We start from the raw sequence: 144,179 nt of genomic DNA on the forward strand, positions 1-144,179 counted from the left end.
ATTAACAGACTGAAGCCTGTGTTCCAACTTCTCCCGGGCTCCCGCTAGGCACCCCTGGGAGTGCAGGAGGAGAAAGGCTTTCTTCCTGATCCTCTTACTGCTGCCCAGCATCGAGAAGGATTAATTAACCCACCAGGTTTTGCTTCATTACCAGGAAGAAAGAACAGCCAGTGGCGGTGGGATTCTAACATAGAGACATAAAGAACACGAAGCCAGCCTCCTCTGGGCTGCATGACTGTGACCGTGGCAAGTGGGGTGACCTGGTGCAAATTACAAACCCTTAAGCCCTTGTATCTTCATCTTCAGAATTCGCACTTTAATTCCAGAAATGATCCTCATTCTCAGAGCTGAGCCCCACAATGGCCAAGCTGAAATAATCTCATCCCTCAGATGCTCACCGTCTAGGAGTCGGGAGCATAGTCATACCGACCTCTCAGGGTTTTGTGCTAATTAATTAAATGTCGTACCATGTGCGAAAGCGCCTGGTAACTAAGCATTATGTAAGTGTTCATTATTATCATGTTAACATTTGATATGCAGACATTCGGACAACTATTGAGCACTTATTAGGGCCAAAAACTACACTGAAGCTAATGATTATATGAAAAAATTCAAAGACATTGGCTTTGCTACTCAGGAAGGTCCAATAGATGCAGATATGAAATAGTTTAAGGATATAGGGCTTCAAAGAAGTTTCATCTCACAAGCTAACTGTGGCTGAGGGGCTCTAGCCCCCTGCAGTATTATGTTGGGAAGGATTCTGAAGCTCTTTTTGGGCTCAGATGGAAAGGATGTTGTGACAGATTTGAAATGAATGCCATGCTTACAAACACCACTTGTGGTGATACACATACTAGGTATTTACAATGCCTGATTGGTAGGTAGCAAACCACATGATACAAATAATTAACTTACAGTAAGAGAGCAAAAGCTGGCATCAGTGTTGGTTTGAGGGCTAGCAAAAAATATAGAGGAACTATAAGTCCAGCGTGGCTCTGAATTATGGGCAAGATTTCAATGGGGAGAGAGGAAGACTATTTCAGTGATGGGGAGCAGGGTGGGATGCAGGTTCTCTGGTCAGAAGTAGCAGATGGGATGGTGTGAAGAACCCCGAACAGCATCAGGGGACCTGGTTCACAGCCTGGGTGTCCTAGAGGTAATCCAAGTGGCCTGGGCCATTGAAGCCCTATAGTCTCAGAGTTGCCATGTATAAAAATTACAGAGCTTGAGTTATTGTTCTTAAGTATTCCTTCTAATTTGGCAAAAACAGTGTATCTATGGGCTAGATGAGCCATTGCCAAATTGTATTTCATGGAGTAAAATGATCCCACAAGTTGTTTGTCATGAAATAATTCTGGGAAATTCTGAATTTTATAGGCTTATCGATTCCTATTCTTCCCCTTCATTCTTTTTGGAATCCAGTCCAACTGGTCCTTAGAGTTTTTGTTTGCTTTTATTATAATAATTATTATGATGGTAGCAAACATGGGACAAGGTGGGTTCCACAGACATTTTAAAATATAAATCTATAGGACTTGGTGATCAATTGCATGTAGGTAATGAAGAAAAAAGTCAAAGCAAGAGCAAAATATGTTTCAACCTTGCCCTGGTCAGATAGCTTGGTTGGTTAGAGCATCCTCCTGAAGCACAGAGGTTGTTGGTTCAATCCCTAGTCAGGGCACATACAGGAACAGATCTTTGTTCCTGTCTCTCTCTCTCCCTTCCTTTTTCTCTCAAATCAATAAAAATTAAAAAAAAATTGTTTTAAATATGTTTTAACTTAGAACATAGATAGAATAAGCCAGGGGAGTATTGATTTGGAAGAGCAGTTGAGCCAGGTTTGGGGATATGGAACTGGGGGACTGAGAGGACCATCCTGTAGGCCAGGTGGCTCATGAATTCTGTAAAAGAGGTGCATCTAGATTACTCACAGCTATGGACATTTATTGCAAAGATATAAAAAAGGTGAAGAAGGGAAAGTTATTACCTCTATAGCAATACAATGTTAGGGTTTAAAGTGACCAACCATCTTGATTTGTTCAGGACTAAGAGGTTTCTCAGGACACAAGACTTTCAGTTCAAAATTGGGAAGGTCTTGGGAAAAGTAAGTTAGTTATTTTATGAGAGTACTAGTTTTCTTCACCCTAAAATGGGCAGTGGGTTCATAAAGAAAGTTTTGTTTGAAGACAGCAATTTTTTAAAATCATTTTTTTTCAATTACAGTTGACATGTAATGTTATATTAGCTTCAGGTGTACACCCTAGTGCAGGCATGGCCAACATATGGCCCGCAGGACTAATCTGGCCTACATAATGAGTTTATGCGGCCTGTGATTAAAATTTTAATATTCTCCACACAACATACTGTGGAAATGAAATAAGTGGTACTTTTAAATCATTATACATAAACCATGACACCTAACCATTGTACAACAATGAAAGTTAAAATCTTAGCTACTTAGAAGCGGAAGTGTCTTTGATTATTAGAAATCAAGATATTTAAGAAGATAATGCAAATCTGAAAGTAGATTACAAATAATAGCTGATGCCAACCCAAGAAGGCCTAGCAATAACACAATGAAAATTGGAGGCAGACAACACCAAGCCTAGACTCAACCAGCTCTACAAACAATACACCCAAACACACAGACATAATGAGAAGACAGAGAAATGCAATTCAAATGAAACCACAAGAGAAACCTCCAGGAAATGAACTGAGCGATATGAAAATAACCAAATTTCCAGATGCAGAGTTTAAAATAATGATTGTTAGGATGATTAGGGATCTTAGAACAACAATGGATGGTCATTACAAACACCTAAATAAAGAAATAGCAAGTATAAAAAAGGACATTGAAATATTAAAAAAGAATCAGTCGGAAATGACAAGTACAATATCAGAAATGAAGACCACAATGGAAGGATTAAAAACAGGATGGATGATGCCGAGGATCGAATCAGTGAGTTGGAGGACAAGTTGAATGAAGGCATGGAAGCAGAATAAAGAAATGAGACTTAAAGAGTCTGAGGAAACTCTAAGAGAGCTCTGTGACAACATGAAAATAAATAACATCTACATCATAGGGGTTCCTGAATAAGAAGAGAAAGAACAAGGGGTAAAGACTTTGTTCAAGACACTTCTCCTAGGAAGAGATACAAATGGCCAACAGATATATGAAAAGATGCTCAGATTCATTAGTTATTAGAGAAATGCAAATCAAAACTACAATGAGATACCACCTCACCCCTGTTAGATTAGCTATTATCAACAAGACGGGTAATAGCAAATGTTGGAGAGGCTGTGAAGAAAAAGGAACCCTCATTCACTGTTGGTGGGACTGTAAAGTAGTACAACCATTATGGAGGAAAGTATGGTGGTTCCTCAAAAAACTGCAAATAGAACTACCTTATGACCCAGCAATCCCTCTACTGGGTATATACCCCAAAACCTCAGAAACATTGATACATGAAGACACATGTAGCCCCATGTTCATTGCAGCACTGTTCACAGTGGCCAAGACATGGAAACAACCAAAAAGCCCTTCAATAGAAGACTGGATAAAGAAGATGTGGCACATATACACTATGGAATACTACTCAGCCATAAGAAATGATGACATCAGATCATTTACAGCAAAATGGTGGGAACTTGATAACATTATACAGAGTGAAATAAGTAAATCAGAAAAAAACAAGAACTATATGATTCCATACATTGGTGGAACATAAAAACGAGACTAAGAGACATGGACAAGAGTGTGGTGGTTACCAGGGGTGGGGGGAGGGAGGACATGGGAGGGAGGGAGGGAGAGAGTTAGGGGGAGGGGCACAGAGAACTAGATAGAGGGTGGCGGAGGACAATCTGACTTTGGGTGAGGGGTATGCAACATAATTTAATGACAAAATAACCTAGACATGTTTTCTTTGAATATATGTACCCTGATTTATTAATGTCATCCCATTACCATTAATAAAAATTTATTTAAAAAAAAAAAAGACTTTGTTCAATCATATCATAGCTGAAAACTTCCCTAAATTAATGCAGAAAAAACTCTCACAAGTTGAAGAAGCACAGAGAACTTCATTAAAGAGAAACCCAAAGAAATCTACACCAAGACACATCATAATTAAAATCCAAAGCTAAGTGATAAAGAGAAAATATTAAAAGCTGCTAGAGAAAAAAAAGACTATCACCTACAAAGGAGCTCCCATAAAGTTGACATCGACTTCTCAACAGAAACACTTGAGGCCAGAAGGGAATGGCAAGAAATATTCAAAGTAATGCAGAACAAGAACCTACAACCAAGACTACTTTATCCAGCAAGGCTATCATTTAAAATTGAAGGAGAAATAAAAAGCTTTCCAGACAAAAAAAAAAACTCATGAAATTCATTACAACCAAACCAATACTACAGGAAATGTTAAGGGGCCTGTTGTAAACAGATCAAAGAGGGAAAAGAATATAGCAAAAGAAGAATACAGCTTTAAAGAATAAAATGGCAATAAACAACTACATATCAATAATAACCTTAAATGTAAATGGATTAAATGATCCAATCAAAAGACATAGGGTAGCTGCATGGATGAGAAAACAGGACCCGTACCTATGCTGTCTACAAGAGACACACCCTAAAACAAAAGATGCACATAGACTGAAGATAAAAGGATGGAAAAAAATATTTCACGCAAATGGAAATGAAAAAAAAGCTGGGGTAGCAATACTTATATCAGAGAAAATGGACTTTAAAACAAAGGCTATAGTAAGAGATAAAGAAGGCCACTACATAATGATAAAGGGAGCAATCCAACAGGAAGCTATAACCATTATAAATATCTACACACCAAATATAGGAGCACCTAAATATATAAAGCAGACTTTGATGAATTTAAAGGGCGAGATCAACAGCAATACTATAATACATAATAGTAGGGGATTTCAATACCCCACTAACATCACTAGATAGATCCTCAAGAAAGAAAATTAACAAAGAAACAGCAGACTTAAAGAACACACTAGATCAACTTGATTTAATAGCTATCTTCGGAACCTTTCACCCTAAAGCAGCAGAATATACATTCTTTTCAAGTGCTCATGGTACATTCTCTAGGATAGACCACATGTTAGAACACACAAGTGGTCTCAACAAATTTAAGAAGATTGAAATCATATCAAGCATTTTCTCTGATCACAATGGCATGAAACTGGAAATCAACCACAACAGAAAAACTCAAAAATTCTCAAACACATGGAAACTATAAGGTCTACCGAAAAGTTCTGTCCATTTTTGGAATAAAACAAAATACAAATTCTTCTGACTTAATTCATGTGGCACCCATCTTGAATATTTCCACACCAATCCTATCTTCCGAATATGGTCCGGAATGGTTTGCTGAGCTGAATTAAGCCTTTCTACGATCTCCGATGTTGTTAGAAAAGGATCTTGCTCCAACATGGTCTTAAGAACATTGTCATTGATCAAAGATGATCGCCCAGAATGTGACTTATCAGAAAGGTCAAAATCACCTGTTTCAAATTTTTCGAACCATCTTCTGCATGTCCTATCAGAAACTGTACCTTCACCAAACACTTTCAAAAAATTTCTACATGCTTCTGTAGCATTTCTTCCTTGTTGAAATTTGTAAAAATACAGTGGCGTAAATGAACTTTATTAGTAGCCATGGGTACACTATCACTTCACACATAAGACTAACGTGAATCAACTTTGTTTTAATTTGCTATGTCAGTATGTATACATTAAGTGATAAACACGTGCTTACGTGTCAAAACTTGTTATGATAGAAACGGACAGAACTTTCTGGTAGACCTTATAAATAACAGGTTGTTAAATAACGAATGGATTAACAATGAGATCAAAGAAGAAATAAAAAAATTCCTGGAAATGAATGATAACAAGCATAAAACAACTCAAATTTTATGGGACACAGCAAAAGCAGTACTGAGAGAAAAGTTCATAGCACTACAGGCATACCTTAAAAATTAGAAAAAGCTCAAATAAACAACTTAACCCTGCAACTAAAAGAACTAGAAAAGGAACAGCAAGTAAAGCCCAGATGTAGTAGAAGGAAGGAAATAATAAAGATCAGAGCAGAAATAAATGACATAGAGGCTAAAGAAACAATACAGAGGATCAATGAAACCAGGAGCTGGTTCTTTGAAAAGGTAAACAAGATCGATGAACCTTTAACTAGGCTCACCAAGAAAAAAAGAGTGAGGACTCAAATAAATAAAACTAGAAATGAGAGTGGAGAAATAACAACTGACACAACAGAAATACAAAATATTATAAGAAAATACTATGAAGAACTGTATGTCAAAAAACTAGACAACCTAAATGAAATAGACAAATTCCTTGAAACATACAATCTTACAAAAATCAATATGGAAGAATCAGAAAACCTGAACAGACCGATTACAACAAATGAGATTGAAACAGTTATCAAAAAACTCCCAATAAAGAAAAGTCCTGGGCCTGATGGCTTCACAAGTGAATTCTACCAAATATTCAAAGAAGAACTAACGCTTATCTTTCTCAAGCTATTTCAAAAAATTCAAGAGGAAGGAAGACTTCCAAGTTCCTTTTATGAGTTGAGCATAATTCTGATTCTAAAACCAGGCAAAGACAACACAAAGAAAGAAAATTATAGGCCAATATTTCTGATAAATATAGATGCTAAAATCCTCAACAAAATATTAGCAAACCAGATCCAGCAATATATGAAAAAAATCATGCACCATGGTCAAGTGGGATTTATTCTGGGGAGGCAAGGCTGGTACAATATTTGCAAATCAATCAATGTGATTCATTACATAAACAAAAGGAAGGAGAAAACCACATGATAATTTCAATAGGTGCAGAAAAAGCATTTGATAAAATCCAGCAACCATTCTTTTTATTTTATTATTTTATTTTATTTTATTTTATTTTATTTCTTTTTTCCTTTTGTATTTTTCCGAAGCTGGAAACAGGGAGAGACAGTCAGACAGACTCCCACGTGCGCCCGACCGGGATCCACCCGGCACGCCCACCAGGAGGCGACGCTCTGCCCACCAGGGGGTGATGCTCTGCCCCTCCGGGGAGTCACTCCGCTGCGACCAGAGCCACTCTAGCGCCTGGGGCAGAGGCCAAGGAACCATCCCCAGCGCCCGGGCCATCTTTGCTCCAATGGAGCCTTGGCTGCAGGAGGGAAAGAGAGAGACAGAGAGGAAGGAGAGGGGGAGGGGTGGAGAAGCAGATGGGTGCCTCTCCTGTGTGCCCTGGCCAGGAATCGAACCCGGGATTTCCGCACGCCAGGCCAACGCTCTACCACTGAGCCAAATGGCCAGGGCCCAGCAACCGTTCTTGATCAGAACTCTCAGCAGAGTGGGAATACAGGGAACATACCTCAACATGATAAAGGCCAACTATGACAAACCCACAGCCAACATCATACTCAATGGGCAAAAATTAAAAGAAATCCCCTTAGGCTCAGGAACAAGGGAGGTGCGCCTCTTTTCACCACTCTTATTCAACATAGTTCTGGAAGTCCTAGCCACAGCAATTAGACAACAAGAAGAAATAAAAGGCATCCAAATTGGAAAAGAAGAAGTAAAACTATCATTATTTGCAGATGATATGATATTATATATAGAAAACCCTAAAGTCTCAGTCAAAAAAATACTAGACCTAATAAATGAATTCAGCAAGGTGGCAGGATATAAAATTAATACTCAGAAATCAGAGACATTTTTATACACCAACAATGAACTGTAAGAAAGAGAAATTAAGGAAACTATCCCCTTCACTATTGCAACCAAAAAATAAAGTACCTAGGAGTAAATTTAACCAAGGAGATTAAAGACTTGTACTCGAAAAATTATAAAACATTGATAAAAGAATTCAAGGAAGATACAAACAAGTGGAAACATATACTGTGCTCATGGTTAGGAAGAATAAACATCATTAAAATGTCTATATTACCCAAAGCAATTTATAAATTCAATGCAGTACCAATTAAAATACCAATGACATACTTCAAAGATATAGAACACAGATTCCAAAAATTTATATGGAACCAAAAGAGAACACGAATAGCCTCAGCAATCTTGAAAAGGACGAATAAAGCAGGAGGTATCACACTCCCTGATATCAAGTTATACTACAAGGCCATTGTACTCAAAACAGCATGGTACTGGCATAAGAACAGGCATGTAGATCAATGAAACAGAACAAAAAAACCCAGATATAAACCCACAGCTCTATGGACAACTGATATTTGACAAAGGAGGTAAGAGCATACAATAGAGTAAAGACAGCCTCTTTAATAAATGGTGTTGGGAAAATTGGACAGCTACTTGCGAAAAAATGAAACTAGACCACCAACTTACACCATTCACAAAAATAAACTCAAAATGGATAAAAGACTTAAATGTAGGCCATAAAACCATAAGCATCTTAGAAGAAAACATAGGCAGTAAGCTCTCTGATATCTCTTGCAGCGATATATTTGCTGATTTATCTCCACGGGCAAGTGAAATAAAAGACAGGATAAACAAATGGGACTATATCAAACTAAAAAGCTTCTGCACAGCTGAAGACAATAAGAACAGAATAAAAAGACAAACTACACAATAGGAGAACATATTCGACAATAGGTCTGATAAGCGGTTAATAACCAAAATTCATAAAGAACTTGTAAAACTTAACACCAGAAAGACAAACAATCCAATCAAAAAATGGGCAAAAGAAATGAATAGACACTTCTTCAAAGAGGACATACAGATGGCCAACAGGCATATGAAAAAATGCTCAACATCACTAATCATTAGAGAAATGCAAATTAAAACCACAATGACATATCACCTCACACCAGTCAGAATGGCGCTCATCAACAAAACAGAATAAGTGCTGGCGAGGATGTGGAGAAAAGGGAATCCTCCTGCACTGCTGGTGGGAATGCAGACTGGTGTAGCCACTGTGGAATATACCCTAAGAACACCATAGCACTGTTCCAAAGGATGAAATGCACACTCATATTTATGACAGCATTGTTCACAATAGTGAAGTTCTGGAAACAGCCCAAGTGTCCATCAGTGGACGAGTGGATTGAAAAGCTTTGGTACATATATATTATGGAATACTACTCAGCCATAAGAAATGATGGCATCATATCAACAACAACATGGATGGACCTTAATAACATTATACTGAGTGAAATAAGTAAATCAGAAAAAACTAAGAACTGTATGATTCCATACATAGATGGGACATAAAAATGAGACTCAGAGACATGGACAAGAGTGTGATGGTACGGGGAGGGGGGAGGAGAGGGAGAGGTGGGGGAGGGGAGGGGCACAAGGAAAATCAGATAGAAGGTGACAGAAGACAATTTGACTTTGGGTGATGGTTATGCAACATAATCAAATGTCAAAATAACCTGGAGATGTTTTCCCTGATTTATCAATGTCACCCCCTTAAAATTAATAATAATAATAATAATAATATACTCTTGGATTTATAAAGAAAAGACAAAGTCTGAGGCTGGCTGGCTACCTGCTGGGTAATTTTGGGTTCCTCCAGTATTTGTGACAATCACCTGACTTATCAGAGCCTGTGAAAACTTTGTTTTCTTGAATAAGCTGCTGTGATTCAGGCAGATATTAGTAATTCAACAGAACTATTTTATCCCCCATTGTACTAGCTGTCTTTATCTTTACTTTCTACCCTGCACCTCAGTGCCCTCAAATACTTCTGGTTAGTCATTTAGATTGAAGAGTTCCAAAAAAAAAAAAAAAAAAAAGAAAGAAAAAAGAAGATAGTGATACATGGAAAAGAATTCCACGTGTGACTAATCTAGGATTAACTTCCAATAATTGGTTGAATGGATTTGCGATACTTGTTTATTTTTTTTAAAAATTCCATTATAAAGATTTTTTTTGTTAATTTGTTGTACTAAATTACTTATATTTATTCATAAACAAATTGCATAATAAAATTTTGTTTACTTAAATGAATCGTTTTTGTATTTAACATTTTTAAATTTTAATATTTCCTCCAGCCCATGAAAAACATTTTCTTTCTAATCTGGCCCAGGGGCAAAAACTGTTAGCCACGCCTGCCCTAGTGATTAGACATCATATAACCTAGTAAGTGATCATCCCGATAGGTCTCATACCCATCTGATGCCATACACAGTTATTAGAATATTATTGACTGGATCACCTATGCATCCCCGTGACAATTCTGTAACTGCCAGTTTGTGCTTCTTAATCCCTTCACATTTCTTACCCAGTCCCCCAAACCCCCTCCCATCTATCAACTGTCAAAGTGTTCTCTGTATCTATGAGTCTGTTTCTGTTCTGCTTGTCCATTTATTTTGGTTTTTAGATTCAACTGTTGATAGATATGTATTTATTGCAATTTTTGTGGAGATTCTTCTAAACAGAGCTCCAGTTAGTCCTGTAATAGGCGGCTGGTCCCCCCTATGTGCAGCCTGTATAGGTCTATCTTCAGCTTGCCAAACATTCTCTGGTCCATTCAGCTATAGCTGGGTAACATTTTTGGTTTCACCTTTTAATGAAGTATGCTGAGTGCAAGTGGGAAAAAGATGAGGCCACTTTGATCAAACTTAATGTTATAGTTGTCTGATGGCATTAGGCCTCATGGACTTCTCCCTGGACCATTTAATACAGAGAAAAGGTGATGAGGTCAATTTTGGACAGGCTGACTTTAAGTGGCCCTTAAAGGTTTAGGTGGAGGAATATTTATAAAATTAGGGGAAAGATTTCCATTTGAGCTAGTTTCTGTATGTTCTTTTAAAAGAATAAAGCTTGATCAAATGCTAGAGAATTATTAAAGAAGAATTCAAGAGAGGAATGGAGAAGGAAGAGGAAAAGTAAGAGTAGAGAAGAAAAGAGCAAGCAAGGAGGGGTAGGAGAGAGAGAGGAGATGGTTGTTACGGGAAGCCTTCTCCCATCCCCTGGTACACGAGTACATTCCACGATTGCACTAAAAGAATAAGGCATGGGAACAACTCGTGTATTTTCCTTTACACAAATGATTCCAGCTTCCTATATAGGATTCTACTAGAAGGTACAGTAGATCTAGGAACTTGTCATTTAAGGCAACTCTTGGCCTTCCAACCAACAATGTGCATTTTGCAATGTAAATGTCATTTCACAGAGAGGAAATTTATCAGAGGTTCTGTGAAGCCCAGCCCAGCCTGACCTCAAGAGTGCCGAGGCCTGGAAGTAGGGAGACCCACATCCTAGCTTTTTCTCCATCCTGTGATTGCAGGCAAGTGGTCTGACCTCTCTGGACTTTGTTCTACAGATGATTCAGTGGAGATAATGACCCAGTCTCTTTTTGCTAGGAGACACTGAGGAGGAAATTGTCAGCCCAGGGAGACTAGGGCAGAGCAGGCCCATCCAGCTTGGTGTCATGAATACAAACACTGTGGCTTCCTCTCCCACAAAAGCCCTTCCTTCCTTATCAATTACTCAGGCTTTTCGATTCCCTGGGCCTTCAAAACGCAACTGGAGCCACGCAGCTAATTTCAGAGGTCCTGTCGTGATTTGATATAACCATCTGGGGAAGTGAGTGATAACAGCTGGAAGTGATAGTCCCCAGAAGGGTATGTGCCAAAGGCCTAGCTGGGAGGCACAGGAGGGATAGTGGGAGCCACCCGAAGTGCAGAAACTAGAACAGGGTGTTGAGGCAGCTGCAAATGTTGCAGGTGACCAACAGTGCACACACTCCAGGAGCCGCAGCTGGACACTTGGTGTATGCATTTGGAAGATGAAGTCCAAGTTTACATCTTACACTCTTGAGTTTTACCCTTTGGACCAGGGGTCCCCAAACTACGGCCCATGGGCTGCATGCGGCCCCCTGAGGCCATTTATCTGGCCCCCCGCCGCACTTCCGGAAGGGGCACCTCTTTCATTGGTGGTCAGTGAGAGGAGCACAGGATGCATCCGCATTTTGTGCTCTTGGAGTACTGTATGTGGTGGCACCGCAAAGCGTGGCGTCGCTCACATACAGTACTACTTTCAGTGACGCAGGATGCACACGTCACAGCTCTGGAAGCACGTCATATCACTTGTTATGGCTAGCAGTGACAAATATGGAACCAGACATTGACCATCTCATTAGCCAAAAGCAGGCCCATAGTTCTCATTGAAATACTGGTCAGTTTGTTGATTTAAATTTACTTGTTCTTTATTTTAAATATTGTATTTGTTCCCGTTTTGTTTTTTTTACTTTAAAATAAGATATGTGCAGTGTGCATAGGGATTTGTTCATAGTGTTTTTTATAGTCTGGCCCTCCAACGGTCTGAGGGACAGTGAACTGGCCCCTGTGTAAAAAGTTTGGGGACCCCTGCTTTGGACCCATCTACCTGTTGATCTTGAACAGATCCAAGACTGTAATGAGGTCTAAGTACCATTAGGTGGCGATGTACGAATGCTTTTTCTCCTGGTCCTAAAAGAAGAGTGTTGGTGAGTTTGTCTCCAAGCTCAGGTTTACAAGTAACTAATTCATCCATGCCCCCCTGCATCTAACAAAACAGCCTTGCCACCCCTGAGTGCCAGTTGCACGTGAAGGTTGTGTATGCTTGTGTGTGTGTTTGCTCATATGCCCATGTGCAAACATACTCATCGCATGATTTTCACTTCAATGTCAGGGAGGCAGCAGGGACACACACACTACAGTAACTGAACTCTTGGGGCCACACTCTGTGAAGCTGGATCGCCTCTGTCTTGGCCGCTTGATCTACGCTGGAGGAAGCATCAAACTAGGTTTCAGGGAGTGCAGCCCTCTTCAGAATAAGCTCATGTTTCCATAGAAGATGCTGAGTCTCCGGGTTTGCAAGGGCCTCCTGGTAGGCCCCCCCTAGACAGTTTGGACCCCTCCCCACCTCCACTTCTTTGCATTCTCCTCATATTTCTCTGGGTTTGACCACACTGTTTACCAGTTTGTGCCTAAGCACAGGTTTCGTGTGAACTTCTTATACCCCATGGAACATCCAAGTGCCAAAGGAACACAACCAGCCTGTCTGTGTTCATCAAGGATGCTCTAGGGCTCACCCTGGGGGCGGCAGGAGGGAGTACATATATTTATTAATTAGTCAAAACAAAGATAATGTGTTGTTCCAAAGGCAAAATGCCTCCTGGTAAAAGAAACCCTTAAAACTGCTGACAAGTTCCTCTTTACCTGGGTGGTCAGCAACTTTGCTTCATTCTCTGTTGGTGACAGTCTTGAACTGAGTGCCAAGAGAAGCACTTCACACATAGTCTTTGAATTCCTACCTATAGAATTGGGCCGGGGGCCACATGGGAGACCCAGCTTATAAAATTCAGTCATTGCTCTGCAGTAGATTTTACCCAGTTAGAGATATACCAGCCACCCACGCTCACAAGCACACACACTGTGCTGGGTGATGTTCACGCGTGTAACGCACTCCCCATGTGCAGATCCAGGTTGAGCACAACTACTTACTGTGTGGGCTGAAACACCATTATATTCTTCCCTGTGTGAAAAAAAAAATCCATAACAAAATACAAGCATAAGTGATCTTACAGGAATACGATGGAATCTGCTCCATTTTACATTCACAAAATTTGGAGCTTTTAGTTTAATAGATAAAAATGGTATGTAAATAACTAGGATGGAAAGCAAAATATGAGAAATGAGAGAAAAAACAACATCCAGGAAATTGTGGATGAATTCAGAAGAGGAACAGCTGCAGCCCGCCCAGAGTGGGAAGGGGTCGCTAGGAAAGGGCCAGTCTCGGCAATGACCTTTGATGGCTGAACTTTGTTTTCTACGAATTTTTTCACCTGTACTGAGGTGTAATTGGCAAATAAAATTGTGAGGTATCTAAAGTGGTGATCTGATATAAATATCCAGTGTGAAAGGGTTCCCATCATCTAGTTAATTGGCAGATCCATCAACTTACATATTTATCTTTTTAATTTTTATTTCTTTTTATAATAAGAACATTTACATTCTAATCTCTTAGCAAATTTCAGTTATATAACACAGTGTTGTCAACTGCAGTCACCATGTTTTACATGAGATTCTCAGATTTCATTCATCTTATAGTGGAAGTTTGTCTCCTGTCACCAACCTCTCTCTACCTTTCCCCCCTCCCCTCATCCCCCAACTCCAAGCCCCTGGCAACCATTTCTGTACTCAGTTTCTGTGAGTTTGACCCTCTTGCTTTTTCTTCCAGATTCTACATATAAGTGATACTGTGCATTATTTGTCTTTTTCTGTCTGTATGGTTTATTTTGCTTAGTATAATGCCCCCAAGTCCATTCATATTGTTGAATATGGCAGGATAGCCTTCTTTTTATGGCTGAGTAATATTTTATTTTCTGAGTATAAGTGTGTCTATTACATTTTCTTCATTCATCTGTCAGTGGACACTTAGGTGGTTTTCATGTCTTGGCTATTGTTCCCATGAACATAGGATATCTTTTTGAGATAGTGATTTCATGTCCTTTGGATATATATGCAGAAATGGAATTGCTAGATCATATACTACTTCTATTTTTAATTTTTTGAGGAACCTCTATACTGTTTCCCATAGTGGCTGTACCAGTTTACATTCTCACTAACAGTGTCCAAGATTTTCTCTATATTCTCACCAACATTTGTTATCTCTTGTCTTTTAGACAATAGCCATTCTAAGAGGTGTGAGGTGATATCATTGTGGTTTTGATTTGTAATTTCCCTTTTTGATGATTAGTGATAATGAGTACTTTTTCATGTACCTGTTGGTTATCTGTATGTCTTCTTTGGGAAAATGTTCAGCTCTCTGCCTGTTTTTAACTGATTTTGTTTTGGTTGTTGTTGAGTTCTTTATATTTTTTGGATATTTACTAATTATCAGATATATGATTTGCAAATATTTTTTTGCACTTGATAGGTTGCTTTTTCATTTTGTTGATGGTTTCCTTTGCTTCACATCCTTTATTAAATTTATTTGTGGGTATTTTATTTTTTGTTGCAATTGTAAAAGGAATTGTTTTTTTTTTTCCAATTCATTTTCTGAAGTTTAATTGTTGGCATATAGAAAAGCAGTAGTAGACTTTTTTATATTGATTTTGTATTCTGAAACTTTACTGTTTCTGTTTATTGTTTCTAATAGTTTTTTGGTGGGGTCTTTGGGGTTTTCCACATATAGGATCATGTCATCTGCAAAAAGTGATAACTTTACTTCTTTCTTAATATGGATGCCTTTTATTTCTTTCTCTTGCCTGACTGCTCTGGTTGGGACTTCCAGAATTATGTTGAATAAGAGTGGAGAGAGTGAGCATTCTCTTCTTCTTCCTGATTTTAGAGGAAAAACGTTCATTTTTTTCACCATTTAGTATGATATTGGCTGGTGGTTTGTTATATATAGCTTTTATTATGTTGAGGTACTTTCCTTCTATCCCATTTTATTGAAGATAGAGTGTTTTAAATATAAATGGATGTTGTATCTTTTCGAATGCCTTTTCTGCATCAATTGATTGGATTATGTGATTTTTGTCTTTTGTTGATGTGGTATATTACATTGATCAAGCTGTATATGTTGAACCATCGTTATGCTCCTTGAATGAATCCCACTTGATCGTGATTATTATTTTTTAATGTATTGTTGTATTCAATTTGCTAATATTTTGTTTAGGATTTTTGCATCTGTATTCATTAGATATATTGGTCTGTAGTTTTTGTGTGTGTGTGTTGTTCTTGCCAGGTTTTGGTATCAGGGTTATGTTGACCTCATAAAACATGTTAGAGAATATTGCTTCTTCTATTTTTTGGAAGACTTTGAGAAGGATAGGTATAAATCTTCTTGGAATGTATGGTTGAATTCACTAGTGTAGCCATCTGATCCTGGACTTTTATTTTTGAGGAGATTTTTGATAGTTGTTTCTATTTCCTCCCTGCTTACAGGTCTATTTAGATTTTCCACTTCTTTGAGACTCAGGCTAGGGTGATTGTATAGTTCTAGGAACTTATCCATTTCTTCTAGATTGTTGAATTTGGTGGAATATAGTCTTATATAGCATTTAGTATGATTCTTTGTATATCTTTGATGTCTGTGGCAATTTCTCCTCTTTCATTTCAAGGGGAGTGATCAAGAGTATCTCTCACACCACCATTACTCTGATATTATTCGTATATGGCTTTCTAGTTTTCTCAACAACATTTATTAAAGAAATTGTTCTTCCCCCATTGTGTATTCTCAGCTCCTTTGTTGTAAGTTAATTGATCATATATATGGCTTTATTTCTAGGCTCCCTATTCTGTTCCATTGACCTAAGTGTGTACTTTAATGCTATGTTGATTACTATGACATACTGTTTTGATTACTATAGCTTTACAATATACAATTTGTCCGTAAAGTCATGGTGCACTTTTGACCGGTCACAGAAAAGTACCAAAAGACGATAGAAATATGAAATCTGCACCAAATAAAAGGAAAACTCTCCCAGTTTCATATCTAGTCAGTGCAGTTTGATGTGGGCTCACACACAGATTTTTTAGGGCTCCTTAGGTAGCCTCTATAGACTCGTCACTGACTGATGGCCTACCAGAACGGGGTTTCTCCACCAAACTGCCGGTTTTCTTCAACTGCTTATCCCACTGAGTAATGTTATTCCTATGTGGTAGCACTTTGTTATAAATGTGCCGATATTCACGTTGCACTTTGGTCATGGATTCGAATTTAGCGACCCACAGAACACACTGAACTTTCCTCTGTACCATCCACATCTTGACTGGCATGGCCGTGGGTTGCTCTGCTGTATACATGATGTTATGTCATTATCTGGGCATGTGCACATGATGCCACATCATCCTACAGAAACTGGGAGGGTTTTCCTTTTATTTGGTGCAGATTTCACATTTCTATCGTCTTTTGTTTCTTTCCTGTGACCGGTCAAAAATGCACAATGACTTTACGGACACACTGTAGTTTGAAATCAGGATGTGTAATGCCTCTAGCTTTGTTCTTCTTTCTCAAGATTGCTTTAGCTATCTGTAGTCTTTCATGGTTGCATACAGATTTTAGGGTTGTTTGTTCTATTACTGTAAAAAAAATACCATTGGAGTTTTGAAACTGTAGATTGCTTTGGTCAGTATGAACACTTTAATAATATTAATTCCCTCAACCCATGAGTACAGAATATTGCTATTTATTTGTATGTTATTCAATTTCTTTCATCAATGTCTTATAGTTGTCAGGGTACAGACATTTCCCCTCCTTGGTTAAATTTATTCTTATATATTATATTTTTTGTTTTAATTTTTAAAAATTTATTTGTTGATTTTAGAGAGATGAAGGGAGAGGGAAAAAGAGAGAGAGACAGGAATACCTATCTGTTTCTGTGTGTGTCCTGACTGGGGATTACGACCCACAACCTTTGCATATGGAAATGACACTCTAGCCAATTAAGCCTTCCAGGTAGGACTATTATATTTTTTTGATACAATAATAAATGATTGTTTTCTTTAAGGTATTCTTCTTTAAAAAAATCTTTATTGAGATATGATTCAAATACTATAAAATTCACTTATTTAAAGAGCATAAAGCAATGGCTTTTAGTATTTTTTTCCAGCATCTAAAATCTTTTTAATAACAAATTAGGATGTAGGGTTAGATGTTGTAGCTGTAGCTGACCCATTAGCCTCTTGCTGCTGAAACTCTGGCTCTTGGAACAAACGTAGGGTTTGGTGTAGTTGCGAGAGGTACCTGGCGCTTTGCTGAAATGCCTCTTTGCCCTTGCAAGGATCAGAGAGAAAGATGGTGCCACAGCCCTTGGAAAGTCCAGGGCCAGCTGGTCAAAGGTGAGGATTTTGCTTCTGGCCTCAAGGATATGGCTCCGGGTGTGGCTGCTCACTTGTGGTGCACACACCGTCAGCCTGGGCACCTCCTGGACGTGCACATCATCAGTTATAGTCCCTTAGTCCCTGCAACCACAGTAGTTTCGCTCTCCTGTCCAGGAAACTTCATCTTCCAGATCACGTGGAAAAGGGACTGAAGTGGGCGGTTGCTGCGACACAGGCACAAGCTCTTCAGCACCACTTGTTTTTAGGTGGAGTTGATTCGTCTGGCCAGAGACCTATACAGCTTGAGCAACAGCCTTGGGCACATGCTCTGGTTCTTGGCTCCTTGTGCCGAACCTTTTGGCCTTTGCTGTGGCAGATGTTGACAGCTGTGAGAGTGGGTCCTGCTCTACCAGATCTGGACACAGAAGTGTGCAACCATAACCACAACTGAAATTTGAAACATTTTACTACGAAGCAGTCACTCCCATTTCTCTGCACTCCCCAGCCCTAGGCAACCTCTGATCTATTTCGTCTCGATAGTTTTCCCTGTTCTGGACATTTCATATTAAAGGAATAATACAGTATGTAGTCTTTTGTGATTGGCTACCTCCACTTAGGGTGTTTTCAAGGTTAGTTCATGTTGTAGCATGTATCAATATTTTATTTCTTTTTATGGAAGAATAAATCCATTGTATAGATGTGCCATTTTTTGTTTGTCTACCCACCAATTGATGAAAATTTAGGTTATTTCCCTTTTTGGGCTACTCTGAGTAATGGTGCAATGAACACTTATGTACAAGTTTTTGTGCGGATGTTTGTCTTTATTTCTCTTAGGTGCATACCTAGGAGTGAAATTACTGTGTCATACATTATCTGTATGTCTAACCTTTTGAGAAGCTGCCAAACTGCACCTTATTACATTCCCACTAGCAATGAATGAGAGCTCCAATTTCTCCATATCCTTGTTATTGTCAGTCTGATAATAGAATTCTGGTGGGTATGAAGTGAGATATATATGCATTTTTTCCTATTTTCCGAAGTTAGAAGCAGGGAGGCAATCAAACAGACTCCTGCATGTGCCCAACCGTGATCCACCCAGCATGCCCACTAGGGAGCGATGCTTTCTCCATCAGGGGCATTGCTCTGTTCTAACCAGAGCCATTCTAGCGCCTGAGGCGAAGGCCATGGAGCCATCCTCAGTGCCCGGGCCATCTTTGCTCCAATGGAGCCTTGGCTGCAGGAGGGGAAGAGAGAGACAGAGGAAGGAGAGGGGGAAGGGTGGAGAAGCAGATGGGCGCTTCTCCTGTGTGTCCTGACTGGGAATCAAACCCTGGACTTCCACACGCTGGGCTGACACTCTACAGCTGAGTCAACCAGCCAGGGCCTATATATTTGCATTTTTTTTTGAGAAATGTCTATTCCAATCCATTGCCCACTTTTTAATAGGGCTCTGTGTCTTTTTATTATTTATTGGATGGATGCGTGTTTGGGTGGCAGAGTGCAGGAGAAAAAGCTTAGATATGGAGGAGCGTAAACACTAGTGAGGAATGAGAAATAAAACAGACTGGCCAGAGAATAATAGCATTTGTGTAAGTGATGTGAATCTACATTTAGTAGAGATGGTTGCAACACATCTCTATTTACCTATTGAGTGGGGATAACAATGAGACACAATGCCATAAGGAACCAGGGTTCAAACGTAGGATGGGCTTATCAATAGAAGCTGATGCCACTGCTGTAACTGACTGCCTAAAATGGGATGGTCACCGACTTAGGAATAGTAAGTGTGATCTGATTTAATCCTCCCCACCACTCTATGAACTTTTCTGTTTTTCAGCTGGGGAAACTAATGGGCAGAGAAGTTAAATAACTTGCCCCAGGCCACCTAGTAAATGGCAAAGATGAACTTCAAACCCAGTGCTGTCTGCCCCTGAAGTATTGATACAAAGACAGCTTCAGTATACCACCTAGGAGATACAACTGAAGAGGCAAGTTCGGGGGAGATTATTGGGTAGGACCTTCACTATTCAGAAAGAGTTTATACTTAATTTGGAGGCATCGGATAGCAGCCATTCTTGGGCAGGCGAGGCCAGGAGCTACATTTAGAAAAGATAAAATTGGATGGTTTGTAGTAGGGAATACCAGAAGGTGGCGGATAGGCTAGGACAGGTGTGGCCAACAGTTTTTGCCCCCGGGGCCAGATTAGAAAGAAAACTTTTTTCACAGGCCGGACGAAATATTAAAATTTAAAAATGTTAAATACAAAAGCGATTTGTTTACATAAACAAAATTTTATTATGTAATTTGTTTATGAATAAATGTAAGTAATTTAGTACAACAAATTAACAAAAAATCTTTATAATGGAATTTAAAAAAAAAATAAAGAAGTATCGCAAATCCATTCGACCAATTATTGGAAGTTAACCCTAGATTAGTCACACTTGGAATTCTTTTCTGCATATCACTATCTTCTTAAATATCTCGATTTCCAATAATCAAAGACACTTCCACTTCTGACTAGCTAAGATTTTAACTTTCATTGTTGTACAATGGTTAGATATCTTAGTTTATGTATAACAATTTAAATGTACCACTTATTTCATTTCCACAGTGCATCGTGTGGAGAATATTAAAAATTTAATCACGGGCCACGTAAATTCATTACACGGGCCGGCTTTGGCCTGCAGGCCATATGTTGGCCATGCCTGGGCTAGGAGGCTGTTAAAATAGTCCAGGTGAAAGGTAGAGAGGCAGAACTGAAGAGGTCGTAGGGAACCAGGCAGGGATGGCAGATAAATTGTGTTATGCTTGAGCCAGCCTCTGCTGGCTCACGAGGGCCAGTTACTAAATTTTCAACCAATTGTTAAATACTACCTTTGTTATAAATTAAGTGGCATAAACTTCCAAATTCAAATTTTATATTAAAATCAAATATATATTCAAAAGTTACCACTTTCTACTTATTTCACCAGCTTTTACTATTATCTATGCTCTTAAGGTTGTTTCCATCTATTTTATCTGTGTGGTAGACATGCTCTGTGATGATGCTGTACTGCACATCTCTTTCCAAGGTTCAGTGACATCATACCGATACCTTGAAATTGGCCGTATGGGGTATTGATAGCATGGAAGTTAGCAAATTCCATAAATCAGGAGTTTTCTCTGGGGGATGCTGGTTGCTAGACATTTCCCAACATACCACTGGAGAGAAGGAAGAACATGTAGAGTCAGGCAGCTCCACAGATGTGGTCCAGAGGGAGAGGCAAAGATGTGGTGTGAAGGTTTTGGTCTGTGACACGGGCTGGAGGTGCGGGTGGCTCGGTGCACAGGAGGAATGTGGGAGGTGAAGCCACGAGGACAGGCTGACCAGAAGTGCTTCCTTGAGGAGGCAGGTCTTTCAGGATTTGAGAGAGAGGAGTGGGTAAGAGCAAGCATGGTCATGCACATGGCGCACCTATGTTTTATCTCTGGGTACTTTGTTTGGTCCCCTGATTTATTCGGCCACAGGGGTGGAGTTTCCCAGACAGAGGCTGTTTGATCAATGCCTGAGTGCTCACATCAGGGGTCTCCTAGGTGCCAAGTGCAGAGGATCTAAATTGAAATCTTCCTTCCTCAGAGGCAAGCTGGAACCACCACACTCCATCTTTCCTGGACAGTTACAAAAGAAATCCAGCTCTAGGGGATAGCATGTGTGGTGAGAATCCAAAGGTTACTTACTTATAACTAACCTCGGACCTTGGACAAGTTGCTTAACCACTCTAACCCTCAGTTTCCTCATCTGCTAACTTAGAACGTTGGACTAAGAGCTTTCCGGCTCGGGTTGCCCTTTCTGCCATGTCTCCTGGCAGCCTGCACAACTGCTGGGCAGACTTGACTGAGTTCTGGGGGCTCTGCTCCCAAGATTATAATTTATGAAGCAATCATTTGTCTGGACGTCATCCATCAGGAGGGAAAGGAAGGCCTGTGATCCCATCAGCCTGAGTAAAGGCGACAGAAAGGCTTTATCAAATGAAATGGGACGGATGGATGGCGGACTTCCCAGTGTCAGGGAGATATTGATTCAGGCAAATAGATGATCTATCACATGAATATCTCAGAGGCTGTTGCAAATAGAGACACCGCGGTGTGGGGAGTGTTTTTACATAATGAAGGATGGCTTGTTGGTGCCGCATCATTGCCACGAGAAGTGATGCGTGGAACCCCAGCCTCACATCCTGGGCCATGTGCTATGGAAACAATGCTGCTCTTTCATCACCACAGGTATGTGGGGAAATATACAGTCGTGGTCCTAATAAAATCAGAGGGAGAGAGATGATGGCAGCTCCTCCAGGGATCCAGAGCTGTCTGGGACCAGGCAGGGTGTGAGGCTGCTAATTGGACTTTCCTGAAGCTCTCTGTGGAGTAACTGTGGACTCCCTGCATCATCTGTCTTGCCAGTGAGCACACAGAAGCCCTTTATCAGGCCTTTGTTGTGCTAATTATTGTAACATCAATGGACATATCTTAATCAGAGGTGCCCTAGCTTTCCCTTTACACCACACCTGCTACTTTTCTCTCTATTGGCATCTGAGCCTAGAAATAAACCTGCTTTGCCAATACAGGGACTGAACTCAGAGAACTCATGTGACTCACTGAGGTTTTTCTGCTGTCTGGCCCAAGAGCTCAGACCAGAATTCAGGTTTCCTACATCGCCCAGGGCTGATGTCCACCGTATGTCAGTTTGGAAGCATGCCACAGAGAAAGCCCACCTCAGGAAACCTCTGTGCCCCATCTGGAAACCTCAAACACTGCCCTTCATCCAGACCAGTGTTGAAGGAAGAGCCAGTTACTTGCCAGCCTTTCTCTCCGAATATACCTTCTCTAGTCTCTCAGCTTGTTTCCTAGCCTGTGTATTCCAAATACCATTTCTAAGCCTCAGTTTCCACATCTATAAAACGAAGATGAACTCCTTCAGCATGTGTTACTTGAGCTTGTTTTATGTGTCAGGTTCTAAGATATAGGCTGATAATAATAGTGCCCACTATCCTGGTCAGTTAGCTTAGCGGTAGAGCGTCGGCCCAGTGTATGGAAGTCCCCATTGGATTCCCTGTCAGGGCTCATAGGAGAAACAACCACCTGCTTCTCTCCCCTCCCCCCTTCTTCTCTCTCTCTTTCTCTATCTCGCTCTCTCTACTCCCCTCCTGCAGCCATGGCTCAATTGGTTTTAACGAGTTAGCCTTGGGCATTGAAGATGGCTCCGTGGCCTCTGCCTCAGACACTAAAAAGAAAATAAATAAAAATAAAAAATAATGGCTTGGTTGCTCAGCAACCAGAACAAGGGCTTCAGATGGGCAGAGCATCGCCCCCTAGTGGGCTTGCTGGGTGGATCCTGGTCCAGGTGCATGTGGGAGTCTGTCTCTCTGCCTCCTCGTCTCTCACTAAAATTAAAAAAAAAAAAATAGTGCCTATCTCACAGGTAGTTTGGCTAAAATTAAGTGAAACAAAAGGCAAGTAAAATGTGAAGCCTAGTGCCTGGCCAATGACAAACGTTCCAGGTGTGTTGGTAATTAACTTGAGTGAAGTTCCCCTAAATATCGGTATTTTTTCCTTTTATAGATATTTGAGGGCCTGATCCATCTGAGGGTTTGGGAGTAAATAGAGCATAGTCCCTGTCGTTGAGGGGCTCTGTCTTCTGGTATGGGCCATCTGGGTTTGTGTCCTGCCTCTGCTACAAGCATAAATGTGCAGGCTCATATATGGGGTCAAAATTATGTATGCAAACGTTTAGTCCTTTGCTTTGAATTTAGTTAATGATGCACATTATTATAATATGTATTATTATTAAACAGATACACATACTTTCAATGCAATATGAACATACTAGATACCTAGAACACAATTACCCTTAAATTAGTGATGCTGAGTATCATTATTGATAGACAAACAGATACTGTCAATGTCATGTGCAAACCAAAAGTAAAGGAACTGCGAGGGGTTGAACTGGTCCTTCACAGGTATAGTGAAATTGCTCTGGAGGGAAAGGAAGCGAAGGGTCGCCACAGTAGAGGGAACAGAATTTGCAAAGGCTGGGCATTCAGGGGAAGGGGGCACGTTCTGTGTGGGGGAAAGGGAGAGCTGGGGAGGGTGCCGCAGGTGAGACTGGTGAAAGACCCTGTAAGACACTAGGGGATTCGTCATGTAGGAACTGGCACTGGGAGCCATTGCAGACTTTTAAAGGCATATTTTGGGATGGGACGCAGGGACCAGGCTTTGAGTACCTGCAGCAGGCTGCTTTTTCTGGCCCCTTCTGTCACTCTACCTACTTCATCCAGCTCAATAGCCAACCAGTAGCATTGAAACTCATGCCCTCCTGTCCCTGCTGTGGGGGTGCCAGCCTGGGGTGGAGCCTCTGCTCACCCTGCCCGCTGTGTGACCCTGTCTTGCTAGGAGCTGCGCCGAGCCAGGCTGTTTTGACTTCCTCTTAGCAGAGCTCAGTGGCAGAGACCTCACAGTCGGGGGAGCATCCCTATGGTGGATGCCTAGCGCTTGATTTGGGGGGATCCTACCAACCAGTCTCCCTGGGGTGGGCACATAAAGATGCGGCCTGAGAAGAAGCTGCCCTGCAGGTCCACCGAGGCAGGGAAGTTTCAGATCCCGCTCTGTTCTTCCTCCGTTTCTCTTTCTTCTCCGTTGTCATTTCGGTACTTCCCGAAGGCTGCCTTTCTGTTCTGCATTAATGACGTACCTTTTCCCACTTAACCCCTTGAGATTTTAGCAATGTTATTAACTTGTCAACAGGTTTCCCTCCTATTTTAATTACTCTTGCTCAGCAGCAGATGGTGGAAGAAAGGCCCAGCTGATGTCTGCGTCGCTGCTCCCTTTCAGGAGTGGCTGTTTCATCTTTCCTGGCGACCTTTGTAGGTAGAAGTCACCTGTCTGTGTGGCATTGAAGCCGAGCCCAGTTCTCCCCCTCAGCATACAGAGAGCTACTTTCCTTTGCTGCATCTGTGGTGTTTAAAGGGCTGTCAAGCCCCCCACCCCGGAGGGCAGGGCTGTGTGTATAGAGCAGAGACTCCAGGCCCTGCCCTTACAGGGCTTCTACTTTCTCTCCTGTTAGGAAATACTCCCTGGGAAAAATGTAAAAAGGAAGGGAAATCTCCCGGTATCAGCCTTCTGATTTGTTGTCCTGAAACTTCCAGAGCCCGTGTGGTTCCATGAAGACAAACAGCCTCGCAGCCCAGCTGGGTCTTCTATGAAATCAGGACCTTCCTGAGTCCTCCTGACCATAAATAGGCAAATGTCAGCAACCAGCCCCAGGAGACCTGGGAAATCTGCATTTGCAGATAATCCTACTGGTGGAACCACTTAAAGTTTAAACCCTAGTTAATAATGGTCAGCCACTGAAGCTATCCACCTCCCCAGCCCCCCTCCCGCCCCGATGCCATCCTTGAAATAAAAGCTTTCAGGCTCCTGAGCAAACCTGAGAGTATGGCTAAGGTGCAGGAGGGCCTGTTTGGGCAGGCGGGGCTTTGGAACTGCTGAGCTCCGTCACTGTGCAGGTAGCCATCTCTGTTCCTGCTGCTTCTGCCTGCTGACCTCGTTTTTCTGACTTTCCTGAGAATTGTCACAAAAATAATGGAGAATGGTAAGTCTCCCCATGTTGCTCTGACGTGGCTAAAGAGAGGCTCTTCTAGGATTTCTTCAGTCAGGACCTTGGTATCTGGGGTCTGGTGTTACTACCTCTTATCTCATGTGTGTTAGCTGACTCTCCAACTGAATCATAAGCTCCTTGAGGTCGGGACCTCTACTTATACTTTGTGCACATTATGCTAATAGGTAACCTGCGTACAAAGTCAGAGGTAGTCATTATTTTGATCATCATGGTTTAATTTAATAGTTTTAAAACACTGTAAGGGTCAATATCATGATTGCCATTTTATAGATGATGAGGAAAGTTGCAATGCGTTAACTAGGGTCCCACAGCTAGAAAGTGGCAGAGTCAGGACTTGAACCAGGCTTAGCAAAGCCTGTGCAATTTCTACCACATCACACCATATAGCATACGCACCAGGTCTGGGTCTCTAGGCTGTATGATTACTAAAATGAGCCTGTATCACAAGTTCTCATTCCTGAACTTTGTAGCCTTGTTTGTCTCCTGGACAGTCCTGATCTTGGGGAGAGAGTAGCGGAGAGATGCCAGCAGAGCCGGTGGGTGTGGTTGAGTCTGTGTGCTGGAGTCTGATAGCCCCCACTTACCGCACTTAACTGATTACTATTTTATTTTGTTTCAAAGATATACACACATGTAGTCGCAGTTTTCTTCAAAAGGAATTTCTCAGTAGAACCACAAAATCAAGAACGTCACTTGAGTGATGATTTTCTCAATTCTCCCAAGGATGGTACGTAACTAATACCATTCCAGATGCGTGGGAGAGAAATTAATTCATTACACAGAAACGGATGCCTTAGGACCGTGGCATTCAAAGTGTGATACTTGAATTCCTGGATGTCTCTGTTGCCTCCAGGAGATTCGTGAGGTCAAAACATTTTTCATACTAATACGAAGACATTACAGTTGACCCATGGACAGCACGGATTTGAACTGCCCAGGTCTACTTGTACCCTGACACTCACGGTTCAAACCTGGTATTCCAGGGTCACCTCTGGAGTTGGGAATCTGCATTATGTGGACTGTCCTGAAACTTCCAGAGCCCGTGTGGTTCCATGAAGACAACCAGCCGATTGTAAGTATACTCAGATTTTTGGCTGTGTGGGAAGTCAGTGCTCTTAACCCTGTGTTGTTCACGGGTCAGTTGTGTTTTCCTTTTTCATGGTCTTGACAGTTGCTCTGATTCTGGAAAAGCAGCAGTGTATAAAACCACAGGCGCCTTAGCATGAATCAAGCACTGGCACCAAATTGCACTAGGAATCATTATATACAGTTCTCACCATCACACATGTGTTGGGAGAAAATAGTTTTCCCTTAAGAATTACTTTATTAGGTTAAATAAATTCTTTGTGTGACAAAATAAGAAATATTTGTAAAGAACTTCTGCTGTGTAAAGTACCAGGAACACCTTGAGGAAAAGCAGTTGTATAATAGAGTTGTGGGCTGAACTAGCAGATTTTTCCATAGAACACCATTTTTATTTGAAAGAATGACTGACAGGTAGACTATCATTTTTTTTTCAAACGTGGGTATTTAGCAGTTATTTTCCAACAAATTCATCGGTGAGCCAGTTAGTTCAAGGAAAAATGATATATCTTTCCTACAATAAAATTGAGTTTTCGAGCGAAAATTAGAATTTTGGAAAGCCTATATCTACCACTGTGAACTTGGCGGCCCCCCAATTCTTTAAGATTTTTCTGATGAGATTGATGGTGATATTAATGATTGTGACTTTTGAAAATATTGTGTAATGAATTATGTTAACATTTAGAAGGATGTGCATAACTCACTGAACTAACACTTTACAAATGTCCAATGCATATTATTATAAAATCATACATGAATAAAAAGAATCACTCAAAGGGCAAGAAAAACCAGTGATTTTCATGTAATAGAGTATATAAAGTTCATTGATATGATTTTAGGTTCTACATTATAACTAACCTTTAAAAAACTATCATTTGTTGCACTTTGGTATAGAATCAAAGAATATCCCCAATTATTAGACAAGGCTATTGAAATTATTCTCCCTTTGTATGGCTGGATTTTTTTCATTTACTTTTATCACAAGAATATATGTCACAAAGATTGCTTGAAGAAGTAGATATGCAAACCTAAGTGTTTCCCTTAAGTCAGACATTAAAAAATTTTTTCAAAAAAATGAAGCAATGCACTATTCTTATGATTTTTTTTCAAAAATAGTTTAATAAAAATCTGTGGTTTTATCAACACATAATGGATTTATTATTATTTGTCAAATAAATACTTAAAAGTTTTTTCTCAATTAAAAATTTTAGTATATAAATATCGTTATTTATAATCCGTGTAAACCAAAACTCTTTTGAGTACTCAGTGATTTTTTTTTAGAGTATTAAGAAATGCTGAAATAAAATGTGTTTAAGAACTGCTCTCTTGTAGCCTTAGCTTTAATCTTCTCACAGACTCTATATCTTCAGAGTAAAGTTCTACAAGAATTGCTATGCTCTACCTTGGCCGGTTGACTCAGTGGTAGAGCGTCAGCCTGGCGTGCAGGAGTCCCGGGTTCGATTCCCAGCCAGGGCCCACAGGAGAAGCGCCTATCTGCTTCTCCACCCCACGCCCCTCCTTCCTCTCTCTCTCTTCCCCTCCTGCAGCCAAGGCTCCACTGGAGCAAAGTGGGCCCGGGCACTGAGGATGGCTCTATGGCCTCTGCCTCAGGTACTAGAATGGCTCTGGTTGCAGCAGAGCAACACCCCAGATGGGCAGAGCATTGCCCCCTGGTGGGCATGCCGGGTGGATCCCAGTTGGGTGCATGCGGGAGTCTGTCGGACTGCCTCCCCGTTTCCAACTTCAGAAAAATACAAAAAAAAAAAAAAAAAAAGAAAGAAAAAGACAGTGAATCTCATTTTCTTTAATAACTTTCTGAGAAAAGATGCATAGAAAGTGAATTTCTTGAGACCTTGGCTGTTTTAAAATAATATATTATACTCTTATACTTAATTCATACTTTTGTTAGGTATAGAATTCTAGGTTAAAATAGTTTCCTTTAGAATTTTGATGGCTTTCCTAGAACTTTTTAGATCCTGGAGTTGCTGTTCAAAAGTTCAAAGCCATACTGATGACCAATCCTTTTATATAATCTGTCCCTACCCCAAATCCACACTGCAAACATGATTGTAGGGTTCCTTCTTTTTCTTGAGTGTTCTGAAATGTCATGTTTATATAACAGTGTGAGTTTGTTCTTACCCATTTCTAATTTGGTTGGGATTTGCTAGATCTTTTTAATCTGGAAACATGTTTTTCAGTTCTGGGAAATTTTCTTGAATTGCTTCATGTTTGTTTTCATGTCTTGTGTTGTTTCTTTCTAGAATTTCTTCTATTTGAATATTGGATCTCCTGAACAAGTCTTCTAATTTTCTTATCCTTTCTCTTCTATTTTCCTTTCTGTTTCTCTCTGTGTTTCTCTGCTCTGTCTCTCTTTCATTGCTCTGGTTTACTTTCTATAAAATAATGTTCTCAACTTAATCTTTGAATTCTTTATTATTATTATTAAGTGAGATGTGGGGAGGCAGGGAGACAGACTCTCACATGTGCCCTGACCAGGATCTACCTGGCAAGCTCCCTACGAGGGATGCTCTGCCCATCTGGGGCTGTTGTTCCATTGCTGAGCAGCCGAGCTATTTTAGTGCCTGTGGCTAGTCCATGGTGCTATCCTCAGAGCCTGGGGCCAACTTGCTTGAATGACTCATGGCTGTGGGAGGGGGGACAGAGAGAGGGAGAGTGAGAAAGAGAGAGAGAGAAGGGGGAGGGGTGGAGAAGCAGATGGTCACTTCTCCTGTGTTCCCTGACCAGGAATCAAATTCAGGACTTTCACATGCTGAGCCAAGACTCTACTGCTGAGCCAACCAGCCAGGGCAATCTTTGAATTCTTATATTGAATATTTTATTCCTTCAGTCATCTATTTAAGTTCCAAGAGCACTTTTTGTTCTCTTAATTTTTGTTTACAATTTGCTGTTACTGTTTCATAAAATATCTCTCTTGTCATTTTCCTGAGAACATTAATGATACAAAACTTCAAGCCCTGGCTAGTTGGCTCAGCGGTAGAGCGTTGGTCCAGCATATGGATATCCTAGGTTCGATTCCCAGTCAGGGCACACAGGAGAAGTGACCATCTTCTTCTCCACCCCTACCCCTTGTCTCTCTCTCTTTCTCTCTTTTTCTCCCACAACCATAATTGATTGGTTTGAGTATATCAGCCCCAGGCTAAGGATGGCTCCCTGGAGCCTTCACCTCAGGCACTAGCTTAGTTGCAAGCATCAGCCCCAGACATGGCTTGCTGGGTGGATCCCAGTGGGGATGCATGTAGGAGTCTGTCTCTGAATCTCTCCTCCTCTCACTTGGGAAAGAAGAAGAAATACACTTTACATTTTCTTTGTTTTTCTTGGATTGTCTGTTTTCTTCAAGTTATTTTTTCTCATTTTTTTGGCCTCTCTTTTTCATTAGAAGTTTCCTTCAAATTATTAGAAATCCTTGGTCATCTGCTCATATTTTTGAACAAGCACTAAAAAGCAAACTGAAATCTCTGGGTGGGATTTGTTGACTATGGAGCTTCACTATAAGGAGATCAGGGTGGACCATTTGTTGGGAAACCTCCAATGTGAAATTTTTTTTTTTTCCTTTAGGATCCAAAAGAAACGTTATTGGACTCCAAGAATGGTCTTTCAAGCGTCTACCTACTTGTGAGCATTCTGGAAACTGGGAGAAGAAGGCAAGGTCATAAAATACTGAATATAAATATTTATTTTGAGCTTATTTAGAGTATGAGCCCTTTCTTCAACTCTGGCTCATACCTACCATTCCAAAGACTCTGAATTTTACTCTTTTTAGAGATTAAATCTCCAGTTTTTCTCCCTGAGATATAACAGCCAATCACCCGGGTACTTAAAATGGGGTAAGAGGATTGATTGCTTATTTGTGTGTGGTTAGTTCCTTTATTTTTAAAATTATTTTTTAATTTTTTTATTTACAGTGGGCATACAATATTTTATTAGTTTCAGGCATACAACCCAATGATCAGACATTTATATAACTTACAAAGTGATCACCCTGATATATCTAGTATTCATCTGACACCATACATAGCTATTACAACATTACTGACTATATTCCCTATGCTGTACTTTGCATCCCTATGACTATTCTATTTTGTACTTTTTAATCCCTTCATCACCCCCCCCATAATCCCAACCCCTCACTCATCTGTCATCTTCAAATTGTCCTTTGTATCTATGAGTCTCTTTCAGTTCTGCCTGTTAATTTATTTATTTTTGTTTGTTTGTTTTTAGATTCTATATATAAATGAAATAATCTGGCATTTGTCTTTCTCTGTCTGACTTATTTCACTCAGCACAAGACCCTTTAGGTCCATCTCTGTTGTTGCAGATGGCAAAATTACATTCTGTTTTATGGCCAAGTCATATTTCATTGTATATATATGTACAACTTCTTTATCCATCCATCTATTGATGAACGCTTAGGTTGCTCCCATATCTTGGCTATTGTAAGTAATGCTGCAATGAACATATATAGATGCATATATTTTTTTGATTTAGTATTTTGTGTTTCTTTGAATAAATACCAGAAGTAGAATTACTGGATTCATTTTAGTCTTTTGTTGCAGCCTTTGTTTTAAAGTATATTTTGTCTGGTCTAAGTATTGTTACCTCAACTTTTTGTTTTTTTCCAGTTACATTGTCATATCTTTTTCCATCCTCCTACTTTTAGTCTGTGTGTCTTTCTATCTCAAGTGAGTCTCTTGTACACAGTATATGTAAGGTCTTGTTTTTTTATTCATTCAACAACCACATGCCTTTTGATTTTAGCATTTAATACATTAGCATTTAATGTAATTATTGACAGATATTGATGTTTTATTATTCATATTTTTGATACTTTTTATTCTTCTTCTTAATGAAGGCCCTTTAACATTTCTTGTAACACTGGTTTGGTGGTGATGAGCTACTTTAGCTTTTTCTTGGCATGGGCACCACTTCATTTCTTACTTGGGGGAAATTACTGCCTTTAAAAGAGCTATGAGAAATTAATGTCTGGGCTGCGCTCTTTTTTAAATTTTTATTTATTGATTTTAGAGAGAGAAGAAGGGATAAAGAGAGAGAGAAACATTGACTTGTTCCACTTATTTATGCATTCATTGGTTGATTCTTATATATACCCTGACCAGGGATTGAACTAACAACCTTGGTGTATTGTGACAGCACTCTAATCAACTGAGCTACCCGGCCAGGGCTGTGCTTCTGAGGTAGGGTGGGGCAGTGGGTGGGAGCTCACGTTTAAAGTTACATAAGCTAGGTCTTGTTCTGCCTTTCACGAGCTGTGTGTTGTGTCACTAATCTAAGGTTCAGTTTTCTCATAAAATAATGGGGTAATGATACCATACCATCTTCTTCATCGAGTTCATGGGAAGATTATACAAGGCACCTTATTTAGCACAGTGCTCAATGAATAGTAAGTGCTATATAATGGTATTTTGGTTGCAAATGACAGAATAAGATTGAATCAAAAGCTAGTGTCAAGTTCTAGATTTGTCATTAATTAGCTGTGTGAATTTTTGGGAAAATGTTTAACTTCTTGGTACCTTAATTTTCCTCATTTATAAAATGAGGGGAATGGGCAAATTAGTATCTTTTAAAGTGAGACACAATGAACTATTTGCATCCAAATTGCCTGGATCCTTAGTAACATAATGCAGATTCCCAGGTCCACTGCAGTCCCACAAAATCATCAGTTCCTCCAGGATATCTGTTCTATACTGCCTCCTTTGCCATTGTATGCATCTATAAAATGGATTTAAGTATCAGCTAAGTTATCAGGAGGAACTTTCCACAAGGATCAAAAGGATCCTGCAGCAAGATAAAACAGCGTGTGGAGGTTTGCATGGATTTTCCACCAAGTAGGTAGGTTTTTTTGTTTGTTTTTTAGTGAGAGGAGGGGAGAGAGAGAGACAGACTCCTGCATGCACCCCTACCGGGATCTACCCAGCAACCCTCATCTTGGACCAATGCTCAAAACAACTGAGCTATTCTCAGTGCCTGAGGCTAACATTTGGACCAACCAAGCCACTGGTGCAAAAGGGGAAGAAAGGGAGAACGGAGAGAGAGAAGGGGAGAGAATAGATGATCACTTCTTAAGTGTGCCCTAACCAGGGATCGAACTTGGGATGTTCATACACTGGACTGAGGCTTTAGCCACTGAGTCAACCAGCCAGGGCCCCACGTAGGTAGTTTTAAGTTCTTTTTTAGCCCATACCAGGAAATCTAGATTTGTGGAATGAATGTACTTCTTTCCTATGTCCACAGGAGGTCAGTGAAATAATAGACCTATCTTTTTCTTTAAAAAAAAATAATTTCAGAACAAAATAATTTTGAACAGTTTTGTTATAGAAGTGGAATGCTTACATTAAAAAAGATAGGTCTTATTTACCAATAGGCTTCTTGGGCGACTGTTTTTGAGTTTCTGTGTAGCCTAAAACTCAGCAGTGCCCTGCTCCTTATAGAAGGTACATTAGCTTTCAGGTTTATAAACTTGAATCCAGCATCAGGTTTTCAAAATAACTGTCTCTGGAGCTCTGGGAGTCATTTGAAGGCAGAGAAAATGCTCTACTTTGAATCTCTCCAGGGCGCCTCTTTAGAAGAGTTCAAGATGTCTGGATTGTGATGTTTCCTGTGTTGACCTACTGCACCTGGTGCAAAGGGATTATTAGTTGAGAATAGAGATGAGATAAAGAAGGCTCAGAGAGGCCAGACACCTGACTGAGGATACACAGCAGCAAAATGGAGATCAGACCCTAGATGCCTTACCTCATCATCAAGGCCCTTCTTTACATGATTAATGTCGTGGGGTGTTCAAGCCAACTGTTCTCTTAGGCAATTTACACTATCCTGTTTGTCTTTTATCGAGTTTCTGCCTGGAACTCAGCAGTTGGTCTTTTCTGTAGCCCAGTTTCTTTTTTCTTCTTTTAGAACCAAGTCATCAGGTGAGAATGAAAGAAGTAGGACCATCAGGGAAGGGCCCATAGTCATGTGCGTAGGGGTCTGTATCACTTCCTGAGCCTTGTCATTGCCCTGGCACCAGACCCTGGGCTTGCCCTTAGAGCTGGCAACAGTGACCGCTCACTGTGAGGCTGCAGGGCTCTGCTGAGTTTCCTTCTCTGTAGTTTTTTTTTTTTTTGTATTTTTCTGAAGCTAGAAATGGGGAGAGACAGTCAGACAGACTCCTGCATGCGCCCGACTGGGATCCACCCGGCACGCCCACCAGGGGGCGATGCTCTGCCCACCAGGGGGCGATGCGCTGCCCCTCCGGGGCATCGCTCTGTTGCGACCAGAGCCACTCCAGCGCCTGGGGCAGAGGCCAAGGAGCCATCCCCAGCGCCCGGGCCATCTTTGCTCCAATGGAGCCTCGCTGCGGGAGGAGAAGAGAGAGACAGAGAGGAAGGAGAGGGGGAGGGGTGGAGAAGCAGATGGGCGCTTCTCCTGTGTGTCCTGGCTGGAAATCGAACCTGGAACTTCTGCACGCCAGGCCTACGCTCTACCACTGAGCAAACCGGCCAGGGCCCCTTCTCTGTAGTTTTGGTTTAACTGTATGTAGGTGGATTTCTGACTGATACATCCAAAATCCAGAAAGTGCCAGGTCACAGATACTTGACTCAAAGTGAGAGATCATGCTGATCCACGTTAACTAACTCATGCGTTCATTCATTCACTCAGTGACCTGATAGTGCAGAAGAAACTCCTATGTGCCAGGTATTTCCCTGTACACTGGGGTTTCAGAGACAAGCAGGATGTGGTTGTTTTCAAGCAGAGGAGGTAAAAAAATAAAACCAATGACTGTGTTACATTCGGAAAAGTGCTACGGTAGATGTATACCTAGGAGAATATAGAAACATAAACAGCAGGACTTCTCTTACTTAGAGAGGATAAATGACATTTTTCGGTAAATAACATTTTTCACACATCCTTGAAAACATCCTATGTATGACTTCTGGTGAGGGTGAGTGAAAGACAAGGAGAGAAGGAAGAGCATATCTGTGGGCAGGGCCTGGGGCTCCCTCCCTTACAAGGCTTCCTGTGGGACTGAGGAATACGCTGGGCCAGTCCCACTGAATGAGATTTGCTGGCAAGTTCCATGTGAAGTGCTCCTCTACTTGGAGACATTGCTGAGCATAGCAGTCTTCCAGACTACAGAACGGGGTGCTCCTCTCACCCACCATTTCCTTCCTAAGAGTTTTTGGTCAAAACAGAGGTTCTGAGCGAATCCTGAGTACCAGTTCTCATGGATCCAATGAGAAGCCCATTTGGCTAAGCCACAGCAGGGCCAGCAGCCCATGTTTGGATTGACCTGGGTAGGTCTAGACATTTCTGCCTTCATGTTCTGGGGATGACCACTTCCCCCATTATGCAAACATTTCTTCTGTCACTTAAATACTGTCTTTTGTTGCTCATCCTTGTGTGCCTAGAATGTCTCAGTTTTCCTTTTTTTTTTTTTTCTTTTTCTTTTCCTTTTCTTTTCTTTTTATTAATTGAGAGCAAGGGAGGCAGAGACAGACTACTGCATGTGACCCTAGGACATCCAGCTGGCAAGCCCCCTGTAGGTGATGCTTTGCCCATCTGAGGAGTTGCTCTGTTGCTTGAGGTGGAAGCCAGGAAGCCATCTAAGAACTGAAGCCAACTTGCTCCAATACAGCCTTGGCTGCAGGATGGAGGGAGAAAGAGAGGAGGATGGGTAGGTAGAGGGGTGGAGAAGTAGATGGTTGCTTCTCCTGTGTGCCCTGACCGGGAATCAACCCAGGACTTCCACAAGCTGGGCCCATGCTCTACTACTGAGTCAACTGGCCAGGACCTGTCTCAGTTTTCAAACTAGTGTCTCAGGAAACCCCTCAGTCCTGGGGACAATCTGGATGGTTGGTCATTCTATATGGTTCTCCCACTTTCATTCATACTTTTCCCTACACATTTGCTTCCCTCTCTTTTCTCCTTTCCTCCTTGCTTGGAAGTGTAGGTGTTCTAGTCATTCCAAAGGTGAAGCTTCACCCCTGCCGCTGGTTATTTCACAGCATGCCTACACCGCATACCCTTTGGGGGAATTTCTACTTATACCACTCTTACTTTTAAGATCTCTTTTCTGTAGGGCATATTTCCTCCTTCTGGCCACTGATTTGATGAGGAGTGGTTTCTGCTAGGCAACCAGTGTCTTGGGTTAAACTGGGCTCTGATCTGCTCTCTCTCTCTCTAGTTTTCCATTTGCATTTACATGGTTCTAAAGAAAGGGCATGATTGGCTTGCTCTGCCACCAATAAATGGAAATACCCCAACTGGACAGAGAGTGCCAGGCTGGCTCAGATGCCCCCAGCTCTATCATGTCCATGCCCACACCCAACTGATCTGCAGAGTGGCAGGGATGATTTCTTTAGCAAAACCTATGGCTGCTAGTTTCATAGAAAGAGTATTGGTTTCCTAGGGCCACCTTAATCAAGTACCACAAACTGTATTGCTTAAAATAACAAATGTATTGATTCACAGTTCTGACGGCAGGAAGTCCATGATCAATGTGTCAACAGGGATAGTCTCCCTCTGAAACAAGAAGAGGAAAATCCTTCCGTGTCTCTTCCTAGCTTCAGGTGGTGGCCAGCAATCCTTGGTTGGCAGCTGCTGCAGTCCAATCTCTGTCTCCATTGTCGTAGTTAGTGTTCTCCTGTGTGTCTCTTTCCCTCTTTTATCAGGACACCTGTCATACTGGAATAAGGGCCCAACCTACTCCAGTATGACCTCATCTTGACTAATTACACCTGCAACAACCCTGTTTCCAAATAAGGTAATTTTATGTGGTGCTGGAGATTAAGACTTCAACACATCTTTTGGGGGGACACAACTCAATCCATTACAGCAAGTAAGTATGAAAAGATGGATTGAGCCACTTTCTTTAAAAGGTGGCTTTTAAGTATGTAGTAGGCTTTATATAATCTTCCTTTAGACCACTCAATTGACCTTTGGAGGAACTCTCTTTCTGTTCTTGTTTCATTTGTTTGTCTTCTTTTAGCTGTTTCTCTCCTTTTCCCTTTTTCTATTCCCAACTCCCTTTAAGCTGCTGCTTCCAGCCACCACAACCCCCACTGCTCCTTCCTCTAGGAAAACTCCCTGCTTTCATAGCTCCAGGACTTACCACAACCTCCCTAGCAGCTTGAACCCCTTCCTTGGAGTCATTGCTTTTTACAATCAATCCTGGGGACCCACTGAAGGGCTGCAGGAAAGATAGTGATAGGGAGAAAGAGATCCCATATAAAAAAGGTTTCGCCAAATAATCAAGACTTGATATGCCCAGAAATCTGTTAATACCTCTGACTGTTTCATTATATTGCATTTTTCCTGTATGATTTCATTTTGAAAAGAAGTCCTGCCAAAATAAAAGTATAAACATTACAGCTCTGGGCATCAGGTTGAAAGTTCAAGCTGGGGGTTACCTAGAGAGTTGTTAAAGAACTGAATAAGAATTCAGTGTAAACACTGACTAGAGACTTTCGTGTTCACCCCTTCAGTGTTTTTCACACTTCTTAAATATGTGGAATCACACTCTACCTGCCCCTCCTTTTCTAAAGCTAAGTGGAAGCCCATAGTAAAAAAATAATCTTGTACACTTGACCAATGTTCTCTGGGCCACCCAGAGCCCTGCTTCCTTTCCACTCCCTATGGCCATCGGCGAAGGTTGAAAACACTCTGCATTTTACAAACTGCCAAGTTGTAATCCAACCCACAAGTTTTAGATGAAGATGGGGCCCAGATAGGAGTGGCGGTTTGCTCAAGGCCCCACAGTGATTGTTGGCAGAGCACCAAGTGGAGGAGAGTTTTCCCATGGTGACAGCAGAGCATGGGCCCCCAGCCAAGAGCAAAACAGGCCTCCTCTTGCCTTGACGTCCATCATCCCTGTCCGTTGGCTGGGAAATTTATCCTCTCACTGCTCCACCCACCCGGCCTTACTCATCCTTCAGCATTAAGCCCAAGCATTCCCTCCTGTGTGGAGTCTTTCTCAACTGCCCTTGCCGACTTAAACCTTCCCATATTTCCACAGCCCCTGCCGTCCATAGAGAGCAGTTCTCGGATTCTACCCTGTCAAAACATCCGTGGGTCACACTGCCACTTCTTCTTGGTTTACAACCTGGCTCTCTCCAAAAAGATTTCAAACAGATGTTTTCCCATTATTCCAGGGGTTCACCAGTGTGACTCTTGCACCTAACACAGTGTCAGCTCATCGTAGGCACAGAGTTGTCATTTTTTAGAATGAATGAATTATGCAGTTGGGTAGAAATCAATGTCTGTTCTAAGCCAATGTTCCCTAAACTTTAATGCATATTAAATCATGTGGAAATTGTGCTAAAATTGAGATTCTGATTCATGAGGTACAGATTACGGCTCCTGATTCTACATTTTATAAGCACCCAGTGAGTACTGATGCTGCGGGTGCTCAGACCACACTTTGAGTCATAAAGGAGAGAAGATCGCAGTATGTTCTGCCCGTACTGAAGAGGGACAGGAGAGTAGGGATAGAGCAGGGAGGGCCAAGGAGTTCAAGGCCCATTTGGAAGTAAGGAGCCTCAGAGAAGGACCTCTGGCTGCTGATTGCTGTGCGCCTGGGGCTCAGCCTGAAGTGGAGTGTTGATTTGGTAAAATTCAAACCACTAGAAGGTTCTCTCATCATTCAGCATAATGGGACTTTTAGAAGGGAAGAAAGATTGGGAATCTCTTAGCAATGCTTCCTCATGTTTGGGCAAGAATATACATTTTATGAAATGTTACACATATATAATCTCTAAGATTCTTAAGGGAGAACTGTGATATTCTATTGTTGAGATGACAAAGTTGAGACTCACATACATAGAGAAAACTTGCCCACAGTAATTCAACCCACAGGGCATTGATGGAAAGGATGCTACGATTAGATTTTCATTGCTATTCCTGTGGTACTTTCCCCTATCCTAATACCCGTAGTACTTCCCTGCTCCAGCTTGCTGCAATAATTGCCTTCCAGACAAATTAGGATCTTGTCTGAGTTATTTGTCATCAAACCTTTAGCAACTAGCATAATGTCTCACACCTAGAAGACACTCCATGAACATTGGTTAAATCAGTAAATATCGAGTTTCACTATTAGAGAGTCTCCTCTTACATGCTTATGGGGTTGTGTTCAGCTGATTACCACATAGCACTAATGAGGTCAAGGCTGTGGGTTGGGTTCCCCTGTATGAGTGGCATAACTTTGCCCTATTCCCTACTTTTGCTTTCAACAAGCTTAACAGCCTTCTTGAAATGGGACCTGTCTTTGACTCGGGAACCTGGTGAGAATGACTGTGTCAGAAGAAACAACTCAAAGTGTGTCCTGGGAATGACAATAGCATCTTCTATGAAGATGATAACTTACATCATAGGCATTTTGCTGTATCACGTCTTATCAGTGATGCCCCAGGCCAATTCCATTCTGCACTGCCTGGTAAAAAAGAGCTGTCCCTGAACTGTCTGATGGGCTGTGTGCAGAACACAGAGTCTTGCGCCTGGGCTGGGGTCAGGAGGAAAAAGGCAAGCCTATCACCAGCTGAAAGAAAAGAACTGGGTCTTCCATTTACATTTGTTCAGCCCTTATACCTCCTTTGCTGCTTTCTTGTGTTTAATATGTGTTCCTCAGGAAACATACAAAAATCTTGCAAAGGAAGGTTTTAATTCATGTTAATATTCAAGCAAACTGCAAAGGATGGTGGGATACATAGTCTTCCTGTGTGCCCAGAAAGAGGGAATGGGAGGGTGAACCTCTAAACAGTCTCTGTCAAACTCACTAAGCAGTATTCCCCGCCCCTCCAAAAAAACAAAAACCAAAACTTTTTTCTAAATTATCCCATCCATATATTTTTAATTTTAAATTTTTTTTTTTTTTTTTTACAGGGACAGAGAGAGAGAGAGTCAGACAGGAACAGAGAGAGATGAGAAGCATCAGTCATCAGTTTTTCGTTGCGACCTTAGTTGTTCATTGATTGCTTTCTCATATGTGTCTTGACCGTGGACCTTCAGCAGACCGAGTACGAGTAACTCCTTGCTGGAGCCAGCGACCTTGGGTCCAAGCTGGTGAGCTTTTTGCTCAAGCCAGATGAGCCCGCGCTCAAGCTGGTGACCCCAGGGTCTCGAACCTGGGTCCTTCCGCATCCCAGTCCGACGCTCTATCCACTGCGCCACCGCCTGGTCAGGCTCCATCCATGTATTGATTTTTAAAATTAATATTGGTGATAATGGCTGACATTTACTGAGCATTTAGTATGTGCCAGGCACTGTGCTAATCACTCAACCTAAATTAATTTATCAAATCCTTACAAACAAACTCCTGCTTATATCTCCATTTCACTGATAAGGAGAATGAGACAAAGGGAGGTGGAGGGACTTGCCCTGGATTGCACAACTAGAAATGGGCAGAACCGGGCTAGAACCTGAGTTTAGCTGATTCTTAAATCACCACATGATACTGTGTTAACTGGCACTTGGCTTCCTCCTAATAGGGCTACGTCCTTTGCAATCTTGTCTGGAGAAGTTACTTACTCTCCTGTTTCTCAGTCACCAGCCTTCCTCCAGCTACAGCGAGGAGACCAGGTTGACATCCTCTAGGCATTCACTCCTGCTTTCAGCCGTCATTGTCCAACTTTGTTCCTTCACCAGTTCCTCTTCCTTTGACACCCAGGGCTCGTTGTCATCTACTGACCTGGTGGTCATGGCCATCTCTTCATGGAAGTCTTCCCCTGCAAGCCATTTCCTATCATTGTCTGGGCAACTCCAACATCCATGTGGATATGTTCATTTCCACAGCCTGGGGTCTCTTTGCTTTCTGACTTCAGCCCCTCTCCATGAAAACATCTGGATTCTGCTGTCACGAGGGACTGCTTGGCTACCTCTCCCGTAGCCCTCATCGTTGACCTTGCAGAGCACTTCTCCACCTTTCTAGGCCATTGCTCTCTCCTGGCCTCATTTCACTTCTATGTATCCTGGAATCCGCAGGCAACAATTTCATAAGGGCACCGAAGACATAAGGGTGGAGAGTGTCACAGCGTAGAGAAGAATCTAAAAAAGGCAGCCAAATACAGGGAAGAAGAATCTTCCTTCTCATAGTGTTGTGGAGGGGCAGTAATGGTTTGGGAACAGAGCAGTGAATTCTGGGAGTTGTCAAGCATCTACTTGAAATGAGCTGCCTCTGTCTATGTAAGGTATTACTAAGGAGGGAATCTGTAGGAATCCCTGGGTCTGGTCCAGGCACTAAAGTTTTTCTCAAAGTATGGTCTGTGGACCATCCTATTGAATAATGTGGGGGTCCTAGCCCCTTGCCATAGGGCAAATTGCAGTAGTCCATCCTAGTCCTGAGTCAAGTTCTTTGGGGATGGGCCTAAAGAATTGGGTATTTTAAATAAACCCAATATGATTCTCATCCACTTTAAGGTTTGAAGATCTTTGACTTAGACTGGTCAGACACATCTCCCCCAGAAGGGGTTAAAATATCTGTCACTCCTTTTCTCACTCCCCTTTGTGACTCCAACTTGGACAGGATTCAGACTTGCCAATCAGTCGTGATTTTCCTTTGAAGCCCCTTAAAACCAATCTCACTCCCTTCCCTGAAGGGGCTAGAACGGGACAAGCTTACCTGGCTCAGGAACAAACAGAAATTCTACCCTAAACCCCCATCTTCTCCCTTCTCTTCTCCTCCCCACGTTGAGAAACAGCTCCCGTCCCTCCCTTTTGTGTGCTGGTGGAGGGGAGAGCCAGTGTGATCAGGAAACTGATTAATCTGCAGGGTAGGCATCAAGAAATAAAAATCCAGTCTTTTATAACTTCTTAAAACCTGCCTCAGGGAGAGGACAATAAACCAGGACTCCCTGTACTCTGAGGACCATGGTAGTTCCTTATCCGCATTGAGATAAATCAAATCAATTAAGTCCCCTTCCTACCGTGTTTCTTTTTCTGCTTGGTGCTTTCCAAACAGCCTCTGTGCCTCCAGGTCTTGGCAGTCTCCTCTCAGTGCTGCAAAGAAGGGGTATTACTCCTCTGTTCTAGGACAGGTGCTGTCTATGATTTGAAACAACACAGGGTTGGACTCAGAAGACTTGATTCAAATCCCAGCTCTACTGCTTACCTGCTCCATGACCTTGGTCTAGTCACTAAACCTCTGTCTCTATTTCCTCAGCTCTAAAAAGTGAATGAGCTTTTTCCTCCTTACCTTCTCATAAGGCTTTGGTGAAAAGTAAGATGGATTTTGTTTTGGGAAGGGTAGACCTTGAACTATTATGAGCAAGAGTTAACATGAGCACTATCTTGAAGCACCCTCCACTAGGGGTTCCATCAGCAGCCAACAGAAGGTGACTCGCTGGTCATCCAGCAGTCCAAAAATATCGGTGAGCATCAGGATGCTGCCCTTCTTGCAAATTCATATTCCCTGACTCTGCTAGTGAAATGGCGGTGCTCCATGTGGCTCTAGTGCAGATGGACCAGAGGTCCAGGTATCACATCCAAGCAGACCTGTGAGGTTGGGAAGAGGTGGAAGGAGAACTCTGCCCTTCTCACCTTCTAGGGGCTGAGCCATAGACTTTGGCTTTACAGCTGCCAGTTTGTATCAAGAGATGGGAAGTTACTTAGTCAACTTTCCAATAGCTTTCAAACGCACTAGAGTAAGTAAGGTCTAGGGGAATTAGGCTGGCTGACCGTTCAGGCTATTAAATTTTGAGGGACTCCTGACCCAGCCTATGCCATGGGCCTCTCCTCGTCTGTGCCCTCCCCCATAGCACATCCTCCTCCTGGGTCTTGTTACCTCAAATCTGTGAACTGGGAATAACTTATCTGGTCAACTGGTTCTGCGGTACCAGGACTGACACAGGTTTAGTGGGTTTTGACCCCTTCATCATCTTATTTTTAAGAGATTCATTACTTTCTTTGCCTGAAAACAATTTTTTGTGGCGAGAATTTTAGGAAACATGGCAGGGGCTGTAACCTCAGATATCACTATAGAGAAGCTGGCACTTGCCTTTTTGAGAAACTCTTAACCAGGAAAACAATGATATCTCATCATTTCCATCCACGTAGTAGAGGCCAATGACTCTTTTTAAACGATCAAGATGATGTCAGTTTCCCACTGAAAACCTCCCAATGATTGGATTCTCATTAAACTTGGAATCGAATCTAAACTCATTGTCTTGGCCTTTGCCTACAGCCCTGGGCTCCCCTCATACTCCCCCATGCTGGTCTTCCCCCTGCTCCTCAGACACGAACCGGCCATGGTCATCTCCGCCTTGCCTGCTGGTGACCACAATTCCCCTTTCTTTTCTCTTTGCCGGAGCTGGCTCTTTCTTGCTGTGAGATCCCTTCTTAAATGTTACCTCCTCAGAGAGGCCTACCCTGATGACTCAATCTGCCGTTCCTCTTTCTTCCACATGATCCCATTTTATGCTCCGCAGAGCATTTACTACTCTGATATTTTTCTTATTTATTTCTTTATTGTTCTGTAAGAATGGAAAATATCACATTCACTTTTATATTCCCTGCTTCTAGCACAATGCCTGGCACATAGTAGGTCCTCAGGAAATACTCAATGGCTCTGAAGGAATTGATTTTAGAACTGAGACTGTGATCCTAGGCCAACTCCCATTAGGCATCCCCAAACTACGGCCCGCTGGCCACAATGCGGCCCCCTGAGGCCATTTATCCGGCCCCCGCTGCACTGCTGGAAGGGGCACCTCTTTCATTGGTGGTCAGTGAGAGGAGCACTGTATGTGGCGGCCCTCCAACGGTCTGAGGGACAGTGAACTGGCCCCTTATGTAAAAAGTTTGGGTGCTGAGGGTGGTCAGCACCTGAGTTTCTTCCTTCGTGCAATGGAGACAGTAATGCTGACTTTACAGATTTGTATTTATTAAAAAGGAAAGAATAGAAAAAGTGCTTTGAATATAGAAGATGTTCACAAATTAACTAATTAGTTAATGAATGAATGAAAATCCCCCTTTCCTCCTTTCTCTGGCCTTGGTTCTGCTACTTAGGAGCTCCAAGGCCTTGGCGTGTCATTTTACGCTGGGCTTTATGAGGGAAGGGACTGTTCCCAGGTCATCAGCACAGACTGTCTGTGTTTACTTCTTTCTTGGTGGAAGAAAACTAGGCTTCTTTTCCCCTAACCACATGACCCAGAGAGTTCCCCTAACTGATGGCAGGGCTGCAACTCCCCTGCCTAAACGCTGAGCATGCTGGGAGCTTCAGAAGGAAGCCTGTGGAAGAGACCCCCTTTGAATACTAAGCAGGATCTTAATTTCTCCTTGAGTTGGCAAGCTTTATATTACATCCCTGCGGTTGGCAGATGGGGGGAAACCGTGATGGGGGCTGAGTTAAATATGACCAGGATTTACCGTGGAATAAAAGGTGCCAGATTAATAGGGTTTCCTTACTCTGAACCATAAATTGGAAGCTCTGGTGCCCGATCGGCTACTAAATCTTCAGTCGCAAGAGCTTGTAGAGGGAGAGCGCTGGGCACTCCCAGCTGGCAGCCGAAGGTTGGAACAAATAAGGATCTCACTAGAGGATTTTCCCTGCAAGGGGTGCTGGGTTGAAGGACGGTGGGACCTACTGTATTGACAATGATGACTGATCCCACCACTAAACACTTGCTAAGAGGACTTCAGCCTTTCCCCAGTCATCTAAGGAAATGGCTTGAGCAGGGGGCAGCAGATCAATGGTGGAGAGAGCACAGACCCGTTGCCTGATGGTTCAGTTATCTGGCGTTATTTGAACAAGTTGAGTAAGCACCTCCTCCTCCTCCTCCCCCTCCCATCATAGGTGAATGATACAGAGAGAAAGAAAATGACTCAGGGCCTGGGACTGCTCAGGGCCGTTCTGTAAGCCCCTAAGAACATTTTCTTTGGTAAAATATCCTGCAGCATTTTAAGGAGTAATTTGGTTCAGTGGAAACTGTCCTCATGTGGGTGAAGTTGAGGCGGGGCAGCAAAGAACTGGATGCAGATGGTTGTGATTGCTCCTCAAGACTGAAAGGCAGGAAATTCATTTTATTTCATTGCCACAATAAACTTCAAAGTAGGACTGTGACAGATTTCATTTTAGGAATGAAGAAACAAAGATCCAAAGAGAGTAGGTGACTTGCTCATAATGGTGCAGCAGGGAGTCAGCAGCAAATTCCCGGGGTACCTCAGCCCCCGTGTTTTCACCCTTTAAAGCTGCCTTCAAGCCCATTGTCCATGGCGAGGAGTCTGGACCATGGCGGGGAGGATGAGAACGTGGTGATGATGCTGGATTCTGTCCCACTGATCCCAGCTTTCTCCAGGGCAGGGAAACAGCCTGTGCATGATGGGATTGAAAGGTCAGGAGCAGCATAATCCCAGAGCACCTTCTTAGCAGTCATTGCTAACCCATTGAGTGCCTTTATGGGATTTAGAAGAGATGCCCACTCTGCGTACATGTAGCCCCGTGCCAGGCCTGGATTTTAGCTTCAACTTGCTTGCTCCTTTGGCTATGTATTTTTTTCCTAAAGAATAATATACATGTTCATATAGAGTACTCTCCTGATGGGAATTTAAACATCACCTTGAGAAGGAGACTCATCACAAAGCCTTGCCATTTATTTTTTATTTATTTATTTATTTTGTATTTTTCCGAAGCGAGGAGGCAGTCAGACAGACTCTTACATGTGCCTGACCAGGATCCACCCAGCATGCCCACCAGGGGGTGATGCTCTGCCCCTCTGGGGCGTTGCTCTGTTGCACTGGAGCCATTCTAGCACCTGAGGTGGAGGCCATGGAGCCATCCTCAGTGCCCAGGCCAACTTTGCTCCAGTGAAGCCCTGGCTGCAGGAGGGGAAGAGAGAGACAGAGAGAAAGGAGAGGGAGAAGGATAGAGAAGCAGATGGGTGCTTCTCCTGGGTGCCCTGACTGGGAATTGAACCTGGGACTTCCACATGCCAGGCCGATGCTCTACTGCTGAGCCAACCGGCCAGGGCCAAAGCCTTGCCATTTATATTTCACTTAATTCCTCTGCTCTTTTTTTTTTTAAAGTGAGAGGAGGGGAGATAGAGATAGATTCCCATGTGTGCCCCGATCAAGATCTACCTGGCAACCCCATCAAAGGCCAATGCTCAAATCAACCAAGCTATTTTTAGCACCTGACACTGTCGTGTTATGACCAACCAAAGCCACTGGCTGTGGGAGGAGAAGAGGGAGTGAAGGGGGAGTGTGAGGGGGAGAAGCAAATGGTCATTTCTCCTGTGTGCCCTGACCTGGAATTGAACTCAGTATGTCCATACTCCAGGCCCACACTTTATCTACTGAGCCAACTCACCAGGGCCTCCTCTACTCTTTTAAGTAGCACCTTTAAAGACTATCTACCAAAAACACCCACACAGCCTGCTCAGCTGCCTATCTGGGGCTTTGGGTAAAACCCTGCCAGGCCGTTCTATCCAGGCAGGCAACAGACTCAGCAGCAGAGGGTGATAAGCAGAGGTAAATGCACTGCAGTTGACAGTCAAGTACGGTCCACCCCAGATACCACCTCATCCATGTTTTCTACCATTCTTATGGTGTCTTCTGCTGTCTTCCCAGCCAAACTTGGAGCATCCCCAGCCCTTCTGTGAGCCAGTAGTCATTAAACTTTTTGGCTAGATCCCCCATGGATGTAGCAGAATATTTATGTCCAACTTTCTTTTTTATAAAAATGTCAACAACTCAACTTACTTTTTGGCTTTTTCATTACTGCATTAGAAGAAGCCAATTTCTCTTACGGACAGGAAGGTGACCTTCTCTTGAATAAAATACAAGTATTTTCCCTGCTAGCAACTGTGCTTCTAAAGACCAAACTCTCCCTGCACCGTGAGTGTGTGTCTGTGTGCGTGTCTCTGCATGCACATACACATGTGCATGCATGATAATTATTTTGGATGACATTAAACTTGCATTTAGGGGTCATATGAAAGAGAGGAATAAAATAAAACTTTTGGGTGGAGGGCAGTGCAGTATGTTCTGCAATCAAGGAGAACCTGGGAAAGAAGAAAAAGGAGGCAATCTGGCTCCGGAAATGTGGGTGGGGTGGGCAGTGGATATGGGGTGCCAGGCGGTTGGGCAGAGAGGACTGCAGTGGGGGTCCTACTTGAGGAGGTGGGATAGATCAGGATCTTCAGTATGAGACAAGGTAACTGGTATTCAATTCCCTTTATTTGCCCACAAAGTCCTCATCAACCAAAAGTCAGAGCTTCTCCCATGTCTGCTGTTTCTTAAAATTAACCAGCCCCAAGTAATCAATATTCCAAAGAGGCGTATTTTCATGTGGCAAACTCTGCACCCCATCTATAATACATAATTGTTTTTTGACAGTAGGATAACCACAGAACCAGCTCAAAATGGCCCTGTCCCATTTAATGAGATATTGAGTTGCTTTACGGAGACACAGACCAAAACCGCAAGTCATGCACCTGAACCATGCGCAGAGGAGGAAACATTAACCCGGACTGGAAGTCTTGCCTTCCTCTAGGGAACCAAAGGATCAGGACAAGACCTGACCCTGAATGCCTGCACCCTTTCAGGAGCAAAGGGTCTGTTGTCCAGGGAGATCTGGTGCTGATGCTCCATTACCACAAATGCTCAAGTTCCGAGGTCCTCTGATTAAAACTTGCTCCGCCAGTGCTTCTGCAACCTTTTGCCCCTTAAAGCCCCTAATCTAGTCCAGCCAACAAAATGGATTTGGGGTATTGCTAAGACTCCCATCTTCTCAGATGGCACCTTCTCAATCCATAAACCCTTCCTTACTCCCAACTCTGACGTTTTGAGTTTTGGCTTTTCAAAGCATCGGGTGGATAAACCGGAGTTTGGTAACATCAGCAGCTACTTGGACATCTCCAGAAACAGGCTGTGTAGTGTCTCAAAGGCAATATATTGTTTTTGTAGATCTCTGTGACTATTAGGAAATGGTTTAAAGTAACTCAAAGACAGATTCCTATACATTTTTTACAGGTGCAGCTTCCACTCTCTGAAGGCAGCCAAGAAGCCTGTGTCCTCCTCTTACCCTATAGCCTTTGCTGTCCCATTTCTCCTGGTGCCCTTTCTCTAGCAGCCAGTGACCTTGTGCTTGTCCCTACTGATCTGGAACATATCAAGTGAAGTGTTCGGCTCACAGCTGGCTTGCCAGGGCCATGCTCTGTGATTCAGGCCTCTCCTTTGCTCTTGGCCCTGTTCATGTTGAATAGACCTGTCTGGGGTACCATCTCTTCTCAGCTAGCTGCGATTATGGAAAAGTAGCTCAAAGGGAAGATATCTCTGGTGGTGATATAATCAGTGATGTTTATTTTTTTTCTTTATATTTTTCCTCTAACAATGGAAAACATTTACAACAAAAATGTCTTATTTTAATAATTGGGAAAAAAAATTCACTATAAAACTGTGGTGGGCTGTTAAACAGCCATGTACACAGCAAGAATGAGGGGCCAGGTACAGAAGGTTACCAAAGCAAGGACGGTAGGCCAGGCCTCGGTTGTATTTCAGCTCCAGGCCCAGAAAGGCAGCAAAGACCAGACAAGTGACTCCCTGGTTGACCTCAGGACCTGCAGCATCGATTAAGGACACCCTGCCCTGGCACTGACCCAGCAGTGGAGACCACAACCCTGAAAGGCCACACCCAGAGAGCTGGTGAATATTCTGCTGAGATCCTCCTGTGCGTCCTCTCCTAAAATCTTCACTCTTAGAAGCTTAGGACGGAGGCCTCAGAACACTCTGCCTCCTGGGAGCACGCCAGTGCCTTTCCCTCCTCGCTTCCCCTCCCCCTCCCCCAGGGCGTTGCTCTCTTTCTCCTAAGCTCCCTTTCTTTGGCCTCTGTAACTTGTTTCCTGAGGCCATTTCTTCTTCTTTTTTTTTTTTTTTCTTTTGTATTTTTCTGAAGCTGGAAACGGGGAGAGACAGTCAGACAGACTCCCGCATGCGCCCAACTGGGATCCACCCGGCACGCCCACCAGGGGGCGACGCTCTGCCCACCAGGGGGCGATGCTCTGCCCCTCCGGGGCATCGCTCTGCCACGACCAGAGCCACTCTAGCGCCTGGGGCAGAGGCCAAGGAGCCATCCCCAGCGCCTGGGCCATCTTTGCTTCGATGGAGCCTTGGCTGCGGGAAGGGAAGAGAGAGACAGGAAGGGGGGGGGGTGGAGAAGCAAATGGGCGCTTCTCCTATGTGCCCTGGCCGGGAATCGAACCCGGGTCCCCCGCACGCCAGGCCGACGCTCTACCGCTGAGCCAACCAGCCAGGGCGAGCCCATTTCTTCTATAGCTCACTTCCACTTCTATAACTTTCTAAATAAACTTTCTCTTGTAGTTTGAGTCTTGGCTCTGAATTCTTTCCTAGCCAGAACTTAAGTGCCGAGGTTGCTGAACCAAGATCCGGTCTACCTTCACCAGTCTAACACCTGGTACTCTTTTTGTTCTCACTGCTACCACCAAAGCTATTTTTATTATGGAAGAAAGTCCTGATAAAGTAGTTTATAATAATAGAGTGTTGATAGACAGTATTGGCTTAGAGAAACCTTATCAAATATCTATTAACTACCAGGCATTGAAATAGGTAATACAGAGATGAACAAAAATAAGCTTTTCTTTCAAATAGCTCCCAGTTAATTTGCTTTAACAATTATGTCCTATGAAAAGAAAATGCTTAGGTTGCTATGGGAGCACTGACAAAGCACACTGAAAGTCAATCAGAAGAACAGCAAAGAACCTTAACAAAAGACGAGCTCACTAGGAGAACGTGGAAGAGAGAGCTGAACAGAAAGATGCACTGATATGCCAGAGATCGTGGCCTCTCCAGAGAATTTCCAGGGGCTGGTGGGTTGGGAAGATGGTAGAAAGCAGGCAGAGGCAAGAGCTGAGCAGGATACAATTGAAATCATGGGGGACTTTCTGCTGAAGAGTTGGACTTTATTCTGCATTCATGTGTCTGGGGTTAGGAGGGGTGGGTGGGTAAGGAGTCCGGTATGGGGAGAGCCTTTAAGTAAGGAGAACTAATAACTTTGTCCAGAGAAATGACTGATAATGGAAGAATCACTAGCAGCATGATTGACAGTAGAAACAATTTCTCCAGGGTCAGGAGAGGGGATGAATGGGAGGGAAATATGCACTTTTATCTTCCAAGTGGTACTGGACTTGTATCTACTGTAGATATTCCCCCTCCTTTCCCACAAGAAATAGATAAAGTAACTGTCCAGGGCTTAAGAACATGTTATAGAATCAGTCAACTAAATTTTAATCTCAGCTCCACTGCCTATTAGCTCTGTGACTTGACTTCTCTTTGTCTCAGTTTCCTCATCTGTAAAGTGAGAATAATAATAGCACCTACCTCACTAGGTTGTTGGAAAGATTAAATGAGTTAGCATATGTATGGCTCTTTGACTAATGCCCTGCACTTAGGAAATAATTGTGTTTGTTATTATTAATGTCTTACCTTCCAAAGGGTACCACCATATGCCACCCCAAAATCCACCTCTTTGGCATATGGATTATTTTGAGCCTAAGGGCCATTGAGAGCCAGCAGATACAGAAAGAGTTCTAAAGCAGGGCATAAATTTTTATACTGTAAGGGAAATTTTCATATGTAGAGATGAGGAAGAGGAGGGCTCTTAACTCATATCAACAGAGAAGGCAACCACTTAAATCTTTATAACAAAACTTACTAAGCAACTCTTGTTTATTGTACTTTTTATGGTCACTGTTGGGCAAATAAGTTTGTAAAATCTGTATTTTCTGGTTTTGCTCACTTTTATTGTTAAAAATGGCACTGCCCAGCCTGACTAGGCAGTGACGCAGTGGATGGAGCATCGAACTGGGATGCAGAGGACCCAAGTTCGAGACCCTGAGGTCGCCAGCTTGAGCGTAGGTTCATCTGGTTTGAGCGAAGCTCACCAGCTTGGACCCAAGGTTGCTGGGCTTGAGCAAGGGGCTGCTCAGTCTGCTGAAGGCCCATGGTCAAGGCACATATGAGAAAGCAATCAATGAGCAATTAAGGTGTCGCAACAAAAAAATGATGATTGATGCTTCTCATCTCTCTCTGTTCCTGTCTGTCTGTCCCTGTCTATTCCTCTCTCTGACTCTCTCTCTCTGTCTCTGTAAAAAAAAAATAAATAAAAATGGCACTGCCCACGTGAATGGCCATCGCCCAGGTGATACAGCTAATTGCCTTCATGCTTGGGAATGGGCTTGGTTATGCTAATGTGTGCTGGAGGAGGGGTTGTCACCCTAAAAGGTTTTAAAGGAGGAGCTAGGAGGCCATTTTGGAAGGAGACCATGTTGTTGCAGGGAGAGAGGCCATGTGGCTGCAGGGGAAGAAGCAGCCAAGATGGAGGAGTGCAAATGGGGAAAAGGAGGTGGCTGAGGCTAGTGGGGCCTTTGATTCTAGGAAAAACTGGAAAGATTCTCCTGGTTGTGGAACAGGAGGACATGTGAATGGGTTTTGGTGCCCATGTGTTTTTTACTCGCTTGCCAGTGTGAGGCTAGAATAAAGGTAATGGCCCACCAGTTCTTGGCTCTGCTGTTTCATTATGATCTATCTGAATCAAATGTGAACCTGCGTGAGTCAGGTGGCTGTGATGGCCGCAGCTCCTGGACTTACAGTCACCTTCCCATAACTTGGAACTTCCCACACCAGAAGCCCCTCACTGCTTTTCCTTTTGTTTATCCTACATGGTTATATAAGTCCAAATTCAAACTACACCTTGGGTTACTGTGGCGGAGTAGCAAACTTTCTTCTATCCTGAAGGTTCTTCTGGCTGGCCTAATGATCAAACAGACATTAGGCGGATTAACAGGAGAAAACAACCAAATGTAATATATATATACTTAATATATGAACACAGGGTGAACTCCACAAATGTGAGAGAGTCAGAGACCCTACATACACAAGAGGTTCAGAGTTGGAAAAGGGGTAACACACCTCGGGGGCTTCAAAAGGTCATTGCAGGATAATGAGAAAAACAGATATTTAGTAAATAGAAGAAATAATTTCTTTTATGGGCAAGGTCCCTAATTCAAATTTGTCTAAGTAGTTAATGGAGAAGCAGAAGATTCTCTTGAGCCGGAAGCTAAAATCACTGAGCTCAAAGCAATGCACATACCACCAAAGCACATTTTGGAGTGGCCCGTTCTGAACCCCCACATTATTCACTGATGAGGCTCCATGTGTACACGGGCAGTGCATGTGTTAATAAACTTCTGCTTTGTTTTTCTCCTGTTAATCTGTCTTTGGCCAGTCACTGTGACAGAGCTCCTGCTGGAAAACTTAAGATAGGTATAGGAAAAAAAAAAAAAATCTCCCCTACACTTATTATTGTTCTATCTATGAGGAAGGAAACAGGGCATAATGGGAGTTGGAGTTAGAAGCAGCATGTCTCCCTCACTGATTGATTACATGACTTGGGCAATTGTAACTTAACCTCTACTGATATTAGTTTTACTGTTGAAAATGCAAATGATAATTCCGACCTCATAGGGCCTTGTGAGGATCAAATGAGATAATGGATACAAAAACACTTTATAAAAGGTTAGTTGTTGAATACCAGCCACTAGATTAATATTCTCTCACCAATCCTCCTATAAAGACGGCAAGGACAGTTATCTCTATTTAACAGAGACACAGAGGGCCAATGGGGTTTAGTAATTTACCACAATTCTCCCACAAGTCAGTCACATCCGGCCTGGGCCACATGGCTGTACTCAGCAATTTCCCTACAGTGTCAGGTCAAGTGTGCTCTGCTGGCCACAACCAGACCTAAAATCTACATAAATAAAAGCAAAATCCTGGGTCAGGTTCCTCCTGCCACTTCATGGGGTTCTAATTGCCTCTTACTTCAGAAATAGAAATAATTAAACAGAAGCTTTATTTTAATAGGCCTGAGGTCAAGCTTAGCATTTTGCATCCTTGGTCAGTTTCTCTCCCCACATTTTTTAAAACTAATCTGGAGGAAAGGAAATTGTCTTGAGGTGGTTCATTTGCTTAAAAAACCACTATAATTTGTCAGTAAATGGCATTGTCTTTAAATGCAAAAGAACATCCTCGAGTTGATGAAGAAGATTGTTTTTGATCCCTTCGAATAACTACAATCCTTAATGTTCTGGAAATAATCTTTCCTTCTCTCCAGTTACACCCATTTTAGGAGGAGTCCTCTTAACTCTTCTTCTAAATATAGACATCTAAGTTTCTCTCATTAAGGGTAGTTCTCCTTGGCCATGGGGAGACCTATTTGAGAAACCTGGGTTCTCAAGAGAAGCCTGGTTTCCTCCAGATTAGTTTAAAAATTCTCAGCTGAGCAAACACACTGAGATTCTTCTACTAAGTACCAAACTGTTGGTAAACAAAGATGAACAAGACACAGCCTTTAGGAAATTTATAATCTCCAAAGGTAAATAAGGCTGGCACATATGTAACAGAAGACAGAGTATGGCGTTTTAAGAGAACTGAGAAGCACTTCGTGACATAGGGTCTAAACTTGCTGGGGGATTAGGAAAGATGTGTAGAGAAGGTGGTTATTCAGTTGGACCTCCAAGGCCGATATATCTTCATTAAGGCAATTCTCCACTGTCATCCATAGCCCATATTCACACACTGTCTCAGTCCAGCCTCTCTACTCAAAGCTTAGTCTTCTGTATTTGACAGTCTATTCTTAGTGTTTTGGATGAAAAAGGGACCACATACTAAACCTGACAAGCTCAAGAGAGGCCTGCATGGAAGCCTTACAAACTCAGAGACCTAAAGTAACCACATAGGGTGGTCTGAAATGAAAACTTTCTAACTAAAAGTGTGTCAGGGCATTACACAATGATAGAGGGGTCAATTCAAGAGGAGGAGGTAGCATTCATAAATATTTACACACCCAATATAGGAGCACTTGAATATATAAAGCAGATATTAACAGACATAAAGAAATTGGTAATATAAAACAAAGCAGAGGACTTTAATACCCCACTTACATCAATGGATAGATCTTCCAGATTGAAAATCAATAAGGAAATATTGCCTAAAACAATTCTTTAGAGAAGAAGGCTTTCATAGACAAATGCAAAATATTTCACTCCAAAATTGCAGAATACACAATCTATTCAAGTGCACGTATATATATCATCCTCCAGCATAGAGCACATGTTAGGCCTCCAACAAGCCTCAATATATTAAAAAAGATTGAAATCCTATCATGCTTCTGTTCTGACCACAAGAAAGCTAGAAATAAGTTACAAGAAGAAAACTGGAAAAGACACAAACACATGGAAACTAAATAACATGCTATTAAACAAATAGTCAACGAAGAAATAAAAAGAAAATTTAAAAATGCCTGAGACAAATGAAAGTAGAAATATAACTTTCCAAAATCTATGGTATGTAGCAAAAACATTTCTAAGAAGGAAGTTCATAGTAATACAGGTCTACCTCAAGAAGAAGAAAAATCCCAAATAAACAAACCTTAAACCTAAAGGAACTAGAAAAAGAAGAGGAAAAAGACTAAAGTGACTAGAAGAAAGAAATTAATAACGATCAGAATGGAAATAAATGATATAGAGACAAAAAAATTGATAGAAAAGATCAGTGAAACTAAGAATTGGTTCTTTGAAAAGATAAATGAAACTGATAACCTTTAGCCAAACTCATCAAGAAAAAAAGAGGGCTCAAAAAAATAAAATCAGAAATGAAAGAGACGTTACAACCGATAGCATGAAAGTACAAAGGATCATAAAAGAATACAGTGAAGACTTATATGCCAACAAATTGAACAACTTAAAATAAATAAATTTCTAGAAAAATACAACCTTTTTAGGCTTAACCAGGAAGAAACAGAAAATCTGAACAGACTGATGGCGAGTAATGAAATTGAATCAGTAATCAAAAACTGTCAAGAAACAAAATTCTAGGACCCACTGGCTTCACAGATGAATTCTATCAAACATTTAAAGAAGAATTAATACCTATTCTTTTCAAGTTATTTATAAAAAAATGAATAACTTTCAAACTCATTCTATGAGGTCAGCATTACCCTGATACCAAAACCTCATAAAGATACCACCCAAAGCAAAATTAAAAGGCCAATATCCCTGATGAACATAGATGCAAAAATTCTCAATATTAGCAAACCAAATTCAATAATACATTCAAAGGATCATATACCATGATCAAATGAGATATATTCCAGGGATACTATGTTGGTTCAATATCTGCAAACCGATCAGTGTAATGTATTACATTACCAAACCAAGAATAAAAATCATTTGATCATTTCAATAGCTTCAGAAAAATGTAGAAAGAATTCATACAACTCAACATTAAAAAAAAAACAATCTGATTAAAAAATGGGCAGACAACCTCAATAGATACTTCTCCAAAGAAGACATATGAATGGTCAACAGACATATGAAGAAATACTCATTGTACGGCCAGTGGCTATTCACAGGCATGATCCCACTACTGATCAGCACGGGAGTTTTTGACCTGCTTTGTTTCTGACCTGGGCCGGTTCATCCCTCCTTAGGCAACCTGGTGGTCCCCCACTCCCGGGAGGTCACCATATTGATGCTGAACTTAGTGCGGTCACCCGATGGGCATAGCGCTCTACAGCCCAGAACTCCTGGGCTCAAGCGATCCTCCTGCCTCAGCCTCCTGAGTACCTGGGACTACAGGTGTGCACCACCACACCTCAATAGCCGCTGGCCATACACTCATCATGACTGATCATCAGGAAAAGGTAATAAAAAAACCACAATAAGATATCTCACACCTGTCAGAATGTCTATTACTGAAAAGTAAACAAACAACAACTGTTGGTGAGCATATGGAAAAAAGGGAAAACTTGTACACCCTTGTAAATTGGTGCATCCACTGTGAAAAATAGCATGGAAGTCCCTCAAAAAATATACTTTTGGGTATATGTTTGAAGATAATAAAAACACTAATTTGAAAAGATTTATGCACCCTTATATTGCAGAATTATTTGTAATAGCCAAGATATGGAAGCCACCTAAGTATCTATTAATAAATAAATAAATAAAGAAGATGTGATATATATATATATATATATATATATATATATATATTCCCAGGGCCTTTCTTTACAATGTCTAGAGTCTCATAAAAATCAAAGGCTGGAAGTTGGAATCATCTGACTCCTCATCCCCCTCTATGTGCAATGGTTAATGATGGCTCTCAGCTGAGGTTTTTACTGGGGCTGAGGGCTGAAACACATGATTCACCTCATATGTTTGTGGGCTTCCTCAGATTGTGATCACTGACGGCACAGGAGAGAGAGACAGAGGGAGAACAATGTTGAACAAATCTCTGCCTCTCTTGGGTTGCATCTTATCTTTCTGGAGTGACATTATCTCTCCATAGTCCCCACTAGCTGAGGAACAGATTGAAGGGCCTCCTTGTCAGGACATCAGCATACAAATTGGGATGGGTCCCTTTCTGCTTGCCTGACATGATCCCTTGTCTTTCAGGCTTATATTGGTAAAAAAAATTTTAAGAGCAGGTAATTGGCTGTGAAGCTTTGCTTTTAAATAGAGGAATTTATGGTGTATCAAGCAGCAAGCATGCCCTCCAACATCATATTATGTTAATTCTTCTTCATCATAGAAGGTGATTTGTCACAGCTCAATGTGATGTGACTATAAAACATCAAAGGAAAATAGACGAGGGAAGGGGATAGTTACCGCCAGGCTTCTGTTCCTGAAAGGGAAGATGTTCCCTAATGGATTGTCCTAAACAACCTGGGAGCCCAAGGCATCGTGACTGTTGACCAAAGTACACAGTATCGTACTTACTCATCACACCAGTCTTGTGGGTTAAGCATGCATATCACTTACATTTTCCTAGTGAGATAGTGAGCATTCAGAGAATCTAGGTTATTTTCCATCTCATAGCTGTTAGGAGGAGCTGGAAGCCTGAAGAAACAAAGAGGGTTGTTCAGTGAATGAAGGGCTCTCTCTTCCACAGAGGAAGGAGCTATGCCAAAACTTAGCTTTCCGCAGGTCCTGAGTGCCCAAGTGTACCCCAGGCATCGGGCATGTGTGTTTCTCAGTATTGCTGTAAATAGTCAGCACCTAAGCTTAGACTACGAGATGTTTGAGCCCCAAATATTTCTTCTTCTATACAAAGATGCTCCTGTGTCCACCCCACAAAACAATGGGCCAATGGAGGTAGTGGGTGCCTGGGTTCGAGTCCAGCCTCGTGATGCGGACAGCTGCATTCTGGCCATTTCTCCACGAGATGCAAAGAGAAGGCCAGATGTGAGCACCTGCTAAAGTCCTGCCAGGAGTTCCTTCCTTGCGAGGCTGGCTGGTGTTGCTGGAGCCCTTTGACAAAGACAAATCCAAGGCTGCGACTTGACATCCTCTGCTTGCTGTATTATTTGAGACCATTGCATTTCATGTAGACATGTTCACATTCATTCAACTTTTATATATATGAGCTAATGACATGAACAATCCCAGAGAATCCAACTAGGTCCTGGAATGTGGCATAAAATACAATTCTGCATCACGGAGAAATTTGTTCTTTCAGATCTGCATCCTAAGGAAGTGTGCCTGGAGAGAAATAGAAATAAAATCACTTTAAAAAAGAACACACACAACTGCTCCCTATTGGCAATTGTTTTTGTAAATCTAGGTAGAATTATGTTCATGAGATCAGACTAGATCTTGCCTTGGCTTTGAAGCATCTACTCGGAGTAGTGTTGGAGTCATCCTTGAAGTGAGCCTCTGTCGACACCCCCATTGGAAGCTCTTGGCAGACCGAGTCCCGATAGGAAAGGTAGCTCACGCAGCTCCCTAAGAATCATGCTGCTGTATGAATTTGAACAAAATCAATCATTTTGAAATGATACAGACAAACTGACATACTATAGATGTGGAGTATAAACCAGGAGATTTGGGACTGCTTGAAAACTGAATGGGCTGACTCAGAAGGAAGGCAAGTCCTTTTTTCAGAGGAATTCAGATGGACGACCATTTGGTGAGGTTACAGAAGAATGATTGGAAGAGGTAGCTGAGGGCAACAGTAATGACAGTAATGACACAGTAACTTTTACTTTTCTAGACAGTCTAGGCCTAGGAAGGTGCTAAGTATTTTGCACATAGTGTATTACTTCATCCTCATGACAACTCATGACTCAGGAGTATAACCTCATTTTGAGGATGAGAAACCTGAGGCACAGAACTTAAATGGTGTGTTCAAGCATAAACATCACAGAAATTATATATATATTATATATATTATAATATATAATATAATATAATATAATATAATATATATATTATAATATGTATATATATATAAGCAGAAACACTGAGCTGCTTCTGCATCTGTTCTGACTAGGGATTGGACCCACAACCTTGTTGTTTTGGGAATACGTTCTTAACCGGCTGCACTAACCAGCCAGGGCCCAGAAATAAATTTACATCCAGATTTTTATGATTCTAAGCACTTGTCTATAGAAATTAGTCTTTTCTAGTCCTGGGAGTCAATGACATTCTTGTAAAGCCATACTCTGACCCCTACTAAACTCTTCTTGATTTATCATGCATGGAATAAGTCTCCCTTCTGAAGGAAGTTCAGAGGTCTTGTGCTGTGTCTGGTTACTCTGGAGATTATTTTCTTTCAGTATTTTCTTCCAAGTGGTCCCCACTTCTCTACTGGCAGATAGAGATGAGCAAAGGCTTGACCAGTAGTCGGTGAGCTCAGACTACCTGTGGGGGGTAATGATCTGCTGCATTGGGGGGGTGCTATGAGACTGGGCTGCTCCAGGCCAGCCAGAGAGCAGGGAGCTTTGAAGTAGGCAGTGTAGTTTCTTTGGGGGAAGAGTTCTCTGTTGGTTGTCTGTGGTACCAATGCGCTACAGGGATGCCAAGAAGTGATCCCCTCGGTTAACAAGGCAGTGGGGCAGGGATGGCCATAGCCTGGATTCAGAAACCCAAATGGCCTTTGGCCACTAACAACCCCTTCTAATTACCCCAGTGTCACATTAAAACATCATTTTCTACATATGCCTTGATGTGAAAAAGTAAGGAAACCCATTTTATAACATCTTGCATGGGGGCACCTGAGTAAAGAGAAAAAATCATTGCGTTTTATGGATGGGGAAATTGAGGGTCGAAGGTGGTACTCCAGAAGCTGTTCGCAAGTTCTCAGGTTATAAATGAAAGTAGGAAGAAAACAAAAAAGCAAAGCAATCAGAACAACAAAAAGCAAAAACAACAAAGGCTCTCTACCGTCAGAGGGAGGGAGCTGCCGTGAATACTGAGGGTCCTTCCAACCCATGAGAGCCAAGCAGGACCGAAGCCTGTGGTTTCATGATGAGGACAGATGAATTATTGAAGCGTCAGCATTTCACCTGCTACTGTTACTAATAAGCTCTCTTAGCTACAACCCCACATACAATGGGATGTCGAGAGGAGATTCATAATGACACTCAAGTTTTCAAAGTCTCCCATTTTGAAACTACAGCCCTAACACATTAGCCACATTGAGCTGAATTTATATTTAATTCTGACCAAGGACAAATGCGAGATGGTGAGAACTTGATGTTCTTTCCTTCGCCTCTCAAGAGGAGAAGTGTCGGGCCATATTGTTTTTGACAGGGCACCTCAATTAGGCCTTAGAGGATAGGTGGGATGTGCCTGATGGAATCGAGTGCCACACTGATGTGGGGAGAATTCAGCAGCTTGGTTTGAGGTTTAAGTTTGATGTTTTCCCACCAGGGACCCACCAGTCACAATAATTACATTGCTGTCTTCTCATCATATGATTTATTTAGATGTTACTTTATGAATTAATTCCCTCTAATTGCTGCTCCTCTCACTGTAAATCAAGGTTTCTTGCTTTCTGTAGTACGTTGAACATGATCCTACAGTGCAGTAATTAGTCCAATTAGGAAGCGGGGCAGATGTGGAAAACCAATTAGTTTCAGGAATATGCCTGTGCCTGTGTATCCCAAGTATTGTTCAATTGAAATTTAATAGCAACCTAACAAAACATTGTTTTATTCATAATCCATCTCCTCCTTCCAAGCTTCCATTTGTGTGTTTACCTGTTTATTTCCAAAGGAGCCAGAGCCCAATGGCGCCCTGCTTGGCGAGTTTCCTCCCATGCAGTATTATTTTTTCCCTGTGGTTGAAGTGGAGGGATCTTTGTGACAGAGGCCAGTGGTTTGGGAAGGTGTGAGATTTTGGCATCTTTACCTTTTCTATTGCAAATGTGACCATAATTTCATTCAAAGACTCAACACACATACACATGTATACACACATGCCTATATGTACATGCAGTCACACATGTATACACAGTTGCAGACATACATGTACAATATAAACACACATGTGTGCACAGAGAAACGTTTGTGTATACATCGAGATGCACACATGTGCAGACATACATGTACATACATATATCCACACACATTCACGGGTATACACAGATACATGTATACACACATTTCTAGTCACAGTTCTTCAGAGAGACCCTGTGTCAGGTTCCTTTCTGAATCTAACAATCTTGATGGGACTTCTGCTCCTTGAGTCTAGGCCTGACTCAAGGGACATTGTACTTCCTGAGATTTATTCTATTGGGAGGTTGGAAAAAATGAATTATTAATCCCAGGGCCCAAAAGATAACCTATTCCCCAAAGTTCCTAAGTGTTAGCTCACATATCACCAGTTAACAATATGCTTTACCCTTGCGAACATTCTAGCTCCGGAAATAACTGTGAACGACAGCACCTGGTGACATGTGTAGACAAAGCGTTTCATCTGGTGTAAAAAGAGGAAGAGGGTTAGTCCATTCTTTGATTTAGTGTCAGGTCTGGGGAGTAAAAATTCACATTTCTCTAGTTGGTGAAGGGCTGGCTGACTCCCATTAACTTTGCTGCTCAAGTCTATCTGCAAAGTGGAAGGCAGGAAGAACCCTGTTCCGTTTTGTCTGAGGAGTATGGGTAACATAGAATCTCAGAGGCAAAGGGACCCTTCAAGAATGCAGAGACCCTTTCATTTGACAGAAGAATCTGAAGGCCAGGGATGGGAGCTGCTTCTTTCCCTGAGCTGAGAGCTAAAATGAGCTCACAGGTCTCTTGAGCATCCTGCCATGTTCTTGGCGCTGCACTGTGTGGCCTCCCCTTAGAAAACAAATTGCTAGTTTCCAGAACATCTACGTACAAGAGTTATTAAAAAAATCTATCACAAAACAATCACAGTAACTGAAAATCCCTATTCACTGCTCAATCTGATAGGTAAATTACCGAACTTTTGATTTATGTAACTCATTATCATCGCACAGTCGCTGCAGTGATATGCTCCATTTGTCTCCTTGATCATTATGTGGTTGGTTCTCTCTGTGTTCTGAAAGCAAGACCTTAATAATAACCAGCAAGGGTAACATAATTAGCAAGATGTGGCATTAGTGTGTGCAGTTAGCCGTGCATGTGTATGTGTGTGCATGCATGGGAGGGGGAGGGGAGCGGAGGCATTAGGGAGGCACAAAATGTTGAGCATGTTCAATGCAAGGAGAAACTAAGTCCATCTTTTTGGGACCAGTGACCCCCTTCCCTGCTGAGCCAGGACAGAGATGGTGCCTGAAAAGGGAGTCCAATCATGGCCCCTTGGCTGCATAGTGCTGTGTGTGGGGCAGGAGAAGAGGGAATCACGTGTCAGTGTGGAAGAGAAGAGAAAGGATTGTGATAACTCTGTGGTAGAATTCGAAAGATGGTTGCCCTAGTGACCCAAGAGATGAGGTCGTTCATCCCTGCTCACAGAAAGTCATTATTACTCTTCTGATTGCATCTCTCCCTTGGGGCACATGGTGACACTGCTTGGGTTACAAATGCCCAGCAGCTCTGGGGTGGACGATGCACCAACCGGAGCTGATTGAGGATATTTAAATCACAACTAGAGATGCAGAAAAGCTTCCCGTGCCCTTCCCAGCCTCTCATCTGCACAGGCACTGTGTTGGGGGGTGTGGAATGGGGGTAAAAAAGACAACTGTCAATCAAACTAATGTAATTTTTAAAAAAAATTCAGCCTCAATATCTGAATAGTCAATACAGTTTAATTTGAAAAACACTTCTGGAGGGTACATGGCAGTTGTAATTATTATTGATAACATAAATAAGCAATGCTGTACTAGATTTTATGAATTATTTAAAGAATAATAATACATGATTCCTGACTCAAAAGCATTTACAAACTACTCAGGCACAATCAAAGGGTCCAACTACTCCTAAGACAAAGCCAGACGCAATGAACCATATGAGAAGGGCAGTGAGGGGTCCGGGAGAGTCGGGGAGGGAAACAGGAAGCTCCATGAAGATATGGGAGCTTTCTCCCGAAAAATGGCGCATTTGGGACAAGCAAAGAAGGAGGCCATTGCAGGCAGGAAGAACGGCACGTGGCCAAGTTTTTGCGGGAGGGTGGTGATCACTTGCAGGTGCAGTAGGTATTCGGTTCGTCTAGAACCAGGAGGGCAGTGGGCTGTGAAAGCGGACTCTGCCCTGAGTTTGGTGAGCACTGGGCAACAGCAGAAACCTCAAATAGAGTGTTGGGCAGATTCTTGAGTCTTTTTCTATCACAGACACTACGGCAATAACCCAGGCCATCTGCTCTGCCAAATGATTGTTTTGGCAAATGAAATGCACCAGCCCTTTGCAAATGACATGTTTAATTCTGTGCCCCTCACAGCTCTTATAGATGAGCCTTCAGGCACACACTCCTTTCAGTCTTGTCTACAGTGACAATATTGCATCATTTGTGAGTGCAAAGATTTATAAACTATTGCTGTAAGGTAAATTTTGTAATAACAGAGCAGCATGATTTTTCTTTGTTACTAATGTGGGGAGTGGAAAATAGAAAAAGTAATACTTAAGTATTTTCAGAGACCCCCTAGGGGCCAGATTTCCCCACTGATCTATTAGTTGGAAGGAACTGAAAACCAGGACAAAGTCTCCAAGACTCTTTTCAGCATTCCCAGGAGCCCTCATTGATTGTGGGAAGAGGTGCCTTTAGGGCATCTGCTTTCCCAAGCAATCAATGCAACAACACCAGTGAGAAATGAGTAACAGCAACTGCTTAGCATCCATTCTTCCTTGTAATTAATATCACACGGCTGCATGAACAGCCTGGAGCTGTCTGGTGGAGAAATGCTCATTCAGGGAAACCAAGCAACAAACAAACAAACACGAAAAGGCATGCTGACACATAATTCTTGCAAAATGCAAAAAGGGAGAGGGCTGACCTCCAAGCTGTCTATAACTGAATTACTACTGGGGCTTTACGTTTGGTCTTTTCTCTTTTCCTCTGAAAAATCAGCTCATATATTTTCTTGCAACCAAGACAACACTCTCTTAATTGTTCCATTAAAAGAGGTGTTGAAATGTTACTAATTGTCAAATGCAATTAAGTGTAGCAACATGTCACAGGTAAATTAACGAGAAGCCAGGTGCTGCGGGAAGGGGATGGTTGCACAGCATTTGGGCTGCCGGGAATACTCGGGAGCCTTCCTGGAGGTGACTCCTGCGTGCCTAACCACAGAACTGCCCGTGTCCCACTGGCCCCTGATTACAGCTATTAAGGGTTTCTGACTCATCAGTGGCCATTTGCTGTGAGTTGTTTTTAGGTGTTCTGTCTATCAAAGCTTGATGGTAAGGTTATGAGCCGAGTGTTGGTAACTTAAAGAGGAAAAGTTGGTTGTTAACCTTGAGTAACCCAGTAGTCGCCCTTATCTGCAGGAGGTATGTTCCTAGGTCCCCAGTGGATGCCTAAAACCATGGATAGTAACAAAGCCCACTATACATATATACCTATGGTACAGTTTAATTTATAAATTAGGCACAATAAAAGATCAATAAAATAGAACAATTGTCACGATACTATAATAAAAGTTATGTGAATGTGGTCTATCTCTTTCTCACACTCAGAATATCTTACAAGGGATTGTAAAAGGAGGGAGAGGTTCCAGACCACTGTCATGATCTGCCCTGAGGCCACCATGAGAAAACAGAGAAGGCAGTAGAAGACTACACCTTCCAGACTGGCAGGACCTTTCTGGCACAAGGACACAGCCACAGGAGGACAGTTGTACGAGAGCCTGGGTGTTTTTTCTGTAAGGCATGACTTATAATTCCATGACCAAAAACCTTTTTATTTATTTATTTTTTTAAAATTTTTTAAAAAATTTTATTTATTCATTTTTAGAGAGGAGAGAGAGAGGGAGAGAGAGAGACAGAGAGAGAGAAGGAGTGAGGAGCAGGAAGCATCAACTCCCATATGTGCCTTGACCAGGCAAGCCCAGGGTTTCGAACCAGCGACCTCAGCATTTCCAGGTCGATGCTTTATCCACTGCGCCACCACAGGTCAGGCCCCAAAAACCTTTTTAAAAGAAAGAGTTAATTGAGCCATTGCCAGAGAGAAAAAGACCAGATCCTGGTCTTTTTCAGGATCTAACCAGGAGCAGCCTGGTTAGGTAGAGAAGGCAACATGCCGCCCATTCTGAAGTTGATGGGTTAGAGCGTGTTGGGATATACCCTTTAAAGTGAAAGATAATTTATTTTGTCTTGTACCTTCCTTCATAAAGAAAAAAACACAGTATAAATTTTTTGGATTTTGGAGGCAGATATTCCACACTTGGGACTTGGGAATACTATATAACATGTATTCTAGGTGACATGAATGACTCTCAGCTTTGAGTGGGACTGAGAGTGGGTCCAAGCTGCAGTTCAAATGACTCTGATGCTTGAGCCATACGGTCATACCCAATGGGACTGGAGGTGTCAGTGATGGTAAAGATGCACTGGAGAGTTTTTGGAAAGTCCAGTGGGAGGATCGCAATACAGACACCTGGGGTTCTAAGGCAAGGCCGTGTCACCTGCAGCAGAGCATTACACAGTCTTGAGCAGCCTCTCATGGAGTAGTGCTGGTCCCCAGTAGAGACGGAACACTTCATCACAGGGCAATAAATGATCATGTGTCTGGAAGTGCCTGTTACGAGCCAGGTTTGATCAGATTCACCAAATCACAAGGTCAGGAGAGCCAGGTTTTCTATGATGGAAGTAATGCACTTGGCTTTGAGCATAAGCGGGGCCAGAGGGTACAGGCAAGTTCACAATCAAGTAGCCCAGGCCTTAGGACTCCCGCCACTGTTGCACTGGAGCCTTTTCTTCAGCTCACATGTGTGGCCACACCTGGATCCCTAATAACCAGTGGATGAAGGAGGAAGAAGCCCAATTTTGGTTCATGGGTAGGTTGGCTTGGTATGTGGGTACGTTTTGTAGTTGAACTCCAACTCCATTCAGGAGTGAGTTGGAAAGACAGTGATGAGGGACAAGCTTCATGGTGAGAAGAGCACAGGAAGTCCCACTGGTCATCTGCTTTATGTGTGAAAACAAATGGGCCAAGGTTAGAACATTTGTGGACTTATGGATTGGCTGGCTAATGAGGAGCTTGGAGAGATTGGAAGATTGGGGACAAGAAGGTATGGGCTAGAGACATGAGGGTGGACATATGGAAGTGGGCCTAAGTGCAAAGTTCTTCATATCGCATGTTTATGCCTATCAGCGAGTGTTCTACCATGGAGTAGATACTGTTGACCTGGGTACACAGAAGAACTTGGCCATGGTGTATGTCAGTTGCCACCGCTGTGCTGGTGCCATGGGCCAATGAATGTAAGAGCCATACTGGCAGGGATGCGGGTATATATGGGCATAGCAGCACACACTCCTGAGGCTGATTTATTTATTGTCACTGGAGAGTTGATTAAATGATCAACGTATCAGCAACAGAGCATGCTGGTCTCACAATTGAACATTATCCCTCATAGAAGCCAACTGGCCACTTGGTGGCAAGTTGACTGCATTTGGGCAGCATTTATATTCCATGGACCACTCAGGGACCATGTGCTTCTCATCTCCATGACAGTGAGCTCTACATGTGTAGAGACAGTATTTTAAAGAGGAAATCCTGCTGAAATTCCATTGAAATAAAAAATTTTAATTTCTTGGCATCTCAGGTTCCTTGTGCCCGGGAACCAGCAGGCAAAAAGGCGAGTTTTTTGGTTGGGGGCAGTAGGGCTGTCATTACTCACTAGAGACAGGGAGAAGCATGTTTGGCACTTGAGTAATTCACTTAGGCATCTCATGGAACTTTCTTAACCACTTTTAGTAGATGTCATGCTTTTGTTAAATGGAGTGCGGGGTGCCAGATGGTGAATCACAATCTGACAGCAGACCACAGGAGAAATTAAAATAGAGAAATTCATTTCTCACAGGTCCTGGAAAAAGTATACAGCAGACCCTGGGGGGGCACAAAGTGGTCAAGGCAGGGTGCAGACAAAAAGAGAGGCAGGGCTTAAGCACATGCCTTTATTTATTTATGTTTTTTTTTTTTATGACAGAGACAGAGAGAGGAACAGATAGGGACAGACGGGAATAAAGAGAGAGATGAGAAGCATCAATCTTCGTTGCGGCTCTTTAGCTGTTCATTGATTGCTTCATTGATTGCTTGCTCATATGTGCCTTGACTGCAGGGCTGTAGCAGAGTGAGTGACCCCTTGCTCAAACCAGCAACCTTGGGCTCAAGACAGTGACCTTTCGGCTCAAGCCAGCGACTAAGGGTCATGTCTATGATCCCATGCTCAAGTCAGCGACCCTGCACTCAAGCTGGTGAGCCTGTGCTCAAGCCAGCAACCTTGGGGTTTTGAACCTGGATAGTCCGCATCCCAGTTCAACGATCTATCCACTGTGCCACCACCTGGTCAATGCCCACCTTTATTAAGGTTCATAGGTAGAGTGCTTTGGGTTTCCCAGACTAGGGCCAGAGTGGTCAATTTAAAACAAGGGTAGAGTTTTGGTAAGCCCAAGGCAGCCTTATCTAAGGGGTGAGTCAGGCAGGGTTGCTGGAAGGCAGAGGAAACTATTGGAGAAGTCATATAAATATTATAGTAGCAAGAACTAACATTTACCTGTGTCTCTTCAGGCTGATATTTAGGATATGCACTTGCATGAGAGGGCCAGTGTTGGTCTAAGGTCCCTGCAGGCTGCCCGGGCCAAACAAAATGAATGCTGAGGCAGCCATACCACAGAGCAGCTTAGTTAAACTCTCAACAGTAGGAAATGGGCAAGTGTGGCCACCCTGGTGTGAGGAGGGAATAGTGACAAAGTGCTCAGATCCCAGGACATAAGGGAAATGCCACCATGTAGGCCATCAAGAGCAGCAAAGCCTCACGCAAGTGAGGGACTCTCTGGTGGATAGCGGAGTAAGAGACAGATAAATATTGTCAGTTGTACTTCCGAAGCCAGCTGCAGGAGTGGGGACCGAGCAATTCATGCCACTGGCCTTCTTCTTCCAAGTTCCCCCCAAGAGAGTGCTCACTAGAAGCTCAGAGGAACTTCTCCTAGAACTTGCGTGAAGCAATGGACCCAATCAGCGCAGGAGATGGCCTCTAGAGTCTGCTATGGCAAGCCGGAGACCTAGCAGCAAAAACTCAGCTCTAACTTACCTAGAACAGGACCCACCAGCCCCTGAGGAAACCCCGCCCCCAAGCCAGTCACGCCCTGTTTCCACGAGACCTCTTCTAATGCTCTCTGTACACTCATCCTGCCGCAGCCCCCCAGGAAGAGCGTCTGTGGCTGGTGAGGCACTCTACCCCCCCCCCAACCCATTGATTGTGTCCTTCTGAATAAAGGTCATCAAACTCATTATTAAATTGTTCTAGTGTTGCCCTTGGACAAATTACATTTTCAATAAATAGGGTCATTATTTCCTTATTATCTTAATTTCTTAATTTCCCCACATTTACTGTGCACTCAGTGAGAGTAGGGACCCTGTTTTTGTTTTAAGCATCGTATTTTAGCACCCTCATAAAACCCGGTAATTTATCAGTACTGTTTAATATAAATGTATAAGTAATTATATAAGCATGTATAAATTGATAATAGTTGGGTTATTGGGAAGGTGTGTTGGGGGTAAGAGGAGGGGCCCCCCATAGTGTCCCACTGAGCTTACTTCCCTGGCTGTCACCCCTCGTGTCCATTCCAGGGCGGATCCCTGCTGTTTCTGGCCTGGGCCTTTCACTTTGCCCCTAGGTTGGGGAAGGATAGAAGAAGGGTGGGAAGAGTCAGAGAGACTGAAGAGTGAGAGGCGCCGACAGCCTCTGGGGCCATGGGAAGAAAGCATCTGTTAAAATGGTCCAGCAGCGTGAAGAATGCTTCAGAGACAGCACATGTAGGCCATCTAGTTCAAGAAATTGAAACATACTGAAGTTAGGAATTTAAACGAGCATACTGTACTAGTTTGCTAGGGCAGCCATAACACAGAACTACAGACTGAGTGGCATAAATGTCAGAAGTTAATTTTCTCCCAGTACTGATGGCTATAAGTCCAAGATCAGGTCCCTGGCCGGGTAGGTTTCCTTACGGCCTCTCTCCTTGGCTTGCAGAAGGCCACCTCCCTGTGTCTTTACATAACCTTTTCTCTGTGCCCATTTTTGTCCCAATCTCCTCTTCTTATAGTCATATTGGATTAGGGCCCATCCACATGACAACATTTTACCTTAATTATCTCTTTAAAGGTCCTATCTCCAAATGCAGTCATATTCTGAGGTACTATGGGTCAGGACTTCAACATAAGAACTTTGGGGGACACAACTCATAACAGTCACCCAGTCAGTTGGAGGTTGTACAGCCCAGGAATTAAATATATTATATTTAGAGTCAGGAAGACTAAGGTTGGAATCCTGAATTTACAGTTATTATCATTTGGACATGTTATTTAATCTCTTGGAAACTTAGTGTCCTCCTCTGTTCAGTGGACAGAAACATCATTATGGCACCAGCCCTGCTAAATGAGGTGGTGTGTACAATGTAGAACTGAAGACAAAGTAAGTACGCAGTACCTGCCATGCTGGTGGCTGCCATTGCTTTTTGTGGCTCTCATTATTGTTATTGTTACTAGTTTCCTTTTCTGTCAGATGGAGCTAATACAAAGGCCACCTCTCTAGAGCTGTTGTTGGATCATATGAGAAGATGCATGACAAGAGGCTTGTCCATTACCCACCATAAAACAAGATCTCAAAAAATGGCAGATGTGCTATCATATTTATGGGACAGGAGCCCAGTTTCCCCAAGCACTGTATCTTTCTTTTATCCTACTGAAAAGGGTGTGTTGTAGCAAAACGGTGTCTATAGTTAATCAAATGTGAATGTTCTTATTGGGGCTATTTTAACCAGAGAACACCTATTTATATGCAGCAGCTCATATTTTAGTTATTAAATCCTGAAATGAAGCGACATAGGAGAATACACAACTCATAAAATTATTCAGCTCAGGGGAGGTGGGACCTATGTCCCGAATTACATGGGAAAGAAATGTTCAGGTTCAATGTGGGTGATTAACCGTTTGATACCTCGTCAGGCTTTGACAAGTTCTCCTATTTTTTTTTAAACTCCTCTCTCTATGTCTTGTATAATTAAGAAATAGTGCTGAGTTCTTGTCATCCACCATTAAGGGCTAGTCACAGATAGTTTCATAACATCTGCTTCTTGCAACCTTCTAATTATCCATAGAAATCTGGCAGAGGAATCTGACAGTTTATCCGGAACACAGAATATGAATACAAAATAGGGCACTTTGTTTCTAGAGATAGAGTGAAGGTCTAAAACAGGTACTCTCTAACCTCTTATTTTGCATGCAGCTATGCTGCCTCTTTAAATCAGCATTAGGCGCCTGTCTTCTCACTAAAGACTCAATTTTAAAAAGCATCTTTGGACAAAATGAATGTGGGTCAGGAATACGTAAACGGTGCTGTGTCAGAATTTGCTGTCAGTTGCTGCTCCGCTATTCTCTTTACAATCCAGCCAGACACTGTTGCTTCGTGGCCCGTATCTGCAGGCTGTCAGCTGTCCCTGCCCTGATAGGGAGCACTGAGGAACTCTGCCTGAGCCAGACACTTGCCACCAGCAGTGTCAACTCCTAGCCTCCTGTGGCTGGCTTCTTCTAGTGGGTGTCCTTCTTGTATACCACTCTGCCTGGCTTTCCAACTTACTACCTCACCTTGACTCCGGGAAATGCATCTTCCTGAACCCTTACATTGTGTGCATTTGGTCTACTGAACCACTATTCTATTTTGATAATGATCACGATGTGTTTTTCCTATGCCTACATCTACCTCCAACATCCATTTGAACCCATGGATGATTTGCTTATTCTGCCCTTTGATTCCATCTGCCAATTTGGTCTTAGACACTATTTTATTGAAGCCTCTGGTCCTTTTGTGTCTTGTAATCTCCTCTGGGATATTACCTCATCATGGTCTTGCCTTAGTTCTCCTGGTCTTATGATCTTTTGTTTTCTCTATGACCTGTGACCATTGAGTTGCATAAAGGTACTTGGGGTCCTATTTATCATTCACCAAGGAATTTTTGCACCTACAATGGCTTTGAGAGGTCGGGACTATACTTTGCTTTGTGACTTTTTTGTAAACCGAAGCACAAAGTGATTCACTGTTTAACTTAAGAGCACAAATTGGGTGGATTTGAACCCAAATTTGTTCTGCCTCAGTTTGAGTTCTTTCCACCTAATCATTGGTCCAACATGATCCAACATGTCACTGCTTGGAATAGTCATTGATCAGTGGTATTCATATCTAAAGTAAACACTGAAAGAGTAGCTAAATATTTTGAGTATACTTTTTTATATCTCTATTATACTGAATATTGAATTTAAAAATTTTAATCAACTCTACAGTTTCCATTTTACCAAAAATAATTGAAGCCTTGAGTATCAGAGTGTAAACAAGTCTACAGGGTAAGCGAGCAGGTGAGCAGAAGGTTCTGAGCACAGTAATGGGACGGATTGTTAAAAGTAACACCAGACTGACAGGCAGAAGAGCAAGGGCAACTCAAAGTCTGGCCCAGAATCTTGATCTTGGTAAATTGCTTAACTCCTTTCTTTCTCTTGAAAATTGCTCACTAGGTTTAGCTCTGACTTTTGTGGCGGCCAAATATATTCCTGGTTCCTTGTCCCAGATTGGTGATCACTAGCCGAAGCATTTGAAGTGGCTTCATGTTTGTTCCTCGGTCACCAAGACTTCATTTCTAAATAACCTATCTCATATTTTAGGCATTGGGGGTTCTATGACTATTCTCAACGGTGGCGGGTTCTCTGAGCAGGGCTCATTTAGGCCATTTTCATGTGCAGAAAAGACTCCAACTTCCTCATTGCATGTCAGAGCCTGGGCTGCTGTGGCAATGCCAAACTGCCCTCCTGCCCTCGGGGCCTCTCATGTCTCCCCAGAATGGCTGAGATACCAATGACTTGGAAGAAAAGGCAGATGAAACTGAGCAAAACCAACTGTGGTTCCCATCCCAAGAGGCCTTGTGTTAAAACTGCAGAATCTCAGCCCCCACCCCACATCTGCTGACTCATTCTTGTCAGATTCCCAGTTGACTTGTATGCACTTTAAAAGTTAAAAAAGCACTGCTGACTTATGAATCTAGAGAAACATTTAAAACTATCCTCCAAGTGGCAAGAAATGTTTAATAGAGCTCCCTCAGAGGGGTGTGGGGAAGTTGTTGCAGTCACTGGTACGGGAGAAAGGGAGGCACCTGGACCTAACTGCAGTAGGTAAAGCCACCTAGCTAAGGGCCAGGCCTTTGGGAGGGCAAAGGGGAGTGATATGGCTTGTGAGGTGAGGCCGTTACCAGTTGGATTATAATGATCCATAATGGTATAGTGATGAAATGTAATTGGTTTGATTATGTTATTAAAATGGACCTTGTCTTTGTCTCAGGCTTTCTTTCTTCATTGAAGGCAGATGATCACAGGGTAAGGTAATGAGACAAAAGGAACCCATTTTGTGAATGCATTTAGTTTCTCCTTTGTCCTGCCTTGTGTCCGGCTTTAGGGGGTAAGCTCCCTGTGCTGCCAATGGCCAGGTGAGCAGTCACCAGCCACAGCCTTCATGTCATATCATATCAGCTGGACACTCTAGCAGGGAATGGTGAGCTGAGAGCCAGGGGCCCAGGGGCCAAGTAGCATAATTGCCCCCACTGTGTTCTCTGAAAGCTCTTGGGGGATGAGCTCCAGCCTGGGGAGGGCACGCCTGGCATCAGAGATGCTCTGACTTTGGTGAGCTCTTTAATGAGATCAGCACGGCGTGGTTTCAGCACAAGGCTGCCCCCCAAACCTCACATGCTGCTCTGGAGTGATGGGAGCAGCATTCTTGCTAACCATCTGTTTGCTATTTCTTTCTTTTTGTGTGTGTGACAGAGACAGAGAGGGACAGATAGGGACAGACAGACATGAAGGGAGAAAGACGAGAAGCATCAATTCTTTGTTGTGTCTCCTTAGTCTCCTTAGTTGTTCATTGATTGCTTTCTCATATGTGCCTTGACTAGGGGGCTACAGCAGAATGAGTGACTCCTTGCTCAAACCAGTGACCTTGGGCTCAAGCCAGCAACCATAGGGTCATGTCTATGATCCCATGCTCAAGCCAGCAACCCTGCGCTCAAGCTGGTAAGTCCCCGCTCAAGCCGGATCAGCCCACACTCAAGCCGGTGACCTTGGGCCTTCGAACCTGGATCCTCTGCATCCCAGTCTGATGCTCTATTCACTGTGCCACTGCCTGGTCAGGCTGTTTGCTTTTTCTTGGTTATTTCTCTTGATTGTTTCACTTTTTTGGAAGCTTGGAAGTTTTTTTCTTTATTAGCTCTTCACCAGTTTCATTTTCACGAGTACTTTCCACCTGTCCCTCCAAAATATAGTAAAATATGAAATGGCACTTAGCCTGGAAAAATAGTTATTTCAGATTTATGCCATGTCTATTTAAAAAAAAAATCCCCCAGGCTCCCAGAGTATGACACAGGTACTGAATATGAAGCTAAACAATAAAAATTCACCTAAAACGAAGGTGATAGGAAGAGGAGATGATTACTCTAAAACTAAGGTTCATTGTAGCTGTGAATAAATTGCACAGTGAATTTAACACTGTGTTGCTAGCTGCCAAACAAGTGTGTACGGTTTATTGATTTCTGGTCCATAGACATTAGACAGGCTCCTCAAAGATACTTTTTTCTTGATACCAAGGTTACAATAATAAATAATATTTGGGGGGTACTTAGGGTCTACTAAGCACTTGCTAAGCCATTTGCATGCATTATCTCATCTAATCCTCACATCAACATTAAAGGATAGGATACAGTAATATAGTCTCATGTGTGAACTTCAGAGAGAGAGAGTCCGGGTTTGGGTCTCATCTCTGCTACTCACAAACCATGTGACCTTGAGCAAGTCCCTTACCCGCTTATGCTTCCGTTTTGTTGTCCATAAAACTGGAATATCAATCACACCGTAGAAGGTGATTGGGAGCATTAAATGACTTAATATACCCAAAACAGGCAGTGTCTAGTCCTTAATGAGTGCTTGTTATTATTTCCACTTGACAGATAAGGAAATTGAATCTTGGAGAGCTCTAGTGGCTGTACCAGAGTCCCCTGGCCAGATCAAATTGGCACCAAATCTAATTTGACCTCTCTTAACTACCTCATACCCTGACTCCAAACTGCAGGCTGCTGCCTTCAGTGCTCTTGAGTGCACATAAATCAGCATTAGCCTTAAGCAGACAATGTTCGATTACCTTCGTAGGTGTGAGCTTCTCATCTATAGTTTATCTTTAGGGGAACCTCTCCCAGCTTTACAGTTTGGTGAGTCCTCTGGAACAATATTTGCTTTCAATACAACTTTAAGTTAACTGTAAATAATGAGGGAGTTGTATTGCAAATCTTAGCAAATATTTGTTGGTCTATGGATTCTATTTACATTTATTCTTAGCCACCAATTCTTCCCATACACAGTTGAACGTAGCAGAACTGTAGGTCAGTGCCTACCCAACTGCTACTATACTTAAAGTCTCCTTCAATATCACATACCCTAGGGAGCTGCTGGCCTTGTTATTTTGCATGATCTCAGGGTACACAGGTCTCAGACCCTTGTAGTGATGCTTGAGACCAAATTTGGGTGTAATTCAGTCACTTCCCACCAGGTGTCTCACCCAGCCCTGCTATCTGATTTGTAGCCGGGAAAATGGCTTTCAATCCCGGAAAGGAAAAAAAGGAAGGAAAGGAGGGGTGAAGGGAGATTGTGGCAAGACTTCTAGATGCTGCTTCTGGATAAACGGACTTTTTCACATTGTTTTTCTTTGATTCATAAGTGTCTTTCTCCAGAAAGCTTGGTCAGTTTCCTGCAATCTAGAAAGATTTATTTCCTCTAATAAACTGGTGTCTGGTGGGGCCTTCTCATCACTGTGCTTGGGGTTGGGTCTGCAGCTTCATCCCTTTCCTTTTGCCTGGAGCCCTTGACAGCCTCCAGTCCTCTGTGAGTGCTCCTTCTCTAAGGTCTGATTTTTTTTTTCTTTACATGAGAGAAAGAGAGATAGTGAGGCAGATTCCCACATGCGCCTCAACCAGGATCTATCCGGCAAACCTAGTCTGGGGCCGATGCTAACCTACCAAGCCATTTTTAGTGCCCGAGGCTGTTGTGCTCCAAGAGAGCTATACTCAGCTATTCTTAGCACCCTGGGCCACACTTGAACCAATCCAGCCACTGGCTGCAAGAGGGGAAGAGGGAGAGAATGGGGAGAGGGAGGGGAGAGAAGCAGATGGTTGCTTCTCCTATGTGCCCTGACCTGGAATCAAACTCAGGATGTCCATATGCTAGGCCAATGCTCTATCCACTAAACCACTGGCTACGCCTTCCAGGGTCTGATTTAAAAAGTGATATGGAAGATATTGACCCTGCTGGCACATCTGATTCCTCAGTACTTTTTTAAACAGGGAGGTCAGGGACAGGAATCAGTGTGTGACTGTGGCACTAACTAGCACCTAATTCTCCCATGATAGTAATATTACCATGACAGAAATACTTCCTCCCCACTCTCAATTAAGATTGGCATTTGCTTCTCCTGGTGGGAGGAGTAAGGGACTTTGGATCCACTGACTTTTATGAACTGGAGATATTTTAAATTCCAGACTAAATCTCTTATTCTTTGCAGGTGGTTGGCTCCTTGCCTGTCATCAGTCCTCCCTCCCTTCTTTCTTTCTGTTGGAGGGCCACCCACAATTGAGAAAGCCGGGGTCAGGATCAGGGTGAGAGGGAGCTCTGAAGCCACATGGATTTCCCCTTTGACAGTACATCCACACTGGGGCTCTCTGCAGTCTCTTGTCCATTGATGCAGAGCACCCCAACTGACCTTAGACATTAACCAGAGACCCGAGGCTCCAAATGAATGCAAGGCTCTGAGTAGACTGGCAAACAAATGCCCTGATTGTAGGTTATTCTGTGTGATTGCAGCTTCACCCAAATATTTGTTGAGAAGGTAGATGGATTTCTTCATTTAGCACTGGCTTTAGCAGCTTCAATGTGGGATATTTCCCCCATAAAGGACCTTGATTACAAAGACCAGAATACAGTCCTAGGAGAGAGTCTAGCTTCTGTACCCACAGCCTCATTATATGCATGGCTTTTAATATTCGAAGAGCCTTTTGCCAATACACATTTTCTCGTGATGTGGGAAACCGGAGCCCAGATGCGATGTATTATTGATAGGATTGTAATTTACTCCTCTGGGGTTGTATCTACAGTGTACACCATTAGCACAAAATATTAAATTACCAGTGGTTGTATATGTTTGTCTATTCAAGTTTGGCTCAATGATATTTGCTTTTCGCCTAAATAAAAGATCATGAATAAAGAAAGCAGGGCGATATTATTTTTTTGTTGTTGCAAGAGAATTTTGATTAAACCATCTTCTCAGTGTTGCATTTTGGTGGGCCATGTTTTGCCATAAAGACATGAGACATAAAATAGTGGGGGTTGGCGGGGGACAGGGTTGGGGCGTTTTATTCCAGCGCTCTGCACATACCGGCTTCCCTGGAGGCTGCTCTGGGCTGTACTCGGGCTTGTCTCCATTTGCAATGGGGTGGCAGCAAGTGGGCAGTCCGGACCTCATGCCAGAAACACAGCCCTGTATCTCCGCTGGGACAATGGCACTGGAGTGAGATTTGGGGTGTGGAAACCTACCTGCATGTCAGGTAGAGCCGTTTGTAGTCACAGCCTTTGTATGTCCTGGCTGGCGTTTGACAGCAGCCCTATGGTCACCATTTGTCTCTAGCCCCCCACTTGAGCCAGGTCTCTCTCTCTCTCTCTCTCTCTCTCTCTCTCTCTCTCTCTCTCTCTCTCTCTCACACACACACACACACACACACACACACACACCTTCCTTTAAACAGGTTCCAGGTCATAGGGCTCCAACCAGGCTGTAAATGAAAATGCCATGTCACTTTTGCTTTGTGCCTTTTTGTTCTTGCAGAACTTTGATTCTCTAGTTAATTAGCCTGAGTACCCCAGACTCCTCTCCAACCCCCTTCACTGCATACTTCCTATGGGTGAGCTTGCTTTTCTTTTCTTTCTCTTTTAAGAAGAAAAACATTTGGGAGACATGCATATTCCTCTTGGCTCCTGCCATCAGCCTGGGAGCCCTTAATTCCTCAGGGGCAGAATCTCGGGAGGGGGAGGGTGTGGGCGGTTGGAGAGGCCCCTCTCCTTAGAACTCACGCTGGGGAGGGGCTTAGATGCACAAGTGACAGATTATCCTTCCAAAGCTGGAATCTCCTTTATGGGGGGCTCCTAAGAAAAACACCATTTGCAAGGCCAGGGGGCTCTATTGAGTTTTGTCACCTGGGGCACATTCTGGAGGTAAAAACCGGTTTTTCTGAAGACTCAACCAGGGCCAGGCTTTGTTCCAGCTGGCCTCTTCCGCCAGACTGGCTCCTTGAAGGAGGGACCCCGTTTACCCTGTTTACCTGGTCGAGGGGCAATTAACAGGAAGGCTCGGGCATTCCGTCCGAGGGAGTGGTGGACTTCCTTAGGACTTAGGGGTTCTCCCTCCTCTGCAATATTTTCCTACCCTAAAAGGGAGAGGTGGAGTTCAAAGAGAGAGAGAAAAAAAAATCACAGGCTTGAAAAGCCAATGAAATCAGTGTTAAATCTATCAGAGCAAATCACAGACCCTGACAGCTGGGAAGTATCATTTGTTTTTCCTCCCAGATTTCTACCGAGCCGGGTGTTTTAAGCATATATCTTGGTGAGAAGAGCCCCACATAAAGGCAATTACAATTGGCAAATAATTAATGTTGGGTCTGGCATTTTTATGTGTCAAATATGTGTAAGTGCATTAATCTTTGCTGAATTTACACCCATACTATACGAGATACATCTCGAGCAGCGTCTGAAATATCTGCAGTCTGCCTTCGCTTAAATCTTATTTACATTTATTTTATTACAATATAAGTGGGTTTAAAAACATCCTTAAGAGAGTTTTCTACCCCATTCTGTAGGTCCTGCTGGCGCTGTGGGGCGGCTGGGGGCCATGGGCTTCCTTGCTGATTGCAAATAGAGTTCCAGCCACCTGCCCCTAGGACCCAAGGAGAGAGGGGGCCTGAGTGCATTGTTCCAGCTCGTGGTCCTTTTAGCCCTAAAGGAAGGTGACTTTGGCCAGGGAGTCAGCATTCAACAGAATGAAGCACAGACGCAGTTCTCTAGCAGACAGACAGCTTTTAATGTTTGTAAGTTACAGAAAACACACACTTACACTGCATGAATTTTGAAAAAGGAAGAACCAGCAGTTCTATTAGTAGTGCTGTTTCCAGTCCACCCATGACCCGTCCCCTCTGCAGAAGACCGTGTGCTCCAGCTGTTTCCTTCTCTATCACATCGCTCACCGGGTTTCTCTTTTCCTAAGTCAGAGCTACTCTGGCTGCCAATGGTGGGGCCGCCGCCGTGGTGTCAGCTCCACGCCTCCTGAACTTCACTCCACTGAAATCTGGTTGGGTATGAAACAGACTCCGGTGGAATGAAGGACAAGAGAAACACATGGATGGTTCGGGGGGGTCTTTATCTGAGGGTGGGCTGCATGTCAAACCCAGCCTTTGCATGCAGGGTGATTGCCTGGTCAAAGGCCTCTGGGATCTCTGAGTCAGAGACGTGGGAGATGTGGAGGACCTGCCTGAGCTCAGCCCTCCCCAGGACCACTTCCTCCCGGAGGCTGCCGAGAGCCAGCTCACCAGGACACCCGTGTCCTCAGCAGGCAGCAGCACCGAGCAGTGGAGCCAGGGCAGCGGGGCTGGGCGCTCCTGCCGTTTCTCAGCCTTGAAGGGCCATCACAGACCAGTCCACGTGGAACTTCTCTGCGTTTACCTAGTGGGGGTGCTGGACACCTCCCTTTGTCTGTGTCCCCCCTGCGTGTGACATAACTGAGCTCTGTGTGGTTGGTCCTGGCTGAAAAAGCCAGGTGTTCTGAAATCGCTTTAGAAAAATCCATTTCCTGTGATCTTGCTCACCAAGGTGATGGGATGCAGGGGAGGGAGTGTTCCTGTCCGGAATGTGCTGTCCAGTGAGTGTGAACAGCACTTTGCAGGCCTGTTTGCCGGGGCGAGGAGCTCTGGAGGGCCCAGGAGGGGCCAGGGGGTACCAGAACACCGGGCCAGAGCTAGGGCCATTCTTGGGGGTGAGAAAGAACAGAGGAGGGTGAGACTCCTAGGTCTCGCTCCTCCAGACTTATACAGAATGTTTGCTTTCCAGTGGACTCCACACCCTTTTCCAAATCTGTTCAGCACAACTGCATCTTCTTTGGCCTTGGGGCGGGGGGCTGTGGGGAGGGAAGGGGTGACCTGGCTCTCAGAGACTGAGCTAAAGAGGGAGGAGGGGCGCTGTCTGAGAGCTACCGGCCCTGAAAGAAATCCCCACGAACCAGTGGCTGTGTGGCTGCGGCTAGAGCCTCTTCCTCGCTGTGTTCAGACATGCCCACGGCTCAGGGCAAACCCCATAAAAGGCTGTTCTCAGCACCAACACGCAGACTGGGTGAGTTAGGGCAGATCCACCCTGTTGTTTGGGATACATTCTTCCTGAGGCTTGTTCTGACCCGATGCGGGGAGGCAGTAGCTTATAATGTGGGTCCTCCCCCCCACATCTAGCCCCTCAGGCATTGGCCTTTTGAAAAAGACTCTCTTCAACAAGGGCTTGGGGACTCTAGTTATTGCTGAAGGAGAGCCCCACTGTCCTTGGTTAGGGGGACACCAGGTACTGAGAGGAGGAAGGCTGGCCCATCCTCTTCCACTCAGCCTTTATGAGTACTCACAGTTCTCAATCATGAGAGAACTGTGCCCTGCTTGTGAATGACCTAGACGATACAATCCTTCTGCCATGCCTTTGACCCATTTCACAATCAAAAAGAAGAAAAGAACAGCCCTTTCGGCTCTGATAAATGACGGCAGGAGATGGTGCGAGGACATATTTCTGGGGTGGAGAGATTCTTTGCATTCTTTTTGGATGTTAGCCCAACTTGAAAGCAGAGGGGTCAGTTCATCACCCTCCAGACCCTCCTTACCCCACTCTCATCCTCCTAACATGCTCGGTCCACCAGATTCTTCAAGGCCTCAATCGGAGAGTGCAGAGAGCCTCACCCTCACTTGAAGTCCTTAGCCTGCAGGGTGGGTAGTCGAGGATGACAGTGTCTGTAAAAGCACTTTGTAAAAGACAACGCAAACGACAGGCAGCACTGATGTTAGAGAGTCCGGAGGGAGCAGGACCTCCTGGTCACCCTCCCCCACCCTGCAGACCTGCAGTTGCTATAAGACAGACAAGATGAGCTGTATCCAGAGCCCTGACCCACTCTGGACCCCACACCCAGAGTTCAAGATTCTTCGGCCCACTGTGCCTTTGCCATCACGATGCCCCAATAACCTTCACCTTGGCTTCTTGCAGAGTGAAGTTTGGGCAAGCATGTGTTTTGCTTATAGAGGAAGTTCACCCAGCTGACCTCAGGACTTACCCCAAATGGTTTCCCAATAAAACCAACTTGGGCATGAGAAGCAAAGAATGGAACCAGGTCCCTAATTTCCTGTCAGCACGACACCTTCCAGCCCAGTACTGAAAAGCCAGCCAACCCTCAGCTCCTCCAGTAAATCTCCACGAAACCAGACACAACCACAGTCCTGGTACTGGTACTTCACTGCTCAATGCCCACCTGACCACACCCAATGCCCAATATCAGTGAGATTTATTGCCTGGGCTCACTGGAAATTTCCAAGGAAACATAGAACGAGCTGGAGATCTGGTTAAAATGCAGCAGGTTCAGCTACTTTTTAATCTTGGAGGAAGTTGGTGATCAATTTCTAGTGAATGTGGCTTTTTTTTCCTCAGTTCATCCTCTGCTCTTCCTGCCCATTGATTCTCCTGATGTAGCCTCTCTCTTTAGTTTTCCAAAACCCCACGTGTCCAGAGATTTCAGACTCACCTGTAAGTAGGAGTGTCTGTACCTCCTACATAGCAGAGCCTAATATGATGAGCTTGATTCAAAACAAAAAATCAATTTCCCCCCATAAGATAACTTAGAACAAAGAGGTTGCTAGAGACTCTTGCATATGATAGAAAGAGAAGGAATTCCAAGTCTTGGAATGTTCTTTCGCTCCTAAGGTTTGAGGACAGAAAATTGGTAAAGAGAAACACTTACTGTACAAAGTGTCCAGTGCGGCAGGCCCCTGCAGAACAGAAATGGCTCCTGGGGAGAGGCAGGGGCCCGTCCTAAACAGTCATTCTCCCTTTAATAGAAAGGAATATGAGAGCAGAGGAAAGTGACTTGAGGAGAGGGGAGTCAAAATAGTTGGAAAAATAGAGTTTGGAGTGCAGCTGGGGATCCGTTGGACTCTTAGAATAGAAGTTGGTAACAGACAATGAAAGAGAGAGAAACTGGTTTTCCCAAGGCAAAGGTGAAGAAGAAGGACGCGGCCCCTTTCGAGGAGGTGGCACCAGTTTCACTCTTTATTTATGCACCTCGCGCAAAGCTTCGGGTTACCTGCTGAGCCCAGCCAATGGGGAGAGGGCCCGGGCTGCTGGCTCCGCCCCTCAGAATCCACACCCCAGGGGGCCGTGAATGGCAAGGCCTTTCTGCAAACTAATGTTACTTTCTTAATTGTTCAGTAAACACCAGAAAGCGAAGAGAATCACTGGAGAGACTGCAGGTTATCTGAATAGTGGCCAGGCAGTCTCTGGCCTCCGGAAGATCTGGAGAAAGAAAAGGCACTGCTCAGATCTTATCTGGGCTGAAAGAGGCTGTGTGTGTGTGTGTGTGTGTGTGTGTGTGTGTGTGTGTGTGTACACCTGTGTGTAGACAGTGGAAATCGATGGCCTTTTGAGCTTTTAGCCATGACCCCGGGTTCTTAGCTCTACACAGTGCACTTCAGGAATCCAGCAGAGCTGGGCCAGCCCATCCCAGGGCGGCTGTAGAAAGAGGCCCAAGGGTCTGAGCAGAAGCCCAACTAGTGGTTATTCTGATACTGAGCACAGAGTGAATCTGTTGCTCTCCCGTGAGAAGTAAGTGGTTTTTACAACCCAAGAGGCTTTGCAACCTGCTTCCCTTCCATTCCTGGGGGTGGGGAAGAGACTCCTCTCTGCAAGGGGAAGTTGGGACGATAAAAGGAACTGGGAAAAAAAGCCAGCAAAGTCAGTAGGAAGCCTTAAAGAGGTTGCTTTATCAACTCTTGCTTATTTTAATCCCCTCTTCCTCTCTTCAGCTGTGACCCTCCCACAACCCTGTCCCTGTCCCTGTTCCTGCTCCCCTTTCCCCACTTTACCCTCTTGGCACAGCAGGAGGGTAAGGGGCTGCAGTCTCCCAAAACCCTAGCCTGGTTGCCATGTGCAGCAAAGTGGACTCCTCCCTTCCCCAGGCGGAGGAGGGGAATGAAAAGACCCAACCCAGAGGACTGGTGCAGCCCTGTCGCACCGCCCATCATAGAACATGGTCCTATCTGCTCAAATCTCTTTAGACATAATCTAATCCAAACCTCTTGCCAAACAGATGGGGGAACTGAGTCCTGGAGAGGAGAATTTCTGTGTAAGGTCAAAATTCTAATCTGCTGACCTCTCACTAAGGGCTCTTTCTAACAGACACGCCATACTGCCTTTCCTGGTTCCAGAGGGCCTTGCATTCTTCTGGAGCATCCGGCTCTTTTTTTCTGGAAGAAGAAAGGGCTCCATTGAAGGTGAGGGGAAGAAGATCTTTCAGGTGATAGCTTTCTTAAGTGTAGAGACTCCTCCCCAAACTGTCAGGGCACAGGATTTTGCTGCTGAACTCAATGTGCCTCAGCATAGCCTCAACTCGTCCACTTTGCAATTAGTGATGTCATCCCTGGCCAAGGTGAAGCACTTAAACTTGTGAGTCTTGGGCCTTTGTCCCTCTCTCACTTTCTATAATTCATTCATTCATTCATTCATTCATTCATTCATTCATTCTCTTATTCATGCACTATACATGCTCTCCTGCTGCCTCACTCTATGAGAACATCAATGCTGTACCAGCTGTGGGAACTGTTTACCATTTAGGAGCTCCCAACCTAGACATGCACACACATGAATACACATTGAAAAGTCAGGCCAGTGAAAATACTATGGATACCCCTCGAAAGGGCTATGTCAACTTTTGTCTGTGAGGTTCAGGGAAGGTCCCGCAGAGAAGGCAACAGTTGAGTTGGCTCTGGACAGATGAGGGAGGACTGGAGCTGGGTAGGACAACTTGAATGCAAACCCTGAGGACCACCCCTCACACTGTGGTTCAGAAGCTCATTGTGGCTCTGGGCAGGACTAGAGGCAGGGGACTGACTGCTAAAGACTATGACTGCCCCAAAATGTGTGATGAAGGGAGGGAAGGAGTGATACTTTGGGGAGAAAATAAGCACAGGTCCTGTTGGTCATCTTTCTTCTCCAGGGGTCATCTCTGACCTCTCATTGGTTTAGATTAGAAGATGAAACAAACAATAACTAGCCAACACAGCCAGGACCGACTCACTGGCCCTAAATTATTGTGATTATTACTTACCTTTCCCTGACTTGATTCACCATGGTCCGGGAGGATGCTCTGTGGACTGGTCAGACACACTGGTTTGTGAAGTGGGTCTAGGCAGAGGTAGGGAGTACAAAAGGGTGGCTTTGCTGGAAACCCCTATTTCCCCACCCCTTTGTTCCAAAGTCACTTAAGACAGTGGTCCCCAACCTTTTTTGGGCCACGGACTGGTTTAATGTCAGAAAATAGTTTCACGACTGGCCTTTAGGGTGGGACGGATAAATGTATCACATGACCAAGACAAGCTTCAAGAGTGAGTCTTAGATGGATGTAACAGAGGGAATCTGGTTATTTTTTAAAAATAAAACATCATTCAGACTTAAATATAAATAAAATGGAAATAATGTAAGTTATTTATTCTTTCTCTGTGGACCAGTACCAAATGGCCCATGGACTGGTACCGGTCCACGGCCCGGGGGTTGGGGACCACTGACTTAAGAGTCAAAAACTCTAGCTGCCCTCCCTTCCCCCACATTTCTAGTTCTGCATCTCTAAGAGGCATTTCCCAGACTCTTTCAAGGGTTGCCTGCCTTCGGAAGGTAGGGTGTGTGGGCAGAGAGGGACTGAGGGGGGAGGGCGGGGTGGTTGGGCTGGGAACACAGGGCTCCCAACTCCACCGGGAAGCTAGCCATCATCGTGGTGTTTACACTTTCTCTAACCTAGGGCTTCACATTTTGGCCTGATGTAGTCTATATTCCTAGATCTTTATTCCTTCTCCCCCTCAACACGCCCTAGCCAGGGTTTCTCTGTTGTGAGATGATCTCTGGTCCCCACAGGCATCTCTGGTCCTGGAAACACTCTGCCATTCCCTCTGCTCTGACTTCCAGCCCCATATGTCACTGGCACATCTTTAGCTTTTGAGGACACAGGTAAAAGATTGCAAACTCTCCCAAGTGTTCTAACACTGAATTATCATTAGTGACCTACCTGTCCCTTCTGACCAAATTCTGTTTATAAGTTCAGTTAATTTTGCAGCTCTGCCTCTGTGCCTAGCACAGTGACCAAGGTCCTTCATAAAGCTCTGTGGAATCATTTCTTCCTCCTGGGGAATGAACACAGAAAGAGAAGCTACTGAGATTTCTAGGAGCCCAGTGGCGTATTTGGAGTGGGCTGACTTCTTAGGGGTGAAACAGCAAGAATAGTGTGACACAAGAAGAAAGCTTGTTCCTAGACCCTGCTGGGGATATCAGAGCCCATGATCTGGAGGTGAAGGGGAGGGTGTTCCTTGGTCTGCCAACAGACTGGAGCCTTCATCACCATCTTCCCACTTGTCCTAGACATGTGTTGAGTCAGGGGGACCTCTTCCTGAAAGGTTTCTCAGTTAGGGCCCAAAGCCAGGAGGTGTGTGTGTCAATTTTTTCTGCCACTGCCTACGTTGTACACTTTGGCCCAGAAAATAACTGTTTGACCATACAGTGGGGAAGATGCAGCAGACGTAGAAAAAATAGCTTAGGGTTTAAGCTTAAGTAAGCTTTACAGGACTCAGTGTTGTAATGTCAAAAGAGCAAATTCTACGTTTGGATATATTATTAGAAATACGAAAGAGAAAACAAGGGAGGCAATATTCCTCTTCTATTCTGTATTGCTCAGAATATACCTGGTTTATTAAGTTCAGTTACAGGTTTTACACTTTAAGAAGGATCAATACAGCCTGACCTGTGGTGGCGCAGTGGATGAAGTGTTGACCTGGAATGCTGAGGTCACTGGTTCGAAACTCCGGGCTTGCCTGGTCAGGGCACATATGGGAGTTGATGCTTCCTGCTCCTTCCTCCTTCTCTCTCCTCTCTCTCTAAAAATGAATAAATAAAAAAAAATTTAAAAAAAAAATAAAAAAAAAAGAAGGATCAATACAAATATAAAAATGAAAAAGAAGAGATCAGAATGGTGGGTGGGCTTAAAAGTATGTCACTCTGAGGGAGGATTAAGAAGGTGGTGAAGTAATGGGTGGAAGCAGTGGGAGGAATGTGAAAGCCGTTTTGAAATACATGACGATGAGACATGTAGAAGAGGCTGATATTTATTCCTAGTGGCTTTATGGGTAGAATTAGGGATAATTTCTTTTCCTATCACCAGTTCCTCATATAACTACCTTCTTAGAAACAGACTATGGAGGGCACAAGTGGTCAGAAAAAGAAACCTGATGATTCTGGAGTTAGTATAGCCCCTGAGAGAGGGCAGAGTCTCTCCTCAAAGGGTAAGTGGAAGAGCAGGCATGCTCCCTGCATACACCCACCAGGTAGGACAGAAAACCTCTCAGAACAGGGGTGGGGGGCAAAGCCCTGAACCCAAGTCAGAAAGTCAAATTGAAGCTCCTTCCTGCCATCTTAAATACACTCCCTCCTACTTTATTATATCTTTTTGGTTGACTTGCTAGGTGCAAGTATTGTGCAGCCAGAAGTTAATTTCGGGTTGGTCTTCCCTAGCCAGACCTCTGCTCACTGACTGCATCCTGAAGCCACATCCCCGCTCTGCACCTGACACCCTGTGATGTGCATACTTCTATACACCTCACCTTATAGTCACTGATTCTTGTCTTTCTCTCTCACTAGACCATGACTCTCCGAGAAGAAAAGAGTGTTCTACATTCCCTGTGCTAAGTTCCTGGCACCTGGTAGGTGCTCAGGAAACACCTGTTGAACAGATGACGGTGCAGAGAGGCCTGCAGAAAGGTGTTTAACCCTCTGTTACTGAGGAGTCTTGGGGTCTGTGTCTGACACCCCCTCACCCTCGCTCTCCTGGTCCCTCTCCACTCCAACATCGATCAGAACCTATCCCAGAGTTTCAGGAGCTGTGACCAGATGTTTTCCTGCTCCAGCGGCTCTGACAGCTTGCTCTCCACACCTGTTTCTGGGCTCATTCCTGCGGTGAACACCTTTTCTGGAGATGGTAAAGGAGGGAGCTGGGCTGACGCCTGCCTGTGGAAAGTCTCCTTTCTCTGGCCTCCTCCACCCAGGGCCTAACCTAGTTCTTCATGTGAGGGAAGAGACCCTAGGGCCCATCCCCTTCCTGCTAAAGATGGAGGAGGGAGCCCAGAGGACATTAGAGCACGCAAAAGCAAAGTCACACTGCCTTTCGTTCAGCCACTGTGGACATTGCCTACAGTTATCTGCTCTAAACAATCTCTCCAAATTACCTGGAGGCTTTCTGGGTTTAGGGAACTTCCATTTCCATGGAGAATGGTGGAATTTGAGATTTTATTTTTCTATGTCTATAATATCCAAATACAACTTTAGGAAAGCAGAGGAATGGGGAAGCATTCTTACTAGAAAGGACTTTGATAAACCAGAGCAGCTCATGTTACTAAACGCCAAGAGGGAGATCCCAAAAGATTGAGCAGAGATGGCTTTGCACCTTCAGGCCTTGACTCATGGCTCTTGTCATTTGGAGAATTAGAGGGTATGGAAAATGCAGGGGAGAGACAGGCATCATTTGTTAACTCGTATCTTCATTCAACCTTATTGTGCACCTACTCTGTGTGAGATACTTTACCAGGTGCTGAAGATAAATGAATGACTAAGACCCAGGCTCGGGACACAAAGACTTTGTGGTGCAGTGATGGAACCAGTATGGTGACATGTGCTGCAAGAGAAAGAGACAGTACAGTAGCTCCTGAACTGGCACTGTAGGAGCCAAGAGAGAGGAGCCTCTATTCTTGCCTTGCAGATCAGAAAGGCTTCACGGAGGAGGTGCCACCCCACTGAGCCCAGAAATGCATGAGAAATGTGCCACCTGGAGGGAAAATAGAGAATCTGGAGAGGGGACTTCTTGGGGTGGTTAGGGCTGAACAGGGAGAGGCAGGTTGTTTCCTTCCTTAGAAAAAGATAGGAAAATGCAAACTCTACCCTTGGTCAGCACTGAAACGACGCAGATTTACCACTTGGGGGGTCTGTAGTACAGGATGGGAGGGGATTGAAGGAGCCCAGCCTGCTTAGGAGGAAAAAAATCTAAGCCAAACCCTTTCTCATCAGCACCTCTGCAAGATAGATCTAGGCAGGTAATCAAGTTTGGCAATCTCTGTTGGCTGTCTCTCCGCATTTTTCTGTGTTTCATCAGATGCCAGTTAGAATTTGCTAAATAAAGAGGGAAGATCAGCAAGAGAGGGGCAAGTTTTGATGGGGAGAAACTGACCAAGGGAGCCAGTAAAGGAAGACAGGCAGGTGTGAGGCCGGCAGGCTGCTTAGCTCAGCACCGGGGAGGTCCGGTACGTGTGCCTATGTGTGCGTGCCTGCACAAATGGACCTGCCACTGATTACAATGTCAAGAGTATTTTAGCCTGGCTAGTCACAGAAAGGACATTAGGTGGGCAAAATGGATGAGGTCTAAAAGAGGGGAGGGGTTGGAGAGTTGCAAAACTTTTCAAACACTTGATGATTTGTTAGAGGGAGACCTAAACCAAGCTTGGGACCCTTAGACAAAATAATTGGAAAGCAAACCTGCAGGTGGGAATGGTTTCGAGGCTCAGAGCACAGACCTCCGCTCTCAGAATACACCATGAGGTGCCAGCTCATCCATCTCGTCCTGGAGAAGCAAGCTCTGCTGCTGAGCTCAGCAGTTCTGAGCAACAAAGCAATAAAGCAGTCCAGGGTCCGTGGGCCGCTGCGGAGTGGGGTAATCCTACAAGTTAATAAGCAGGAAGGTGCGGCAGGACTGAAGCAGATGGTTTGTAGGTGATGAGATTGCTGTACCTTCCTGGGCTGCAGAGGAGCACGTGCGGATTTCAGTCTGTGACACTGGGGTGGGCAATGATGACAGGGAGCTGGGGAAGAAGAAACTGAGCTTCAGGTTTAACCCTGGGATTCACTTTCCGAAGGCTGGGAGGAACTGAGGCCTAAATCTATTCAGCATCTTTTGAAACTCAGGGTGGGGAGGAGCTAGGGAGGGACTCTTCATTCTTACTGAACTGGAATGAACCAGGTGTCAGGTGGGAGAGGCAGAAAGCAAGCAGGCTTAGGTCTGAGCGCAGACTCCACCATCACTAATTATGCCGTCAAGTCACGTGGTCTCTGACACTGATTCATCATCTGTAAAGTGGGCATAGTAGAAATGCCTGGATACCGCATGGGGATGTGCTACCAAAATGAAGAGCTTTGCAGTTGTTATGAATGCTTATCACAACCAAGAGCCCAAAACGTTCAAGTGCAGACTCAGGAGTTGTGAGGTGTGCCCAGTTTTCAGGTTCAGTGTCTGGTGCCAGGGACCTAGCTGACATTCCCCAGTTTTCCTCAACCCAACCCAGAGATGTCCTGCAGCTGGCCAACACCTGCTTGTGAGAGCCAGTTGTTAACATTTCAAGGACTAGTTTGCCATCGGGTTGTTACACATGTTGGTGGCCTGAAGTCAGCAGTGGTGGGGGTTCTGATACCACGCTACAGGTCAGGGTCCTCCTGAGAGCCGGTTGTTAAGCATTTACCAGCACAACTCTGACCCCTTCTCCTTCGCTGTCCTCTGATTATTCTGCATGTACTCAGTCTTGAAGCACTGCCTCTCCCCTGAAGTGTTCTTGCTTTTCCCCATTCTTGGTCCCACGCTCCTCCACATGGGCCTCTCCATGGCTCCTGCTTCTAGTGTGCTGGACAGGTGGGGGCAGGTTGTCTCCCTGCGCTGGGCTGACACTTCCTTCCGAGGCAGGGCCCGTCCACGCACATGCCAGCAATGCCTCTCGTATGCTTATTATATGAGGGTTTTCCTCATATTTTCTTGAGGATCCTCAAGGCACAGACATATTAAAGATATGAAAACTGAGGTTGAGTAACTCGCAGGAGATAACAGAACCAGTAAAATGTTAGAATTTAGATTTGGGGAAAAGGCTGTTCTGTCTCCTCGGGCCAAGGCTTTTGCCCTGAGCCTTCCCATTCCATTTTCAGAGTCTCAGTCATTTTTTTTTTTTTTCCCTTTCATTTTTCTGAAGCTGGAAACAGGGAGAGACAGTCAGACAGACTCCCGCATGCGCCCCACCGGGATCCACCCGGCACGCCCACCAGGGGCGGTGCTCTGCCCCCCAGGGGGCGATGCTCTGCCCATCCTGGGCGTCGCCATATTGCGACCAGAGCCACTCTAGCGCCTGAGGCAGAGGCCACAGAGCCATGCCCAGCGCCCGGGCCATCTTTGCTCCAATGGAGCCTTGGCTGCGGGAGGGGAAGAGAGAGACAGAGAGGAAAGCGCGGCGGAGGGGTGGAGAAGCAAATGGGCGCTTCTCCTATGTGCCCTGGCCGGGAATCGAACCCGGGTCCTCCGCACGCTAGGCCGACGCTCTACCGCTGAGCCAACCGGCCAGGGCTCGAGTCTCAGTCATTTTTCTCCTCCTCATAAACCCCACAATGTGCTGCACGATGTCAGGGTTTAATGCCTGCCTAATGAATTACCGAAACTTTTCTTCTGTTCAGTCACGTATTTTGTAACAAAAATGAGATGGGGATTAGGGAGAAATTACAGCATGATATTACTTCTACAAAATCAACCCTGTCCTGAGAATTGTCCCATCCTGGCTGTTCCCTTCAGAGGGCAGCAGGGAGTTTTTGTTAACAAGGTTGAAAGGGCTTCAACAGAGAAACAGACAGGTCCATGACTTTCAGCAGAAGAATATTATTTAGCAAAATTTGCAGTTACAATGTTGCACGTGTCAAACCTCCCAAGCTTTTAGTGAAGCTCTCCTGTCCCTTGTCTCTGGTGGAGGCAACAGGAGCAATTGCACATTTCCCTCAAAGGTTGGGACCCCGAGTCCCTGTGAAAAATGGACAAGTTAAATGGGCTCTTTGGTAATGAACGAGAGACACTTCTGCAGGTTTTTCTTGCTACCTCTGATTTTGAAATTTTTTAAAAAAATCTAAATGTCTCTTTCTTCCTCCCCTCAAGAAAAAAAAATAATAGAAATTGGTAAAGATTTCTAAATGACTGAGAATTTCCTTTTCCTCCGTAGACCTGGTGCCTAATTCTATTTGGGTTTGAACCTTTGAGCTGACCCTTATTTTCTGAAAGGAAATAGAGACACCTCCCCTCTCCCATCTTTTCTGAAGGGTGGGAGAGCCAACGCCACGCCGTGGCAGAGGCGTGCGTGCGGTTGTCCTCTGACGGGAAGTCAAGAACCAAGTGTGCCTGCTTTCCCATGAAGGTCCTGCCAGGACGACAGGAGCTGAAATTACAGGTTTACCTCTGGCCAACATTTTGAAGAACTGTAGTGTTCCTATTCTTTTCCAGCTAAGCTCTGATGTGTGCAGACTCCCTATAATTATGGTATAATTGGATTTAACTACAGGGGTAGAACTAGTTTTCAACCAAGTGCCCTCAAATAATTTGTTGCTTATTAGAAAAAAAGGGTAGTCTTACTGGCTTTAGTGGCATGCATGCATGGTCCCCCCCCCCAAACTCCCCAGGAGAGGGGAGGATTGCTGGTGTGAGCCCCAGTGATTTTAGTGGGCTTGATGGAATCACAGTAGCCTAGTATCTCAGCTCTGAACATTCCAGAATATTTGCTTTCTCTAAAAAGGAAATCCAGAGAGAAAACCTTCCCCAGATCTCAAAGTGAGATGTTTCAGTCTTACTCCTGTGGTTAAGAAGTTACTCTAAATGCCCAGAGTTTCTACATAGTGGGTTGTGGGTTGGTTCTGAGCATGGGTTGATGTTATTTGGTTTGCACAATGTTCAGAGTTTTCATGACTTAGTTGCTGCAGATTGTTTTTTATTTTTTGTGACAGAGACAGAGAGAGGAACTGATAGAGACAAAGAGACAGGAAGGGAGAGAGATGAGAAACATCAATTCTTCATTGTGGCACCTTAGTTGTTCATTGATTGCTTTCTCATATGTGCCTTGACCAGGGGACTTCAGCAGACCGAGTGACCCCTTGCTCGAGCCAGCGACCTTGGGCTCAAGCTGGTGAGCCTTGCTCAAACCAGATGAGCCCGCCCTCAAGCTGGCGATCTCGGGGCCTCAAACCTGGGTCCTCCAAGTCCAGTCCGATGCTCTATCCACGGCACCACTGCCTGGTCAGGCAGTTGCTGCAGATGTTAATTAGATGGCTTCACATAAAATTTTGGATTTCAGCTTCCCTTTAAAAAAGAAAAAAATCTGTCAATCCAGGGCCTGAATTTTTTCATCACCTACTTTGCTGGACCTGAATCTCTGGTCCTTTAAAGAAAGCAACCAGTTTAACATGTACTTGTAGCCCTCATAGCTCATTTACTTAAATGCTTTGACTGTTGGTGTTTGAATTATTTGTATCCTTCGGTCTCTCTCTCTCTCTCTCTCTCTCTCTCTCAATTCCAGCCCCTACCAATCTCTAAGTAATATGAACTTATCTTTTATGGAAGGCAGTGTGATATAGGGCAAAGAGTAAGATCTTTTGAATCACAGAACCACATTTAAATCTTGTCTCCTTTGCTCACTACTGTGTTACTTTATATGAGCTGCTTTACATTTCTGATCATGGTTTCCACATCTGGGGCTTATATGATCACACATTTAGGCTACAGTGAACTCCAGTACAATCCTTGGTACACAATGGCTGTTCAATGGCCATTAGTTTCCTATGCTCTAATTGTGTTCTAAATAAAAGCAGAGAAGAAATGTTAGTGTAAGTCAATGTCACAGACTCTCACACACAGCAAGGCACCTGGGGAGTTTGCTCACTCTCCCATGCAGGTGAAATACAGAGAGGTGAACCCACTTGCTGAAGGTTACTCAGGGAACAACAAATAAGCCCAGGTGTCCTGGGCTCTTAGCCCAGTGCTCATTGCACCCAGAACAGCCTGCCAGAGCCTCACAGACTCTTTCCTGAAGAATTTAAGATGCTGTGAGCGTGGGATTTTTGTTGCTTGGGGCTTGACAAAAAACGGTGGCAGACAATGAGTGGTTTGAATGTCTGAAAGGAAGCATCAGGGAGTGGCCTAAATTAATCACACAACTGTTGTAAGATATAACCCGGGTGTTAATAAGCTCGGCTTTGCCATTTTACTCTTTAATGAGTCGATTTGGACAGCCTTCCCTTTAATATGCCTTGCCTTCCTTTTTGAGGTGACTTTGCAATACAGGTGTGCCCTCTCCACCAGCACCTTAATCATCTCTGGCTGACGTTTTAAAGTGAAGGAAAATCAGATGACATAGCTGACCCAGGCTCATCTCCCTCCCACCACCAGGATTCCTTATGTGGTCATCAGACCTGTGTCTTCACTTGCAAATGGCTTAAGGCAAACAGCTAAGTGGAGGCCAGGTAAGGTCTTGAGGAATAATACCATCTTATCATAAGGTGATTCAAACTCCCTGGGGTCTGGAAGTTGGAAGACCAGGATTGAAGTCCACACCCATTCCCGAAAATCAGTGTGACCCTAGGACAAGTCATTTCACTTCTATGGATCTTAGTTTTCTCATTTGTCAAGTGATGGGGCTGAACAAGACGGACTCTGTCTAGCTCTATTCAGCTCTAACAAACTTAGATGACCGTTAATGTAGAACCTAACTTTTCAAAAGGTTGTAGATTGACTTTGGGAAGGACCCAAATCATTTTGCTGAAGGACAGTAGGGAAGTTATGATGCTGGTTTGGGTCAGAGAAAGGCTGGGGTCAAGAAACCAGATTCCATAATTCATTGTTTTACAACCTCTTGTAATTCCAATGAGCCTGAAGAATTCCAGGCTGCTGAGTTGCTTTGGCTGAACACAGTGCAGGGATCAGAAGATGGGGTCGTGGAGGTGGGTGATAAGGTGATGGGGCAGGAAGTGGAAGGATTTGCAATTTCATTCTTGAGTTTATAGACCAAGCAGTTGTACATCCTGAGGAAGTGAGTTTCCCTAACATTTACCTACCTCAGAAATGTAGATGTAGGAAGATTGTGTGTGAGTCAGGGATGAGATTTTAACAAGTCTGACTCTTGCTTTGCAGTTCAGGTTGGAGCAGAGATAGGAGTGCTCAGAAAAGAAGTGGTGATAGATTTCTCCATCCTAATTGACTAAATGGTTTCCAACAAAGCGTTTAGTCTCTGAATCTTTGGAGTTGATGTCCTTTCTAGGGCTGACCTAATTCTCTTCTCTGGTTACATCCAAGTCTTTGGATAGAGAGGTCTTAGCTGGAGCCTGAAAGAATATATGGACACTGATTTTTGACACATGACATTGACCTTGGCTCGGGACCACCATGAAGTGGAGTTCAGCATTTCACCTGCTGCCCCTAATCCTAGCAGAACTCTTGAAGTTGCCTAGTAGCTTGGGAAATCCTGAAAGCCCTTTGGAAATGCAGAGGCAGATTGAAATTAGGCTGGACTGGATTGGATCAGTTGTGGTTCTGCTAGGAGGAGTCTGATTCCAAGCCAAACACACCCTCCCCTTGCTTTCTTGAAGATTTTACTCACGTTGCACTCCTCCAGATGCTACTGATAGCAACCACTGGTTCTCTGATCACATGGATCACCATCCGTGGCTTATTTCTCTCTCCTGCCTTGCTCTAACCATCCTCTATGCTGCTGTATGGCATTCAATACCCACCCCCAGATGTCCTAGCCCGTAGTAATCTCTTTTGCACCGACCTGCTGTGGCTGTTACACCCTGAACCCTCCAGTCTAGCTTTTGATTGCGTGTTGTTTTGTTGTCTAATTGTTCCACATATATTGTTTTCCTCTTCATCACCTCTTCAGATTTTAAAGTTTAGGAGGCCAGGGACCGTGTTTCCTGCCTTTCTCGAGTTGCCCTCCTGGGCACAAGCTTGCTGCCCTTAGGAGTGTCTGATCTTTTACGGTCATGTGCTCATCACTGGAGGTGTTCTCCCGCTTCCATACACCTTCCCCAGCTCCTGCTTGGCTCCTGCCCGTGACAAACCGTCCTCTTCAGCTGGGGCCCTGCAGCTGCCCCAGCATGCCTGCTGCAAATCAGCTTGAAGGGAGCTGTCTGTAAGTGCCCTGGTGAGTCAATCGGGCTCCTCCTTGGAGACAAGGAATTCTGAGGTCTTGCAAGCACATGCCTGCCCACCTGTGGACCAATTCCAACCCCTGTCTTGCCTCAGGGAACACTCCTTGCTTTTACCTCCACTAAGCTTCTTCCCCCTCCCCTGGCTGCCCCGACTTGTCAGGCGTAGATGGCAGGGTCGCTCTGAAAGGCCGGTGCTTGGCGCGGAAGGGCAGGATGTCTGCCCTCAGGAGCCCGAGCTCTGTGGGATTCCAGTAGGTTTTCCTCAGTAAGCCTGAGAAGCAGAGGGGAAACCACTGAATTGTGGCATTTTTGAAGCCTGACTGACCCCAATAGAACAAGAACAGGGTTGAAAGGAAGAAACGAGGGCTCTGAATGGACTTGACCGCCGATTAGCTGTGTCATCTTGTATGACTCACGGATCCTCTTAGTCTAACTCCTCTCCTGGAAGGTGAGGTAGTTGGATGAAAGCAGTAGCTTTCAATCTTATAAAACAAAGGAACCCTTTTATTGAATAAGACCTTAGGACAGATTTCAGTTTCTAGAAGGGAAAAGCAGAGCCATGCTGGCAGAAGCAGGGTGCAGAGGGTCTCACGGTTATCCCCTGAAATACCTCGTCAGAACTGCCCAGGACAGTTTGAAAAGCATTGGAAAAGTTGGTTTCTATGGCCCCTTCTAGCTCTGACAGTTCCCACCCTTACTATTCAAAGTGTGGTCCTCGAGTCAGCAGTTAGCATACGCCCCCACCCCCGAGATCTACTGAATCAAAATGTGGATTTTCACAAGATCCCCAGGTGACGCGCTCAAGTCTGAGAAGCACCGCCGTGCCATTCTGTGACCCTGAGAGCAAGGTGACAGGAGGACTAAAGGAGCCTCATTATATCTTTCACCACAGCATGTGGGCTGGTCAGCTGGGGCTAGGATGTGGGCCTTAGCTCCTTTTTGAAAATTCTAATGCCTCAGTGCATTAGCTGTCCCTGGGGTGGAGAACCAGCATGGGAAACAGTGAGGCTTGTTCCTGGGCTTCGCTGAGGAGAGAGGAGGAGAAACCGCTTGGCCCTGCAGAATGAGTGCTAGGAAATGCAGGAGACAGCATGGCAAAGGGGGCCTCGTGTTTCCAGTGTGGGAGTGCTCGCTGCAGATGCCTTATTAGCGGGACTTTACAGGAGATTGCACTTCTAACATGCAATCTCTTCCCCTCATCGTGTGGGACCCTCGGTCTCTCTTCAGTGCCTGGGGGAGGACAGCGGGGCTTAGAGGACCTATAGTTGAGTCCTAGCTCCAGTCTTTCCTGGTATTGTTCCCGTGGGCTTCTCTGCCTCTCTGGGCCTCAGTTCCCCCACCTGTAACACAGTAGGGTAAGCCTCACAGGGTTGTGAGGATGAACTGAAACTGTACAGGCTCTTTTTGTCCATTGTAAAATGCTAAAAACTAAGGGCTATGTTGATATCAATTCTGATCTGTCAGAACACCCGGAGGTTGGTTGCCGCTGGGCTTAGTAACAATGCTGACCCACGAGCGCAAAACCCCTGCGAGACTAAGAGTTTGTTTCTTGTGTCAGCCAAAGCTTTGCTATGGGCTCCAGGTTTCTTCAAAGTTGGGCAGCCTGTTGATGCTTCTTAAAGCATCAAGTCCTCAGGACTTGATTAATAAAATGCTTAGTGTTCTTTTTTAATAGTATGGTGAGAAATTAAGAAGACAGTAAAAGGATGTCTAAAACTATTCTAAAATAAAATAAAAAGTTCATTAAAATTATAAAATGAAAGGAAAAGGGAAGGTAAAAATGATTTTGCTCATTATGGCCCTGCCCTTAGAAAGGACCCCGAGCCCCTTCCTGCTGTGATGTTTTTATCTGGCCAGAAGCTGGGAAGAGATGGGGTCTTGAGTCCACCCTGACAATGAACTTGCTATGTTTCTCTTTCACTTGTTCATGTTCCAATGGCAACTTCTGTAAAAAAAATACAAAAAAACAAAACAAACAAAAAAACCCACACTCACACACACACACACACAAAACACACAAGAAAATATGCTTCCAGGTAATGTAAAAGCACGCTCGGGTTGTGGGTGGGATGTTTCGGGAAAATTTGTTTCTGGTGCTTTCATGTTGACAGAAGAATTCAAGTGTCATTTAGGATTTTCTCCTAATTTCTCATTTCCTCTTTCCTTTTTAAAAACCTAAGATCCTTCTGAGCCAAGAGTAAACAGTTTCGCTCCGAAGGGGTGGGCTTGGTTTGACACCTAAGAGGTAGGTTCATAACCTGGCAGGCAGCCTCCGGTCGTGTACCATGCACCCACTCCTCTCCCTTCTCATCCCTCTGCTCGCCCCCACCGTTTTCTGCCACCTCACCCACCAGTGGCCTTCTTTCACATGGCACCCACAGAGGTGCTGTGCCTTCAGAAAACAATCCCCCCTTCAGGGGAAGAGACTGATTATTGTGCTGTTGCCACACGGACAAAGGCAGGTCCAAGTGAGACTGGAAAGATATTAATGCTTTCGGGATGGAGCCAGGTCAACTCCCCTTTTAAAAATATATATTTTTTAATTTTTTTTTTTTGTATTTTTCTGAAGCTGGAAACGGGGAGAGACAGTCAGACAGACTCCCGCATGCGCCCAACCAGGATCCACCCGGTATGCCCATCAGGGGCGACGCTCTGCCCACCAGGGGGCAATGCTCTGCCCCTCCGGGGCGTCGCTCTGTTGCGACCAGAGCCACTCTAGCGCCTGGGGCAGAGGCCAAGTAGCCATCCCCAGCACCCGGGCCATCTTTGCTCCAATGGAGCCTTGGCTGCGGGAGGGGAAGAGAGAGACAGAGAGGAAGGAGGGGGGGGTGGAGAAGCAAATGGGCGGTTCTCCTATGTGCCCTGGCCGGGAATCGAACCCGGGTCCCCCGCACGCCAGGCCGACGCTCTGCCGCTGAGCCAACCGGCCAGGGCCTAAAAATATATATTTTTAAAGTATTGAATCTTCTGCTGAATTCTCAAGCTGGGAAGCCACCCTGGGAAGCTGGTTTGGGTAGTGCTATTCAGCTGAGCCCAGGGGGCTTTGTTTGTAAAGCCTTCTCTAGGAGGCTCTTGTGGTATCTGAAAGGTCATGTCATCACTGGCTAGGATGGGAAGGGGGTTCTGTGCAGCTGGACCTGCCCAGGGCTCTGTGCCTGTGACTGGATGACGCTGGCCATCTCGGCCAACCCAGGCTGCCTTTGGTGACTTGGTGGGCTTTTCCTCAGCGTTTCAGCATCTTTCTATGAAGCCTAGGCTAATGTTGATTCCCAAAGCTCTGTGTGATTTTCATTTGGATCTTCTTGACTCTTTGAGGGCTGGGAAGAGACACATGCCTTCTCCAACCCTTCCTTTCTTTCCACTGAACACAGTGCTGAATGCAGGACCTCCCAAATTCATATTTTTAGCCCAGATTGTGGTCCTGAGCATAAGACCTATTAGTCCGACTTTCTCTTTAGCATCTCCACTTGGATATCCCACACGCAATTCAAACTCAACCTGTCTGGAATGGAATTGTCAGAATTCCCCCCCAAATTGCTTCCTCAAACACTCCCGTGTTCCTTTTCAAGCTTCACCCAGTTGCTTGTGCCAGAAATGCAGGCGTCACCCTGACTCTCTCCTTCCCTTGCTCTCCACATCCTATTTGTCATCAAAACCTGAACAGGCCTTGAGTCCAACCATCTGTGTCTGTTCCCATTGCTGCTGGTACTTGCCACAGACATAAACCATGTTGACTGGAATCAAAGGGGAAGGCTTCCCTCCTCCCCTTCCCGGTCTCAAGAACAGAGACGGCCACAGTAGATGCTGAAGAAACGTTTGCTAAATTAAGAAATGGAGACAGGAAGGGAAGACCAGTAAAGCTACTGCCAGTTGCTGCCTCTTGAAAAGGCCAGACTAGACACAGGAGAAAGATGACAAACTTCAGATTCAAAGACATGTGGAGGGAATGTTTCATAACATTGCTTCTTCTCGGGACTCATTGCCAGTCAGTAACTCTGTTATCTAACCTAGATCCCGGCAGCTACAGTACAAACTCATTTTCACTGGCCCCCTCCTTAAGGAAGAAGAACTAGTTCCATTTCGTTTGTATGTGGCAGGAGAAGGTGTGGGGATTAAACGCCTTTGTATGAAGCCAGCTTCCAAGCCCAAGCAACGGACCCAAATCCATTTTCTGGGACAACAGCTGCCCAAGGGCTGGCTCTCTATGCCAGATAATTAGCAGAAAAACAAAACAATGTTGAGGTTTGGGATCATCTTCCAATGTCTTCAAGATAGTTCTGTACATCTCAGCTGCTTGCATTCTTTGTCCCTTCACTCTTTTCTGTGTGGCCCCCAAAACCTTTGTAGATATTCCCCCCTTCCCCCAAATCAGGAAGGAACGAGGTAGCAATAAGAGAGGCCAACAGTCTGAAAGCTCCTCCACACTGTGCACAGTGTTTGATTCAATTCTCTGTCTCCGCACCAGAACACGACAGAACATGTTTTGCTGATGCTAGATCCCAGAACTGCTGGGAAGGGGAAGGAAGCCTGACAGAATGCATTGTTTTACAAGAACTCCTTCCCCATTTTTACCCCGCTCTGAGGGAAAAAGAGGTGGTTCAGTTTTACAACCCTTTCTCTCTGTCTGGACTAGCTCGAAAGCCTTGGAAGAGCCCAGATATTTTTGTAGCAGACTGGCCTTCTGTGTTGAGAGGAAAATGCTTTCTGCCCACGTTGGCTGCAGATGCAGCCTGCAGTGCACTAGAATAATTGTGCCAGTTTTGACTGGGGGGGAGCCGGAAGGCCACTGCTCTGGCTCTCCTGGTTGGTGGCGGTAGGGATGGGGAAGGAAAGGGGTTGATGTGTGTGTGTGTTTGGGGCAGGAAGGCAGGACAGTGTTGTAAAAGGAAAGGATAAATAATAAACCTCCTTGGAAAGTTGAGTGTTGATAGACTAAATTATTTGCTTGAGACAAGGTAAATTTTCAGTTCTGAGCAGGAAGATAATTTCTCCTGGACCTGGGGAAATTTGTTTTATCTGCAGGAGAATTTCAAGGTACAACAAAGAATAAGAAACTGGTTAGGCTTTTGCTCCTTTGAAACAAAGGAAAAGCACGCAGACTCAGCAGCTTATTTTTCTTTATTGTGCTACGAGGATAAGAATTTGTCAACATTTTTATTCATGTAGGCTCTTCATCCAATTGACTTAAGTGATTAATTGTGTCCTAGCTTTTTTTAAATGTCTAGATGTGTAATTAGTTACTCCTGCTAATTTTAAAAAATGAGATAAAAATGTTGCGTGTCTGCTGGAATGAAACAGACTACCTTCATTTAAGCCCAGAAAATGACTTTCAATAATGTAATACATTATTGACTAAAACTTAACATAAAGTTATTAATAATTTAAAACTCCAACATTTCTATCTGCAAAGAATTATAGACCCAGAAATTCAGAGCTGAAAGGGACTTGAAAGATCATCTGTCAGTGAGTCTCAACCAGGAGCACTTAGAAATGTATACGGTTGTCTTGGATTGTCAAATGGCAATGACTAAGGAGCACGAATAAATTTAGTGTCCTGAAATCCTGATGCTAAGCATTTTACATGCTTACATGCTATAGGGTGTGATATAGTTTCACACAACAGAGAATTTCCTTCTTCAAAGTGGCAGGGTTGCCCCTGTTTAGAAGATTGAGTCCAAATTATCATTTGAGTTATGAAGATACTGAGAACTCATATTCCCCAGGTCCCAGAAAGGGCAGTGAATGAGGCTGATTTATATGTTTATCTTTGGTGGAATTAAATTTCCTTTTTTTCTTTGTGCCAATTTTAATAGTAGTTGCACAGTTGATGTGAAGAGACATTCTCCGTTATATAGTAGGGGGAACGCATTGAAACCTGATGTGTGTCTTGGTACCTGGACATCTACTTTTTCCTTTTTTCACTGGGCTCTACAAATCTTATTTCCCCAACCAACATAAGGGCTTAAAACTGCAAGAACAGTAAGAATTAAAATTAGAAAGAATGAAGGGGCCAAATGCTTGAGGGAATTGTAATGCTAATGAAGGAATGAGAGAAGATGGAAGCCCAATGTGAGTTTAAGTTTGTCTTCATCAAGAATAAGGAAGTCAGCCTGACCAGGTGGTGGTGCAGTGGATAGAGTGTCGGACTGGGATGCAGAGGACCCAGGTTTGAAGCCCTGAGGTCAATGGCTTGAGTGTGGGCTCACCAGCTTGAGTGCGAGGTTGCTGGCTTGAGTGTGGAATTATAGATATGATCCCATGGTGACTAGCTTGAGCCCAAAGGTCACTGGCTTGAAGCCCAAGGTTGCTGGCCTGAGCCCAAAGGTCTCTGGCTTAAGCCCAAGGTCACTGGCTTGAGCAAGGGGTCACTTTCTCTGCTGTAGCCCCCCAGTCAAGGCACATATGAGAAAGCAATCAATGAACAATTAAGGTGCTGCAATAAAGAATTGTTGGTTCTCATCTCTCTCCTTTCCTGTCTGTCTGTCCCTATCTGTCCATCTCTGTCTCTCTGTCTCTGTCACAGAAAAAAAAAGAAAAAGAATAAGAAAGTCAAATAAGAGAGGTTAGAATATATGAATTGGTATACATTTATATTAATATGTAGTCATTTTGAGTTGGATTACAGTCTCTTAAGTCCAGGTGGTTGCATACTCATGTATTAAAAACATTTATAGATTAAATCTCAGAATACTTGTTTTCAGCAATTATGAAGAATTGAAAAGTTCTCAGAATACTAGAAATTATATATATATATATTCTTCTCAGAGAAATATAGATATTCTTCTCAGAGAAAAAGAGTTTTGGAAGCCACCTCCAAGGGAACTTGACATTGGATCTGATAAAAACTCTTCACCAGTACATTAAACTCAGGCTTTATGCATACTTAAAAAATAATGAGGTGATCTCTAACAGTCAGTATGGATACTGCTATCATAAACTGACCTATTATGGACCAACTACATTGGCAAATCTGTGAAGGTCCATAAACCGAGCATATCTTGATTTCCACAACATTTTTGACAAGTATTCTATGATGTCCTGGTGGATATGACTATAATAGGTGTACTAAGCCATATTGAAGTTAAGTGGATTTCCAGTTGGTTGAATTTATGTATTTAAAGAGTTTTATAAGTGACAATATGGAAGAAGAGATCAGTCAAATCTACCTTTCATTTAACCATGTTCTGTTTAATACATGCATCAATACTTTGAAGGGACACAGTAAAAAATATAATTCATAATTTCTTTGTGTGACACCAATTTCTATCTCTCAATAGGCTGCAAGTCCAGTCCAATTCAAAGAAATGAGATTTAATATATATAAGTGTTAGCCTATTGCATTAAAACTCAAAATATCAATCGCTCAACCACAGAATCATGAGACCTAATTTTTCACATGTTAATATTGAGAGGAAGTGGGCTTGATATAGAATCAACACTAAAAAACAAAGGAGAAATGGAAAGCTATGAGATGTACTGAATTTCCCCTAATGTAGGTATCCTAGATGAAGGGCTTTTTATTGGACCGTGAGCAGAAGATGAAACAACAGTGGGATGCAGTTTCCATAAAAGTTAATGTAATCTAAGATGTATCCAGAGAAGCATGTTAGGGTGATAAGAGGCTTAGAGAACACATCATATGAGGAATGATTGAAATAACAAAAGACTTTGTAATATCTGGGTTATAGAAGAAGTAAATTAAATGTCAAGGTTGTCTTCCAATATTTGAGGTTTCCTTATAAGGAAGGGGAGAGGGTTTGCCTTGCAAGAAGTTAAGGTAGTACAATGAAGACCAATAAGAGAAGTTACAAGGAGACAAATTTTTTTTGAGCATAAGGAAAGACTTACAAAAGTCAAGAAGAAATGGGCTTACACCCATGTTCATAGCTGCAGTATTCACAATAGCCAAAGGTGTCCATCAGTAGTTGAATGGATAAACAAACCGAGGTATATGCATAACAATGGAATACTATTCAGCCTTAAAAAGGAAGGAATTTGTGACACATGCTACAAAACGATGAACCTTAAGGACATTATGCTAAGTGAAATAGCCAGTCACAAAAGGACACATATTGCATTGTACTTACAGGAGGTACCTAAAGCAGTCAAAGTTATAAAGATAAGAAGTAGGAAAGTGGAGTTGTTGTTTAATAGGTAACCATTAAACACCTAAGGCTCTGGTGGAGAGGTAGATTCATAACCTGGTGGGCAGCCTCCGATCTCAGTTTGAGAAGACAAAAAGTTTTGAGGACGGATGATGCTGATGATTGCAGAACAACATGAAAGGACTTAGTGCCACAGCACTGTACACTGTAAAATGGTTGAGGTGGCAAATTTTCATGTTATGTATATCTTGCCACAGTTAATAGCACACCAGGGGTTTGAATGCCTATAGAATCAACCCTAAAAAACAAAGGAGAAATGGAAAGCTATGAGATATACTGAGTTTCCCCTAATGTAGGTATCCAAGGAGGGGCATACTCTAGAAGGAACTTCAGAATTAAAAGAGACTAGTGCCAATACTTTTAGAACTTCTATAACTGTACATAAAAACAGAAGTTTACTCCATGCCACACACTGAGTCAGACCGCATGCTTTCTTGATATTGTATTACATACTCAAGAGTGTATTTATATATATCATTCAAACTTGTTTTATAGCAAATATGAATTTCAACATACTATTTAATGAATATTTTTAAAATGGATATCTACTTAACCCCCATTCAGGTTCAGTGTTGGAATATTGCCAGTATCTTAGAAGTAACCCGTGTCCCCAACATGGCCATGTGCCCTTTCCCAGTCACACCCCTCCTCTCCTCTCTGAGATGATCTTCCTCCAGATTTTGTGACCTGTTCCTTACTTTTAAAAAAAAGTCTTAGTACCTATTATACATCTATAAACAACATAGTTTGGCTTTGCTTGTTTTGAATAGTATGTATATCATAAAGTATGTTTTCATTTGTTACTTTCTTCTTTCACTCATTATAAGCTTATAAGATTCATTGACACACACATGCAGCTGGCACTGATTTATTTTCAATAGGTCAGAGGGTTCCCTGTGTGTATATGCTACAATTTATTTATCATTTCTATTGTTGATTGGCATTTGGGCTGTTTCCAGCTCTTAGTTTTTATAGACATTGCTGCTAGGAACATTTATGTGCATGACTTCGGCTACCCATGTGCAAGAATTTCTAGGAAAAGTACCTGGGAATGGAAATTGTGAGTTGTAGGCACACACCTCTTCAAATGTTAAGATAATGCCAAACTGTTTTCCTAACGATTGTATTGATATACATTGCCACCAGCAGTGTACAAGAGTCCTCCTTGCTCTACACACCCATCAGATTCAGTCTACACTCTTTACCTAAGAAGTAGAGAAGGTGATGAGAAGGTAGCCTGACTCTAATACAGGGGTCCCCAAACTTTTTACACAGGGGGCCAGTTCACTGTCCCTCAGACCGTTGGAGGGCCGGACTATAAAAAAAAACTATGAACAAATCCCTATGCACACTGCACATATCTTATTTTAAAGTAAAAAACCAAAATGGGAACAAATACAATATTTAAAATAAAGAACAAGTAAATTTAAATCAACAAACTGACCAGTATTTCAATGGGAACTAGGCTCCTCTCACTGACCACCAATGAAAGAGGTGCCCCTTCCAGAAGTGCGGCGGGGGCTGGATAAATGGCCTCAGGGGGCCGCACGTGGCCCGTGGGCCGTAGTTTGGGGACCCCTGCTCTAATATCTGGTCAGAAAGTGGAAAAATGTACTTGAATTGCACCAAGAAAAATTTAGGTTCCAAATCAATGTAGGTTATTTTTAAAAAATATATAACTGTTTTATAACTTATTGTGAAGACATTTTACACACCACCATCACCATAAATACTGAAAATGCTTTTATGAAAGTTATAATTTTATGATAAAAATACTTCCTAAACACCATGATAATACTTGTTTTTTTTCTTAACTGAGATTGGGGTTATAATTTAACCCTAGCAAACATGCGAATTTGGTGTCTCGGTTTACAAATATAGTCTAATACACCAGAATATTAGTGAACATTCCCATGTGCTTTAGATATACTACCACGATATGAGAGCTAACAAGTTTAAAAGAGATTTACTCATTTCTAACTAGAAGTGTTACAGGTACTAACTAGAAATATTACAGTAAAGCTGGCAAACTGACCACCAACACAGAATTCTACACGCCCGAGGAAGTCGACAACAACAAAAAATTTAAGATATTTGGCATCAGGTTGACAAGATCTAGGCTTTAGGGTTGACCTACTGCTTTCCTGTATTGTACAGCCTACCATGGTCCTCAACCTTGGCCCTTCAGAGCTGGAGCGTATACAAGTCCAATCACTTGCATTGTCGTTTTTCTCATGCTGGATCTCCGATGTTTTTCTAACTCTTGCAGTCTTCTAGAATGGCCTTTCAGATTTTCACTACACAGCACTGGGTCACATCTCTTCTATATAGAATGTCATTGTTCTCATGCCTCCTCTATTCGCAGAGAGCTTGTCAAGGTGAGAAGTGCTGAAACAACTTGGAAAGAATGGAACTTAACGAAGATGACACTTTTTCCAAGGGCAGATTTGTTAGGCCTTCATTGAAGAGCAAGGAAAGAATGAAAGGAGCTGCAGTAGAAGGCTCAGAAGCCAGCCAACTCGTGAACCCTTCCCTGTAGTTGACCCAGGTAGCCCAGATACGATGTGAAAGCTTCACTTAAGGTTATTAGGGTGATAATGGTGACCACAATAAATTTGTAGTAATTGGGAAAAATTGGATACTTCGTTTGAAGCATCATAATGCTATCTACCTACCAGAGTGAAAAAAATAAGTGTTAAAATAAAGTGACATCTGCAATGCCAAACCAGAAACCATTTCACTATCCGGACCTTTGCTGTACTTGTGCTGGTCCAGTTTGAGTGGCTAAACATGGTCCAGGTGAAGTTTCCCAGCCGAGGGTGGACCGGACCCAGCACCTCCGTGCCCAGGCTTTGGTACCTCTCATGGCTTGGTTTGCGGTTCCCATGGCAACTTAGTAATGAGTTTCTGATTGTATCCTAAGCAGGCAAGGTGCAGGAAGTACCATGGATCCTTTAGTTAGCTATCCATTCCCACTTTGCCCCTCAATCCTAGATCTATAATGTCTGGTCATCAAATACTGAGGACCTTGTATTTGAAATGCAGTCTTTAAAGTAAGAAATTTCAAAACAAGACAAACAGAATTATGTCAATATTAGTTTGGTGAAGCTTATTGAATTGGGTTGAAATGAACTGCCCTTAAGAGGACATTGTAGGCCACACAATATTGTGTAGCTTTGGTCTCTGGAGCCCACAGCCTGAACTTGAACTGTAGCCCAGCTACTTTCCAGCTGTATAACCTTGTGCAAGTTAGTTGATCTCCCTGACCTCAGCTGCCTCACCTGTAAAATGGGTGGAGTAATAGGACCTACAATGTGCGTGTTTGAGAAGAGGGAGTTGTGAAGATGTGATCATTCATGTAAAGTGCTAAGCTCAGTCCTTGGGATTTAGTAGTCAATATTGCACATATTATTAGAATCTGTATCCCTGAAGAAATACTTTATAAAGGCTTCCTGCATAATATAAGCATGAATTTGCTTGAGAGATGGGACAGGACTTGACCTCTTAGGGTTTTTTCCCCCAGCACCCTACACTGGCAATTTTCAGCAGTGAACATTTAGAATAAGCTTCGGTTTTACTCTCCATCAAACCAGAAGTGACAGCAAAAAGAGACATTTTTTCAGAAAGGAAATTAATCTCCTAAACAGGGTGATTTTACCCTTTTCTTTAAATACTTCTAAGCTCATGAGGGAGAAGCTCAGCGCACATTATCCATCAGAATGAAGCATCACCCAGCGCTGCGGAGTTTCATTGACTTTAAGATTGCCCTCTGAGCTATAGGCGGTTTTTTCTTTCCCAGAGCACAGTTAGCAGGAATATTTTTCTTTAAATGGCCCCATTTCATTTGCATTTTTAAGCTTTCACTGCAGAGAACAGGAGCGGTTGTAAATGGTTCCAAGAAGGTGGCTGTGATTTCTTCAAACTCAGCGCTGCCCGCCTGAAGCTCCTGAAATTGAGTGTCAGCTTCCCTAAGAGCGGAAAGCTATTACTTCATATTTGTGCACGCAGTTCGCTGCTCCGCTCTTGGTGTGATGGTCTCATTTAGCCACAGGCATTCTCTAGCAATGACTCGTTCTCCCCAATAAAATTAAATATCACCTTCCTCCTCCACAGCCCACCCTCCCCCCTTTTTAATAAGACATTTTCTTGTTTAGACTGAAGGTGAGAAACTGTGAGTTCTTCTCTGATTCCTTTTATTGCCTTTTTTTTTATTTTTTGACAAGAAGAGAACAGCAAAATGGTGAAAGAGGAGGAAAATATGCTATTGGAAATCTAAATGAAAAGCCATACCTAGATCACAGATATTTGAGTTTGTTTAAGATTCCATAGCAAGGTACGGAGAGAGGAAGGCCACAGAGAGAATGTTTTACAATGATGTAGAATGAGGGAATGACTGACCAGCTCCATGCCAGTTCTTGAATTCACACCATTTATCCCAATAGCCCCACAGTTACGGGCCCTAACTGTGAAGCCTAGAAGGGCCGCTGTGTCTGTGGAGTCCTGACACCTCCCAAGCCACTTCAGGGGAAGGTTGGGCTGAGTCCAGAAAGGGGTGGGCAAGCAGCTCTTTGTAAGATCAACAAACATCAGGGAAGAGGCTTTATGGCTTAAAAAGAGAAGGGGTCTTTGCTTTATGAATTCATTGTTGTTAGAAGGTGCCAGCCATGAGACCTTGACTGATAAGATGCACGACCAAAACAAGTTGAAACTTCACTCATTTTCTCAGACCTGACTTAATAATGTACAGGCATTCTTCACCACACTGATGAGCTGTGTGTCTGAAGTTTAAAACTTGGGTGTTTAGAACCCAAAACACAGTTTATTTGAAAATGGTGTTTTAATGGGATTCTCAGGTTTCTTGGCCTGCTCATGAAATCCACTTAAGACATAATTTTGGGTGAAATGTAAGGCTAAAAGTTTTACTGGGATGGGAACAGGAACGCATCTGGTGAGGGAAGAGGTCATAGAAGAAAGAGTTACATTTCTTTTTCCTGGAGCTTGAATCAGGCTCTGATAAAAATTTGAAGTAGACCTAGCAAGTTTTTGGCATCTGTCTTTTCTGCTTTTTTCCTGGTTGTCAGAGCCCTGTGTTATAAAGAGGATTCTTGCTTTGGATAACGGGCATGTAAGCCGCTGAGGCTCATAGTCTGTGGTCTGTGCACAGAGTGGAGGAAAAAGAGGATGAGAAATTCGATCTGATTCACTTCTTGGTGACTTGGTATCAGGGTTATTCTTAAGTGTTCCTGACCTGTCCTTGGGTCTTTGCCAAGGTGACTTGAGTGCCCAGGGCCCAGGTCAGTGGCTCCATCCTGACCATTGGGCTGCTCCCAAGAAAAATTAGAAATTTTTGAGGTTTCACTTTAGGTGCTTCATATCTCAGATATCTGTTTTCCCAAGTGACTTCACCTGCTTTTTCCTATCCTTTGCTATTTCTCTGTATTTCTTTTCACCTGGACCTGCTCCTGCCAAAACTTGCTTTTCTGTCCTCTGAAATTTCCATGTTCAAGACACCCATTCATGCCTGACCAGGTGATGGCACAGTGGATAGAGCTTCGGACTGGGATGTGGAAGACCCAGGTTTGAGACCCCAAGGTTGCCAGCTTGATGGCGGGCTCATCTGGTTTGAGCAAAGCTCACCAGCTTGAACCCAAGGTCGCTGGCTTGAGCAAGGGGTCACTCGGTCTGCTATAGTCCCCCAGTCAAGGCACATATGAGAAAGCAATCAATGAGAAACTAAGGTGCCACAACAAAGAATTGATGCTTCTCATCTCTCTCCCTGTCTATCTGTCCCTATCTGTCCCTCTCTCTGTCTCTGTCAGAAAAAAAAAAAAGATACCCATTCATAACGTCAGACTTCTCACTGACCATCCCCTCCACCTTTGTATCTGAACCTGCCTCTCCCTTCTCAAGGGGAGCTGCTCATTCTCTTCTACTCAGGGTTCTCGGGAGGCATTGGCGCCATCTTTACTCCCCACTCTACTCCCCAAAATGACGCATGTGAAATTGTCTGCCCCTTAAGGCTCATGCTCTTTGGCATTTCCTGCCCTCTCTCATAATCATCAAGAAAGGCCCACAGAGGCAGGCCGTTATCTTAAATGAATGAAGCAAGTTAGTGGGGTCTGTGGTGAATGGGGAACTTCACTAAAGGGGCAAAATTGTGACTCGGCCACAGAGGTTACAGTGGAGGGAGGAGCTCCATCTTGCCAAGATCTTCCTAGTTTTAAGGGTAGCCTTCCAAAGAATCCAGAGTTTTAAATAAATTCTCTTAATTTTAAAATGATGAAAAACAGTTTATAAAACAACTGTGGAACAAACCCCAAGCAAGCCAAATAAAATCTGTCCATTGGTTGGACTTGGCCCACAAACTTCTGACCTGTGATTCCCACCTTGTGTCTTGGACACTGTGTAACAATCTCTTAGCCATTCTCTGGCTCTCACTATGACATCAGCATGTGGACAGTATTTCTCGGCCTCTGGATGCCTGGCCTCATCCCGGATTAGCTCTTTGTTCATGGGGGTGCCCAACAGCCCGCTGATGTCCCCCTCTCAGCTCCTCTCATGTACAGTGACCTTCTCCTTCCCTGTCCTGGAGCCACTTACATGCATGACCCCACCCTGGACCTTGTCATCTCCTAGGTCACATCCTAATTGCTGACCATAACTTCTTATCTTTCTACTTTTTTTACTCAGTCACTTACATTATTTCTCTCTTTTAAATCACAGAAGATTCTCAGACCATCGATCTCTCTGTATACTCTTCATGTCTAGATTAGCTTTTTCATGCCTTCTTCACTCCCCTCCCCCCCCCTCAAATGTTTGACTTTCACAAGTTAAACACATGGCATTGCTTCCTACTTCACAAGGAAAATGGAAGCCAAATATGGGAACACTCCTCCTACTCTTGCTTAACTAACTGCCACCACACCTACAAATTAGCTACAAATACCTGCATGCCTCCCTCCTTCATTTCTGTTATAACAGAAAAGTGGCAGCATCCCCTTGTCCTCTGGAGCTCTGCTCTCCTCGTTCTCAGCAGCCTGGCTTGATCAATGTTCCCTCTCTCTCACCTAGACAGTCACCTTGTCACTTTCTTTTTGGTCTCTTCCTACCAACACTTGAACATGTTCAAGTCTTTCATCCTGAATATCCAGTTCCTTTTAGGCCCATGGCACCTTCCAGCCACTGCTTTCTTCTTAAAGAGAACTATGTTCTGCCTCTCTGCTTCTTGACTTCCCAGTCTCTGGCTGCCCGTTGCAATCTGGCCTCTGCCCTTACCCACTCTACTGAAACTACTCTCAGCAAGGTCACTGATGACTATTTTACAGCTGACTCCAATGGAAATACTTAAGCCATTACCTTCCTTGACCCCGCTGTGGTAGCTGACCCTGTTGGCCCTCCTTTGCATGTAGAAAGCTTATTTCCTGGGCCTCCGTGACCACGTACAACAACTGACTCCTACTACCTCCTAAGGCTCTTTACTAGGCTACTCTTCCTCTTTTCACCCTTAAATAGCAGTGTGGGTTCTCTTTTCTGGTCCTCTTCTGGTCTTGCTCTTATGCTCCTGAGGTTGTTTTAGCATTCTTGAACTTACTTGGGGGAACTGAGATAGAGTCGGAGTGGGAGGGTATAGATTTTGTGATGGGGAATAGTGGGAATGAGGTTGGTCAGGCCAATGGTGCCAGAAGATGGAGAGGACGATATGTCAGAGAAGCAATGGCCACAAGTCAACAAATATTGGGTCTAGAGTGTCAATATCAAGTGTTGGAGATGTTAGAAGCTTCTGTCCTGTTGTATAATAAAGGATATGTCTGGACTTGGTCCTGGGTTCTGGGATGGAACTCTAAACCCTTGAAATTTCCAAAATGATAAAAATGTCTTTGCTATTCATGGTGGGCCCTCAGGACCACATCTGGATTTATGCTTATGAAGTAACTGTAGTGAGCTCTTGGATAGTTTCAGGATGGGGGATGACCAGGCTGGAAGGACCAACCATGTGATTAGAGTATTTCAGCTTTGAGCCATATGCCATTGGCCCAACCTACGGGAGGGGAGGGCAGCTAGAGGTTGAGTTTAACCAGATGGCCAATGATTCAATTAATGATGTCTACATAATGAAACCCCAGTGAAAACTGTGGACAGCAAGGCTGGGGTGAGCTTCCGGGTTGGTGAGCACAGCAACGTACCAGGAGAGTGGTGTATCCTGATGCTATCAGGACGCAAAGGCTTCACATTCAGGACCCTCCCAGGCCTTGCCCTATGTATCTTTTTCATTTGGCTGGCCCAGGGATTTGTATCCTTTATGATAACACTCTAAATATAAGTATAGCACATGCTTCAGTTCTGAATTATTGAACCTGAGGGAGCTGTGGGAACCCCTGAATGTGTAGCCAGTGGGTCAAAAGTACAAGTGGCCTAGGACCCCAGAACCTGTGGCTGTTGTCTGACATGAGGGCAGTCTTGTTGAGACTGTGCCCACAACTCGTGAAGTCTGAACTCACCGAGGGCAGTCAGTGTCAGAATACTGCAATACTGCCCCCCTCCCAGAGGAAGGGGCTGGGCTCAGTGAATGAGTGAGTGCCTCATCTGTTATAGAGCAGAGAGAAATGTCGAGGACTATATAGTCATGGGAGATTGCAGGCAGAACTGACTCCATTTAGAAACAGTGTCTCTAGGTTTTTGGATAGGATAGCAATAAGGTGATTATAAAAAAGAAAGAAATATTATTCACATTAAGTCTGGTCATACTTGCTTTTTAACTGCCTTTGTGCTTTTGGATTCTTGGATCTGTCCCTCAAAAATTCTAGAATGCTATATATTTCCAGGTTAAAAAATATGACTTTTTCTTTCGTCCCCTAGAAAAGGCAGAGAGCAGCCCTTGGGGATAATAATGATGCCATTTATGCTGTGCTTTCTTGTATTTAAAATTGTGTCGGCCATTTTGACCCCTGATGGGATTTATGGTGGCTTAGATCTCTGTTGGAGAAATGACTTTCAGGAAGTAGACAGGAAGAAAAAGGTCTCAGGCTTGGAGCATATTATTTTAGTGAAATGGGGAGAAAATTCACTTGGGCGTTCTCTCTTTTTTTTTTTTTAGCTGTAAAACCTGACTGTTCATATACCTCTGTCTGCACCTTGATCTCACTGGGCTCTCAGCTGGGTGATTCTATTCTTAACAATAATGTGAGCTCCCATAAGCTCCTGATCTCCTACTATGTGACTGGTCACCAAGCCAGCTCCTTATAGACCCTTATTAAGCTCCTTTCTCTACTGTTTGAAAATCAGGAATGTCTCCATTTTACAGATGAGAAAACTGTGGCTTAAACATGTTAGTCACTTTGCGGATGGCACCTGCTTAGAAGGCAACAGTGATTGGAGTTCAGGTCTACTCACCCCACTATGGAATGCCTGTTAAGGGTGAAACAGGCACTGAGCTTGGAGCTGGAAAAAAACAATAATTAAGACTGTTTTTACCCCTGTATCGAGCTTGCAGTCAAATTATAGAGACTGACCATTATCTTCTGATCAAGGTATTAGTTTGGGGCAAGAGCTGGTAGAATGAAGATTTTAGTTAACTACATGGCCTATTGTTAAGGCTGAAAAGATCACCAAGAAGGATCCCTAGCAGCACCTTAGTTTAGAAATAGCTTATCTCTATTTGAGCCTCTTAATGACCATTCCATATAGAATTTATACTTGAATAATATTGTGGGTCTGAATTTTTAAAAAATAAATACCTGTCCTGTTTCCCATCCACCACAGTGGGGATTTTGAGGATGCAGAGGGCTGACTCTATGCACTAATCTACCCTTTTATAGGGGACTTTAACACCTGTGGGTTTTAGTATTTGTAGGCGTCGTGGACACTAGGGATGTCAAGGGACAACTAAGGTTTTGGGAAATCAAAAGTTATACAGTTGACCCTTGCAAAATGTGGGTTTGAACTGTGTGGGCCCACTTACATTTCATGCAATTTAAACCTGCATTGTTCAAACCTGCATTGTTCAAGGTCAGCTGTCGGCTGAGGATCTGCATATGCAGAGGGCCAGCTTAACTTATAAGAGGATTTTCATTTGCTGTTGTACAAGGGTCAGCTGTCCTTGAATTTGAACCTTCTTGTCTTTCCTTTGTAACCATGTCAAATCCCACTCACAATACTCCATGCAGATGGAAGACAATACTGGTTTTCAAATTTCCCGATCAGGAGAGAGAAAGTAACGTTTATTGACATTTACTACATTTAGAGAACTTCATACACTTTAAAACATTTTTTAAATCCTTTTAGAGATCAAGATGCAGCAGCTCTGTGTTCAGGCTTCCTAAAATTTTACAGCTTTTCAGGATGAATCCATGATTCAACCTGACTCTAAGGGTTAGTCACCCATCTCAAGGTTCTCCCTTTTTATATTGCCTGCATGGTAATCTTATAATGTCAAAGGCACTTTTAGCTTTTGCAAGCATTTTCTACGGTCTGTTCTCAGTAAATCTCAACACCCCAGCTTTATGAGGCGGCAGGGACCCATGTCTCCATTTGATTGAGGAAACTGAAGTGGACGTGTAGTGTTTAGTGGCTTGGGAGAGACTGCTAAGCTCCTAAGAGCAGAGGCAAGAGGAGAATCCACAAACTTTTAAGTGGACCTCTTCTTTCAATTAAAAATGGAGAGAGAGAGAGAGAGAGAGAGAGAGAGAGACAGAGACAGAGAGAACCTGAGAACCTACAGGAACCAGTCACTGCAGTAGGCATTTTTACTTGCTTATTACAGCAACCATTCAAACTGAGCGTGATTGTCCTTGTTTTTCAGAGGAGAACTGAGGCTCAGAGAGATTATGAATTGTCCCCAAACCCCATAGTCAGTGCAGGTTTGCTTTTTTTTATTACAGCTCACCATCTCACCTACCTAATGTTTTCTACAGGATGTTTAAATCTAACTCATCTAAAAAAATATCTTGACCCTCTCTTAGTTCAGTACATTCCTCGTACCACCATTGCCCCTCTCACTTGCTCGTTTACAGGTGAGCGTCCCAGCAGGTGAATCTACTTGGGCAGTCTGCCTTTCCCCTCCTGAGACAATTCCCCTTTAGCTCCCCTGTAAAATGAACTTGCTAATGACTACCTTGTTGCTACCTGACAGCTGACTTTTTGTGTGTTTTCTTAACTTCTTTGCAGGCTTTGAAACTAGTCCCGTTTCTGAAAAGTCGGTCCTCCCTTGGTTTCTGGGCCACCAATCTTCTTGTTTTCTCCCATCTCTCTGACTGTGCCCTCTCGTTCTCTTTGTAGGTTCTTTTAATTAACCTTTAAGAGTCTGTGTCCTCAGTCTTCTGCTTGTATTGGTTTACCCAACCAACAGTTATTACATGTTTAGCATGTGTCAGGCCCTGTGCTAGGTAGACACTGGGGATCAGAGACAAGAGAGCAGTCACCAAGCAGTCTGCAGTGTGAGAAGCCGTCCTGCTTGTGTCTGTCTCTGCTGGCCACCCAGCCTGCTCACTGCCTCTCCTCTGTCTGCACAACTGCTGCACTTCCCAGAACTCAGTGAGCTTTCTCTTGCCTCTGGGCTTTTGCAGGAGTAGTTCCTTTAGTTAGGAATGCCCTCTGCATCTCTTTGTTTGCTTACCTCTTTTTTGTCTTTCAGGATGTGGCTCATGCTTCATCTCATCTAAAAAGTCTTTTTGACTCACCAGTTGGGCCAGTAGCCTGCCCCTGTACTCAGGTTCATTTCAGAACCTCCATACAGCATACCTGAGCTTGTCTGATGTTCTGTCTGCTTGGTGATAGCTAGAGTCAGGTCTTCGGGTTCTTTGCATGCCCAGCACCTAACACAGTCCTTAATATATAGCTCTTCACAGAATGAATGAATCAAGCTCCACACCTGCTTCCTGCCCCTGACCAGCCTGAACACCTGTCCCTGCTCTGTCTGCATTATTCATTGCTGTCCACCTTGACTGCACATTAGATTCAATTACTGCCCCCCCAAAATAGGCTTGAACCCTATCCTATTTCAGTTGAATTAGATTATCTAGTGGTGGGATTGAGTTGTCCACATTGTGTATAAACTCCCCGGGGTGATTCTGATGAATAGGAAATAATCATATGCAGGACATGTCTTGGAATCTCAGTGCCCAGCACTGTGCTTTGCACACAGTGGGTATTCAATAAAGATTTCTAGAATAATAGAGTGGATGCTTAACAGCCTAGTTTCTACAAGTTCAAAATCAAGCCAAGTGTTTCCAGTCTCTGAGCACCCACACCCAGGAAGGTGATTCTCTAGGAAATTTTGCTTTGGAAGGATTTGGATCCCAAATGGTGTTACTTAGTGTTTGGCTTCCATTTTACAAAATAACATTTTCAAAGTGCAAATTGGCTGTTGATTTGTATAATTAAAGGATACATAGTTTCTGTTTTAACCTACAGAAAAGCAGTGGTCCAGGAGGTGGGGTTTGTATGTGGAGATTACTGGCTTTCATTATATAAGAATTCATAAATTTGCCATGGTTTCTGCTAAATGCTGACAAAAATTTGTTTGACCCCAGGCCCTGTGAAAATACTAAAGTATTTCCGTTTTGATGTTTCTGGCCTTTCCTTGGCAAGGGAGCAAGACATAGCCAGGTCTGTCAGGATTGGAGTAAGGCAGGGACAGGGTGGGTGCAGGGGACAGGGGATGCCACCCAGCCCCCCGCCCCACATTCCATAGGCCATATCTGAACTCACCAACTCTTTGAAAGCAATGTCTCATTGATCTTTACCGCATCGTGACTCAAAACTCAGGAGAGACCCTTGCACACCTTCCCCCCACTTCCCATTGCCCCCAAACTCACAGGGCAGAGCGCAGATATCAAGGGGCTCAATCACTGTCACCGGCTAACTGCAGCACCTGTCGAATGTGTCAGGCACTCTGTAGGAACATTCATGACCATACACTTATTTAACCTTCACAAGAACACCCCGAGAGAAGTGTTTGACTCAATTTATAGACAAGAACTCGAGTATCACAGAAGTTCAGTGACAGTGACCAGCTACTAAGTGGCTGGGCTGCGTGGCCATCCTGACTTTGCAGCAGGAATCATTGCACTACGTGAAGGTGACCTACCTGAGCTGGGGCAAGACAGCGCGGCACCGATGGGCCAGGAGACAATTTTTGGAGTGGACCAATGAGGTCTGAGATGAAGCATTGGAACAGAGGTGCTGAGGGGGCTGAGAGCTCCAGACAGGCTGAGGAAGGGGGAAATTCTGGAGCTGACTCTGTCGGGCAAAGAGGCTAGGGCCAGTGTGCTGTGTGCCGAGGTGGCCTCACTTCGTTCCAGGGGACCTGCCAGAGAAGTCTTTAGGCTTCTTCCCTCTATTTGGAGTTTGGGGAAAACTCGGGGGACACAGGTATCTAAAACCTACCTGAACTGGTCAGTACAACCCCAGAAAAGGCGAAGAAGCAGTTGACGGGTGGGAACAGGAACCAAGCAATCTCTCAGAGCTGTCGGCTTGTTTACCTCTGCCTTTTTATATATTGGTGCCAAATCTTCAATTTGTCAGGCTATAATATAACCAGAGCAGCTTTTATGAGTAAGCAATATTTTAATGAACTTGTTCTAAATGTGTATTCTCTTCTTGGAACTCTCTGTGCTCCGAAGCAGCTTTATAATTATTGCCTCCGGTGGAATAGCTAGGCTCTATCTGGTTTTTATGTAAGCAATTTGACTTGGTTTGCCTCTTCCTCTTGTAGCTTCAACTAAGGAAGATGAAGGGGTAGAAAAAGATAATAATAATAGCTTTTTCAAGTGCGTATTATATATTAGGCATCGTCCTAGATGTTGGGCATCTATCTTTTTATTGTATCCTAATACTACCTGGGTATTTTTATGGCCCCTTTTTTACAGGTGAGGACACCATAGCTCAGGGGCAGTGTGCAAAGTGTCCGATGTTCCTCAGGTTGTAAGTGGTAGACACCAGATCTGAGCAGCACTGATCTGTCTGACCACAGAGCCCGTGTTCCCGCCCCTGCTGCTGTGTGGAGCGGACGGGCATGGCTGCTCCACCAGTGTACGCCGACGTGGAAATGGCAGTGGGCAGAGCACCACAGGAAGGGAAGAGCGACTCCGTCACTGTTGTGGAGTCATTTTCCATGTTGGCCCATGCAAGAGCTGCTGTAATTCAGTGCTTATGGTTTTGTAATTATGGATGATTTTCTGGTCTTTTGCTTTCATAAAGGGAAATAGAAGAGTTTAGAGAGCTCCCTAAGACTTGTTGCTGCTTGCAATAATGCTACCTTCTGTCTTGGCGAATGGCTGCAGCATTTATTCCAAAGCTCAAAAAATTATCATCTTGTAAATTGGCTTCTTTATTGAGACACAATCTGTCACCATCTTATTCAAAACCCCAATCTTGTCCAGCTGGACTGGGAGTATTGTGAGTCCCCTTCCTCACCATCCTGCACTCTGCTCCTAGAGGGCAGGACAAAGGGCTTCCCTATCACACCCACCAGCTACTCGAGCAAGGCCGGCCACGTAAGGCCAGCCGTGGGAGCAGCTGCAGCTCAGATCTCTGCTCCCACTTTCTTGTTCTGTGACTTTCAACCAGTCTCTCCTGAGCTTGTTTCCTCATCAGTAAAATGAGAACAATACTAAGAATGTCTATCTAAGAGGGTTGTTGTGAGTGTTGTGAACTGATGCATACAAAATGATTGGCTCAATAAATGTTATTCTCTTAGCTCCTATCTAAGTATTGGGAGTCACTATTAAATCATTGCCAGTATTTTGTCTTATAGCAACAAAGGTACAGAGTGCCAGGAGAAGGCTCTCGCTAGGACCCTGTTTCTTAATGCACTGTTATTTCCAATATCTCTTTATGGGGTGAAAAAGTGCAATGAGCAGAGTTTGCTTTGGAGAAAGCCCCTCATCTCCCATTCCTCATATCTTCCCCTTGTTGTAAAGGCCCCCCCTCCCTCGCACCTGCTAGCCTCCCACTGACCCTGGGCTCCCCAGAGCTCTGCACTGGAACACTTAGGCACCTGGGCCCTTACCTTTTGATTAAGACAGAGCCAGGCCCTTTACAGAGAGGGATAAATTTGCTTGGTTTGACCCAGAAGTGGATTTGTTTCCCTCCAATTAGTTGGAAAATCGAACTTTATCTATGAAGAAGGCAGATTTATAGCCTGAGCTGATCCATGGCTGCCCTGGCTTTGTTGTAATAAGAGAGGAAATCACTCCAGTGGGGGCCTGGGTGGACCTCAGGCTGGGTTTCTAATGGCTGTTCCTTCCAGCGTTCACGGCCCGAGTGAAGCTGGCCGGGATGATCAAATAGCCCTTCATAGGAGATAAAACACAATCTAGGGAGCTGCAGAGGAAGAAGGCTGGATGGAGTGTTGGCTTTGTCTTTGCTTTCCTGGGGCTTGATGATGCTCCCCGAGGTGTGGGAAATAGAACTGTTCTGGCCAGTTTTCAACAGAAGTCCATGGAGGCTATGTCTGCTCAGGCAGATGGCCTCCACCCTGTGTACAGGCTGCTTCTCACTTTGCTTCTGAGCTGCCCCCTCTGCCTCTCGTTAGCTGATAATTTGCTCTTGTTCTGTTTGCCGCATCCTCCTCTCTGCTCCCGTCTTTTGCTCCCTGTCTCTCACTATCTATCTGTCCATCTTCCTGTTTCCCTCCCTCTCTCTCTCCTCCCTGTCTCTTCCCTGCGCATCCTCTCTGCCCCTGCATCTCGTTCCTGCTTTATTTGCCTCCCTTCCTCTCCTGGTCTTATTTTTGGCACTTTCTCTCTTTCTCTCCCTCTGATTCTGGTTCATAATATCTTAAAAGAGCGTCTGATAACGTTTGCCTGACCCCGCCTGACCCCGGGTGAGTGATTCTCCTCAGGCAGCTTTTGATGTGGTCTGTGTGTGATTGATGAAAACTGCTCAATTTGCTCTTCAAAGCACTGTTTGCAGGAGCTTGGATGCGTCTCCTTGGGGTTTCACTCTTTTTCTCTCCAGAAGCAAGTCCAAATTACAGGACGAAACCATGTCTCTTCCCATTTGTTCATCGGTCTCACAGGTCCCCAATGCTGCAGAAGGACCACATTGTACAAATTCACATAAACACACACACACACACACACACACACACACACACACACACTTTTAAAAAATGTTATTTCTAGAGTCCTCATTTCAGAGATTTTACCCACAAAGGAGTTTCCATGAGTAACTTTTAATTTGAATACAACCACCTTTGGCACAAATGAGGACACTTTGATTTGGACACTGGGTGATAAAACAGAAAGAAAATGCTATTGAGTCTGCGTACATTAGGTACCTGGCTACCTAGGATATGGTCAGTGAAAAATCGGAGGAGCTACAATTGAGACAGCAGTGGGCCAAGTCCTTTTCAGTATTAATCACCCTGGATCCCGAAAGCATATGAGAAGATGAGGCGTATTTTTCACCTGGATCAGGTTTCTGCTATTTCTGTTTTTCAACCTAAGATTAGGAGTCATGCACTTGAGCCAGAAGGCTTACACATTCAGCCTTTTGAAGAGAGAGGGATGGACAAAATAACCTGTAAAAGTTCTTTTTAGCTCATAGACCTGATTTTGAGAATCTAACACTATAGGTATGATAAGTATAGTGCATAGAAAAGATTACTGAGTTTTGTGCTAGAATACCTGAATTTAAATGCAGCTTTGATAATTATGAGTTGAATGATCTTCAATGCATTAAATTTTTTTTCAGTTATTTTTTTACAGCTTTGCTAAGGAGTAATTTATACACCAAACAATTCAGCTATTGTTAGTGTACAGTTCAATGGTTTTTTGTAAATTTATAGAGCTGTGCAACCATCATCACAATGCGATTTTATAACATTTTAGAAATCTTTCAACCTCTCTCCATTTTCTTTCTTCACCTGAAAATTGGACTTATGTGGTGGATTGATTGCAAAATGACTACAGTCCTTTAACACATGGCAATGTGACTCTGTTGCTCCTTCCATCAAGAGGGGAAATTGATTTCCTCCACCCTTCAGTCTGGGGCTGGCCTTGTGACTCACTTTGACAAATGAGGTCTGGTCCAAGTGATGGTATACCAGCCCTAAGCTTAGATCTAAAAAGGTCTTGCTGGCTTCTGCTTGCTCTTGTGGAAACCTGCTATCTCCACCGTGGGTACAGGGCTGGGCTGGCCTGCTGAAAAATGAAAAGTTGTATGGGGAGAAGCCCCAACCATTAATGCGACCCTAGCTTAGGTCATCTTCAATCACCTTCTCCCAATTGCTCTCCAGCTGAACACAGGTATGTGGGCACACTCCGCTGAGACTGGCCACGCCTAGCCTAGATCAGCAGAATTGGTGATCCAACCTGTAGACCCACAGGAAATAATGGAAGGTGACAATACCAAGCTTTAGGGTAGTTTGCAAAACATCATTACTGTGGCAGTAAATAACTGAGATAGGGTCATTGTGAGAATCAATTTTTTAAAAGCTATGAAAACATCTAGCACTCTGAATATCACATAGTAGACTCACTATATTTTAAAAATATTCAACTTAAACATTTATAGAAAGCCACATATATGAAGAGCACTATGTTTAAGGTGGTGAGGGGGTGCAGAATTTGAAAATAATATGATGTAAACTCTTTAGGGTCAGTTCCAATGGAAAAAGCAGAGTTACAGAGTTACACCAACAGTTATAAGACAACCTGCCCATCTATTATGATATTTATGTCTAAGGGTCCCTTCATTTTCTGCCAATAGCCATGTTCTTCTTTCCTTGGTAGTTTACTTTGCTTGAAAATGTGTTCAAGGAATAGGGTTTATTGAAAAAACACCCAAATAGCACACTGACCAAAATTAAGTGTTATTGGTATGTCCAAGTGTAGGAAATAACTTTATATGGAGTCACCACATGAAATGCCTCATGGAGCCAGGGAAACAGAGAGGCAGATGTGGGGTCAGAGCCAGGCTTGGGAGGAGAATGAAAAGTGGAGAGACAGGTGGGTGGGAAGTCTTAATTTCTCAAATGGCCAGGAGCTTTAATTCCAAGAATGCCTAAGGAGCAAAGCCTGCCTGCCAGATTTATTTGCTTGGCTGGGATTGGGGTGGGGGGATGAGGAAGGGGAGGTTCCCAGGCAAGACCTCTGGTACCCAACTCCTCTAGTTGGTTGGACTGAAGCAGAGTCTCCATATTCCCACTCTTCATGGGGCAGAGCGTCTGAATAGTGTGACAGCCCTGTGCAGAGAGCCAGGAGCCCTAGTTCTAGTCCTAACTCTGACACTGAAGAATATGTAACTTTAGGTCTAATTCATCCAGTAAGTGGAAGGAGGAGATGGAAATCAAAGTAAACAGAGGCAGATGACAAGGCTTTCTGACAACATGCACAAACCCATAGAAAATGTGCTGTTGAGGCCTGACCTGTGGTGGCGCAGTGGATAAAGCATCAACCTGGAAACACTGAGGTTGCCGGTTCAAAACCCTGGGCTTGCCTGGTCAAGGCACATATGGGAGTTGATGCTTCCTGCTCCTCCCCCCTTCTCTCTCTCTCTATAATGAATAAATAAAAATCTAAAAAAAAAAAAAGTTAAGAAAATGTGCTGTTGAGAAAACCAAAACAGAGGTCAGTGGGTGAGCCCTGGAGGTCTGGGGACCTTCTTTGCTTCTCTACAGAATGTGCAGGGCTCTCACCATGCCTGTCCCCAAGGACTCCAGAGGTGCTGCTTACTCCCCAACCTGGGACCTTTCGCTGCGTGAGCTCCCAGGCTTCTGGCCGGGGCCTGTGAAGGCAGCTTCTCTCTTCTCATAAAGCAAGAAGGTCAACAGGGTTTTATTTTTTAAATGAACTTGAGCTCTAACAAGGGGCTGTTTAAAAACACAGATACATATTCTTTGCAGTCTGGTGAGGCCAAGAAGATGGTCTTTTTCCCAACAGGTGGAAAGAAAAGAAAGAGTAAAGAGGGTTCTTTGCATGGAAGCTGGACACCTTCAGTGTGCTCAGGGTTGCTTAGGGTCTGTTAGGATGATGGCTGTCAGCCATCTCTGGGGCAACTAGACAAATTTTGGGATGCCTTTGAGGCAACACACCTCGAACCCTCCCTGAAGCCACACCGGAAAGGGGTCAGGGAAGAAGTGGCAGGGACTCATTTTTTACTGCCACCTGATGTCCCACTAAGAAGTCATTTGGCTTCCCACTGCAGAGGGCCCTGCGGGGTGTGGGGGGCTCCTGTCCCTGGAGCAGAGTGGTGGTGAGGGCGGGCCATGTTGCAGGAGGCTGTCGACTGCCCGGCGTGACTGCAGAAGGACCACTGCCAGGCATGGCCACTGGAAGTAAGCGCTAGGGTCCCTGTGTGACTTGTGATTATATTCAGTTCTTTTTTTACCTCAAAAAAGAAAACAAAGGTACACACAGCCTTGTTCAGGGCATTGTCCTTCTCCTATACTGTCATTCTCTTGTTGGTGTATTCCATTCCTCTCTCTCCTTTTTCTAACACAGCTCAGTCTCACCTCCAGGATCACTGGATCACTGAAACCCTGCCACTTGCTACAAATCACCTAAACTTAGAGGCCTAAAACGATCACTTAATTTTGCTCACAAGTTTGGTGGGCCAGGGTTTTGGACAGGGAATGGTGGAGACTGCTTACCCCTGTTGCACAATATCTGAAGCCTCAGCTAGGATGACAGCCTGGGGACAACTTAAAGCTGTGGAGCTGAGACTGTCAGAAGGTTTTACTCTTTCACAAGTCTGGCAGGTGGTGCTGGCTGTGAGCTGGGGCCTCAGTGTGCTATCAGCCAGATCCACACATGGCCGCTCACACACTTGAGCTTCCTCACAGCATGGTGGCCTCAGGACAGTCTTGCTCATGGCTCAGGGTTCAGGGTCCAAGGGCATGAAAAAGAAACAAGATGGAAGCTGCAAGGCTTTTACCCACCTAGCTTCAGAAGTCATGAAGCATCACTTCTGCCATGTTCAGTTTACTATAAGCAAGTCAAAAGCTCACCAGATTCAAGGGGAAGGGTGATAGACCTTTCTCTCCTTGGGAAGATTGCTTCTTTTCAGACATGTTTAAAAGCCTCTACTGTGGGCTGTGTTGCCAAATCCAAACTAGGGCCTCTTATCCTCACCTTCTCTTATAAGGAACTTCTTCCTCTCTGCTTCTCAGGTCCTAGGATACTTTGGAGATGACTGTAGGGAAGGTGCCCAAATGCTTTTAGGTTCTTTGGTCATAGTTGAGTTTAAAAGTGTCAGAAGCTCTGTGGGAAACCCTCTTTCCTATTGCGCTTGCCCCAATTCCTGACCACCCCCTTGCTCACTGGCCACTGAGCCAGGCTTCATTCTGCTTTGAAGGATGTTTGATGGGTCCCTGGCAGTTTGACATGGTCTTGTATGTCCTTGAAGACTGAAGTGAACAATGATTCTTGCCTCACCACACTCTGTGACTGAAATGGTTTCTCCTCCCTGGGGTGGCTTTGGGAGAAAAACTCTGAGGCATATTCCAGAAGGCCTTGGCCTGAAGTGCCTCACACAGAGTCCTGCCCTGGGAACTTACTCAGTAAATGATTGTCAAATAAATTAACCCTGGCTTGCATGTGCTCTAGATGACTAATGGGGTCTGATTTAGCTTGATTCAACAAAGGATGTGGGGAATTGGACCTGTGAAAAGTCCTGCATGTTCCCAGAGGGAAGGCAATGTATGTGTGGGGGTGGGAGGAATGGGTGAGCAGATGGTTGCTCAGGTACATGTGTTTGGGGAAGACTGGCCCCAGAAGGGTGTGTGTGTGTGTGTGTGTGTGTGTGTGTATGTGTGTCTACTGCCAGCATTAACTAAGAGAATGTGGCCCTTACGTGTTACTAGTCTAGACTCCACTTGTCCTTGGGGTCCCTATCAAGTATCATCTCCTCCCTCCCTCTGTGTGATCTTGTGGGCGGGGCCAGAAGCACCTGCTGCCCTGGGGAGTACCTGACTTCTGCTCAGCTGCCCCTGCTTCCTTACCACCATTACTTGGAAACTTCCTTAGTTTCATTATTTAGAAGCAAACCCTCCAAGTGTCAGGCTACTAGTCAAGTTTCCTGGAGGCTCAGACCACTGGTGCTTCCTAGTTTTATCCCCATAGTGTTTGAATAAATCACCAGAACTTCTCCAGGTAAGCTTGACCCCACTTGAAAAGACTTACTTATAATAAAGTACTGTGTGTTGAGGGAGGCTGTCTAGGTTTTTAGGGCCTCATGATGTTGGGAGAAATGACAAGAGTGATTATACTAATCAATCAATCAATCCAACTAAGGATGCTGGACTCCCAGCAAACTTTTAGAAAGATCTGCTATGTGTTCTTCATTTAAGAAAAACAGATGAAAAAACACAAATAAAACAGAAACAATCAAAGACTTCCAGGCTTCTTTCTTGCAGTGAGGGACCTCCTGATTGGGACAAATACATTCATGGGAAAGGGTTGTGCACTGACTGCAGAGGTCTTCCTTGCTTGAAAATGAACTGGCTATTTTTTTTGTTTTCATTTTCATCATTCCCTCGGCAGGCTGTGTCCCTATGTGCATTGATTCTCCATGCCGATGGGTCACATTGTAGTAGGTTTTGACATATGTTACCTCCTAATCTGATCAATATCCCAATGAGAGAGAGATTAGAGAGATTGCTATCTCCAGTCTATAGGTGAGAAAATGGAGGCCCAGAGAATTAAATTGTGCAGAACACATTGTTAGTAAATGGATGAACCAGATCATTTATTCATTAAATAAACTCCAGAGAGAAAAAAAGATGAATTTCTTTTCTGGTCAATGAGAAATTTAGTTTAGGAAAGAAATATAACACCTATACAGCCCTATGGTAAGAACTATACACAAGCATTAGGTTAAGCACCAGGAGGTGCTAATGCAGCTGTGTAAGATCCAGGAAGACTTCCTGGAAGAGGTGATGTTTGAGTTGAATGTAAAGGATAAGCAAGAGTTAGCTCTGTAAAGAGAAGCTCTGGTGTGGAGCAGTGCATTCCAGAAAATGTCAGCAGCACGAGAAAGGCATGGAATTAAAACAGCAAGGTTGGGAACTACAAGCAGTCTGTTACACAGGGGTTGGTCCAGGGGCTTTATTTGACTTAAATGCAAGTACTCTTCCCACTGTATTGGTTTCCTCAACTAGCTGATATCAAAGGGCATGTCATATGTGACTTCTTGGAGGCTTTGGATGCCAGGGTTTTGCTCTTTAATAGTAAGTCCCTTAAGGAATTAGCAGAATGTGGGAGTGTTTCCTGGAACTTCTACATTGTGTCTTCTCAGGAAGGCTTAAAGAGGATCAGGATGTAGCTGTGCCAGAGGCCTCTGACTAATATAGGGAAAGTCAATCCATCCATCTCCCCCCTTCCACTTGTCCCACCTCCCCAGGATTTTGGAAGAAGTAGGCCAGAGGTCACCAGGAAACAATGGCTCCTGAGTTCACAAGCAAGCGGTGATGAATCAGAATGAAGCAACAGTTACTGACTCCAACAGGTCCAGTTGGCAGCTGATGAAGATATTACCTCAGTGAAAGGCCTGGGTTGAAAACAAGTGAGGTCTCACCATGCTGAAAATCTCTGCCTCCTTCCTTTCTTTCCTTTGGTGGCCATGGTGGGAGTGGGCAGGGGAGGGCAGTGGGGGACATAATGACACATACATTTATGCTTCCAGCCATGAAATAAACAAATCCTTTTGCTACAGGCAACCCCCAAAGCTGTCCTCACCATTTGACTTTTTGATCTCCTTCCTTAAATAGGTCTTTCCATGGGGTCACTTATAGGGGACTACAGATACTCTTGGGGCCTGTCAGGAAGTACTTTATTCCACAACCAAGGCCTAATGCAAATAGGTAGAACTTCTTCCTGCTGTGAGACATTCTATAGAAAGGATCACTATGACCAGGTATGTTAAGGGGACCTTTCTAAGAAAGACATCTTTCCTGGTAGGGGATAGCTGTGTCATTTTATAGGTCAGAAAACTCAGTTAAAGATAAAGAGGGAAGTGACTTATCAAAGGTAAGACTCAAATTATATATAAGGAGACAAAGATAACATCCAAGCACGTGAATCAAACATCATTTTCTTTAGAAATGTTGACCTGCCCTCATGCTACTTGTTCTGACCGTTGTCACAAAGCATAAAATATTATTTAGTTATCTTTCAAATGAATCAGTGTTCACCACAATGTCTAAGACAGAATTGACACAAAAAATGTCCCTGTACTATTTCTACCCTTGGATATACAGGGACACCAGTGGGTGCTGAGATTTGGTGGACCATTTTGATTTAACTGGGACCTCATGCTAATAGGTCTTCCTGTTCATTATCTTGCTGGCTCCTGTTCAAACAGAGCTATATTTTCTGGGTTATTTTTGCATTCATAATTCTTGACAGGAAAATCCTCCCGTAGAAGCTTTGCTTTCTTTCTTTGTTTCGGCAGATTACCTTGCGTGTCTAATAGAGCAACAAGTCATGTCCTGTGGCTCCGGGCCTGCGATTTCACGGCATACCAAAGTCAACCACAGGACTTCACCTCCAACCTCACCCAAGTCAAGAGTGTAGGTGGCGCAGCACTGTGCCCCCTAAGGAGGTGGGATCTCTGACCACATGGGTATGTTCTTTCTCGATGTCTCCAGGCTCTTCAGAGAGGTAGCATGGGATGACAGGGCCAGACAGCTCTGAGGTCAACTTCCACTGAAGCTGTACAACCTCAGAGGTAGAGAGAAACTGTCCACCTGAGTGTTGTTGGAATATTAGTGAAATATCATTTCTTACTATTTAATTCATCCATACATGTAGAGAAGATGTTTCTTTGAGATGATTTAGGTAAGTGGTGTCTGGGAAAAAGGGTTGCGAACTGACTGCAGAGGTCTTCCTTGCTCTAAAATGAACTTGCTATTTTTTTTGCTTTCTTTTTCATCATTCCCTGGGCGGGCTGTGTCCCTATGTGCATTGATCCTCCATGCCCATGGGTCACATTGTAGTAGACTTTGACATACGTTACCTCCTCATCTGGTCAACATCCCGATGAGAGAGAGATTGCTATCTCCATTCTACAGATGAGAAAATGGAGGCCCAGAGAATGAAATAGCCTAGAGCACACTGCTAATAAGTGGATTAACCAGATCATCCATTCTCCGCCATTTTTTTTTTTAACACGGAGAGCACATTTAAAACCGTTTGAGTAGTATGAACGTTCATGTACGTCCTTGTGCCTCCTGACCATCCAGAGTATGATTGAATTATTTTTTAAAATGTGTAAGGCAACATTAAAAAAAAGGCAAATGTATGTTCTTCTTGTTTTCATAAATTGGTTATCAAACAAACATGATTTTAAGTTAATATATAAAAGTGTAACTGGAACTAATTTCATTTTTTTTTTAAAAAAAAAAACCTCAATCCTGGGGGTCAGCGAGCATGAAAAAAAACTCACTACTTAAAGGGTTAATCTAAAAAAATGTATAGATGTACAGCTCAAGACACTTCTCTTCAGAAATGCATTGGTGGAACACATGCTTACTATCAGAGGCTCTTGCATTGAAAGGAACTTGCATGCTAGTAATCACCACTGCATCTCTATGATATCCCGAGTCTGAGTTACTGTTTTCACCCTGTGTTTCTGTAACTCTCTGCATCTGTCTTCATCACTGGACTGGCAATGCCACAAGGCCAGAGCGGTTTTGACTTGTTCACTATCTATTGTATACTCAGCACCTAGCACAGTTCCTGGAACAACAAAGTAGGCAGCTTATGAGTATTTGTAGAATGAATAAGTAAATGCATCAGAAGTGCCAGAATAGATGTGCATGAGTCATGCTATGTAGCCAATCTATAGATACTGATTCATGCAAATATGGTGTCCCTATGGGATCCTAGGGCCCATGGATTGGAAACCAACCATAGATTTCTATTTTTAACCTGGTGCCCAATATTTTATTCCACTTTCTCTATAGGGAGCTTAATGTTAAGTAAACCACAAAGACTAGTCTCTGGGTTTAAAGACAAGTGAACACTAAAGATGGGAGCCCACATCAGCTGACCTTCTGAAGTCCTTCCCAAAATAGCAAGTCCATGATGAGAACAGAACTCAGGGCTAAAGAAAGTGTAAGTTTTCAACAGCCTCAGAGAAGGGAGGTTGATGACAGCTTCCCTCAAGGGTCAACATTTGTAGGAGCAAATTCTAAGCTAATCTCTGGGAGCCTCTAGGCATAATAGTTGTTATTTCAACCCCAAACAGCCTTGCAAAGGTACTTTGCCTATTTCCTCTGTCAAACTATTTGTGTAGGGTGTTGATAACTGAAGTGACACACAGTAAATATTCTTTGTTTTGAAAGACATTGGCTGGGAGTGGAGGTGAACAGGGAAAGAGAGGAGTTGAAAGAGAGAATGCTTGCTTTAAGATATGTATAGTGTGCATGCTTCACAGAGTGTGTGCATTAATATTTAAATGCTGACATCTCTCTTTTTCTCTTTAGACAACAGCTTATTCTCTTTATTCTCCTTTCTATACTTTCTGAACAAAGAGAGAGTGATAGTCCAGGTGTGAACAAACCAGGGAGGTTTACTGCTTAAAATTCAGAAATTCATAGCCCCGAGGAAATGAGCAGAAGAGAGGAGGGGAGAGAGCAAGAGAGATGAAAAACAGACTCTTCGCCACCTGCTATTTAGTGATTAGCTCCCAGATAAGAAAGGCAAAGATGGCATTCCAGGAGATCAGAACTTGCCCAGACGGAACTCAAAATAAAGTATGGCTTGGAGAACAGTGAAGCCAGAAGTTGGAGGGAAAACTGGGCCCCGAAAGCGCCATCTATCAATTTTCCCTCAGAGCCCCACCCCCTTCCATGGGCTCTTTAAGTCCCTGACTTTATCTTCTTTTTCATTCACCCTTAAATCATCACCTGCTTTGGTTTATGTAAAGGAGTCTTGTGCAGACTAGCTGTGCCACTAGCTAACTGGGAGAACAGGGGCAAATCACTTACCTTCTTGCGGGTCTAGTGGTTGCTATCTCTTGAATTTAAATAGCTTAATCCAAAACAGGAAAAAAGAAGTCAACAGTAACAGCCAGGCAAACAAACAGAAAATCCCCTGGTGCTGGGCAGGGAAGCCTGGGTGAGTGTGCAGGCAAGCAGCCTCTGTTCTAGTTCTTACTTGCGTGGACACCAGGCTGTTTGAATCACCACATTAAACACAAGTGCTTATTCATTCCCTCACTAGAGAGCAGGCCGCCCAGCTGTGTGTGGTGTTTTCCTTTCTCAGTAGAAAGGGGTGAAAAGGACTTCTGTGCCACCCCTCCTCTTTGGTATGTAGCACTTGTGCCCGCAGACATGACCCAGGTTCTGAGCAGAGGGAGTAAGATACCGTGTTCTTGTCTGACTGCATGGCCTCTTCCTCATTAGCCTTTCCGGGTCCCTTTATTCTCATGACCAAGAGTGTCTTTTCCTTGATGACAGCCATGTGTTCAATTTTTCCAACATGGTGAGGTCAGCACATTGGCTTTTAGCTTCTAGGGCAGGTAAGAGCCATCAAGCCCTGACAGATACAAGATCCAGTGACTAATTCACCTTGATTTCCATTTTGCACTGCTCCCATAAAAAATAAATGTGGAACCATAGACAATTATGCTATGGTAGAAAATAAATACTCTGGTGATTAAAAACTGGAAATCACTAGCTTTGAAATTTCTGCAAAAATACAGCCCCAGATGTCATGCAAACGCCAATCGAACCTGGGCTGTAAAAATCAAACTGTAGACATTGCCTTGTAAAGTGTTCACAAATTAACAGCAGAAGCAATGCTCACAGCCCTGAAAAGCAAGACTTCAACTTTCCTCCTTTCTTTCTTATACAGGGGTTGGGGAGATTGTTCACCAAACTGTTCATTTCAATATGTAATTTGCTTCAAAGACTTTCTGACTTAATTTATTTTCTCACCAACCTAAATCCAATTCGAAAAACATTTATTGAAACCTAGACAATCTACTTTTGGTTGACGAGTGCTAATAGGTGCAATGTTACCCCTGTCAACTTATAAGATTGCATACTGAGCTTGGAGCTACACAGGAAAAAGGAAATTAAATTGGAGTTTGAATTTGTTTCCTTCTAAATTCTCCGCCATAGTAGGATTTGTACAGTGCTTAAAGAGAAACAAAATGCATTGTGAGCATTTCTTTATTAAAAAAAATATGTATCTTTTTTTAAAGTTTGAAGGTGTCTACATCTTGACAATGAAGGTATCTTTAGGGCAGAGGGGATATATCTGTATGAAAAAAATAAATAATATCAAAAAGTTTCATGCTTTCAACATTTCTTTGCTTGTTCTTGGGTTAAACAAGTATTTCCCATGACAAATGACAAATATAATTGCTTTTAGACTCTATTTTTCCCAATAGATCAGCCTCTCTGCTTTCTTGGCTTTGATGGATAGGTCGATTCCTGTGAGAAACTTAACAACCTCATGTTATTTTTAGTTTGAGAGTTTTTGTTGGGGTGTCTAATAGGAAAAAGGCAATAGAAAGGTGTGTGTGTGTGTGTGTGTGTGTGTCTACTGCCAGCATGGTGTATCCCTATGGGACTAAAATTTCACATCAGTTTGGTCAAAATGATTGGTCCAACATCATTTCCTTTCCCCCCTTGATTTGTAGTTAACTAAGAGAATGTGGCCCTTACGTGGTACTAGTCTAGACTCCACTTATCCTTGAGGTCCCTATCAAGTATCATCTCCTCCCTCCCTCTGTGTGCAGACTGCTTCTGCTCATCTGTGAGGGATGGCCAGAGTTGAATTGCTTTTCAGCGCACTCACCTGTTTACTTACACAATAGGGAATAACCAAATACAGGCAGTCTTCTAGGTGCTGGAGATAGATACTACAGAGTTAGACAGAGACAGTCCTTAACCTCATGAGGCTTACGTTCTGGCATAAGAAAACAGCCAATATAATTAATAACGACCAAAGTCTCAAGTCAGGGTACTTACGGTGGAGGCTGAGAAATACGGAGATAGGACAGTTGATGGCTGTGTGTGTGGGCGGCACTGATTGGATAGAGAATTGAAGAAAGCTGTCTGAGAAGGGGATGTGAAGAGAAAGCCCTGCGGACACAGGCGAGGAGGTATGCAGGGAAGGGTGCTGCATGCAGAGGAGGCCGGGAAGTTCTAGCCCCTCAGCAGGACAAGTTTAGTTCGTCCAAGTGAGTGGTCCCTGCATTGCATTCTCCTGAAGGGGATGTTTTGGGGATCCCATTTGTAAGCCAGGTGTGAAGTTGTGAAGGGATTAATTTGAAGATTTGGGAAACTTTATTAAGGGAAACTGAAGTGTTGCTTTGCTTAGAGAGGGAGGACTTGCTGGAGACGTTAAAACACTTTGGAACTCTAGTCCCACTTTTGCCAGTAACAGATTATGTACTTTTAGGGAAGATTCTTCCTATCTCTGACTTCAGTTTCTCCACGAAATAAGGATGTTAGATAGAAAGATCTTAAATTCCCTTTCAACACAGACAATTACTCAGCCTTCTAAGCAGAAAAGCTAGAATTGCTTTCTCTTGCTTGAGAATAACTTATCAATATGGATTCACTCTCACTGGGAGTTCAAAGCCAAGCTCTGGGTAAAAACAAGCATATGAACGAGAGTGGAGTTACACCTGAGCAGCTCCTCCTAGAGTACAAAGGAGCCATGTTCAGATGCTTGACATCCCTTCATCTCCTTGAATTGATCTGCGTTATGACTTTAGTCAGTCAGGATCCTCTACAGCAGACAGCCAATAGAAAGACTTCTGTGGATGCACCGGATCTCCCAGCGCACACTGAGTGAGGCATCCTGTCTATGTGCAACTGTGAGAGAAAGGGCAGTTCTGACAGCAGAGAAAGGCCAGACAAGGGTTCCAGGGTCTTAACCTTCAATAATATGTGATCTGTTCTAGCAAAGGTCTTTGGTTAAATGTAGCCCTTCACTGCGATTCTTTTGCTTGCTGATGTGGAAGCAGTCCTTGTTAACTCCTGCTGCAATGAGCACAGTATCCCATGGTGATTTCTTTCTCTTCGGGTCTGTTCTATGGTGTTCTATCATCAGTTCAGGGTGAATAATATCCCAAAGCCCAGTAAAGATATAGGACAAGGGGGTACCATTTATCTATGTGTTTTGAGCATTCTTACTGCATGGAAGAAGGTATCTAGAGAGACACATCATGAATCAGATGTAGTCCTTGACCTCAAAGAACCTCCTCAACATAGGCCAATCTACAGACACCTAACCCAACACAGGCCAGAGAGAAGGGAGTAATGGTTGTAATGAAGGGGGTGTGGTGGATGAGTTGAAAATTGGAATCAGTCCTCAGGGATAGTTAGGACTTCAAGGTAAAAGCCAAGGACAAGGAAGGATATTTCTGGCCAAGGGAACAGAATGAGTGAAAGCTGGGCACAGCACAAAACTTGCAGGAATAACATCAATTTGTCTAGGCTTCAAGGGGAGGAACCCTTAGAATTTTAAAGTTAAGCTCCAAAGCTTAACACAAAGGAAGCCAGAGCGCAGTCCCTTTGGAATACAGTTACTTTGAGTCTTGATATTTCCAGGTCCCATTCTAGATGAAGCAGAGAACCCTCCTTCCCTCCTCTTCTCCTCCAACGTCCTACCACCTGCACAAGGAAACTGAATGGAGGGCAGAGCTGGTTTTTCTGTAACCAAACTTGCATCATTTGTGATCAGGGAGATATTTTAAAACTCCATTTCATTTTGGCATTCTTATGATTTACTTCAGAGTTAGAAATCAACTTTAGCCTCAGGATTCTCCACTGTACCTTTGTTTGATTTTTTTCTTAATTCAGTGAGAAGAGGGGAGGCAGAGACAGACTCTCACATGTGCCCTGACTGGGATCCACCCATCAAGCCCAGTAGGGGGCAATGCTGTGCCCTTCTGGGTTGTTGCTTCATTGCTCAGCAACTAAGCTCTTCTTAGCATCTGAAGTGGAGGCATGGAGCCATTCTTAGCACCTGGGGTCAACTTGCTCCAATTAAGCCATGGCTATAGGAGGAGGAGGAGGAGGAGGAGGAGAGAGAGAGAGAGAGAGAGAGAGAGAGAGAGAAGTGAAAGGGAGAAGGGTGGAGAAGTAGATGGGCATTTTTCCTGTGTGCCTTGACCGGGAATCGAACCCAGAACATCCATACACCAGGCCAATGCTCTACCACTGAGCCAACCAGCCAGGGCTCAGTGGGTTTATATTTACTCTTCACACATATTTGATGATCACACAGAATTTTACTGGCTAGTTATTTTTTGGCCTACTTAGTTTGTAATATCTGTATTCCTTTGCTTAACAGTGGTGATGTTGCTGAAATTATCTTAATTATCATGCTCTTGGCTACCTGGTAACAACAGTGATAACAAGGAGTAACTATTTTCACGCAGTGCTTTTATATAAGACTATCACCTCCTTAATACTCAAGGCAATCTGTAAAAAAAAAAAAAAAATGATCCCATTTACAAATGAAGAAACTGAGGGCAAGGGACATTAAGTGACTTGTCTGAGGTGACTCTGGTCATAAGAAATAGGAAGGGCTCAGATTCAGGACGTTGGAATTGAGTTGATGGTTCTTGGAATATGATGCATGCTCTGAGCTCAGTAATGGTCCAGCTATTCTTCCCAGAGACCGTCTAAACCAGAGGTTTGCAAACACCAGTGGAGTTTAGAATTACCAGGGCTGGGGTGGCTTGTTTAAAATGCAGCATCTCCCCCTCTTCCCCATGCACATTCTGATTCTGATGTGATGGGGTCCTTGAATTTGCATCATTAACGTGAACCCCCAACATATTGGTGCAGGAGCTTGTGGTGAGAAATTCTGAGCAAAGTGGAGAAGCTTCAGTCTAACGAGCTAAAAATATGCCCTCTTTTGTCGTTTACCCTTCATCGTATGCAAATTTAAGTTCGTTGAGGGAAAGATCGTTTGTATTCTGCTTTAGTTCTTACAAAATATCACTTTAATCTTATTTTAAATGGCTGCATTTCAGGAAGAGACCATTTTATCTTAAAGAGAATTTCATTCCTGATCGTTTCCGATAGGTCGCTTATTTTAATTCTCCTTTCCCTTCTTTTCATATGATATCATAATCCTCTTTGCGTCTCGATTTTGTGCTATATTGGTGTTTTTTTATGGAATATTGCCAGTGCTGGCATTAATGATGTAGTTGTCAGGATTGTATTCTAAATGAGAATAAAATTTAAATAAGGACCCAAATGGAAAATATGCCTATAAATATTCTTAAAAATCTTTCTCTCTCTCTCTCCTTTTCGGCAGTCTTTTTTTCCTTTTAGCAAAGAAAATGTTGATTTATATAGGTATCTTAGGGGATGTGTTTTACTGTTTTAGGTATCATTTAAAGAAACATTCAGCTAAATTCTGCTAGTCAGAACTCCTACAGAGGTCAGAACACTGAATTAAAAAATGTATTCAGCTTTGATTTCCATATGTAAATGTTTTCTCTAGTTATGTCCATTATGCCAAATCTAATGGTTCTAATAACCACTCCAGACTTATCTAATTCAATTTAATCCTTCCTGGTCAAAAAATGCAAACCAATGATTTGAAAGACAGAGGTTAGCTCTATTTCTACCATTAAAGGAAATTAGAAAGGTATTACAGCGATAAGACTTCAGATAGCTTCAATATTGATCAAATCTCCTTTTAGTGGGATCTTGTACATGTTACAAAGAGTGGGGTTAGGTATGAAAATATGCATTTGTGAGGCCCAAGGATGAACAAACAAGTTATCCACAGTCAACCCTCTTTGGCAGAAATATTCCTTTCTTTGGGATCAATGCACAGATTTGAGTTCAGTCTCTTAAGATTTCACATCATTGTCTCATAATCATATTTTTTCATGAGCTATGGCTTTGCCATCTTGCCCATTGAGATAGGATTTAATATTTTGCCTAAATATATTTTTCCAAGGAACAAAATTGTAAAGTCTGTCTTTACATATTTAGTTCTGTCTTAGAAAAATTAAAGAAGCTGTGTTTTGGACAATGTGTTTCAAGCCCTTGTACAGTTTAATGGAAGAGAAGTCCTTTGATCATGCATGCTCCTGCTTATCTTGATACTCTCCTTTCACCCCCTACCAGGCTTAAACCATCTTGCAGATCTTTGTGGAACAGAGTTTTCTCACCTGTCCCTCTTGCTGGCTCCATCCCTGATGAGCTGACATAAGAGCTTGTGTGTCTGTGTCTCCAGGGGAGCAGAGTTCTTCAAGCAAAAAACAGGAAGCTTAGAGGCAATAATGAATGCTTTTAGCGTGTGGGCAGGAGATGGGCTCTCCCTCTATTTAAAATGATTATGCTCTAGTTAGAGGTATTAGACCTAACAATAAAAACAGATCTTCTTCACTGAGCACTTGCTTTGTGCCACCCACTGAGCTAAATCATTTCCCAGATGCAATCAATTTTCAGCCTCACAACAGACCAGCGTGTTCGGGCTGTATTCCATTCTACAGATGAAGAGATTCAGGCTCCCAGTTGCTTTGGTCCCTGGTGAGGATGTATGAGAGCTGACATTTGAACCCTAGTCTTTGGGACATCAAAGCCTCTTCACTGTATATATGTGGCTGAAAATATAAATAATAGTCAATGACTGAGGACCAGGAAAGATTAACGGAAAAAGAAGTTCATCTCCGGTGTCAGAGGGGTTAGAAGCCAGAAGGCTTTGTCCATTCCGGTGTGGCAGCACCTTCTCTTTAAAAGACTTCCCCTTCAGGCAAAATTCTCCAGAAGAATGCTGTTGACAGCCTTCAGTGCATCATAAATAATGTCCCAGGTGTTCCAACGCCCCTTGGTCACAATCCTCCAGAGAGCAGCAGTATTGACCCACCCTCCACCGACTCCATTCCTTCTCATTCCCTGCCCCCATTTTGAACTCAGTGTCATTTGTTTACATTTGATGTTTGCTTTGTAAGTGCTCTTAAATATTTTTGGTAAACAATATTTGCTCAAATGAGTGTCCCCTCCACAGAGCCAGGATCTGTTGCTTCTATGTAGCTAACAATTCTGCAAGCATTTTCATTTGTTTATGAGTGGGAGAGAAAGGCCACCTAACCTACAGGTTTCTTGCAGTCTGGGGCTGGGCCTTGTGGGTTTCTGTTTTGTTTTGTTTATCCCCCTTGGTCCCTCACTGAATAGAGCCCAGGACATGTGCTCATAGATGTCTGGTGAGTTAAACCAAATAAGAAACCAAGCGTCCAAAGCTTTATGATGGAAAAACATAGATGACACTCAAATAGGTTACATGTTAGTGTGAAAAGACTTAAGTGTTGAATTAAAATTTATAATTATTTTGGACATCAAAAGTTAAAATTTTTTTTTTTATTTTACACCTGAAATATATAATTTTATTAGCTAATGTCGCCCCAATAAATTCAACAAAAAAATTTTAAAAATGAGAGAGAGAGGTGTAGCTGAGTTTCACACAGTCTGACCACTAAGTTCATCCTCAAGGCTAGAAGGGGCAAATGTGGGGAAATTGGCTTCTCCCCTGTATCACTTGATGTGGTGTTGGTCCTGTCCTGGTGGTTCACCTAGGTCTGGCACAGGTCACCATTCTTCCAGTGACTTCAAAGGAACAAATGGAAAGTATGTTGCATTTTTGCTTTGATGATGATACACTTTCCCTGATGATGGTGAATTGTCATATAACTTTAAGACATTGCAAATAGGGGAAAAATATCATAGGAAGAACATCAAGTGCCAGGGTACTTCAGAGATTGGAGAGGTCTTATCTACTTACCTAAATTGGGGGTTTCAGGGGTCTTTAGATGCTCACTAAGCCAATCACAGCTCTTATACCTGGCACCTAGGAGTTGTTCTTGGTAGTGGTAGGAGGTAGGACGTGGGCTTTTTTACCTTACATTTCCCTTGTATGAATGAATTTTTTTCTTGTATTTTTTCTGAAGTTAGAAGCAGGAAGGCAGACAGACAGACTCCCGCATGAGCCCGACCGGGATCTACCCAGCATGCCCTCCAGGAGGCGATCTATCTGGGGTGTTGCTCCATTGCGGTCGGAGCCATTCTAGCGCCTGAGGCGGAGGCCATGGAACCATCCTCAGTGCCTGGGCCAACTTTACTCCAAAGGAGCCTTGGCTGCGGGAGGGGAAGAGAGAGACAGAGAGGAATGAGAGGGGGAAGGGTGGAGAAACAGATAAGCGCCTCTCCTGTGTGCTCTGACCAGGAATCGAACCCAGGACTTCCACACACCGGGCCAACACTCTACTGCTGAGCCAACTGGCCAGGGCCTCGAATAAATATCTTTATAATAAATTCATCCTTGTTGCAATAAAAATTAAAAAGAAAGAACTTCATGATGAAGGCAGCATGAGACTGGGTTAGGAAAGCCCTGTGGATTGGCTGAGGGGTGAGAGGAAGGGTTCCATGCTGAGGACACAGCACCAGGAAAAAACACAGGGAACCAGAAGTAGGAAGGTTTGGCTGGAGTGCTGGACATAGGCAGGTCCATAGATAGCAGCAGATAAGACCAGAAGGAAAAGTTAGGATCATGTTGTGAGGGTCAGAGGCCAGCACTGAATTCATTTGGCCACAGAAGCCTCTGGAATTTTCTGAACTGTGCAAGGCTCGGTCATGGCTGGGCCTTAGAGGAATCTTCTGGACTCTGTTTCAGACTTGGACATGCACTGAAGGAGTCCTTCATGGCCAGGAACTACTAAACGCCAAGGGCTGACCTCTGCTCCATGTGCCTGCCCAGTGTGGCAGCCCAAAGGAGTGACCCCTGCTGGGTCTCCCAAGAAGTATAAAGAGAAGACAACAAAGATGGTAGGAATCATCACAACACCCCTCAAGACACCCCTAGGTCCTCTTCTCTTTCACTGGTCATGGAAAGTCAAGTGGACATGGAGATTTCCTCAGTTTTATGTATTTCTTCATTTTAAGAAAACAAATCTTTCTTAAATATTTATATTCTTGCCCTCTCCTCCCTATTCCTCTCTCTCCCATTTAAGTATGTCTCACATATAAACAAATATCACACACTCAACATACTCACTCACTGTACCTCCTCCTCTACTACCTTGGTTCCACTGAAAGCAATGAGGGCAAAAACTCGATTTCTGTGAAATACCTGTCTACTGCTTGAGTCAGTAACAGACTTTTCATCTGCCAGGGTTCTCTGTCAACCGCCTCTTGTGGATCCAATCATTTCCTATCATCTCAGTCTGTTCCATGCTGTCCAGCCTCAAGGCCCAACTCTCCACCCCCTTGTTTTTTATTTTAATTTTTTTGACTCTGAAATGAAAACCCATCACCTATTCCTTGAGCCTGACCCCTTCGTTGATGAAAATTTTATATTTCAAAGTATTTGAGTAATTTGTTTTGTCAAAAAGAGGTCCCCAAGTGAATAGTCTCCACTGCTGGATAAGACACTGAAGGTCTTTGTGATGGTTACTCTTAAGTGTCAGTGACTAGGCTATGGTACCCAGGTATTTGGTCAAGCACATCTGGATGTTTCTATGAAGGTAATTTTTTAGATGAGTTTAACATTTAAACAGCAATGGACTTTGAATAAAGTGAATTACTCTTCATAATATGGGTGGCCCTTATTCAATTAGTTGATTACCTTAAGAAGAAGGTTGATATATTCTGAAAAAGACAGAGTTCCCCAGGCAGTGGCAGACTACCTTTGGACTCAAACTGCAGTATCATCTCTTCTCTGGATCTCCAGCCTGCAGGCCTCCTCTGCAGATTTTGAACTTGCCAGCCTCTGCAATTACATGAGTCAATACCTTAAAATATCTATCTATCTATCTATCTATCTATCTATCTATCTATCTATCTATTGCCTATCTATCTATCTATCTATCTATCTATCTATTGCCTATCTATCTATCTATCTATCTATCTATCTATCTATCTATCTATCTATCTATCATCTATCTATCTATCATCTGTTTATCTATCTACCATTCTAACTATCTGTCTATACACCCACATCTTATTGGATGCATTTTTCTGGATAAATGTGACTAATTCAGTCTTTACATCCATGTTTGTGCATCAAGATTACCATTTCTTTTTCTATTCAAGAACCACCTTTTTGGATAGGCACAAGGTATCAATAAAACAGCTCTTTTTAAAATTGGCAATCCCCCTCCTCCTCCTCTACCTCTTCCATATCTTTCTCCTGAATGAAAACCTGTATACACAAGGACCTCAAGGATCACTCACTTCTTATCTTGTTTTATATATTTTTCTCTGCTTTTGCCACCAGTGTAGGAAAACAGAGTTTGGCTACCAACACCGACAAAACAGGTATCACCTCTTTGAAAACTCTTGCTTCTAGTTGAGTCTTTATGGCTTTCTTACTCTCTCTCTCCTGAGTTCTTTTCAGCAGTGCTTTATTCATCTCATTTCGGTCCTCTGAGCCCTCAAGTTCTCTATTTGACTTTACTGGAACTTTTGCTCTGATCTCAATGGTACATCTGATGAAATTACACAGTGTCATTGGGATAAAGTCAAACATTGGGTATTGCCAAGATTCCCCACAGAAGTGGATTACTGAGTGGAGGGACATCAACCTTCACTAAAGCAGTTGTTGGCATTTACCAAGTACTACCTCCATGCTTGGCCCAGAAGTAGATGACTTACAATCATCATTTCATTTTGTCCTATATTACATAGGAGAGAATCAACTGATTACCTCCCCACCAAAATTCATTTCTTTCTTTTAATAAGAAATAGAACCTTTGAGTTTTAGCTAGGTACATGAACACCAAAAATAAAAACTAAATTTCCAGCACCCTTGACCCCTTGCATAGCAGTGTGGTCATGTCATGTGACTAAGTTCTGGCCAGTAGACTATAAGAAGGGTTTTGTAGAGCTTCTGAGAAATATCCTCGAAGGAGGGATGGCACGTGTCCTCCTGCCTGATGACTGGACTTTGGACAAAGTGCTTGTAGCTTGCACAGTCGTCTTGTACCATGCATTGTAAGTATGCATTGTAAGAAGGAGGAGCAACCAGATAAAAGGAGTCTGGTTCTTTGATGATTTGTGGAGCCACCATCATCATCTAAAACTAGTTGCATTCAGGTTATTTTTATTTTCTTTAGCCTCTTGCGTAATTCACTTAGGACTTTAAGGTTTCTGTCGCTCATAGCTAAATCTAAGACTAATCAATACAATAGGTTCAAATATTCCCATTTAAAAGAAAAAGCAATCGAGGCTCAAAGAGATAACTTGAGAAAGATAGATACTTAGATGATGGAGAAAGTTAGATAACTGGTTTAAAAGTACATAAGTAGCAAATTGTAATGGTGAAACCTGGTTCTTTCTGACCCTAAAGCCCATTGCAGAATCACCTCCTGCTATATAATATTTTTTGTTAGTGAGTGCAGGCCTCTAAAGTGAATTTCTTGGTTTCTTTCCCAGTCTGAAGAGTGTCCTAAGCAAGCATAAGTTGGTTGAGTCGCTGCTCTCTGGAGAGAGGGGTAGAGGTTCCATCACCATTTATGAATGACGTTCCAACCAACCTCTATACCCTTGACCATGTAGAGACCCTGAACAGATTCATCCTCTAGCTACCTGATGCATTTGCCAAGTAGCTCTACTTAAAATGTAGGGCAGCTTCGATATCTTGCACACCTGTCAGACTGCTAAGCCTGCCTATCCGAACAAATCTACTCTGCTGTGATTTTACTCCCCTGGCGTGTTGATACGTGTGCTTCTCCCACTAGGGCTTAGGGCCTAAGCATGTCTGAGAAATGGAACGGCAGCAAGTTTTCCTGCCAAGACCATAGCAAACATCCCTGGAAACAAGGAGAGAAAGAGCTTTATTTTGAAGTATTCTGTCCAGGCTTCTGTGTCGGTCTTCTGCCAGAGGATTCCAGAAATGTACTTTAGATACAAAGACCCTCAAGCTTCTCTAAATGCCCAACAGTAGCTTGTGCCACAGTCAAAGACACAACCCCAGCAGAGAAAAATGCGTCTGCTCTTGGCTGCAGTGAACGTGTAGGGCCCTCCATGCTGGCTCTGATCTAGTTTACCGTGTGCCCTTAAAGAGAGATAACATGTTGTGTTGAAAGAGCACAGACTTGAGAGTCTGAAAGCCTGGCTTCTGGTTCCACCTCCCACACACTGTAGTTCAGTCTTGGGAAGGTCCCTAACCTCTCCGAACCTCTCAGCTATAAGATGGGAATCCATTCATTCACTCCCCGCCCCTTTCCATGCATGCATGCATCTATCTGTTCATCCAACTCAATATTTACTAAATGTGCCATTTTCTGGGTTCTGGGCACAGAAAGATGAATATGATATGGCTTCCCCACTGAGAAAGTTCACCTTCTACCTGACAGCATGATAGTAAATGTCAGTGTTGATAAAGATGATGGTACTTGAGCAAGTATAGAGCAAGGCATACAGTGGTGACTTATTTTTAAGTCACAATTTTGGTAGCCTCAATTTCCCCTCATTAAGGTGGGAACACCCCAGAATGTGCCAAAGGGAGTCAATGGAGAAACGGGCACAGAATTAGTGAATTGACTACTAGCAATAAGCTGGATCACAGATGTAGCCGTAGCCCCATGTGGCGAGTGTGGACCCCTTCTAGGATAAGTATGTACTGAGAAGCACCTTGGAACTCTCCATCCTCAGGACTCCTGCCTAGGCTCAGTATCTAATGGGAGCCACAGGCCACAGACTTCTTCCTCATAATTGGGAGATGGCGCTGTCAGCCAGGAGAGAAATCGCAATATTTTATTGAAAGCATTTTGCAGAGGGATTTTTTTCCCCCAATGCTAGCATGATTTAACTATGATTTAATAGCTTCTTTCATTTACTTGTTAAATTATGCCTCTCCATCACCATCCCTTTGGGTTTTCCCGCCTTTTGGTCCCACAACCTCCCATTATTTATTAATGCCCCGTCATACACAATTGAGGCAGGTGGGAAGCAGCCATTTCACCGTGATTTAGGAGGCTCCTGGCAGTGAAGCAACATGAACAGGAGCGTATGTTCTGAGAGTCTCCCCTGTACTTGCCTTTTTGGAACAGAGTTGGATAGTTCTTAGCCATCATCTATGTGGGCCCTCCCTTTTCCTCTCCATCCCATCCCCCTGGCCATTTTCCTGCCCTGAGCAAATTCAAAATACTTGGCTTAACATTACTGATGAATCACAACTCATGTGTTTTTCCAAGTGCCAACTGCTAGAAGGAGCATGCGCCTCGAGTTGTGTTTCAGCTAAAGAGACACTAGGAGGTAATTTAGTTTTCCCTCCAAGGGAGGAGTCCTGTGTGGAATTAGGACATTGCAGATGATTTGAATCTTTAGGGACTCAGGTTTGGGAAGGAAGGCTGAAACCAATGAGGGAGATGGTCTCTGCATCTTCTACAATTCTTTTCTGGGAACTTGGACTGCTTTGATTCATGGAATAGCTCTCATACGGAATAGAGTTGAAAGGAGTGGTTCCCAAGTATGGGTGGAGAAATTGAGGTGTTTCATGACTTAGGCAAGAATATAGATGAGGTCTCATCCAGAACTTCATCACAGTCTGCTTCCCCCGGGCATTTTTGAATGGCCCATTCACTCACTTTCCGATCTAGGTGTTCTTTTCCTCTTCTCTTCCCTTGTGCTTTGGACCAGGCTAGTACTCATTCTGTGACATGGACATTCTACAGACGACAAAGGAAGAATGACACCTGGAGAAGTGCAATGGCCAATCCAGTGGAAAAGTGACAAAGCCAGAATTAGAGCCAAGCTTTCTTTTTGACTCTACACTTTTATTGAGGTTTAGTGTTTCATCTCTGGGAGATAACATATATTCAAGCTCTTAGCACAGTGCCTGGCATGTAATGCATGTTTGCCTTCTTTTACTAGTGCCTGAACAGGAGGGGCAGTGTTGTATGTGGGCCTGGGCTTCCACTTACCAACTGGGTAAGCTTGGATGAGCTGCACTGCCTCTCTGGGCTTCAGTCTTCTAATCTGTAAAATCAGCAGCTTGGGTTAGATAGCCTTTGAGATCTATTTCTGCTGTAACTTTGCTCCCGAGACTGTCGTAGTTGAGGTTGTGAGGGACTTAGAACCTGTTTTGGGACTCTAGAGTCTGGGGAGTGAGATGCCCAAAATGGAGTAAGGAAGTTATGACAAGCTCAGAGTACTTGGGGCTTTACGCTTGTTGTATCGAGTGACGGTCGATCAAAGCAGCGGAAGTTATTTTACTTCTTGGCAGTTCAGCCTGTTTCTCCTCCCCAGGCCGTCGTTGCCACTGGCAGATACTTCACCGTGCACCCACTAATTCCTTTTGCAGCTTCTGGAGGACCATGGTCGCCCTAAAGGTTGGGCACACTTGCGATTCATCCTTCATCCTTGAGTCCACTCACCTGCTTCACCTCTCCAGATAGCAGCAAGAGCCTTAGACCTGGGCATTGCCCCCTGGGCTAATGTTCTGATTCCCCCCTGGGACTCAGGCAGCCATTCTCCATCTGGTGGTCTAGGACCAGAGCCCAAGGGCAGGACAGGAGATCTGAGATAACATAACAACTGGAATAATGATCCTGCTGCCTCGGCCCCTCCATGATGTTACCTCCTGCTCCCTGCCCTGCCTTGCAGAGAGTGGTAGATGGAGTAACTGAGCCCAGAGACTGGGGCGTTTGGTCTTTCTTGCTCACCCCAAGTTCTGTTCTTTGCAGCAGCCTCACTGTGTGGTGATCTCTGCAATCCTTCTGTTTGCATTTCTGCAGTGCCCTGGGTTTGCAATGACATGCTCCGTTCCTCGTTCCTCCCCAAGTTTTCATTCCTGTGGCACCAAGCCTAGGAAACTTTAGAGGGCCAGACGGTTCTGTAACTAACATCAATGTGGAAACTGCCTAAGCTGTGACTAATGTATTCCTTGCATTATTAAACATGGATTAAATATATATGGATATTTAAATGGGATGTGTTATTTTCCTAAATCTGGCTTTATTCGATGTTACTTTGACTTAACGTTTTTTTCATTGCTCATAATAGTCTCGGGGACCTTGAATTATAGGCAGGAAGATTCTAGAGCTTCCTCAGCACCAAAGACTTTGTGGTCCCATTACATCTTCCCAAGAGATGCGGAAGCACTTCTGCCCAGGAAATTATTGCTAGGTTCTTCACATGGAAAATTTTTTTTTTCTTTCTAGACAGAATTTATTCCTCACCAATGATTCAAAGGCTAAGGCAGCCAGAGCCTGGCAGACTTGTGGGTTTGTTTCTGTTCTGCAAGAACGCTTGTGACCAGGGAAAGCCATTGAATAACAAATTTGGACAGAGTCTGGGCTTCAAACTGGTGGCGCCTTCACCTGCTCACTGTCAGCTGTATAGACAGCCATTGTCCTCTGCAGGTGCTTGCAGGGCCCCGGGGAATTTTGACTGATTTTCTTCTCTAATAATCTAGTTTATTTCAAAGATCTTGCTCAATACTCCAGCCTAATGACAGGGAAACTGAATCTATCTACAGAAGCAGATGTTTGAAGCAGAGGCGATTTAAATCACAGTATGCCTGCATGCCTCAGTTCCCCTTCTGTGTGGAATAGGATGGGGAATTGGTTTTGATTATCCCCAAGGCCTTTGTAGGCTCTGACCTCTTATGGCTCTCTGTGCTTCTGAGAAACCAGAAGAGAAAATACAGATACTGTTTTTAGTTTCCATTTAGCAATGCAGCCATTATTTTCTTGCTGCCCCTGAATCATGTCCCCACTCTGGGTCTTGGTTAAAGATTCTCCATCTGATGCCAAGCAGTCAATTAATCAGGAGAGTCTGCCTGTGTGTCCTGTGTTAATTAGCCTATAAGCCATTGGTGTTCTGGGGTCAGTCCATATTAGCAAGTGCTGATTGTGTACATTCCCTCCTGACTCCTCATGTTGGTACCTTATAATCAACCATTGTAGGAGTATTTACACCATGGAAATTGAAAGCTAGAAAACAAAAGAGTTTTTTTTCCCCTCCCTGGAGAACTGGTTGTTCAAATTTGTAAGCATACCACTGCTGTAAGCTCCCTGAGGGTGTTGATCAATTCCTATAGCTCTCTTATATCATATATTCCTAATCACATGTGGGAGTTTACTGAAAGCTTTTTAAGGATAAGCACAGAAGCTGTCACGTCACAGATCTTTCTCAGTTTAACTCTAAATAAATTCTTATCTCTGTTAAGTGCCACAGTCTATCAGTCTGGCCTCCCTAGGATTGGGTTATTGGTGTTATATTTTCTCAGTGGGGAGAGAGATACTGTTTCCCACCATCCCCGCCTCTCTGTGAGTGGGTTCCCCCTCTCCAAGGTATGCTGACCCAACCTCCCTGAATTAGCAATTGAAGGGGTTGTTTAGGAAAGAAAGTGTGATTTCCACCTAATCCTGAACCCAGACAATTACTGATAATGTCCCTCTTCTGGCAGGAGAGTTACAAGAGCAAGGTGACCTAAGGCTTGTCTAGGAGGATGCAAAGGAGCAGATGTTGGGGTTATTGGAGAGGAAGAGAGACACTTGGCCAGACTGACCCCAGCAGGCAGACCCCTTGCCAGCTGGACTCATGAAAACCCCGAAGAAGAAAATGGGAAGACCACGTTTGTACACACAACATACTGTGCTCACCATGTCCACCACACGATTAGCAGCACAGGAATCCTCATTTCTCCTGTGCCTCCTGACTCGGAAGATCTTAACAACAGCT

The 144,179-nt window shown here is 43.6% G+C and overlaps 1 long non-coding RNA gene and 2 pseudogenes across 1 annotated transcript; all 3 read right to left on the reverse strand.

Moving 5' to 3' along the window:
- Positions 1–17,611: 17,611 nt before the first annotated feature.
- On the reverse strand, positions 17,612–75,564 carry LOC136391998 (large ribosomal subunit protein eL18-like; annotated as a pseudogene).
- Positions 75,565–77,163: 1,599 nt separating this feature from the next.
- On the reverse strand, positions 77,164–80,390 carry LOC136393435 (uncharacterized). The gene is made up of 3 exons (XR_010749093.1): positions 80,125–80,390; positions 79,000–79,095; positions 77,164–77,436 (listed from the first exon to the last, which is right to left on the reverse strand). It is a non-coding gene; the product is annotated as an uncharacterized lncRNA (long non-coding RNA).
- Positions 80,391–103,875: 23,485 nt separating this feature from the next.
- Positions 103,876–121,378, reverse strand: LOC136391999 (transmembrane protein 17-like; annotated as a pseudogene).
- Between the last annotated feature and the right edge of the window lie 22,801 nt (positions 121,379–144,179).

The sequence above is a fragment of the Saccopteryx leptura genome, chromosome 2, assembly GCF_036850995.1.
Source record: "Saccopteryx leptura isolate mSacLep1 chromosome 2, mSacLep1_pri_phased_curated, whole genome shotgun sequence".
Lineage (NCBI taxonomy): Eukaryota > Metazoa > Chordata > Mammalia > Chiroptera > Emballonuridae > Saccopteryx > Saccopteryx leptura.